Below are 144,179 nucleotides of genomic sequence, written 5' to 3' on the forward strand. Positions count from 1 at the left end.
TTTAAAATATTTTTCCCCTCCAGGTCATATACTACAAAGACATGCTGCTCTCCAACCCTACCGTGGATTTTTTTTACTGTAAAATAAACTTGGATTTGTGTCTGACAACCAATCTGGGAAGTTAAAGTCCATATACACACAAGAGAGGACTGTATGCTGCTTCATCAATATGCCATGCAACAGCAATGAAAAACAGTGCTATGGGATGAATAAGTGATTCAGTCCACCTTTGATTTTCCTCTTTTAAACATCAAAGAAAGTTCTACCTGTGTGGCAGATTCTTGTTCAGTGGGGAGTAGATGGTGTTATTTCATTTTATACTCAGGTTATCAGACAGATACAGACTACATTTTAATTAATATATATTTTATATTATAAAAGGAGCTGTATACTGTCTAGGAAAATTCAGTTTCTAAAAAACAAGAGTTACAGAACATTTCTACTTTATGAAGCAACTTTTCAATAATTCAGTAGTTTGGTTCCACATCCCTCGGGTTTCAGCAAAAACTGTGCTAGACAATATAAGTTTACCATTTGGAAATAAAGATGGTATTATTTAAAAAAAAAGATATTTTTGTTTAAACTATGGGCACTGATGGTTCAGTTTTTCAGTCCTGATTTTTCCTTCCTGCGTTCTTGTTAGTGGTAGACACAGGAGAAATAAACTGACTCAGTAGCCATGTCAGTGGCTGCATATTTTCCTTTTTTGTTGCTTTTCCCTTTCTGTTCCCTTAGAAATACTTTTCTTGACTCAGCTCTTCATTTGTTGACTGTCTTGTCTCCAACAAGTTCCTCCTCTTGTAAGTACAGCACCCTGTCCTTCTTCTGTCCCTTGTTCTCTGACTCTGAAGAAGTCCAAGAGATGAAGAGTCTCCGTCTGCATGAGGAGAGGATCTCCTTTCTGCTGCCAGCATAACCTTGTGGTAGGGGAGTAAAAACTCTTGAGCATTTGACTAAAGCTTCTTTCAACACAGCATTGAAAACTTTTTCTTTAATGCTTTAAACCTAATAATAGGTTCAAATAGAAATAATTTCTATGCATCGAGGCCAGTACAAACCTGATGAAATCCAACTAAAGTAAAGAATATCTGATTCAGTCATATTGAACCTGCTTATTAGGTAGTCAGGATGCATTGCAAAGTGTTCACTCAGCAAGAAGCATTTTCTTTCTGTAGATTTTCTAATGGAAAGTGCTCTTACATCTTTATCAACAAACCTCTCTGCATATACTAGAACAGCTCTTGGAGTGGACACACTTATTCTGGAATGAGTTACTTTTTTTATTTATTCCAGCAGATTTTTAATTTTTTTTCCAGAATACAAGGATTAACATAAACAGCAATATCTTCCAAAATTCATGCCTACTGTAAGACTGGTATTCTAAATGGAGAAGTACTAAATGTCTTTCTTCATACAGTTATTTTGTAATACTTCAAGGAGACAGTTGATGTACTACAAAGGAAAACCTTGACTACCTATGATCATGTGGTGCCTTTTGCAGGAACAGATCCACTAGCCCCAGTATCATGGCCACACGATTTGCATAATAACTTTCTGCCTATCCCCTTTCATATTTCCATTACAACTGTATAAGAGAGAATCTTAGTATTTTTCTCTGCTGTTAAACAGCTGCTGCATTTCAGTGTTGGTGAAACAATTCTACATATTATTTTCCTCTTTTTTAGTGAAAGTGCTTTGGGATTTCTCTAGCTGAAAGATGGCACAGAAATGCAAATTATTCTTAGCTGTGTAACTCAGAATTACCTTTGCATTTTGTTCTTGATCTGTACCTCTGTAGAAAGCAATCCTGAAATTAGTGACATTAGGTGTGCTCATATAACTGATATGCTTTTGGGGAAAATGAACAGATTGGACTGCCAACTGCTATATGAATATTGTAATCCAAGGAATGTTTGTGCTGAAAAGTATCCCCTTTAATGAATTTTTGACAAAACAATTTAATATAATTTATCGGTCAGAAAACAAAGGCTGGTAAATGTATGTCATACCTTCTCAAGTTTCTTTTTCCCCAAAATTAACAGAGACATTTGTGTTCACATCAATACTTGCTCTTTGAATCCTTTTATATAAGTTTCCTTTAGTAATGACTGTAATAAAATATAACGCAGCAGAGGCTTGTAAAATATAAGCCTGCTTAAGTTACTCAGTAAAGATAACATTTCTTCAAAACTGCAGGAAATCTAGCTGCATGCAAATTAAATTTAGATCTCTCCTTTGCAGATAGTTAAAGTCTGGCAGGCCAAGAAAAATCCATAAATATGATTGCAGTGACAGAAAGTAAAATAAGAAAGAGGTCTCTGATGTCCAGGCAGCATGTGTGCACCCAGCGCGGGAGAAGTCTCTTTGCAGGATGGTCAGTGGTTTGCTCCCCATCCCCATTAGGTGGCCGACTCCACTACAAAGCTTTCCAAAAGCAAACTGACAAGATTTGAACAAAAACAGAACTCTGAATGAGAGGGCAAGAAAAAAGCGCTTATCACATTTTTATTGAGTTATTTAGCCATGACCAGCAATAGTGTCTACACCGGTTACAGATCTTCCATCTTGCTGCTACTACACAAATGTCAGCAACGATTTTGATAAATACTCTCCCATTTACATCCCGCTTAGCACTATGGCAAAATCATTGGTGAGGCTGGTTACTTGCAGGGATTGCTACCACAACTGCAGTATGGGTTAGTACAAATGGTTCACCCGAGTCAGCACCTTTCCTCTTGTAGGACTCCCAGGGGAGACTGGAGTAGTCCACGGGAGGTAGATGTTGCAGTGGAGGGCTATTTTGACAAAGATTGAAAAGCAATGCTCGTAACTACAGCACAGGTGAGGGCTGAATGTAATTTTGGGACTGTACAAATGTAGGAGTAGTTATATTCACATAGTCCTAAAATTACATTCGGCCATTCGAAGGCAACCGCGACGCTGGCATGGCCCCCGGTGAAAATGAGTTTGACACCCCTGCTCTAAGGCTTGCCCATCTCAAGAGAGTATGTAGATGGGTGGAATGTAAAAGTACAAGCCCAAATGTAAATACTAGGTTAAATACCTCTCATCTTGCAATTAATGTAATGCAGCATCCTGAGGACCCACAGTTGCTCAAGGATCTTTTTTCAGGGCTAAAGATAGCTCTGCTGGTAACATGAGACAAAATAACAGTGGAATTGTTTTACTCCAAGAGAGGCTGGGTACTAAGGAACCAGCTTTATTTCCTGCCAACACCACCTCCTTCCAGAAGATCCTTTACTGTGAGCCTTGTCTTCTATTGCTTAATATGAGATTTAATGGGACCTCAGACTCTCTATGGCTGTTATCTAAACACGGGACTGCTTCTCTGGTATGGCCACTGGCCTGCGTTATTTGTGTACTGTTCATACAAGTCAAGCAAGCCTAGCTTTACACATTTTAAAGTATTAAACTTCTGTCTTCATGTCAGATGTTGAAAAAGACAAAGGGCTGAAGCCTCACAGCTGAGTAAAGACTATAGCATTGCAAAAGACTTGCTCGGTTTTCTGCCAGGCCAGTCCTGAGTAATGCCAGACCTCCTTTACACTCCACTCTCCTTTGCACCAGAACTGCTGTAGCTTCCTCAAGAGACAACGGTATTTGTGCCGAATTTCCAGCCCTTAAGATCATTTGTGCTGCTTATGGCACACAAGCGAGCTTCATGGGACTGTGATACCTTTACAGTGTTCAAAGGAGTAAAAGAAGCCCAAGGTATGCTGCACCACTCAGGATCTGAAAGAAATTTCCAATTCTGCTTCCAGTGCAAAAGAAAAAAATCTGTTAACAACAACAACAAAAAAGTCTACTCTGGATTGTGAACATAGCAGGCAAAGATTAGCACCTTTTCATCCTGTTTCTGTAAGCTCTTTTATGCTGCTATACAGCGCAGAAGGGCTGTGGATGCAACTGTGCCAAAGATCATGCAGTTTAGTGACAGTCTTGGCTGATGAGATACTTCAGACCTGATCCAGTGCCCTGAAGAAACACAGAAAAGGATGCAGAAGCAGCAGGCAGTTACCTAATACTATCAAGTCTCAATAAAAAATGACAAGGTGAGACATTTTGGCAGGCTTTCAGAATACCTAATAGGACAATGCCTGTGTAAACTGGCCTGGAAGCAAGGTTAAGGGAAATAAATCCACAACAGAAGAAAATTTCAGAAACAGCAAATTATTTCAGTTCAAAGCCCCTTAGATTACATCTGACCATCGAGTGACAGAATTAGTCCCACTGATTGTTTCCACGAGACATGATTCACATCAAGTATTTTATACATAGCAATTCAGCACAAGTGCTCCCACCCGAGCCAGAATACATAAATATTTAACTTACTGGCTGAGTGACTGCCAATTACGTGGTGTGACAATTTGTACCTATGGATTTGCTATGACACTTAAATAAACCCATACTCAGCCTCGCTTATGGCTGCAGAAACGAAAGGAAGCAAAACCCCTGGAAGCTCTGGAGGGTCTGATTTTTCCACAGGGCCACGTTCTCATATCTGTTTCCTTAAACCACCAGCCCACAGTGATCTCAAAGGCAAATGCGGGAGCACTTTCACCCACCGGGCAGCCGTGTTTGCGCACGGCGGGGGAACCGGAGAGGTGCGCCCCCCCTCCTCTCTTCGGGACCCGCCGCTTCGGGCTTCCCCAGCACATGCGGGACGTGTCGTGCTGGCTGCGCCCGGGCTCGTTAGTTCGCCGTCCACCCCGTGTCGCTTCTTAGCTGGCTGTTAACTTTCCGCAGCCCTTCTCCGGCCCGTCCCAAGGGCCGCATGCGGCAGACAGGGGGCAAACGTGAGGCAGCGGAGCCAGAGCAGCGAGCTCGGTGTAAAGGACGTGCCGCTCCCGGCGCCCGTGCGTGCGCGGCCGGGCGGCGGGTCCCGACGGGCCGCATTCCGGAGCAGAGGGGGCGCCCTGAAGCCGCAGGGCAGGCGGCAGGCCCGGCGGGGGGAGGCCCCGCAGCTCCGCAGGTGAGACCGGGAGCGCCCCCTCCCCGCCGCCCCTGTCGCATCCCGGGGGCGGTGGCGAGGGGCAGCCACCGCGCAGACGCCGCCCCACCGGCCGGAGCGATCGTCCCACCTGCCGCGGAGCCTGGGCAGTTGCAGGAGGAGCGGCGCGGCGCGGCTCGGCGCTTCCCCGCACCGCGCTGCTGCGCTGCGGCCGGCGGCGATCCGAGCTGAGGCGGAGCCGGCGGGCCGAGGGCGAGCCCTCCGGCCCCGCCACCCCCGCGGCCACCACCACAGGTGGCTGCCCGTGGCCCGCCTCAGCAGCTCCCCCTGGCCGCCGCTCGGCTTCACCCGCCTCAGCGCGGCAGGAGGGGCCGTGCCGGCGGCGGGCGGCGCTGCAGAGGGCGGAGCGGGTGGCAGGGGCGGGCCGGCCGGCGCCCGGCGCGGGCTGGCTCCCGGCGGGCGGCGCTGCTGCGTTGCTCTGGGAGGCGCCGCGGGGCCGGGCGCGGAGCTGCGGGTTCGGGGGTGTGAGCGGCCGGGCAGGGCGCCCCCAGGATGCTGCGGTTCCTGCGCAGGACCTTTGGCCGGCGGTCGATGCAGCGCTACGGGCGAGGAGCCGGGCGAAGTGGGCTCGGCGGCGAGGGGGACGAGCGGGACGGGGGGCTGCGAGGAGCCGCCGCCGCTGCCGTCGGCTCGGGAGGCTTCCCCTCCTCGCCGCACCCCGGAGGGGTCGTGCACAGCGCCGGAGCCCCCGTCCACATCCCGGCGGCTGGTGGCAGTAAGCCGGTGCTGCAGTGCCGCGTCCTGCTCCTGGACGGGACCGAAGTCAACGTGGAGCTGCCGGTGAGTAACGTGCGCTTGGCTCGCCTGCCTGCGAAACAGCGCTTGCATCTACCTTCTTCCCTCCTCTGCTTCGTCGCCCCCTTCCTGGTGACGGGCACCTGCGTGTCCCGTCCCCCCCACGGCTGCACAACATTCGCTGTTCTCCGAACAAGCCTCGCTAGTTTCTTCCTCCCCTTCCCGGGCGTCCTCGCCGGCGTCCCCGCCTGCATGCACCTGCTGCCAGGTGTGCGGCGTGCCTCCCCGCCATGACCGCCGCTCCGCTCGCCCCCCGCTGCCCGCCCCCTTCCTGCTGCCTGAAACCGTCTGCGTCCCTTTTCCCGGAGCGAACGTGGAGGCGGGCACCTGCTCTCCTCCCCCGCCGCAGCCAAAAAACAGCCCCCTGCAGCGATGCCTTGAGCAGCGCCTTTCCCAGGAGGGGCCGCTCCTGTGGTGTCTGCCTGGCGCTGGGGGGCGATTCCCGCACCCCCACCCGACGGCACCGCCGGCGTTATAAGGGGCGGGGGGGAGACCGGAGCCACTGCAGGGGAACGGTGCCTTTGGCTTCCCTGTCCTCCGGCTTGTAGCTGGCGGGGGCAGCCCGTATCCTCGCAGGCAGTACCTGTAGCGCCAGCGGGGGGAGCGGGGCGAGGCCGCGCAGTGACCGCCGCGGCGGGGGTCTGCGGGGGCGCCGCCGCCTGTTTCTTGTTTTCTAACGCCCCCAGCGCCCCTCTGCCGGCGGCAGGCGAGCGGGGCTGGCGGAAAGGCCGCGGCGGCCTCGCTCGGGCGTGAGACGCGAAGCCGCGCACCGCCGGCGCTGCCCTCCGCCGGGGGTCGCCTGAGGAGCTACCCCCGTCCCGGGCAAGCGGCCGCCCCGTGCCGGGGAAGGACACTCGGGTGCAGGGCGGCGGTGCTGGGTAACCCCCCGGGACACGCCCGCCCGGCCCCCGCGGGTTCGTCCGCCCTCCAGCCGCTCCCCGCGGCTCGTTGGGGACGGTGAGGACCGGGGGCCGTGGCTTGGGCGGCTGCGTGGACGGTGCCGCCGCTGAACTTTTCCCCCACTTGCCGCTGTGCCGGGGGAATGAGGAAGGGACGGTCGCGGCCTGCGGAGCTGCGTGTGTTTACCTGCTTGGGGAAGTGGGGTGGCCTTTGTAGGTGCTTCGGTATCCCCAGAGCCCGTTGTGTGCCTTTTTTCCTCTTTTAAAGGAAGTTGCGTTGTGTATTACTAGCTTAGAGTTTGGGTTTTGCCAGACCTTCTTTCCTACAGCTGCTAAATATCAATACCTGTCCTTTTTGGCTGACCTTTTCCCCTCTCTCTTGAAAATCAAGTTTCCCATGAAATAACTATGGAAATTTATCATATTTGAAAAACATTTAATCATCTCTCCATTTCAACCCAATTAATCATCAGCGATTAAGCTTGGCCTACAAAAGCAGGTGGGGAAACTTGCTAATAATGAGTGTAACAACCTGATAAATTGCTCACTAATCTCCAATAGTGTGAAAGACAGTTTTTTTTTTCACAGTACCTTTTGAATCTTGTTAGGTGGCTTTCATATTAAAAATTATGTGTGTATGTTGGCATCATTTCACTAAAACATGGAATTTGGCAGCCCTATGGTTTCTACTTAAGAGAAACTGAAGAGATCGAGTAAAGACTCATACAAGTGAATATAGAAGTATGTGAATGGAGCCACCTAGAGATACTTGCTGCAGTTATCTGGCCTCCCTTACCTTACAGACTAGATCACACACTTCCAGATATTGGAAATACTGATGTATTTCCTCACATCTCCTTCACAACTTGCTGCAGTCCTTCTAACATCGCGACACAAATCTTTTTTTAAAGAGGACTTGATGAATGTTATCAGCATGCTAAGGATTTACCTATAGAGGTCTATGTAGATAAGCTCAGTAAATATTTTGGTTAAGGTTGTACTCATGCTGGTTTATCGGAGTTCAGCTTTTGTTGGAGAGCCTGTTTAAGATGGTCTGTGTTTTTAAACCATCAGAAACTGAGGTAGTGGCCCTCTTCTTAGTCCTTCAGTATTGAAAGTATATGGAAGTATCTTCTTGGTCCTGTAAAGGAGCTGTGGAGCACTCTTGCTCGAATTTCACCTCTAAATGAAGCCTAGACTGCCAGTGTTTTCAAAGTGTGACCTGCACACGTGGTGGTTGTAGTTCATTTGTCCAAAGACAGGGTAAGAAGTTGGTGTCTTTTTTTCCCTGGAATCCGTAGGCTGGCGGATGACTCTGGAGCACGTAATAGCTGTCAATGTTTTGAGGATTAAAAACTGTTCTGTTGAATTACATATCTGTTCCTCATGCTTTTTCCCTTTCTTTCACAGAAAGTAACGCCCACACTGAGAATTAGCAAAACTGAAAGAGGCGTTGCACCATTTATAGAAGTTGATCGGTAAAGTTTCTCTGGGCTTTGCAGCTCTAGATTTTATGGGATTAGAGTCTGAAACAGAACGTGTTTTAATACTCAGAAGCTGTGGTACATTACTGGTTAAGATGAATGAATTGAGTAACATCTTTTCCACTTAAAAAATAGTGTGTGGTTGTTTCTCTCCATTTCAGCTCAAATGTCATGGAAAAGGAGGGAGTGTGGGCTTCATCACCAGTGAGCAGCTTACCCATGAAGTATGTAGATAATTGCAGAGGACTTCACTGTGACGCTGGTTGTATTCGCAAGCACTTCTTTCAGGAGTTACTGGCATCTGTAATATGTGCTCTTCTTACTACTTGCTAATGTTACACTCCAGTTGTCTTTCCAGTGGAAAAGGGAACTTATTGGTATTAGGACATGATACTCTTGTAACTACAAATTTTTAGGCTGCTAAGACTTCGCTTAAAAATAATTGAAAGTTTTATTAGATATGAAGGACTACAGGATCGACTTATTGTATGAAGTATTGACAGGAAAGACATGACTATGGGAAAACTTTAGCTGTACGTGTAGGAAAAAGTTTCAGGATTTTAGTTGACTTTTTTGTGTGGGTTGTTTTGTTGTTGTTATTGTTTTTTTAATATTCAAGTAAAGCTAAAACCCTGAAAGTTTTGTCCAGATTAAATGTGTTGGGTTCTGCCACAGTGTTTTCTCACATGTAGGGGCTGGTGATGGTGTTGGAAAAATTAATCCTACATCAGTAGGTTGATAACTATCTTTGGGGTTAAGGTTAGCGTTTATGTGACAGTATCCATAGTAGAAACTGTGCATCTGGTAAGCTCTTGTCTGCTCATGATGGTAACAGAAGTAGAGATCTATAGAGTCCTTCCTCAGCTTGTCCTTCTAGGCTGTGCAGCAATATTGTGGGCATAGTCATGTTTTCTCTCTGCATTTCCACACCCACTCTCTCCTGAGGCATTTGCACTTTATTCCTTTTATCGTGCGTCCTCTGCCCTTGGACTGCCCCGCCTGCGCTCCTGCCCTCCCACGATGCTGTGTACGCTTTCACTTAAAGGTGTCCTCTAGCTTTCCTGAACTTGTTTCGTACCCAGCTTTCGCCATACAAATGTCAACATTAAATTATTCTGAGTACTGCAGATACCCCCGGATAATAGTTTCTATACTCAGCGTCTTGCATGAAATTTCAAGGATTGCTTAATGATGCTGGCTTTTCTGTTCACTCTTAAGGGAAGAATCACGTACTTTGAAAGTATTCTTTCTAAATAGAATAATGTACTGCATGGCTTTTTAAACCCAGGAGTTCCTCAGGGCCCTGTATTGAATGTGGGATGCTATTAAGGTTGGAGCTGTTGTATAGGAGTGAGTGGCAGTTGACCAGTTCTGTTGCTGTCGGGTGATTTCCCATGGGAAGGGCAGCACAAATGGTGTCATTACTTCCTCTTGACCTGACACCACATCTGCACATCTGAAATCTAGTTACCAGAATTGATGCAAGGAGAAAAATACTTACATTAGAAATGACCCTTTCCTCCCTCTCACGTAGATATCGGTGTGTTTCTTTTTACCATTGAGAATCTGGTTAGTATCTTTTGTGTTGCATCTTCGCTTCCATTTGAGGCTGTTAGTTAGGTTTTGGAACTCAGCTGTAGGTAGATGGAAGGTCACTTGCTCGCTGCTGTCAAAATAATCTTCCTTCTGTTTCTCCCGAGGACTCATGACTTGAACAAAAAAATGGTTATGGATGATGCTGTGTTCTTACATAAAGAATGTGGGGAAAGAGCATTGACATTTATGCAGCGATGATGATGCCTGCTAGTTAATATGTACATGGAATAGTCTATAGATGGCTCTCGGGTGAGGATTTTGGATGAGCCAAATTTTTGTTGACTTTAAGACATGGTTGCTGGCATTTCTAAAAACTGACTTTCTGATTTTTAATTCACTGCATCTTACAAAAGCTTAAAGGGAGGATATGAAAGATGGCTATTCAGTGGGACTGTCCAGAGTAGCAGGAATTAATATCCTTGTTCTTAATGCCACTGGAAGCAGTAGGAGGAGGATAAATACATGTAGGGTGTTCTTGTGTTTGATCTAATGTAAGTTTACTCAACTATGGAAGTCCTCATCCTGTAAAGCAGATACGGGATACCTTACGTTTTCTGTGATTATGAAGCCACAGCTGTCAATGTGTTGCCTGTCATCAATACTCTTTTCTAAAAATCTCCTTGCTCTCATAAATTTCTGTGTTGCTATGAACATCATTACAAAAATGTGTGCAATGTATTATAAAATATGTGATGTTTAATGATTAATTCAATGAATAAGTCAAATCTGTGATTGTTTTCAGATGGATAGCTTTTGTATTATTTCTTTGCCTTCCTTTAGTGTATCTGTTTATAATTGTTTCTGCTGCTATGGAAACACTTCAGGATAGGGATAGTAAATGCTCTTCAGTACATTTTTCTAATCTCTAGTCTTCTGTGTCATATCCCTTTCTTGTTGGAGTAAGACAAACATAACAAAACTTGCTATCTGGCCTCTATGCTTACATCAAATGTAAATATTAAGTTAACTCTTGAGTAGTCATCTCTATCTTGTGATTACTGGTTAGTGTGTTTGGCTTTCTAAAGTTACATATATCAGGAGAGAAGTACAATTAATTTTTTCTTTGTTTTTCCATCACACATGGAAATGCACAAACGTGTGTTTGTAAACACTTGGATTCAAGCCATCCTCTGGAGTTTCCTAACTGAGGTGTTACCTCCACCCAAATATATATATTTTACATTAGATGTGGGACAGGATTTTTTTGTATTCTTTAAAGCTTTTATCACTTATGAATTTGATAATAGGCCTTCTTTATGAAGAAGTTACCTTTGAACAACATAACATTTTCCAGCAAGTACTCTGAATTTTAAAAGCACATTCGCAGCACTGGAGAGGCCTCTTATGTTCCCGGACTCCTGTGGGTACCAACACCTGTAATCCCCTTCATAAACTGACCAAGCTCCATTTTTAGAAGGGGGTATTTTGCTTCTGCAGCTCTTGTTGAAATGTCTGTTCATTACCTTACAGTTCTGATCAAGTAACTGTAGCTAAAACTCAATATGTGGTCCTCTGGCAGTAGCCTTTAACTATGTTACATATGTACAATATACTTTGATGCATTGCTGTGTATACTGCAGCTGTGTGAAAAGCATCCATAGCGGAATCATATACAGAATCGGGGACATTCACAGCCCCAGAGAAATAGGAATGAGGTGGGGTGTGCACATGTGAGTGCACCTGTGCTTCAGGTTAGGTTCTTGAGAGGGAAGAGGGAATTTTAGACGCTTGACACGCTCAGCAAATGTGCCCAATAAATCTACAGCAGATGAAAGACATTTTAACAGTACATAGTAAAAGAGGGAGACAATGAACAGCATTTTGTTTTGGCATATGTTAGATAAATTCTGCTTGTGAGTTCCATTAGTTATTTATGGAAGCCAGTACCATTTTTCAGTGCAATACAGATAGACAGGATAACAGAATCACTGCTGCAAAGAGCTGACAACCAGTGAGGGGGAGAAAGCCAATGATGAGAGCAGTGTACTGCAAAGACAAAAGTATGAGCACCTGGTACTGATTCTGTGATGGAGAGCTTATGTGTTTGAAGAGATGGGGAGAAGATAAGGTGGTTGTATGCATTCTTTTGGAAGCCGTTTTACAATGGCCTAGAACACAGCTATGCTTAGGAAAGTAACCATGGGAAATGTCAATGTGGCTGGATGGCTGGCTTGTTAGCACAAAAATGTGTTTCAGTAGCAGCTGCTTGCACCAAACTTAACTGCGCAATCATGAACACTAGCAAACCTCTGAAGACCACCATGGATTTGAATGGAGGTGGTAAATAAGAAGGAAGCTTTCAGAACAGTTAGAAAATGTGTTTATTTGTAAGCAGTGTACACCTAATATGTGTGGTGTTGTGAGGGGTGTGTTTGTTTGGTTTTGTTGTTGTTCGTTTGGGGTTGGTTTGTTTGTTGGGGTGTTTGTTTTGTTTTTCCCCAGTGGTTGTGTTTCTAGAGTAGATTGCTGGGTAGCAAACCTGTAGATTCAGGCTCTCTGTAGTGGGCCTGAAGAGGAAAAAGAATGTCCAGGCTTGTAAAAAGTTCTTACAATGGAGGTTTTGTTTGGATTGCAGAAGGTAATGCAGGAAGAAAAAGGCTGAAATGTTGAAGAAACTAGAAATGGTATGGAAAGTATGGCACGTCCTGTCTCTCCAGTTCTTTACAGAAACAGAGAGGGGGCAGAGATCTCTATCTAGTCTTGCTACTCTGTGCATGCTTTCCTTCCTCAGATGCTTCCTTGGGCTTCTGCTTGTAGCCCCTCTGTAAATATCTCTTCCTATAACCATCTCCAAGAGGCTGACTTCATTCTATGTTGCTCCTTCTCCAAGCATAGTTGCATTTCCCTATTCACAGCTTCTGTTTTTAAATTCCCACCCATTCCCCCTCAGCCTTTGCAGTTTCCTCCCTGAGCAATTTTCTGAACTTTTTAGTTTTGTATGTGTGTGTGTGTGTTTGTTTTCTTCCCACTCTGTTTTCCCTATCTGTAAAAGCAGTTTTCTTTGCATCCCAGGAGCAGCCACACAAGCTGTGTAACAGTTCGCCATGGAGAATCTCTTTGATGAGCACTAGGAGTTTCCTTCCTTCTGCTTTGGACCTCAAGCATACTTCTCTGTCCCTTTCCCTCCTACCAGTTTTGATAATTTTTGTGATTCCCTGCAGTTGTCAGAAATTTGAAACGCTCTCTAGTCCTGGTCCTTCCCCAGAAAAATGCATTTTCCCAGCTGTGGCCAGGGGTCTGAACCGCGGAAGGTCTGGGGCTGACTCAGCTGTCCTGATGAGCGAAGCATCTGTGTATGTCAGTGTGCAAATGGTGCAGGTGACCAATTGTCCTGAGCATTCCCAGTTGTAAAGCAGACATTAGGGGAACGTTGGTAGCTATTGGTAAAATAGTTAATCCAAAGGTTAAACTTCCTCACTTTAAAATTGCATGGTTTCATATGAGGCAATAAATAGTGTGGGGAGGAGGTTGAAGGAAGGGAGAACATATACATCACTGAATTTATAGACCCTTTGCAAAGTGAAGTCTTAAGTACAGATAATTTCTTTTACATTTTGCTAGAAGGGTGAAGTCAACAACTGTTAACTGTACATACAGTGTTGCTGGGTCAGTATTTTAAATTACTTGAGAAACACTTTGGTTTGGTTTTTTTTGTACTTGTTTTCCAATGCAGACTATGGTTAATATTCTTTTATTCTTTCCACATTAGAAATCAAGGAGTTGAAGAGTAATGAAGTGTTTAGAGTGACCATCTGCTCTTCATTTGACTTAGTATTTCCGTTTATTTCTGTGCATCAATTTAAATATGTCCTGGACCATTAGCTATATTGTGATGAGATTATTTTGAAATATTTGTTGGAGTTTCAGATTCAGACTCCACCTACAAAGCATGAAAACTATCAAGAGTTAATTCATATTGTCTGTTTATGTTTTTGGTCTGTACAAATTCAGGTTATTTCCCTTCCTTGTTGTTATGGAACCACAGATAGTTTATCCAAACAAAAACCAAATGTTGTTTCTCTTTTTTTTTTTTTTTTTTTTTTTTAGTATACTGACAAACACATTGAATTGAGATGTTACTGTATTTCATATTTTTAATACATGTGGTACAGTTTATATGATAAAATAGAGACTGGAAATCCTAACAAAGTTTAATGTACACGAAGTACAACAAATAACGCTGCACAAATATGTACAGAGCGTACGTCCTTTCTGTTGAAGTACCTGGAATTGTATGAACATACAGTATCAAACACACAATTAGAAAAGCAGTGTTATAACTTTGAGGTTGTGACCTATAATTAAATTACTGTAGACTGCAACATTATTTCAAAGGGCAGCATACTCGAGAATGAATTATTTTGTGGCTGTTTGAAAATAATGCTTTTCACAGTAGCTCTTCGTAGTACTAAGGAATTGATTGTATGTGTTATTTTAATTGGTGTTTTATAAATACATATGAAAAAATAAATGTAAGCTTGAGAGGAATTTTGTAGCTTAGCAGTCTTGCCTGGGAAAACACCTGTTTCTTTTTCTACCTAAGTTGAGACTAAACAAGGAAACCTTTTCCCATTTTTAACTTGGAAGTTTCTTACTGTGTACATTTCACTATGTGACGGTCTTGTGGATTAGGTATTAGACAATATGCAGTTTCAGTTGGCTGTGTTAAGTTTAAACATTTTCCTAGGCTGTGAACAAATTCTCATTTTAATATTGATGGATAAAATAAACATGCTAACTGCATCACATCTTTTTTTTGTTGGTGTTAAGTCCAAAGAAAAGGAATTAATGTCCAAACATTACCTGCTTTAATTGTGCAAGTGAAAGTTTACACATTTTCTGAGAAAAGGAACAGTTCTATTAAATTTTACCTTATTCTCCCTTGTTCCCATCCAGAATTGGTCAAGTCTGTTTTCTGTCATTTAAATAAGTCTCTTTCGTACCTCGTTAGTGAGTCTTGGAGCTGTGATATGGTATGATTTTTAAATTGAGGGCTTAAATTTATGTAAAAAGATCAAACCCAAGAACTTCAGTTTTTATAAGCAGATCCGAAAATGCTAGTACTCTGTACAATCGTTGTGTTGCAACAAAGATGGCTCTTCAGCATAGATGCGGATCCTTAGTCAGTATTGTAGGTTTTGTATTCAGGCTACTTACTGAGTAGAAATTCTTCCTGAATAATGAACTTTCCATGAGTGCTTGGCTTTGAGAGATGATGAATGATGAGTCTGTTGTCTCTTTGAATTAAGCAAATAAGTGAAGAGTGGTGGCGTTCTTCAAAATAGGTCGTATCCCTAGGACAGGCAGCACCCTGGAAGTGTAAAGTCCCCTTGCCCTCTCTGATGTTGTGATCTTTAGATGCTGATTATCTATCCGTGTGAATTCAGAAAGCCTGCTGCAGCTCTGTGGAGGGAAGAGCTGGTTTAATAGAGCAGCAATATAACTTGTTTGTTGTGCAGAAGACTTAATTTTCCTCCCTCGTTCTGCTGTTCCATGTATTGAGCTTGATTCAGTTTTTCTTTTTCTTTCCCTGCTGTTCAGCAATGAAGAGAGGGTGACCGAAGGTTTTCTTATTTGTTCCCAACATCTGCTTTCTCCGTGTTCCCAGCCCTGTTCCGTGACTGCTCCTGAGCCTGTGAGTGTCCCCCATGGAGGCCCCATTGGTAGCTGGAGCTCGGCTCACCTGGCTGCACAGTGTCTCCATGTGTGCCCAGTGCTGCGCCTTGGAGTTCTGCTCTTCCAGTTCGTTAGAAGATGTTAATTTTGATGGGTTTTCTTTTTAAAGGGGGGACCTGCTTACTAAGATAGCAGAGATCACTCACTCATTTTACAGAAGCCGGTGAAGCCATTAAATGTTGACTGTAGCACTTGCCTTTTTCTACTTTAAGCTGATAGTTTAACTCAGGCGTGTCAAACTCATTTTCACCAGGGGCCACATCAGCCTCACAGTTGCCTTCAAAGGGGTGAATGTAATTTTAGGACTGTATAAATGTAACTACTCCTGGCTTAACCTGTCATCTGCCTGTATGTCTGCTCTGCCTCCTTTCACTCCTCTCCTCTCATACAATATTTCACAGTTGGCTTTTCTCTGTTGGGCGAACAGCTGCAAAACTTGTAAAACAGAGAATCAAACTCTTGTTTTCAGGTGTGAAAATGGAGGGAGCCTTTGTGGCATCAAAATATGTGCCACACTTTATTGCAAACAGTAGGCGCTTGGAGGGGAAAATTTGTTTTAGTTGATGGATTTTGGTAGTTCATGAAAAGGTGTTTAATATATTTTAGGAGGTCAATTGCACAACATATATTTTTATAGTATTCTTAAATTTAGAATTGAAAATCAGCTGAGGTTACTCACCACTTTGACTTTTTCCTCTTGAATGCTCTGAGCCATCCCTTCTTTTGTTGGTGTTGCTTACAATTGCTTTTTTCCTGTGTAGCTTGCTAATGCATGACTTGCATTATAAATTTATCCTATAGTAAAACCTTACTGATGCATCATTTCTGGCTTTAAAAATAAAGGTGTTTACAAAGTATGGGGAAAATGAGGAAAGAGTTCGAGCATTTGTCTGTATACTAGCAAAAAATAGACTGAAGCTGGTGACTGTGTTTCTCAGGGGGGAGTAGATTAGAAAAATTGAGCGTTGTGAAACAAAAACAAGTGGGTTTTGCTGTTCCTGAGGCTTGCTGGCAGATATTCTCATTTTCCAGTTTCTGTGCTTGGATTTTGGTGTATTTTCATAGTAAACATCCTGCATATTTTAGTTTATAACTTGGTTATACAGTGTGCTTTTTAAAAAAGTTCAGCTGTTTTGGCAAAGATTTTGCTTTTAGAAATACGGCTATGGCCGGGAAAGGGGACCTTGATTTCTTCCCCCCTCATGTTACGGTATTAGGTACTGATAAAGGTATTAATATTTCTTCTAGAATAATTTCATCTTACTTTGATAGAGAGAAATGTATCATCTAATAGCATTTCCAGCATGATCATAATCTGAAGAAATTGTCAGACAAGGCAAAAATATGTCATCTTTCATAAATAGAAAACATTGCTCATCAAAAATTTGTTGCAGAAAGCAGATTTTTTTCCCCGTTAAAACTTTCAGTTTCTCAGCATTTGTGTGATACCAGGAATTGTCAACTTTCACAGGTGTTTCAGTAAGCTGAGTGCTTGAAGGTTTCTAGTAAGAGAAAATAGTCTGAAGAACCTCTATGACTTGAGAGTGACTTTCAGGAGCTGTTGAAAGTGGCGAGCTGAAGTGTGAGTGCTATCTTGAAGGACAGCCCTCAAAAAGAGCTTTGTTTCTTTCGCTTTCAGGATTTCCAAGGCATCCTACTGTTTACTGAAATAAAAAGTTATTTCTTAATTTAAGGCAGATAGAGCTTTTAAGTAATACCAAAATCTTCAGCAGGGTGTTTGGAAAAGCTGTTTTTTGCAAGCTACGGGGCAAATGAATGGCTAGGTTGCAAGGAAGATAGGGCAATATTTAAGGAGTACAAATTCCTCTTTATTGCATATGCACTAACCTCAATAACAGGATAAGGCTGTCAAGACTAGGGCAGCACTAAATGACTTGCAGGAGCTACCAAATATAGATCCCGTGAAAAATCCCAGGCCTACTAGAGAGAGCAGCTCCCCGAGCAGTGCCGCCTGCTTTCCTGCAGGAGTTTTGGGTCAGACTCTAAGACCCGGTATGGATCTGGGAAGAAAGCTTTTCTCTCACTTTCCTCTTGTGAGTCTTAAAAAACTGCCAACTTTTTGTACCGGTTTGTAGAATGGTGCAATAGTCTGTTTGCATTGCAGAGCTCAGACAGGTGAGATGGAGAATGAAGTTGTTCTTTTGTTTCAGTGGTTTTGTACATACAGTGAAAGCACTCATTGGAAACAAGCAGCCGGTTAGTTGACTGACTCTGGTGCAATGCAAGAGCAGTTTGTGATGCTGAACTAATGCCCCTGAAGGCAAAATATGAATTTAGTGCAGTTCCAGAGGGACAAGATGTGACTGCTTTGTCTGCTTCCAAGACTGTCACCTGCTTTGCTTTGTGTTCTGTGAAATTCCAAACTTGGGTAACCTTTGCCTCTGCACAAATGGTAGTGGAAGCTCCTTGAGACATGAACCAGGGTGGGTGCAGGGCAAATGAGGAGTGTGTGCTCTGGAGAACACTTCTGTTTCTGTCCTATATGTGGACATAAACTGCAGTGCTAATGAGCCTGGAGTGGTTTTATAGCTAAAGGATAAGTTATAAATGCAGAAACGGGCACTATAGTTAGTGCCAGGAGGCAAGCATGCAGCTTTTGTTTCAGAGCTAAATGAATTTATGGTGCTATTCAAAGCAACTTTTGTATCTCAGAAGCCCTTGTGAGACTGACAGTTCCTGGTGGCAATAAGGAATGGAATTGATATTTGAGGTGGCTAGTATTTATGACACACTTTTTCTACTTTTGTGCATGAGTAGGTAGGGAGGGAGACAGTTTTCTTATGGCCTGACTAAATAAATACAAACTTACACATACTAATGGGACTTCTTATTTTTACAACTAATAATTTTTCAAAGGGAATTGTTAGAATGATTTGCAGAAAATCACTAATATTATTATTGTTGCTTGTTTGTATTTTTTTCTTCCTTCCCTATGCCCCTCCTGTCTCTGAAGCCTTGACAGTTTTATTACCACTTCAGTAGAGCTCCTGCATTTGCCAACTAAGAAAGTTTGCTTTGGGTAAGTGGATAGCAGAGGTTCCAGCTGTGTCTGTTCCCATTTGTTCCTCCTTTTAACATATTTTCTTAAGGCTGTTATGATGGTGTTAAATGGAAGTCAACTGACTGCTTTCCCTAGACATCATTTGGACTGTTGCTCTTGAAATGATATTGGAGAGTTAGTCATATGGTTGCCCAGTAAATGAATAAGTTCTGAACTATAGTTTCATTTTAGGTCAGAAAAGGATCATTGTGAACACTTAATCTGTTCTCCTTCCCTGATCAGTCTCTATAACTTCTTCTGAGAATGTGTTTTAAATCTGTCACTTTTCAGTATCAGCTCTCTCATTGGATCTCATTAGTTTGTCTGCCTTTAAGAGTCTTTAATGAGAAGCAGTTACTTATTCAGGTTGTACATGGACTCTTCAGAATAAAAGGTCTTGTATTGTATCTGATATTTTTATAGTCCCTGTTATCCCCAGTCTTGGTACCTGAGCGGGCATGCAATAAAAAGTCCTGGGACTATGGGGAAAAATATTGTCCACATGAAGGTACGTGAAACTCCCATGCAAGCCACTTCTTAGTCTTATCTTTGATTGTCTAAATAGATAAAATGAAAAATTATTTACAGATGCATTTCAGACTCCTAATTATTCTTTGTAGCTCTTTGCTGACTTTTTACATAGTGTGCAGTTATTTGAGCTGGGCACAGCAATGTTGTTAGGATGGTTTGCTGAATGTTACATGAAATTGCGTTATTCCTTACTTAATGTTCCCTTGTTATGCATTGAAGTCTCATGTTTGCTTTCTTGGCTGCAGTTTTATACTGAGAGCTCATGGTCGATTGTTCTTCTGTTGTTACACCAGAGTTCTTAGTGCTGCTGAAATCCAGGGCGCTGTCTTTGACTTAGTGCAAGGATATCAAACTAATTTGCACCGGGGGCCACATCAGCCTGGCGGTTGCCTGCAAAGGGCCAAATGTAGGACTGTATAAATGTAACTACTCCTACATTTATAGAGACCTAAAATTACATTTGGCCCTTTGAAGGCAACCGTCGGGCTTATGTGGCCACCGGTGAAAATGAGTTTGATACCCCTGTCTTAGTGTGAAACTTCTGTTAATTTGTGTGTGTGTGCTACAGCGTGTTGATGCAATTCTTTGTCCCCAAGAGATGGAAATCAGTGTGTACAACCAAGGCCCGTCATCTCCTGCTACCGTGCCAGTTTTGAAGAGTTCAGCAGGAGTGATTTTTATTAGGTCTCTCCCAGGGAATACTGTCTGGTGGTTGACTGTGAGCAAAACACTTCAGGATTGTACTGACAGTGTTGCTGGCTGTCTTCTCTTTTTCCCTTCCTGATTTTTTTATTTTTTTTTTTAAATCTGCCTGTCTTGGGCTACAGACATCTATTCTAGGAATGCTTATGCTTGCTTTTGCTGGACTGTCTCATAGGCTGTGTTTTGAGAGTACAGGTGTTTCATGGTCAATATGAGTTCAAAGAGTTCTTGGCTTCTCCTTCCCATCCCCGTGCTGCAGGCAGATACCTGCCTTTTCAGCTGTTTGTGCTACTGTGTTGAAAACCAGGTCAGGGATCAGATCCAGGGATGTTTCACTCTGTAATATGCTTTTGCAGCATTGAATGTCAGAGATTTGTTAAAGATAAGGCATAAGCAAGAGACCAAACATTAGGGAAAAACCTGACAAGCGCACAGGAAATCTTTAAGGCAGAAGGGCTGTAAAAGCCCCTGTGTTGTTGAGTTGGGCCTTGAGGGTATAAATAATCACTTTAGAAATGGTTTGATTCACATACTTAGTGCTCTCGTAGCTCAGTCATGTGAGTGCTCCTTGTCTGCCCCGCTACAGTCAAACAGATCAGTATAAACAGGACAAGAAATGCTCAGTTGCTGCAGTGGTGTGGTTTAGTGATAGAAGTCATGGCAAGTAACTCAAGCTCGATATGTGAGGGCTCATCCATGTCAAAGAGACATGATACAGAAACATATTCTGAGGTTCCTTATTGCCCCTATCAAATAAGTGTGCAGTTGTATGGAGGAAAATACTTGTTTTATGAGACTTCATTTTCTTGAAACCATCATGAGTTGTACAAATTATGCTGCTATTATTTAATTTATTGCTGACTTGACCCAGCTGTCTCTAATTTTTATTTTTGGAACCTAAACAAAGCTGATACTGAAATTAGAAAGATTCTAGGAATTTTAGAGAAGGTCACCTTCTTCTGTGTTCCACCTGTGGAGTTTGAAATAGAACCAAGGCCAAAAAGATCTTCTGGTGCTCATTCTTTGATGCAGATAATCTTGTAATGCAGTACTTCTACACTCCTTATCACTTTGAGGCTGGCTTCAGGTGAGGTGAAAGATGACTGTGCTGTTGAAGGAAAATGACATTTCATTAAGCAGAACTTGGATTCCTTATCTGTCATTGATCCATAAAATTCAAGTGGTCCCAGTTTAATTGTATATCTTTATTTGTAGATATTCCAGAAATGAGTCTTGCTGCTAGTAAAAGTTCAGTAATTCTCAATTGTCACTAAAATGGAAGGGTAAGAAATTCAAACTGAAGTTTCTAATTCCTCAATTATTTCTAGTTTAGTCTCTCACTTGGAAACTGAAATGTAGATGAGTTTAACTTCATGTTGCATTTTCCAAATTAACCTTACAAAGTTTAACAATTAAATTATCACATTTATGGAAAGAAACTTTGTTTAAGAACATGATCTAAACCAACACTTTTTAAGAAGCAGGTGGGAGATTATTTATGTCTTGAAAGCACAAATGGACAGTTCTGAATCATGCTGAAAAAGTTCCAGTGGAAAATATTCTGTTAGCTCCAAATCCACAAGATACGTTAGAAAGACAGATTTCAACTAGAATGACAACTATTTTAAACATTTGAATAAACATACTTTTTTTAAGGAGGAAACCAAGGAAACAAAGTTTTGCTTCGGGATTTACTTTCTCATGACCAACTAGTTGTGCTGTTCTGATGGCTTGTGAAACAAATCCCATTTTCAAAATGCTTGGGAAAACAGAGTACATGTGCATTTGGGGAGTTGTGCTGCAACTCGAGGGTGAGGGCGATCACCTTGCCTTCCTGGTTTGGGGAGCTGGAGGGTGAATGCGTACTGACTGAGAGCTGAGAGGTGCTGGTTCATGGGTGAAGCTTTCCAATTTTTAACTTGATTATTTTTTTTCTTATTATTTTTTAAGCGTTGGGCATTTGCTGCGCCTCTTGTGATGCTCCCAAAGCATCTTTTGGAGGTGTTTTGCTGTCTAGATAGTAAGGTGACAATGTCTGTAATCCCCTTCTGAACAGAAAGACTTGAGGCTTTGATAAACTTCTGCAGAAAGATTACTGGAGATTGCTCAAGACATTATTGCCTTCAGCTGTCTTGCTATGTGACTAAACTAGCAGAGGAATGTGTGTGTTCCTGTATCTTAGCCTGTCTGTTGAATAACCAGATATGAGTTTAAACTATAAGAGATGGCACTGCAGAGACTGAGGTAAAAGTGTGTGTTCTGTGCTGTGGAGGAGATGGTGATCTCTAGCAGAGTCATGGGAGCACACGCTATACAGAGAGCACTCAGCTCTTCAGCAGCTGCAGGAAAATTGCCAGTTTGGGCCTCCATTTTAACACAGAAGACTCTACTCCTGCAGTGTGCTTCACCAGCAAAGAGTTGCCAAATCCTTTGCTCTTGTGTTCCAGTGAGCTTGCTGGATTAGGTCAGCAGCTCTGTGCCTGTAGCGTGATGGATGCCACAGGAGTCGAGCACTGGTTGTAGTCATCTGAGGAGCTGGGAGCAGCAGTTGCTTGTTCTGTCAGGCTTCTTGGTATGACTCTGGACTGCTCTTTCTGCATCCTCAGGATTCCTCTGTAGGGATTTTTGTCTGGGGAGCCCCTGGAAACTGCCACAGATGTACTTCAGGAGCAAATTTTGAATTTATACTGGACAAAATGGGATCTGAAACACTGCAAGAGAAATGGGGTCTTCATTGGACTGATAAACTACAAAAACATAAGACGTAGTCTGTAGATTCAAAGCCTCCTGACGAGCATGCGATTGAGGAAATTGGTTTAGCTGTAGTGCTTTTTTTTTATCTGGACTTTGTTCTAGAAGCAGAATTTCACCGTACACAAATACTGGAAGTTGACTAAAGCTATTGCAGTGTTACAGTACAAAGTTCCTTTTGCTTTGACATTCTTTATTGTATTGATGTGACTGCCTTGTGATAACCTTGTAGGGTGGAAAAGATGGGTTTTCCTTGTGGAACACCCAGTAAACCTAAATTAAAAACTTAGAGCTTTTTACATGAAGCTGATCATGAAGAATTCGGTCAACAGTAGTGCTGAAGCACAGACAAAGCTGATAACTTACTAAAATATTATTCTGTCTGTATTACAACTAATCTAGATAGGTTCTAGATATTCTAAGTATGTTTTAGTGACTTTTTACACACTTGTAATCACAGGAAACCAAACATTTGTCATGAGCTTTTCAAATTGGTGGATAAAATTTGGTTTTATGTTCTCCCAACCCAAGCACTTTAGGTTCACATAGTGGAGGGGTGGGGGTTGGGGAGGTAATTCCAAATTAATGAAGTTAAGCCCTCTGATTGCTTTGAGATTTTTATTAAACATTTCTGCTGATTTTTGGAGGGGGAGGAAACAAAGTCCTCATCTGAATTTGTATAAGTTTATGACTTGTCTAAACACACAAATTACTAGTTCACTCTGTCAGTGCAAAAGAAATCAAAATAGGCAAAGTCTAAATGCAATGCTTCTATCTTGTGCATTATCTAAATTGCTTTAATGTACTTTATTTACAACTTTACCTGTTTCCAGAAAGTAGGTGTGTGCTTATAAATTGGCAAACTCCTCTCAAATTGGTTTCACTCTAACTGCTGGGTTCAGAGTGTGCAGTTCAGATAAACTAGTAGCATGAGGGCTGTCTGCAATTGTGACAGGGATGACAAATCAGTTCCTTGTGCTATTTGTGTGTTTATAACTTTGTTCATGTATATGTATATAAGCTTGTATGTGGTTTGTTATAACAATGGATTTAAGGTAGAGCTACTATCTGAGTCTTAAATTTGCTATCAGCATGGCACATGTAACCTGAATTCTTAGTGGTTTTCTGTGTAGGTAACAGATTGAACGGAACTTAATATGCTCAAGAGAAGGAATTCAGATCATGTCTTTTCTTAAAGATACCATTTAAATGGAGCTGCTTTTCAGGCTGGCCCAACACTTTTTTTTTAGGTGTGGTGTTTGTTTTGGGGGGGGTTGTTTGTGATTTGTAGTTTGTCGTTGTTTTGTTGGATTTTTTGGGGGGTTTTTGTTTGTGACTATTTATTTATTTCTCATTGATAAGGATGGGGAAGGGCTGTTACCGTTTTTTATTTTTCTTAGTGTAATCTCTAGTTCATTCTTCTTTCCAGTGTTCCGTAGCAGTATTTAAAAGACAAGCAAGTTCAACTCTTTTGATATGTAAATCTCTAAGAATCTGCCAACTGATCGCTGCAGCCTTCTCCAAATTTCATGCTGCTGACACAGGAGACAGCTATTTTACTGTGATAATCCTTTCCCATCAGATTCAGCTGCTTTGGCCAATATATTCATGACTGTGCATTAATGTGACTGGTGCTGTAGCTGGATTTTTGTCTTAAAATGGGTCTAGCAGAGCTAACGTGTCTTCCCCAGTGATTGTCTTTCTCGCACCGGTTCTGTCTGCTTTTTGTTTCATTCTCTGAATTTGAAATACTCTCTGTTCTGGTACGCCAAGCCTGCAGCAGCATTGTTTCCCAGCCTTGTGGACAGAATGTATACTTGCATAAGTACTGTGGTTGTTGATTCAGTCGAACTGTACTTAGTTACCTTTTTCCATCTCCAAAAGCATACTCTTTTCTCTTGGTGCTTTGTGTTGAACTTCATCTTTTGTTACAAATATTTCAAGGCTAAAACTTGAAACTTTTATGATATGAAGTGTGGTTTTGATACGAGGTGACAGTGTGTGGATGCAGTGTTGACTGCATGTTGTCTGAACTTTATCTGGGATCTTGTTTTTGAGGAATCTGTCTCCTTCAGAAACCAAACCTGTGGAGCAAATTTTGTTTCTGTGGAAGGCATACCCTAAGACTGTCATCCATAAAACATCATTTAAGAACAAGGCAGGAGAATGATGCTGCCAACCTGAGACTGGTAATGTAATTTTACACTACACTTTAAGCGAAGTAGGACTGTTGTATTTCTTTTGATTAGATGAGGAGAGATGTTTTAAACTGGCTTCTATGGAGACTTGGCAAATAAAGTATTACCAAAACAATCAAGTTGTGGAGGCATTATGATGCTCTGAAGTTTGGTACCTCGGCATGCAGAGCTTGTTTAACCTGAGGAAAAAGATTTGACAAGCTATTCTGCTTAGGCCTTCTAGTGAACAAGACCTTGTCTTTAGGCTCAGTAAAAAAAAAATAGTCAAAAGGTGGGTTAAACTGGTTTTTATAACCTTAGTGATATTTGGATTTAGTTACATGGAATGTTAAGCATTAACACATGAAAAGATTACTGACAAAATACTGAAATTAGAAACCGAACAGCTTATAGCAATCTATTTGAAGTGCATTTTTCTAAACAAAGATAAACTCTTATATTTTTGTATTAAAGACAGAGATTGCATTAACTCTGCTGGAAGTATGTGTAATTTATCATAATTTGTTTATAATAGTAAGTAAATGTTACAAACTCTGCAACTCATCATAGTCATTCTTCTTTTTAACATGTTGAATTTGCATACTTATGCAGCAGTATTGACAAAAAAATAACTGTCTTCAATTTGCTGCATACTTTTGGAAAAAAAAATCAACCTGAGATTGTCAAGTGTTTGTTTTTCCTTACCCTTAAGAATTTGAAAGGGTTTGCGAACTCACATATAAATCAGTGCAAATGTGAGATGATGTGAGTTGGGCAACGGTTTTTTTTAAAATACATAAGCACTTGGTAAATTTGAATAAAATCTACTGCGTGCCTCAGTGATCTTATGCTTACAAAATCCAGTAACTTGGTGGTTTTATTCTAATAATACTAAAGCAAACCTGTTGTTCTAATAAGACTTCATTATGTATGCTTTGTGACTATCTAATCTCTGTTTTGAGTTACCATGACTCATTTGAGGATGGGCTGTGATGAGAAACGAAACTCAGGACACTTTATTTATTTATTTATTTATTTTACATTCTCTTCCTGAAACCGTTGTACTTCTCACATTAATTTTTAATGACCATTTCCTGACTTTCTATCTTAATTGTATGTTGGTGCTTTCTGTATTTGCTTTGGGCAAAGAAAACTCCAAATACAGCTCTGGGACTTAAAGATCTACAGAGTGATAAAAACTTAATTCTAAATCAGTAGATAAATAAACTGGCACCAGTACTTAGTACAGTGTTGGGAAAACTGTCTTTGACGTAAAAGCAAATCTGAACTTGTGAAGATAAATGACAGGTTTACTTAGAAAAAGACAAAAAAAAATACATTGCCTTTGTTCTTCCAGTGTAGAGGATGTACTTTTTTAGTTTGAGGGGAGAAGTGGAGGAAGAAAGAAAAGATTTGTGGTCAAAGCCAGACTTGCATTCCTGAAAGAAAAAGATTCTTTGATAGGGGAAAACTTGACTGCTGTCATTAGTATAATCATCTCCTATGGTCAAATATTTTCTACTTGCCTTTGTTGCAGAGATTCTGTTATAGACAGCCAGAGGTTGAACTGTCATGTATGCATTTTTCTAGTATTGGATTTTTTTTTTCTTAAAAATTTTATGCTAATTTTTTCTTAAATCAGGGTTGTCATAAGGTTTCTGGAAGCTAATGAGACTACAGCTTCTGCTGTGGAAGGTATGGTGTAAAGGTTGGGAACCTTGTGTTAATTTAAAATGTCACATGAATAGAAGAGCAGTAAAAGTGAGAGGAAGGGCAAAGGCGGTAAGAACGTGACTCTGGTGGCTGCTGCAGCATGTGCTCACCTTCAGTGACTCCAGATCACAAGCTCGCTTTATTGATAGTCATCACCTCAGTGCACTTCTGCCAGTGTCATAGAATGGAGCAGGGCTCCTGCCTCCTAACTGATCACACTGAATGTTACACTGTGCTAGTAACAAATACAGGCAAGGTATGCATCTGTAACATACTCCAACCCTGATTCTCCTTTCTACCCCCTACCTCCTGCGGTAGTTGTGATGCTTAGTAATAATGGTTTTCACAAGCACCTTGTACAATTGAAAGGAGCAAATACCAATTATGATGCTATTTTGTTAGTAAACTGGGATGACTGTGCCATCCTTCTTATGAAATGAAGAATTCTGGTAGCCCAAAATGAGCAAAGAGGAACATATTTAGTAGAGAGCAATATCTGAATAAGTTCATTACTTTAACAAATACAGTTCTCCTAGAATGATTTGGAAGAGGCAGCCTATACAGCAAATACCAATCATTAAATGCTATTATTTATATTGTCCATTTAGCATGAGTGCCAATTTTCAAATAAAGTAAGTTGATGGGAACAGATTCAGGTCAACAGTGTTGGTTTTATTCCAGATGTTTAAGGGATTATGTTCTTTTAGTTCATGTTGTTAGAAGCTTTTTGCCAGGAAAATGCATCAAAGATGAAACAAATCAGCAATATGAACTCTATTCAATAGCTAAAACATCCTTCTTGGCTGCAATATTTATGTATTTAAGTTGAATGCTTGTCTACTTTTCACAGGTCTTCCAAAGTAATCAACATGTATGTATTGTTACATAGTAATTAAAACATCAGCAATTATAAAGTATCTATTAAACCTAAAAATGCCAGGCTTGAGGACGCGATGTGTATGTGTGGTTGCTGGAGCAATTTGCCATTCGAATTGATGATGAAGCCCCTGTTGAATGCAAATTAACTAGGAAAGAACTGATCCAGCTGTATTGTAAGTGAGTCTTAAAATGAGTATAAGGCCAGTGTTCATTTTTACTGAAAACAGAAGATAGCTGCTTGTGATGCTGGAAGGATGTTTACCTGTTGCATTATGATGTTGTTTTCCCAAAGGGTGAGAGGTAAAGAGGTGGGAAGCAAGAGAGGGGGAAGGCACTTAAGGAAAAGCTGTAGTATGTCCCCTTAATTAAGGCATCTAAGCAAGCTGATCTGGTTGCATACTGTTATTCCTGATACTAAATATGAGTGGTCTTAGGGCTGCTATTTAAGCAGGGGCTGGTGGTGAAAGTGTATAATTTCAGTGAATTATAGTATTTTGTGCCTGGGTACTTTTACCTGCAATGGATCCGTTTTTTGATGATGTGGACTTTGGGTATACTGAGATTGCTCTTTTCATCCAGTAGCATCATGTATGTAGCCTATATGGTCTTGCATTCCCCTGCTTGAAACCATATTTCAGGTCCTCTTTCATTCTAGTTCTTGGTCCCAGGGAGCTGCTGGAGTCCACAGGACTACATTTTTTAACTCGGGAAAACAAAACTAATATTTCTGGACAGAACCAGAGTAAGATAAGTATTTCTGAGTTTATTGTGGTGCCAACAAGCTGAGACCTGCATATTCCAGTGCTCCACCCTTGTCAGGAGGCAAGCATGCAGTGCAAACAGTAATATCTCAATAGGCCTTTCACCTGCCCAGAACAAACACAGATCTGGAAAGACTATCTTGGCAGGTGATATGCAGCCAACCATGATGAACTTCTCTTCCATAGTTCAGATTCAGTGTAGATCTCTTTATACAGAAAATATCAATGTTTTGTGCTCTGAAGCAGGTGTCAAGCTTCAAACTGCCTTTGTTTTCTCAGTCTTCTTGATGCCTACTTCTTTTAAAGTATGGTTTGAGGGCTAGGGATTTGAGAAAATGGAGAGTCAGTTCAAGTCTAGCAGTCAACAGCATTTGGATGTCCCTCAGATTCACTAACTTATTTGGAAACCAGTTGGTTAAGAGAGTAGACCAAGACTCGTTCACCATGCAATAGAAAACTTTTGTGAGATTACATAACTGATAAAAGTAGGTGTTTTTACTTGAGCTAATCCCTTACAATGTCACAATTCAAATGTTTCTAGGAGGGATGTTTTATGGTAGCTCCAGTTCCCATGTCTTCAGCAATTTTCAGTTGCTCATTATTGAAGCTTACTCCCTGAAATAAATTCAGTCTGAAGAGCTAAGAAAGCTACTTTCTGCTTTACTTAACTTGGATTAAAGTGCTGCTGTGATCCTTCTACCTCCTCTTCCTCCACTTTCCAGTTGCTTAGCATGTTGGGTTTGTTTCAGTTAAACCAGAATGTTAGTTGCACTCATTTTTCCCCAAGTCACTTCCACACGTGGGAGATCTACATGTCCATTAGTTTTGTTGGCAGGCAAAAGCATCAGCAAATGAGGACTTTGTTCCTGTTTTGTCCAAGGAGACTACTAGCCAACAGAGGTGCTCTTTTCCACTTCAAAAAGGGGCCCTGGCAGCATCTGTATGCATGAAAAAGTGTTTGTGTATTGGATGTCTGCAGGGCTGTTGCTTCATCCTGGATGTTCCTTTCCCCAAAATAACTCAACAGAAGCCAAGTTCTTTTGTTCTTATTTGGGTGGCTAAAGGTAGCTGAGACTCAACCGATTCTTATCTTGCAGACTTTGAAATTTACTATTTGTTGCCACAAGTGGGATGAAAGTAGACAGACAGAGTGTGGGGGAACAGATCTTACACAACCAACCAGTGGTTGTTCAGACCCTGTGTGAGTCTTACTTGGCTTGCATTCCTCCTCTGCCCCTATTTCTTCAGCATGGTTGGTGCTGAGATGAGGCATTAGTGGGACAGCAGAGATGAAGCTACACGCATCTGGGGTGATGGAGAAGTCCCAGAGTCTGTGCTTTGCACAGGTCAGCAGTCTCCATGGACAACACCAGCTGGATACTGCCTGAAAAGTCTGAGATGCCTGGGAGATGTGGAATCTGCAGAGATGTGATTTCTTCATAGAGACACAGGCACTGAAGAAAGGTAATGGTGAAGAGCTTTTTTTCCTGCGTACAACATGGCACCGTATTCTGAGTGAGAGCATAGAGGCTGCTGAGTTGAGCACAGGTTCAGAACAGAGGAATGTTGCTGGGCATTGAAATCAAAATGAGGGTTCGATTCCCTTATCTCCTGCCTGCCTTATGATAAACACAGAAACTGGAGCTAAATTTTGCAATTCTAACCTTTGGTATATGCCTTCTCATGTCATAATGTAATCTATTGTATGATAATTAGCCATCCAGGACATAACAGAAACACATAATGACTTTTATGCTAATTGTGCTCTAGACTTAATTTAATTTCATGGCTAAATGTTTGTATACAGAGAAAAAAAATCGCAGCACTATCCACACAAAATCGATGCATCAGTTGCAGATAGCTTTATAAACTTGTTTGGTCACCACAAATGGCTTTTGGCAAGATATTTTATAATCTGTGCAGGTACCATGCTTGTCTGTGATAATGAGATGAGGTTTCTGAACCTGCACGTGTAGTCACAGGGCAGGTTTTGTTATGCAGGGACGGGAGTTGGACTCAATCTTTGAGAGTCCATTCCAACTCAGGACATTCTGTGATTCTATGTTTCAAGCTAAGGTCCAGATTTCTAGTGGGGATCTACTCTGTTGTGCTCTGACAAATCTCCAGCCGGTTTGCTGTGTATTTGTGCTCTGCTCTACTGTAAAGGAGTTGGTAGTATGAAAACTTCAATCTCTTTTTAATCTCTCACCATATAAATACAATTTTGCTGAAAGCATCCAAAAATGTGTTTATTTTTTTGATCTGTTATGTAATATAGGTGTGTGTGACGTGTCATTTAGTTGCTGTATGAAAAGATGGAAGAATTAACATTTCCTTAGAAATATAATCCGTTTTCTTAGAATGGCTGTTTAAATAAATGAGAGATTGTTTCTTCCCCCCTCCTCCCCTCAAAAAAGGCTGAATTAATGGATGCTTTCATACCAGCCCCTAGGTATTCTGAATCTTAATTTAAACTTGAATGAGGCTGGAATGTTGTTTGTTCTTGTGTGTGTGCAATTTGAAAAGGACATTTACGCTACAGTTCTTACTAATGACACCTGTTTGGATTCCTGATTGTTTGCTTTTGCTGCTCCTAAACAACACACATGACAGGAGGGTGGCCTTTTATTATTATTTTTTTTTTAAATGTAATTTTGAAGAAAATTAATTTGGGTGAATTTCTTGATGTACTTACTCTTAGATGTTTAGGAGTTACACTCTTAGAATAAAGGACCTCTAATCTTGTTCCACATAAATATTTACATGTTGGTTTGATTTTTCTGAATGAAGTAATTTTTTTTCTTGAAAGCTAATAGCATTTTTAAAAATGAAAACAGTTTAATATTTTTTGTAGCTTTTATGAATGAAAATGAATTACTAAGACAATTAGAGCCATAGGAATGACATAGCTAGCACAGATAAATATATTTTTCCTCAAAATAAACTTGAATTGTGTGGAATACTTCTCTGCCAGTAAAGGTGCTAATATCCCAGATAGCAGAGAAGTTAGAAGTTTCAGTAAATTAGAGCATTTTGAGTATGTAGAAACTGGCCTGACTGCTTGTAATAAAGCAGCAGTGTTTCAGGTGAAAGCTGAACCCACATTCCAGGATTATCTGATGTGTATTATCAAGAAAAGTTCCTCATATGTTGGAGGAAATATAAACTCAGTGCTATTAAATAAGCTGGAATAAAGCAGGCTTCTACCAGTCATAGCTTGCTTGTAGCAGAGTGTAATACACAGCAGAAACTAATATAGAAAGAACCATTACAAACCTGAATTTCTCCATCTGAGTTTTGGGTGTTGAAACAGTGGAGTGATAACTGAGGATTTGCTTCTGTGCTTGGGAGCAGACAGATATGCAGTGACCCAGAATAAAGAACACTATTACTAGCAATAATATTGGGAACAAATGCAGCTTTCTATAAACTGTGTTCCCAATGAAATAATTAGGACTTTGCACAGGCTTAATGGAAAGCACTATAGACCTCTGCCTGTGCTCTACATTGTCTACATCTCAAAACTTCACAGACAACTGTTTAACAAATTGGAAAAATAAGGGACTGAAACAATAGCAAAATCTAGGGTTTAAAATCAGACTGCCTGCCAGCGCTGAGTTATAGTTATTTCTATAGGTTGCTCCCTTGATTTTATGTATGTATTTATTTATTTATTTAAATTTGTTCTTCATTTGAAGCCGAAGTATAGTTGAAGTTCATGTGCCTTGGAGGATGGTGGTGCATGCCCAAATTTCACTTCATTTCAGTTGGGCACATGCTCCTTTGGGCTGCCTTGTAAATACCAACCTCAGCATACGTGTGTTTCTTTTTCATCTTGATGGCATTTGTTTTGCTGTATTTGATCTTGGCATGCATATATGTATTAGCTCCCTGGTAAAGATGAGTCACATCTGAGACACTGTACAAGTGCAGTGCTGTTTATCAAGTAGTAATTTCAGACTTCATTTAAATATATTTCAGTTAGCTTGAAGGTGTGTGCATCTTGAAGAACAGGCTTGACAAGATCTTGGAGTGTAAGTTGTAGCAAGGCAAATGTGATCTGTAAGGAGTTATAGCTCTGAAGAGGAGTATTAAGAGTTGTTGAAATGATGTAGAGAACAGAGGAAGGATTTGCTAGAAGATGAAAAATACAGAAGAAAATGGAATAGATAAAGTATAAGACAGCTAGGAAACAGATTGCTCAAGTCAATCCTGAAAAGAATAATATAACTTTTAGAAGGAAAGTTCTGCTATTTACCTTAAAGCTAAGCTACTAAAAAGGATGACAAAGAAAAAAAAATTATGAAATAGAAATTAAAAAGAGGAATAAACAACAAGAAAAAAGTGTTTCAGTCTTATCCTTTTAAAATATGCCTAAGTGCTGTGGGGCATTGTCCATTCTCATGTATGTGTGGGTGAGACTTTGGTGGTTTGAACCCATCTGTGAGGACCATCTTTGCAGTTCGTGACTCCTTACTCTTCCAGTAAAGAAAGGAAAGAGTATGTGTCCCCTCTCTCAAATTCTTCTCACAGCAGTGGTAGGGAGACAGAATGTAGAAACTGTTTAATCTTTTATCTTTGTTAGGAGCCATACACTGGCTTGTCCTTTGGTTATTTGGTAGGAAGTCTTACATTCCTGTTCGTGTCCCTTAGCAAAGGAAGTGCCAGGTCCTGCACATGAGGAGGAACAGCCCCAGGCACGGGTACATGCTGGGGGCTGATGGGCTGGCAAGCAGCTTGACAGAAAATGACCTGGGGGTCCTGGTGGACACCAAGTGGAACATAAGCCAGCAATGTGCCCTTGCTTGCAAAGAAAGCAAATGGCATCCTGGGCTGCATGAGGAGGAGTGTTGCCAGCAGCTGGAGTGAGGGGGATCCTTCCCGTCTTCTCAGCACTGGTAAGGCCGCATCTGGAGTGCTGAAACCAGTTCTGAGCTGGCCAATATGAGAGACATACAGAGTTACTGGAGAGAGTTGAGCGAAGGGTTGCTAAGTTGATTAAGGGACTGGAGCATCTGTCATAGGAAAGGCTGAGAGAACTGGGGGTGTTTTGCCTGGAGAAGGGAAGGCTTGGGGGAGTCCTTGTGTATAAATACTTGAAGAAAACGTGCAAAGAAGATGGAGCCAGGCTCTTTTCAGTGGTGCCCAGTTACAGGACTGGAGGTAGTGGCCATAAACTGAAACACAGGAGGTTCCTTCTGAACATCAAAGAAAGCTTTTTAACTGTAAGGGTGAACAAGCCCTGTAACAGGTTGTTCAGAGACTTCATGGAGTCTCTGTCCTTGCAGTTACTAAAAATCTGTCTGGACACGGCCTTGGACAACCTGCTCTGAGTGGCCCTACTTCAACAGAGGAGTTGGACCAGATGATCTCCAGAAGTCCTTCCCAACCTCAACCATTCTGATTCTGTTCCTGACATGAGCATTTGTTAAAGTAAAGAACAAACTCTGAAGATATCAGGGACTTGAAAGGCATTTTGAACTGCAGAAATGCAAGTTATGGTCTTCATTTACCCATGATACTGGAATGGAATGAAGTCTCTCTGGACTATTTGTCAATCTTGCTCTTGCAAGTCATCAAAGGCAAGAGATCCCACAACATCCTTAGATGTCTTGTTCCTTTGTTTCAGTATTCTGCCAATTAAAACTTTGTTCTAATCCAAATCATCCCAGCTGCAAGTTAAAACTTTCCTGTTAAGTCCAGAACATCGTTGATTGCTGTCCTCTACATAACACACTTCTATGTATTGAAGGAGTATAGGTTTAGATTGTTGTGGCTGGCCTGTGGGTTCTTAGGAGGCAGAATAGCCTTTTGCATTTTTGAGGCAAACATCCAACATATTACTTGTTCCTCATAAGCCATGTTTGTAAAACCATTATCCTTGCAGTTCCCTCAAGTGCTTTCTTGTTACCTGTCAACAGCATGGAGCCCCACACTGAGTGTGGAATTCCAGCTGTAATTTGTTTTTTATCACCAAGGAACTGTAATTGCATTCCAGACCGCAGTGGTTGTCTAGGATAGCACTCCCTCTAGAAATGGGATTTGCTTCTTCGGGCAGCAGTCTAGTATTGGTCATGTTTAGTTCTTAGTCCACTGTGAGCACCCAATTCTCCCCTTCTGTACTGCTTCATTAATTTATCTCCTTCATATAGTATTTTATATTTGGTGGATTGTTTTAATTTATTTTTGTGTGTGTGTAAACCTCTTTTGGTTGATACTTACCCGTGCCACTTTGAATTAATAATGTAATCTTTAAAAAAAATCTTGGTACAGAATTGTTTATTTTGGACATTTTTGCCTAAGTTGTTTGAGCTACAGCCTGCCTTGATGCCGTCTATAAATGTTTAAAAGCATACCCAGTCTGTCATCTGAAACACTAATTAAACTGCTAGAAAGAATCAGATCCAGGAAATAACTTAAAATGTCCTTCTGGTGGTCATTTAGCTGCTGTCTTCCGAGTACAGTTGATCAACCAGATAAGTCCCCACAATGTTGTATTTTAGATGATGTTTCTCTAACTTGTTTATGAGATTATTTAGGGAAAATTTATGTTGGGAACCTACTAAGGTTGGACTATACTTCACCCGTAGCTTTCCTTTCAACCTTTGGGTTAATTGCTTGGTTGGAAAAGAACAGGCTTTAAGATTGAGGTTAACATCCATCTTGATCCTCCCCTCAGTTATATCTTCTGCACTGTGGTCATTTGGACTCTTAAGTGGAAGGCCTGGATCCCTGTGGAAACCTTGGAAGTAATATGTCTTGTGGAAATAGTTGCTTTTGTTTGCAGGTGTGAAGGGAGGGAAGTGACATGTTGCATACTTCTCTGTGAAGAGAAGCTGAAGTACTGAGAATTTGCAGAAATAATCCATTCTAACTATGGAAAGAGGGCAGTCTTGTCCTATTCTGATAAAGGCCACAAGCTGGAGAAAGTAGCACTGAAGAGTTTTGGCTTTTTATTTAAGTAGTAGGATGGAAGAAATTGTGTATTAATAGCCTTCTAGCTTTTAAATGCTGTTGTCTTCATACTATTTGTTATAACATTTCCTAGATAAATCAATTCCACCCTAAGATACATTGAGAATAAATAAATTTTAAAAATATTTGTCTGGGACCTTTATTCTAATGGAACATGGTACATTATTTGTATATCAGAATTTTGGTGGGTGTTTTTTTTTGTTTGGATTTTGTTTGTTTTGTTTTGTTTTTCTATGTTCCTTTTTAATGTGGATTTGCTTGTTAGTAATGAGTCAAATAATGTGGTCCAGTATAGTGGAAGGGCTTACTGAAACTGCCTTCTTGGAGTAGACCATTTAATATTTGAGGGATTTTTCCCTTTCTATTTATCTCACTGAAGTGCCACTGTGTTATTATGAGGATTTATTGGATGTTGCTGTTTTCCACTTCAGTGGTAAGTTTTCTCATAGAAGAACTGATTATGAAAGTAGCTTTCCTCGTCTGGTGTCTTAAGCTGATAAAGCGGGAAAAAAAAAATGACTATTTTTAATAGTAGGAACTTTTAAAGAATGGCAGATGGAAGGCTGGTTGGCATTCACAGTGCAAAGCTTCTTTCTAACTGCTGATTTCGAAGCTGTTCAGGCACCCATGGACTGTTCCCTCTGCTTGACAGTGAGGCTGTGCAGATGCAAGGTCCTGCAGCACTCTGCATCTCTGGAAGAAGCAAGCCAGCAGGCATTTTTTAGGCTCATGTTGGTGAGGTATAATTGCATGTGGATCTCTCCATCTATAATAGAGATGAAAGATTCCCAGCTTGGCCCCTTCTGGACACAATTATAGCGGCAGTAAAGCAGATGCTTCATGTAGTGTTTTCGAATCATCAGATACCTCACCATTTGCTCATCTTTATTTTGAAATTAGTTATTCCAACCTTCTGCAGAAAATGCCGTTTCTTTCCACCAGAAAATGCCATCTACTGCAGAGATCTCTGAGCATACATTAAGCATTGTTCTGTTGACTGCTGGCTAGTGCAGTATTTTTATTAGCCTTTCTACTCTTATCAAAAAAGGATCAGTAATTGAAAAACTGCTCCCTTCTCTGTTGGGGTGGGGCGATGCTGTGGTGTGTTCTCATATGTCTCATGTTGCAACATACTGACTGTTGTTGCTCTACTTTCCAATACAGAAGTGTTTTTAAAATATTGGAAAGAATTTCAAATCCCTCCTTTATCAGTAGATACAGATACTCATTCTGATCTTTTTTGTCACAGAAAACTTTGAACTGTCTTGATGGGGAGAAGTGTTTTCCTTCCCTCTTTGAATTCACATTTGTCTTTGGTGTAATATAAGTTCAGGGGCCATAATGAAATGTCATAAGGTGATACTTTGTAAGCTACTTAATGGTAAGATCCCAAAGTTATGAAACCAATTGGATTTCTTTAGTGAAAGAAAAAATGTGGTATATAAAGGGGTCCAAAACTTCCTTCTTCAGTGGAACTTTAACAGGAAAATGCTTAGTATAACTAGAAAATATTCTTGTTGTTGGAGGCCTTTCTGGATGCTTCCAGTTCAAAGTCATGTGGATTTGAATGATAGTCCAAACTCTTACTGAAACCAGAGTTCAAACAAAAAACTGGTTTAAATTCCATTTTAATTCAGACTGAGGGCTTTGTCCTATCTTGAAAACTTAAAAAGATTGAGATTCTACAACTTCTCTGGGAAGCCTAGTGTGAAGTTTCTTAGTATATCTAGTTGGAATCTTTCTTATTTCAGTTTACATCTTGTTCTCTTACCATGCATCTCAGCAAAGTTTCTGTATTTGCAGTTACTTCTGCTTAGGTGTTGGCAAATTGCTCTTCTGTTTCCCAAATCCTTCTTTTCTCTAGGCTAAAAAAACCCCATTCCTTCAGCCTTTCATCACAGGGAAAGTGCTGCAGCCCCCTCATGATTGGTGGCCCTTCACAGAACCTTCTCTATTTATCAGCATTATTCTTGCACTTGTGCCAAAACCAGATGCTGTCTCCCAGATGTGATCCAACCAGCATCGAGTAAAGAGGGATCATCACAGTATCACAGTATGTTTGGGATTGGAAGGGACCTCAAAAGATCAAAGATCAAATCATGGGTTCCCTCAGTCTACCTGCTGTGCTCCTGTTGATACAGACCAGTGTGCTTGTTGGCCTTCAGCATCACTGGGGTGTGCCTCTGGTTTGTGTTCAGCTTGCTGTCTGATGGGAGCCTCGGGTCCTTTTCAGCAGGGCTGCTCACCAGCATGTACCACCACAGGGAGTTAGCCTGTCCCAGGTGCAGAACTTGGTATTTGTTTATGTTTGAATTTCATGTAGTTCTTACTGGCCTATTCTGTTCCTATAAGGAACTACAGGAGGGAGTCCAGTAGATGGCTACAAAGATGATGAGGGGCCTAGAGCATCTTTCTTATGAAGAGAGACTGAGCGAGCTGGGTCTGTTCACCCTGGAGAAGAGAAGGCCAAGAGATGATCTTATCAATGTTTATAAATATCTCAAAGGTGGGTGTCAAGAGGATGAGATCAGACTCTTTTCAGTGGTGCCCAATGATAGGATGATGGGCAATGAGCAGACTGTAGGGAGTTCCATCTGAATATGAGGAAAAACTTAATTACTTTGAGGGTGCCAGAGCACTGGAACAGGCTGCCCGAAGAGGTGGTAGAGTCTCCTCTGGAGACATTCAAGATCTGCCTGGACACATTCCTATGAGATCTGCTCTGGGTGAACCTGGTTTAGCAGGTGGGTTGGACTAGATGATCTCCAGAGGTCCCTTCCAACCCCAGCCATTCTGTGATTCTGCCAGCCTGTCTAGGTTGCTTTGACTGGCAGCACTGCCCTTGAGTATTCACTCCCTAGTTCAGTGTCTTCCAAGAACTCAATGAGGATGCATTACGACTTGTAACTGGCCTCTAGGTAGAGTATGAACTGATAACTATTGGCTTTTGAGCCTGATCATCCAGCCAGTATTTAATCCATTTGGTAGTTAATCTAGACCCTACTATACCAACTTGGATTCAAGGATGCTGTCAATGACAGCTGCTGAAAGCTGTATAGTCAAGATAAGCAACATTGGCTGCTCTCTTCTCATCCACAGATCTAGTCTTTTTGGCATAGCAGCTAATTAGGTTGATCAAGCATGATTTACCCTTGGTAATCCATGCTAGGGTTTTTCCTCGTCATCTTTGTGTGCCCTATTGTAGTTTCCAAGAGGAAGTGTTTCATATTTTCATTCTGATTGAAGCAAAGCTGACCAACCTGTAGTTCTTCAGATTGTATTTTTACCCTTTTAGAAAAGATGCATGCAGCACTTGCTTTTCCCTAGTCACTGGAATCTTCTCCAGCCTCCACAGCCCTTTCAAAGTGTCTCAACAGCTGTGAATTACTGAGTCAAGCTGAAACATCTATTCAGTGAATGGAAGAGTCAAAAGCTTCTTAATGAAATTACTTGTCCCATACTTGTTTGTAAAACCAACCTATGGTGACTGTTTCCTGCCTTAAAGTACTTGTAGACAGAAAGAAACAGTGGAGAAATTGAAAATGTGTTTTTTTAATTAAAATTACAAAATGAGCACTTTCAGAACACGTCCAGTTGAATATCTGGATATTATAGGTCAATCCTTTTTAAAAGGCACAAGTACTTTCTGCCATTGGTTTCTGTTTGTGTCTTTCTTTTCACATAATTTAATATATTCCCAAAATTGAAGTTTTATCCAGTAGAGTTGCAGGGTTATAACGTTGTGAGGTTGCGTGTATGTGTGGAACAGGGTCATGGATAGGTGTAAGCTCTTTAGGAAGGACTGGAAGGGAAAGAGAGGGAAAGCTGCACTCTTAGTTAGCTCTTTGTCTGCATAGAGCTGTAGTATGAAAGCAGAAACATGCTTGTTGAGTCTGTGAGGCAGAACCAGAGAGGAGGGACCACAAGCAATGTTGTTTGGGAGTTTTCGCAGATTACCTGACAAGGTGGAAGTTGTGGTTAGTGTGTTCTGCAAACAACTAGATGTCTCATACCTGTTGTCCTTCCAGAGGCTTTCAGCCATCCAGACAGCTGCTGGGAGAGCCTCAAAACTTAGGGCAGACAATGCTGTAAGTTCCTAGAAGGTTTAGATGGTGAATTCCTGGCAGCCAGGGCTAATGCTCTGTTTGACCTATTTTACCACAAGGATGGCAGAAACTGGTGGATCTTGAGTTAAGTGATCATGACATGACTGAGTTCAGGATTTGGAGAAGTCTGGGAAGCTTAGCAGTAAAATCAGGTCTGTGGACTCTGGCTTATCTGAGGATTTGCTAAATAGAGTACCTGGGGAGGTAGTCAATAAGGGGCTTAAAAAGAAAATTTAATCTTTTTAAAGAAAATGCATGGACAGCTCAAGAGCAGACCATCTCGTTTTCTAGGAAGATCAAGACTTTGAGCAGAAAGCCCACTTGACTGAGCAAGAGGTTTCTCGATGAACAAATCCACAGAAAAGGAGCATATAAGAAGTGGAAACATGGACCAACAACAGAAGAGGAGTATAAAAGCATTACTCTCAGGTATTTAAAGATGAAAACTCGAAGGCCAAAGCCCAGCCAGGCTTAGAGCTAATGAAGATTAACAAGAAGGGCTTCTACAGGTATGCTAGTAGAAAAAGGAAGTTCAAGGAGAATGCAGATCCACTGATGGGGTGAGGGAGACAACCTAGTGATGGATGGTGTGGGAAAGGTGGGTGTATTCAATGCCTTTCTTGCCTTGGTCTTTTCAGGTGAGAGCCAGTTCTCATACCTTTGTGTGTACTGGTACAGACTGGGAAGAAGATGGGCAGAACACAGTAAGGAGCAACAGGTTAATGACTACTTGAAGCAACTGGATATATTGAGATCCATGGTGCTGGATTAAGTTCACCTGAGGAAACTGAGAGTTTGCAATGTGACTGCAAGGTGAAAAATCATAGAAGGCTGATGCCACACCCATCTGCAAGAAAGTTGGGAAAAACTGAAAATTATAGGCTTGACAGCCTCATTTCAGTTCCTGGAAGGATGGTGGCTTGTCTCCACTTGGGTTCTATTTCCCAATATATGGTCAATAAATTAATACTTAAAGTGCATTTAACAAGAGTATGCTTACCCAATCTCTTTTTCTTCTGTGGCAAAAAGGCTGGCTATATGAATGACAGAAGATTTTACTTCTTGAGTTTACTAAGGCTTTGGACACTGCCTGCAACTACATTCTTATTTAGAAATTGAGTCAAATATGGGCTGGATGAACAGTCTACTTAATGGGTTGAAAGTCTGCTGGATCATTATCAACAGCTTGACATCCAACTGGCAACTGGCTGAGTGCAGTATGCCAAGGGTTGATTCTGGAGTCTGTATTTTTCAATACCTAGAGATTTGGATGATTACAGTATTTGCAAATGACACTAAATTAGTGGGAGTGGCCAGCATGATGTATGGTAAAGCATCAGTCCCAAGAGATCTTGAAAGACTTAAGGACTGGGCCATCACAGATTTCATGAAGTTGAACATAAAGTGGGAAGTTGTGCACCTGAGGCATAACAATACCGTGAATCAGTGCAGCCTCTAGGAACTCATGGTCTGAGTGGCAGCTTTGCTCAAAAGGACTGCGGGTTGTGGTTGAAACTAAGTTGAATATGAACCAGTAGTATGCTGTCATTGTCAATAAATCTGGTACTGTGCTACATTAGGAGTGTGGCCAGCAGATCAAGGGAAATTATTGTTCTTCTGTATTTGGCACTGATGAGCCTCCACCAGAAACACACCTTTTGGGCCCACTAGTTTAAAACAAATGGTAAGAAAGTGCAGATCTTTCAGTGGATGATTACCAGGGTGGTCTCTATGACGTGCAAGGAGAGGCTGAGGGGAGTGGGCTTTGTCTGATGTAGATTAGGCTACGGGGTGATCCAACAGCAGCCTGCAGCTATTTGGAGGGTAGTTACAAAGAGGATGGAGTCAAGCATGGCTTGGTACTGGCAGGTGATGTAACAATACAAATGCCTGTTTTCAGCTTGGGAGGACCACATGGGTTATTGTGAAAAACTTCTCCCTTGGGAAGATAGCATAGCGCTGGAGCAGGTTATTTAGAAGAACTTATTTTGTCTGGATCTGCAAGACAAAGGATATATTGGAGCCTCATGTCCTTTGATAATTTTACGTTATTTTCTTTTATTTTGTTTGAGAGCATGTGTGTATAGTTGTGAAACAACTCTGAATTCAGTGGAGATGCTTTACCATCCTCTAGCAGCGTGCTGTAGAGTTAATTAATGTACTTCCAGTGTGTAGGGAGAGAGACAGAAAAAACCACAGTTGCATCCCTTTGAACAAGAACGCTTTGTTCAGTGTTGGCACCAGCAGTCTTTTGGGCTTTGTCCTCAGGGAGCATGGTAATCTTTCTGGCTTCCAGTTTGCCGTCTGGCTTTTCTTTTTATCAAGGGACTGGAGTCTCAGCAGAGTTCTACTAGGCAGTGCATTTTTTTGTGTGTGGGTAGGTGGGTTTATTTATTTATTGAATTGTTATAATTTTTTTTGTCTTCCTCATGATGATGAGAAATTTCCTCCTAGTAATGGAATTCTAATGGTGTTGTTGGAATACTTAATGTCCTTATAGGTTTTCTTGTGTTGAATCAGACGCTTGACTGAAACGTGGCTGAGAAAGTGGGAACCTACGTGTGCGTGGATATCTTCATATGTGCACCCATTATATACATTTGACTACTTGGGGGAGCTGGGAATTCCTCAGAAGCAGTTTTGTCTTAAGCTCCTTGTATTTCACTAAATCAGTATCTCTTGTCACAAGGGCTGTCTCTGTCAGTGCTAGATGACAATTCAGGTTCATCATAATAGGAAGCAAGAAACTTGAAAGCAGTAGAGAGCTTGTGAATTCATAGAGTATGTTTAGTAATCCCTATCTATGGTTTCAAGAGTTAGTAAAGACTATATGTATTCATACCAGAAGACTGAGTTTATTTTTTAAGGATAAACATTGACTTGCTGCAGCAGCAGCATAGTCCAAATCTTGTGCATAGTATGTTCAATAAGAAATAATTCTGTATTTTTACTAGTATACCACTGATTATTCCCGTATCTTAGTTGCTGCTTAATTATTATCTTTCACAGATAGTATCCCGTATCTCTACACCTGCTACTTTTGTCTGGAACTGATAGCATTTTTATAATGATCTTTAAGTCCAGCTATTCCATAGTAGGCATGTGTTGTGAACCTGAAGCACAAAACCTGAGTTACTTGTAAGTTTGTGTTTGAAAGCCATAGCAGGGTAGTGGGTTGTGTGAGGCCTGTAACTTCCTTTCTCTTTAATTTGAGGCACTGGCACTTCAGAGTTAGTTGCACAGTTTTCTGGAGCTGTTTGCTTGGGCAATCCTTTGAGTATGGGCTGTTGATTCAGGGCCTTCTGCCAACTGGTTGCTCAATTAATTTCCCTCCTATACCTTGATTCTTGTCTTGCAATCTGTTCTCCAGTACAATTATTTACACATGCATGAGTTTTGTTAGTTTTGGAAAATTCTTATCAGTTTTAATAAATTTGTCCATAAATATCTTGTCTGCTTTATTTTTCTAATGCCACCTACTTCTCCTTTCTGAGGCCTCCAGATTTGGCTTTTACATTTGGTTTTGTAATTAAATTTCTTCTTAAGAAGACACTTAAACTTACAATAACCATGTTTAGGCAAAAGTTACATAGAATGTCTCATCTCAAGTCTTACAGCTGTGCAAGGCTTGTAGTATGAGCATCTGGATCATGTTAGTGGTGTTCCACCAGGCACCATTAAGTGATGGTTGTACTGGGCCCTGCAGGATCAGGCAACAAGATAAATTCATGACCTTAAACAGATCTTGTAAAACTTGGTAAAATGTGTGTGCCATCTAATAGAAAAAAAAGGTGTTTGTTGTATTAATATTAGCGGTCCATGTGAGTCCCAGGCTAGTAGAAGATGACCAGCTGGTTTCCTGTCTTTCTCCACATTGTGTCTTCCCCAAGTTGCATTCCTCAATTGTACCTTGTATATGTCAAAACTTACAGCTACTTTTGTGGTTTTTGTCCCCTTCTTCTCTGTTTTACTGCTGTCTCCTCTTGACTCCTAAATGGTTCACATAGTTGCAGCCTTCATTTACTCCAGTTAAAGTCTTTCTCCTTTGCTTCATATCAGAGATTTCTGATTCTTTAGTTTCTGGATCAATACCATATGATCTGTTAGATGTACACGCCTGGTACTGCATGTTTTATTTGCCAGGCAGCTGATGAGCCTCCTATTTTTAACATAGAAAAAAATACTCCTTTTGTATTAATATCATAACACTGCACGAACAAAAGATTATTTGGTTCTACTAGCACCTACATTGTCTGAAAACAACTGAGATAGATTTGATCAGTGTAACAAGATGCTAGAAAAAGAATGTGGGATCGATAGGTGAGCTGCTACACGGTACAAAAAATACAGATGCCACCTACACATGTTGAAAAAAGTGATTTTAGTGCATGATAAACTATGGTATGTCATACCTGTTCCATTACATAGTGTTACATGTGTGCCAGCTTGTTCTGACATGCCAATAAAGCAGTTCTCCTTTCCTTATGAAGCTTTGCAAATAGTGCAGCATACCTGCTGGTATCTTCCCAGGTGAGGAAGATGTTTGCAATTTGTGTAAATTCTTATCTTTAAGTATGATGTAAACATCACTAGTGAAAAACACCACTGAGTAGTCTATATAGTACACACAGTTCTTACTCATCTTGATAAGTTAGATTCAAGACTGTCAGTAGATTATTTTTCTTAGGGATTTCTTTATTTTTGAGCAGTGTATTTGGTATGCCCCTTGAACCCTTTTTAATCTTTGATGAGTCAGTCTCTTTATGCAGTGGAAAATGATATGCATTTAACCTAGTTTTTAGTACTAAGGCTTAATAACATAAGGAACTTAGCCATAGTAGTTCTAGCAGACATGTTCTACTGTGGTAACTTTGCAGACCTCCTATTCTGACATTGTTGCTCAAATTCCTGAGAACTTCCTCTTTCCCAGGTGCAGAAGTTACTCCAGAATAGAATAGAATTGTAGAATAACCTTTCCATGAGGGAAGTGGAATGTCAGTTATCTTATAGAGGGATGCATTCCCAGGCTTCTGTGGCCAGTATCCAAAAGGTAAACAAGCTGTAACTCATTCCTTCATCCGTGTATCCCTTCCAGGGTCTTGAAGACAACTGGCAGCTCTAAGGAAGATAATGTTTTAGGCATTGACTGTGTGTATTAAAACAAATTGGTTAGATGTGCACCTTTCTGAAAATTGTAATTTGATCTTGTGTGTCATGAGAACCAGATGTATTAAACCAATATACTTTAAAAAAAAAAAAAGCTTGCTTTTATAGTTAGACTTCCATTTTTCATGGTCTTGACTAAATAGATGTTTTGGAGAATAACTGAAATGTTTAAGTTAAAGCTTGATGTCTACCATTATCCTTCTACTTCAGCAGGTTCCCACAGCGTGATCCTCACCCTAGTTTATGGTTTATCATGAAAATTCAAAGCAACTAGCAGCTTTAATAGTGATGAAAGCTAGAGGACAACTGGGACATAACAAGAGAAAATGCTTTGTTTCTAAATGCTGCATTGTAAACAAAATGCATTAATTCAGTATGAGTTATACACAAAGTCAGGAAAGGCTTGTTACCAACAAACTGTCAATCTGATGTCTGTTCACTTTCAGGAATCTTAAATTAGGGAGTGGGGGAAAGTGGGAGAGTTTATGACTCACATGGGTTAGGAGGTAATAAGTCTAAACCTACGTTTACATTTAAAGTAATGTAAAGCTTTAAAAATGTTTTTAAAGTGTTAAATATTTGTCATTTGTTAATGTTGTGCTTCCATGATTCACTGGGGAAAATGAATTCACAGGGAATGAGAGAATAACTCAGGCTGGGGAAGGACAATTTCAACTACATGAGACTTTGCAGCCCCTGGATGTTGTGAAAATGGGGCTGGGAAGTGTTGATGTTGCTTGCAGGCATGTGTGTGCTCCTCACTGACTCTCTGTGGCCCATGGAGTCTTGGCACTTCACTTGGTGCGGAATCTCTGAGGAGGAAGGAAAGAGCACTCTCACATTAGAATAACCTGTAATTTTGGTGGATTGATTGTGTCAGTAAATACATGATATTAAAAAAAAAATAAAAAAAAATTGTCTTTTAATTGGAAACCCACAGTTATTGAACAACACAGAAGAGTCATTTCCTCCTCTGAATGTTGGGGGTGGGGGAGGGAGGATGGCAGAGACAAAGAAGCCATCCTGCTTCTCAGAGCGTGAAAGGGTTTTTATCATTCATTGAGGACATGAATTCAGTACTCTGTATTGTGAGAAGAGAGTATTGCCTTTCAGTAATGATGAGTGTGACAGATGTAAGATAACCTTGTCTTGAGCTAGGATGGTAAGTGACTGAGATGACTTCTTCCTCTCCACCCTCACCCGGAACACTGCCTATTTTGAATCTCATACCAAAGGCCTAATAATCTGTACATGATGTAGTAGGTCAAGACTGTGCAGTCTGTAAGGGGGGTTAGGCATCCATATTGGTTTTACATGGCAAGGTTTTGGTAGCAGGGGGGGCTGCAGGGATGGCTTCTGTGAGGAGATGCCAGAAGCTGCCCCCATGTCAGATGGAGCCAGTTCCAGCTAGCTCTAAGACGGACCTGCCACTGGCTAAAGCTGAGCCCATCGGCAATGTTGGTAGCAACTCTGTGATGACATACTTAAGAAAGGGAAAAAAAATTCTGCACAGCAGCTGTGAGAGAGGAGTGAGAAAACTGTGAAAGAAACAGCCCTGCAGGTACCAAGGTCAGTGCAGAAAGAGGGCAGGAGGTGCTTCAGGTGCTGGAACAGAGATTCCCCTGCAGCCTGTGGTGAGGCCAGCTGTCTCTCTGCAGCCCATGGAGGTCCATGGTGGAGCAGAGATCCACCTGCAGCCCATGGGGAACCCCATGCTGGAGCAGGTGGATGCCCAAAGGAGCCTGTGACCTTGTGGGAAGCTCCCACTGGAGCAGGGTCCTGGCAGGACCTGTGGCCCATGGGGGACCCACACTGGAACAGTCTGGTCCTCAAAGACTGTGCAGTATGGAAGGGTCTCACGCAGGCACCATTCCTGAGGAACTACAGACCATGAGAACGACCCACATTGGAGAAGTCCATGAAGGGGACTGTATCCTCTGGGGTGAACTCCAGGCTGGAGCAGGAGAAAAGCATGAGGAGGAAGGAGCAACCAAGACAAAGTGTTAGGGACTGCCCCTGTTCTCCAGTGCCACTTGCTTGGAAAGGACGTAGAAGAGTCAGGAGTGAAATTGAGTCTGGGAAGAAGTGGCAGGGGGACGCACACATGCAGAGGGAGAGGTGTGTTTACTTCTGTTTTTATTTTTCACTATTGGCAATTATTTAAATTAATCTTCCCTCGGTTGAATGTGTTTTGGCCATCACAGTAGTGATCTTCCTGTAATTGCCTTGACCTGATATGGAATAGGATCCAGCCTCATAACACCATTGCAGCCCTTTCCTGATCTCTGGTTTGTCAGCATCCTTGTGTACTGCCTTCACACAAGTGACCTGCACACCCCGACTTGGTGTCTTCCAAAAAATCAGTGAAGATGTGTTTCATCTCTTCCTCCATATGGTATATGAACGTGTAAAACAAGATAGGTTTCGAGATAGATGCCTGAGGAATTCTCTTTACAGGTGGTCTCTAGTTAGTGTACGAACCATTAATCACTACCCTTTGAGCCAAGTGATCCAGTCACACACAGTAATCCACCTATCTAGACTATAATGTTCCAGCTTGGATGAATGGATGTTGTAGGAGACCATGTTGAAAACTCAACAGTCAAGATAACTAACTTTTGCTGATCTTTCATCAAAGATTTGAAAAGAGGGCATAATTTAAGCTTTTCAGTATACATGATTGGTGAGTGATTGAGCATTCAGTTTATCAATCTCTTGATCTGAATTGCTTGTTCCCCCCCAACATATGGTATTTTCTATACAGTGAGATGAAAAACTGAGTTTTTCTTAATCTACAGACTCTCTGGCTGTATCAACAGTCATATGTGCTTTGTTTCATAGCTTGAATAAGTTTCATCACATGCCATGTGTTTTTCCTGAATTGACACAGCTGAACAACTGAGTTGACACTTGTCTTTCCTGCGTCGTTGGTACAGGGTTGTATTTGGTTGCAGTTAAAAGCTCTGTTGGGCTATGTGGGTATGACTTCGAAGTCAGCTGAATCTTGCATGTCATTTAAAAGCCATTAGGCAGCAAAATTGTCACTGTCGTCGGAGTTTGGCTTGTGTTACTTTCCTTCAAGAGAAGAACCAGAGTTTGTTCTTGACTCTGTTGTCCAAGCCTGGAAATGAGAAACGTCGTTTCTGTTAATGATAGAATAGGGAATTAGGGCAGCAAAATCTGATCCTCCAGTGACTTAGTCACTATTCAAATAGTCAGAACACTTTGTATTAATGCTGATGGTTTAGCTTTAATTGAATGCTGATTGAATATTTAGTTGAAGTATTATGAGTTTGTGGGAATTCTCTGCTCCTGTGTTCACTTTCATTGCGAAATAAAATTCTTCTGAGACAAAGAGCCCCTTACTAGTTTTGGGCTTTACAAACAGTTTTTGTTAGTACCTGCGCAGAGGCTGTCTTTGCAGCTGTGAAGAACTGGCGGGGCAGCCTTTGCTGGGGCCACCACAGAGTGATTTCAGTTGTAACAAGTTCATTATCCCTCCAAATAAAACCTATGCTGGGAACTGTCTTCATGTTACAGTGGCTTTTGGATATGGACTTGGCCATGCTAGCAGGGTCTGATATATTAATATTGTCAGGAATTGATGCATTTCTTGCTGTTTGTTTCCTCAGATTTAAAAAGAAAAGAAAAGCCTAAGAGACCATTTTGCCATTTTAAACAGCTAAGATGATTTTGATCTCCTCTGTCTTGAGATCCAGACTCTGAGCAAAAGATTTTTGCAAAAGGTGTCAAGCATAACAAAACTTCTATTGAGCTAAATGTCCAGGTGGAAAGAACCAGCCACAAGGAATGCCTCATTTACTCCTTGCAGTAAACTGGGAGCATCACCAGCTTAAGTGCTACTGAATCTCTGTTAATCACTGTGGCAACAGTGAAGTTTTCCTATTAAGCTCCTATTAAGGCATTGTTAAGACACAGGTAAAATAAGCAAGCTGTAAAGCTGATACTTTTTTTTAATTTACACTATAGTTCTTTGAATTCTGTTTTATTTCCCTTGACATGTAAATGGCCAGAATCTATTTAATGTCATGGAGACAGGCAGGGTAGCCAAACCTCAAAGTGAAAGACAAAACACACATCTTCCTGTAAATTACTAAAAACTATAGGCTGCTGCAGATGGGTTTTCAAATCAAACCATATGCGGGATAGCCTTGCAAAAATTGGTAATCTATCTATGTTCTCTGGGATGTGTGTACATGTAGCATGTACCTTTGATCATGTGTTTTCATTTGTATTTTTGCCTAGAAAATTCTGGAGACAATCTTTCAAAATACATCCAAAGGATGTGCTGGCATATGATATTCCCTCCAAGCAGGCAGCAAAAATTGCAGCTTGCAGGGAAACTGACAGGGGAAAAGTCTGACACTTCTGCAGATTTGTGATTCCTCTTTTCTGTCCATCTTTTTTGAAAATGTCACTTTTCCAGATTCTAATCAATACTGTGCTTTTCTGCATACTAACTATGTGGTCAGAGGTTTTGTTAATAATCACTCTGTTTTTACCTTCTCAGCCTCTTAACTTGATTGGATGACCTGTTGGTTGGCATGAAATGTAAGAAATCAATTTTATCTATACCCTGCTTGCTCTTCTCCTCATGTTGACAGTCAGAACTTCTAATATAAATGTGTTTTTTCTTTAATTAAAAACCAAAACAAAACAGGCACATCATTGCTTGTTCATTCTTCAGAATGGAAATAAACAGAATGTTGGGCTGCCATGCCTATTTCAGTGCTGTAAGGTATCCATTTCTACTTGAGATCCAAATATTTATAACAGAGCAAGATGTTAAATTCTCTAGCATGCTGAGAATGTAACTTGTCTCATAAAATTCCTTTGCAGCAGTGAGGAGATTAGATTGCTGGAGTTCATTTCAATATGAGAAACCTAGGTCTGGCATTAGGTTGTGGGTTTTTTTCATGGAGCAGTAGCATTGTCTGAGCAGTGATTTCTATAAACTTGAACTGTTGTGCATTCTAACTTTTTTTGTTTTTTAATTATACTAGTGAGGTTTTTTTTAATAATAAACACATGCTTGGTTCTATTGCATCTTCTGTCTTCCGAGAAAGAAATGTAATTTGTAGTGATCTTCCTTAATTGCATATACTTGGCTAATTATGTTTGTGTTTAAAAAGAATTATGTCTTCCTGGCTGCCCACTAAGTAAAATATTTTTAGTGGCAAACTTCCCTGGTCTTTCTCTGTTCTTTAAACTGCCGATTATAAACCTACCGTTTAAGAGGTTTTACTGACTTTTCTGAATCTCTGGATTTCTGATTCTCTTCATAGAGAAGCAAATAATTGGAGTTGATTCTTTGGAGAGGCTTGTGAGTTAGTGCATGGAAGAACAAAGAGTGAAGTGTGCTGAAGTCTGTTGGCTGTCTGAATAAATAGGTAACTTCTACAAGTTTGTCTTTGGATTTTAAATCCCTAGAGCTTCTGAGGAAGGACCACCTTAGAGCTTTGTCCTCAAATTCTAAACTGCCTTTGTGGTCACCGCTTCTAAGTTTCACATCTTTGAACTTCGTTTAGTGGCTGTAACTGTGAGGGTGATCAATAATGAATAGATTTATATGGAAGGTTTAGCACTTTATAAGACTTTGTGCCAGATAAGGGAATAGCTAATTGATGCTAACATCAGCATGCATGTGGGATTAATCTTCTGCTGTTAAAACTTCCACAAATAGTATGTATTATTTAAGTAAAATATATGCACAAGGAAACAATCGAATGTGAATTATGTGAATGTAAACAGCATGTGATATTTATGCCGTGAGAGAGGAGGGGGTTTAAGGAACTTCTAATTTTATCTGGACGTAAATGAAAGTAAATTCCCGCAGCACATGTGATGTGATATTTCTAAAGGAATCTGCACCTTTTTGCCTTTACAGGTCCTGTTCTATGCACTAAAAGCAGTGATCTATAAGGCATTGTGCAAGATGCCTGTTTTTAGAGCAACCCTTCCAGGTCTTGCCTCCCAGCCACCACACGGCTTCGCGGCCTCCTCCTCGCTCCATCACCCAGTGCTCCAGAAACAGCTTTTGGCACAACAGGCCCCGTCCCAGGCTGTGCGGTGTGGTCCATAAGTGAATGTTTGTGTGGGGAGGGAGTTTGGAAGTGCTGTTGGTTTAAATCCGTAGTGGTGTTACACTGGTGTAACCTCCCCCTGTGGGCACTTCTTTAGTGGGCGTAGAGCTGTGCAGCTGCACTGGGAAGCCTTTGGGGTTAGAGGTGGAAACAAAACGTGTGACTTGGCTGGTGGGGACAGCAGGGACTGTATAAAGTACTTCTGTGTCATATTGCATGTATGTCTGCCTGGGCATAACTGCTGGTCTTAGATGCATCTATGCCAGACAAACATTGCCAGTAGACCCTTACCAGTAAACTGTTTTAGACAGTCATATGTGTCCTATTATAAACAAGTTAAAAAAATTGGGAAGAGTTGAGTCAGGCACACATACATGCATATTTATATGGAAGGCTTCTGTTTGTATGGAAAATTCTGTTTCTGCAATTGCATCTATTTAAAACCGTTTCTACTCATGGAGCATTGAAATGCAGGCATATGAGAAAGCAAAGATGTCTTTTGAAACTTTGGTACTGCCATTAGCATAAGAAAACAGAGAGTCTTTGCTGAATTCTCCTGGGATTCTCCTCTAGTAGCATTTGCCTCTTTCTTCTTGTTCTTCTTTTAGGTCAGCTTAGCTTATGCCGGTGTTCAGTGTTATTTCTCAAATGCAATTTAAAGTCATAGCCTAGAAACTTCTCTAGCTCTCCAACAAAATGACACCTATATCCCACCCTTATTTGTGCAGGAGGGCAATGGGCAGATCATGCAAGAGAAACTTAATGTTACGTGTTTGATGCTGTTTTCCCTTAGAAGTGGCTGCCACTTCAACACCCACAGCTGAGCTTTATCAGCTTCTACTTCTTCCTGTGGGGATGCAGAACTGTAAATTATATCTCAAGTAGAATCAAATAGTTTAAGAATTCTCAGCATAGGGGTTTTTTTCCTCATCCTAGCACACAGCTGAAGAAACACCAAGTAGCTTGAACCTGAGGTGCATGTAGTATTTCTGGCAGATCAGGAGAGGGAGCTGGCAGTCTAGGGGTGAAAAAGACTGTTCCTTCCATACAAATAATTACTTTTGTTTGTTTGTTTGTTTTGTTTTGTTTTTTAAATTGTGCCTCTGAGTGTAGAAATGTGATGGATGGGGTAACCTGTCTGTATCTGAAATAACAGGAGTTTGGACAAACTTCTAGAACACAAAGTTACAAGTAAGGATTTTTTTAATGAGTTTGTTCTGTGACTGATGGTAGTTTTTATCTGTGGCCTGAGAGTGCCATTTCGAAGTGTTGACAGTGCTTTTCTCTTGGAAGAGGTCTGTGTTGCCAGTAGTTCATGTAGGTGATAGGAACAATAAACAGAAACTCTCACCTTCCTCCGAGTCCGATAAAATAAAAATTTCACTGCTGATATTAATGTTGCCAATAGTAATTGCACTTATAGGACACCCATTGCAGTAGTATCTGCTGGCTTTTCATGTGGCTTTTGGAGAGATTAAAGGCTCTTCAAAGACAAAATGCCCTTCGGATGACCGCTGACTTGATAGAAACGCAAACTGGCCCAGCGCAAGGGTTTCCCCACTGGGGTGGGTTAACCTTGGCCAACAGCCAGGCTCCCACCCAGCCCCTAGCTCAATCTCCTCATTAGCAGGATGGCGGAAGAAAATATGGAAAAAACAGGAACAAGAAAGCTCATGGGTCAAGATAAAGATGGGCTCAAATCCCCTCCTTCACTCCTGACTTGTACCTGCTTCCTTCTCACTGCCGTCAGCAGCCAGTGGGTCCACTGTGGAGATGGCTGGAGCCAGCTGTGTCCAATATGGGGCAGCCCCGATATCTTCCCTGAGAAAACTGAGTGGTGAATTTCTCCCTTCCAGATAACGTAAGTTTTGAGACATGATAGTTTCATGCTCCTTTTTTTCACCACCAAAATGGACTTCTGAGGCTCTAGGTGTGCTACTTGAAATAGTTTTTGAAGGGCTGAACTGTAAAGCTGAGTGAAAAAATGCATATTCAAAAAAAAATCAAAACTGTGTTGACCTAAAGAAAATGGGAAGAGCAACAGTAACTCCAAAGTGTCAGAAAATATTTAACATTCAAATCTGTTTTCTCATGGACCAAAAGACATGCCATATGCAAATAAAAAGCCTCTTTTCATCATCAACTACGATCACTTTAGAATGAACCAGTTCATTGCATGCTGAAGCAACATTGTGGGTCAAGAAACCAGTTTCTGGCATAGCGCTACACGTAGTTTCTTTTGCTTTCTCTGAGAGACTGCAAATAATAAGATGTAGACATTAACACCTTGTGAATACTTTTAACTTTCCATTTAGCTATAGCTTTATTCAGCATGACTGTAGATAAAGGTAGCAGCAAACAATCATTGAAGCTTAAAGAACATTTTAAAAATAAGTACCAAGGCCTCATATTTGTTCTGAAACTGTTTTATTTTCAGGGAATACTCTTTAGTTTAATTGCCTTGATTTTGTCTTGCTTTCATATAAAGTTAGCACTGTACCGATCATTTTACAGAGCTAGTCTACTTGTTGTACTTGCCTACTTGAGGAAGAGGCACAATGTGTTTCAGAGGTGGGGAAGGAAGTGTCAGGAAGCATGGATGCACAAGCTGGCAAAGGAAACTCTGTACTCACCCTTCAAATCTCAGCTGACTTTCTTGAATCTGTTTTATGTTTTAAGTGTTGCTGTATACATGATGTTTTTCCAACAGGTTACTTGGCATGTTTTTGGGCTCTTTAGTGATCGTTCTGTATGTCAGGTACTTCCCTCTCTGCTATATTTTCCAGTATATTTTTATTATGCTGTGCTGTTTGTCCAATCTTTGATTAATCTCAATGAGTTTGTAATTTATGAATAATTTAAATTATTTTCTTCATTCCTATTACAGAGCTTGAAAATAGCATATTATTCTTCCCTACTCTTAATTATTTGTGGTTTGGGTTTCTTGTTGTTGTTTGGATTTTGTTTGTTTGGGGTTTTTGTTTGCTTTGGTTTTGTTTCTTTGGGTTTGCTTTTTGTTGTTGTTGTTGTTCACAAGTGACCTCCTAGCAGGTAGAAAGCTTAGCCTAATACAAGAGACTTGGACAATGTCATGCTAGCATGGTAAAGGTATCATGATGTGACTAGAAGCCCAGTGCTATTTGGGTTTATGTAGCACCTGGTACCTATAAGACATGGTGATCTAGTTATTTGTTCTTGTTCAGGCTTCTCCTCTGTAATAGTTCTATAGACTTTCTACCTTCCATCCTTGCTGTCCTGTGAAAAGGAGCAGAGGTGCTACTTGTTTTTTCACAGTCATTAATCCTTAATTTCATCTACTTTAGCACGGAGCGAACCCTGATTCTTCTTGTCAATAATTGGTGGAGATATGAGAGTTTAAATGCTCTTGAGAAATGCTGCTGTGCAACAATAATGAGGTTTACTATACTCACAGTTTGGGGATTTTTTTTTTCTTAATATCTGTCTGCAAATTCTCATTGGCATCTTAGCTGCAGAAAACCAGCTTACTTGCACTGTTATGTGCCAGTCTATCAGCAGAGAGAATGTACTTAAACAGTAGTGTGCTGTTTCTTTATTTGAAGTTCCCCCATCCCCTCAATGGGATGTGACACGTGAGAGATCTTGTTTCTGTGAGTCCTAGTTTTCTCATAGACTTTGGGAGTAATTTGAAGGCAGTGGCTTCATTTGTTGGTTAGATTTTTATTTTTATTTTTTTTTTACTTTACTCATAAGCTTCTTTTGCTCAGGAAACAGTAATTTTAGTTTGAAGTATTGACAAAAAATGACGGGGAGCAGTGTGTTTTCAAGGTTATAATAAATATGTGCTAGTCTGAGTTTTTTTGCTTTGTTTTTTCTTTTCTGATCTCCTGATGGAGGGCTGGGGTTTTGGTGGTGTGTGTATGCATTTGGCATTTTTTTCCCAGGATGAGGTTAAGGTGGTTTTGACTCTTGTTTTTAGCTAATTTCTCAAGGGGGATAGAATGAATTTTGTTGTCCTTCAGCTAAAAGTTCACATGCAGCATCAGTTGCATTTTCTTCTGGGCACGTTCAGGAATGCTGCTTTTTTCTATGGTCCGTATTACATTTAAACATAATTTGCATGCAGCACCAGGCTCTGAAGCAATGATGCTCTTGCTGCCATGACAGGGTGAGAAGCTTAATGGTTATTTCATCAGTGTCACATTTTCAAGTGAGCCTGGAGCCACAACTGGAAAATGGTTGACTGGTAAGAAAATAACATAACTTCACATAGCTTGAGCAAGTTAGGCAGCCTCATGGAAGTATGATGTGTTAAGAAATAACTTGCTTTCCTTTAGTCTTAACAGTGAATTAATTGTATATTGACAGAAAGCAATATTTGCATAATTACAAGCACAAAAATGCAGCTCTCTACACTGTTCTTAATCTGTTCAGTAGATCCTCTGGGAGGAGGGCGAGATGGGCACCCAGGTCATGGCTGGTTTGCAGAGAGCAGCCTGCCCTGTGCAGAGTGTCATCTCTGGATGATGGCAGCATGGCAACTGGAACTTAAAAAACTGTTGCCATCTTTGACAGTACCACTTGTAGCGGCTGGATAGCACAGTTTTCAGTGCAGCTTTTGGAAGCCCAGCTGTGGCCTCAAATGTATACTTCGCTGAAGCTGTTAGATATCATAGCAATTGTGCTCCGCCATATCATATGCAGCTCTTTTTAGTTAAGAACAAGCTCTGACATGTCTCCAAGAGTCATGATCCAAAGGATGACTTCACTGTAGTCGCACACCCCCAAGTGACCAAGCTTAGAGGGTGCAGAGGTGGTTGTCCAATCCTCTTCCCAAAGGACCTAATGAACAGATTTGTAAAAAAGTAGAAAGAGTTGCATTTTTTTGTATTTAAAATTGTGCAAATATTGCTTTCTTTTGGTACGGAAGAATGTGTTTGAAAAACTGAGGCCTTGACTGTTAAGAAAGCAAGTTAAAGGACAGATGATAATGGGCACCAGGAGTCAAGGCTAATTAGAAGGCAAGATGGCTTTATGCATGTTTTAACCTGTACTATATCTGAAATGCTGGAAAACAGCATTGCCAGTGGCTGCTAAAAGGCAAAGCAAGCTCTCACTACCAAGCAACGTGACCAGCAGATAAATTGTAGATTTGAAAAAGGAGTTATTAATAGTTCCATTTTAAGAGGACCAAGCAGAACATACTGAGCTACTCTGTTCCAGGACCTGCCAAGGAGAGGAAATGCTCATGCCTTTGGAGTAGAGAAATATCTGGCCTGCAGAGCAGAGGATTGATAACTGCAAATGCTCCTTTACTAATTTACTAGAAGCTAAAACCTGGTATCTGTGACCATGAGATCATAGAAGCTCACTCTGCAAAAATATTTGATGTATTGCAGAATACATAATCCTGTACTTTCTTTAGGAAAAAAAAACGCACCTAAATGTGCCTTTTCTGCTCATTTTTCCTACTACTTGCTGTTCAGTTTGGGACACATTACAGTTAATTGGCTTTTACCTTTTTCTTGCAGTAGTTTTTTTTCCTTTTCTTTTGTTATCATTTTGTCAGCTTGCAGGCTATTCCATGTACTCTGGCCTATTTGACAGGCTGTTTTCCCAAGCACAACTTCAGCTGTTTCTGAAATCTGTTAATAGTTTGCGATGCTGTAGTCTGAGCTCTCTACTATGACTCAATGATTTCAGCCACTCCACTTGGATTCACATAATGCACCGTGCTTGGTTGCTACGTGCTGCACTTCAGTTCGGCCAAGTTGTGCACAGAGCTCTCCAGCTTTGCTGTGTGTGCTCGGAGAGTGATCGATGGCATTCTTGCACTGTATCTGCACCGAACTGGGATTTTTCTGGCTTCTGTGTCTGCTTTTGCTGCCCTTTGGCAGAACCTTTCAAACAATCCTGGAAGAGCTAAAATCAACACTGATCAGCCTGTTTGGACAGAGCCAAGTGGCTGATGAATTCGCCCTTCGTGCCCACCAAAAGCATGTTAAACACCTCTCGCTTATGCACATGTCAAGTCTGGAAGAGTTTCTAATTAGAGAAGTTAATCTTTGTTTTGTCAGGTTTTAGCTGACAAGAATTTCCATATATTGCCTGAGACTGGAAGTCTTTGGCAGCTAAAAATTCAGCCTACTTGAAATGTGGGCCATGCAGCTGTCACTGTGGCTCTACAAGGTGGTTTATACCTGTGCCCATTTGAGTTTGTGTAGGAGGACTCATCAATAAGTCCTCATTAAATGTATGAATTTTCTTTAATGCTATGATTCATGGTCCCGAAGAAAATATGATGAGGGGTTATTTGAGAAGTATTGCAAGGAATAGAGGAAGCTGGAATGACATGGGCTGACTGATGTGAGAAGCATCTTATTTTCTCTTTCAGTAGTTGCCCATTATCATGGAGCTTCCAAACCTGCAAGTACAATTCAGTCTTTCTATGTTTCTTCAAGGACAAAGAGACAAAAGAGAACACAAGTGACTGCCTCGTGCTAGTTCAGTTTTACCTTGGGTTGCAGCTGTAGTTTTGTTTGTAAGCTGGACACCTGAAATGCCTCTCCCCCGTTTTTGCGTGGGAGGTTTCATAGTGATCACACAAGTTCTCCTGAGTTTCAAGGAACACTCCAGCAGAAACTGTCAGTGGTTTAATTGTTGAATTTTGTAAAATAATCAAACAAAAACTCCAAAAAACAAAGAAGGTTTTGCAGCTTTCCCTACATCACTGTTCCAAAATATAGTAATTTTCTTAACAACAAAGTAGTAACTGTATGTAACAGTATGTGTATGTTGTTTGTTGCCATATACTCCCTTTTTTGAGACGAAGTTATGCAGGTCTTTTACATCTGACAGTTCTGAACCATCTGTCTAGCAAGATGGGACTGTAAAATATTCCTAGTTTAAGGTTGGTGGTTTTTTTAAATGTATCTTCCAAAAATATGCACAAGTTGAGGGTCTGTAGAGAAAGTGTGATTAGTTAAATTCCAACTTATTTGATATACTTTGATTTTTTTTTTTCTTGTATGAAATCAGTTTCATATTCTTTCTGTGGTACCAGGTTTTGACCGAAGCAGCATTTTTTCTTACCTTCCGTGTTACCGAGAAGGAGGGGGGGAAGAAAAGACCATGTAAATCGGAAGTTTCTCATAATATGAACATTTTTTTTCAATTAGAGACCACTTTTGTGCATGTGGGCATATATATTTCGAGAGGAAAAAAACCTTATATTTTGCCTATACCACCCATTTCATTTGATGCACAAGTACCAATTTAGCAGTCCGCAATCTAACTCCCTAGATTATCAGATGGTGAAGAGGCAGAAGGAAGGAGAGCAGCTTGTCCTTTTCTGTTAGAAGAGGAAAAGGGTTAGTCACCTTTATCCCCCCCTTTAGTGTAACATCTCAAAGAACTTTTTTTTTGTGAGCCATTTGTTGGCTGCAACAGCTTTATAGTCTAAATGGTATGAGTTGCTGGGAAGGCTCACTTAGTGACAAGTTAAATGTTATAATCTCCTGTAAGTTGTGTATGTAATACTGCGTTTTATGGTCTGGCCGTGCAGTGCAGAGCTGTTCTCTGTGTAGCACGCATGTTGAACATTAACTACTATTTGGGTACAGAAGGTGGAGTGTGCTCTGTAGTTGCTATTGGGTGTGTGGCAGTAGAAGATAAACACACTGGGAGTTAATGCCACAGAACAAGCAACCAGGAATAGAGTGATCATAGGGCATCAAATCTGCCTCTTTTCTTCTAGTTTTATGAATTCCTGATGTCTTGCTGTTTCTTTTTTATTGCTTTGGAGTGTTTTCTCCTCCCTCATTTGAGCAGGATCAGTTTAGCTTCTGTTGTGCTTTGGTGTGGCTTCTTTTAAAAAGCACTGAATTTATGCCTATGAGAAAATATGTTCTGGATACTTTTTGGCAAACATTGGTTTATAGCACTTACTGTACAACTAAAGATGATGGTTTCTTAGCAATGTACTGCTTTAAGAAGCTGCTGTATTTTCATCTTCTTTCAATAGCATGCTGAAATTTGATTAAGAAAGTATGTTATTCACCTCTTGCCTTCCCCTCTGCAAAATAATAAAACAGTATCTTATGATGATAATTTCATGCTTAAGTTTTTGTTCAGCTTGTTTTATTGGAGCTCCTCATTCTGTTCTTGAAATTTGATAAGATTCAATTTCTGTGTTTCTGCTGCTTTGTTAGTAAAACAAACAAACAAAACCCTACAAAACACACACCAACAAAACTCAACTTAGAGAAAATTTGCTACCTACACCTAAGCTTGCTCCATCTTCTTGGAGAAGTAGAGATGAAACTCTTCATCTCGTCTCTTGTTGGAGAAGACAGGTTTTAGACATATTGGAATCCTGGACAGGATTTCTGGCTGTTGCAATTGATGCAGCTTTTATGAGGACAGCCAAACTAAAGGAACTGAATGCAATTTAGCTCTTCTTCACCTGAAATAATTATTTTTTGCTACAATTCGGGACGAAGCAGCAATGTTTAAGGTGTTAGAACATTAAAAAATAAAATCCTCAAGGATGGATGAGGGACAGCAGGCACAAAGGTGGTTCCAGATCTGTACTTCCGTGTATAAAATACACTTGTAATTTCAGTCTCTTACTGAGATTTATGATCATCTCGTGTGTAGGCAAGGCATTTTTTTTTTCCTCAAGAAGCTGAAAACTTATTTCCCTAAGTAACACAACAGGGTTTGCATGAAAAATTGGTTTGTTATTCCCTCTTCCTCCTACCCATATGTAACCTCCAAGCTTTGCTGCTTCTAGTGTTTGAAATTGAAGTACTGGGTATCTAAATTCTTGGCTTAATCTCCAAATGGATGCACAGGTCAATGCAGCCTAGCTTTAAGACAAGCTAACTTTTCTACTAGTATCTGTAGCCCATAATTTGGATTAGTTTTGTTTCCATGCCTATGTGTTTCGGATGGCATGCCAAGTAGGAGTTGTATTCCTGGTTTTTTGGCCTTTGTTTGCTTCACCAGTAAAAGGCTGTAAATATGATTGCAGTTAGCAACATTATTGAAAGATTCCTGTCAAATCCCATCCATTTTCCTCGCAGTGCCCTTCATATGTAGCACAGCACTGCATGACTGCAGTTGATCGTTGATAACAGCCCACAGATTTCAGGCAGCGTGTCAAGAGAGCTTTTACTGGAGAATTTGGCTTCCTGGGGTTCAAAAAGTTGGCTCTGTGACTTAGGACACTTAAGGACATAAACCTTTCCTTTCTCTCCTACATTTTGAATTACGGCGAACTTTGGAAGTTTTTCTTTGAGGATGAAGTCTGATGCTGTTGGAATAGCTGCAGGCAGGAAAAACATTTTACTATATCTTTCTTGAAGAAAACAAAAAGAAAAGCCAATACAATTGTTTAGAATAAATAGAATTACTATTTAGAGATTTTTCCCATTTTTCATCTCCTCTCTACCATTTGAACTTAAAAAGAAACTCACCCAAACAAACAAACCCACACCCACCCACAAAAAAAAAAACAACACACTTTCTTTTCTGTTACAGAAAAATGCAAAGGGACAGGAGTTGTTTGACCAAATTGTCTATCATTTGGACCTTGTGGAAACTGATTACTTCGGCCTACAATTCATGGATGCTTCCCAGGTTACAGTAAGTATAACTTGAGTTAGTTTTTATGTTCTACAGTAGTTCATGTTGCATATTATAGATGTATTACTGGTGCAGTTTCATGGAGAGATGTAGGCACCCTGTTTCCCCAAAAATAGGACAGGGTCTCCTACAAATTTTGTCCAAAAGATGCTTCCTTTTTGTATGCCTAGCTGCCTGGACACTATTTAAATTGACTTTTTAATGAACTGTAATTAGGGGTTATTTTTGGAGTAGAGCTTATATTTCGAGCATCCTCAAAAATCCTGAAAAATCATGCTACTGGGGTAGGTCTTATTTTCAGGGAAACAGGGCATTAGGGTTATACTGCTGAAATAATTGATATCATGTTTAGTTCCTGCACATAAAGCCAGGTCCTTTAAATGAGTTGTGTCGTTTTTTATGATGTGCACATGACTTGATCACACATGAGTGAAAAAACAACAGTTGTGGGCAAAGAAAAATGCGCTTTATGTTTAATAAGCTCATGGTATTAAAAATGGGCTAAATCTTTTGCGAGTAGGGGTTTCTTGTAACTCCTATCTTTGCTGTTCCATGAACAGATTGTGTTGCAACAGGAGAGGAGTTTTCATTCTCTATCCAGTGACCCCCACAGTTGAAAAAAACAAACAAACATACCAAAAAAAACAACACAGATGTAGATTTACAGATGCAGGTAGATATATATTTTAGTAACATAGGCTTAAAAGACTGCAACTTTGTGGTTAAAGTGTAAAAGTATATTGCTGTATATTTAATCATTTCCTTGGTTCACCTTGCATGTTGAGGTATCAGTATGGCAGCAGCTTGGGTTGTAGGTAGAGAATGTACAGACTTGGAATACCATTCAAGTGTTTGGTTTTAGATTATCTGGTCAGTTCACGTCATTTCCATAAAGCAACAGAAGTCGTGTATTCTGTGCTATTAATAAAAAAATGGAGAAATGTAGCCATAATATTGACATCTTGTGAAAAGTAGGTTCTCACTGTCATCTCAGGATTCTCAGCTTTATTGTCTAGCAGCATGGGTCAATGTGATTAGGTCAGATCAGTGTTTTATCAGCTGCACTGTGATCTATATTTTACCCATGAATTCAAACAAGCAGGAAGCCTGTCCACATATTGTAATGACTTGATGCTGAGAAAGAGAATATGTGCTTTTGGGAAGGACAAAACTGGTATTATCCATTTAAAGGTTATCCTAGTGTTCCAGTTAATTTAAGAGTATGTGATTATCACTGGAAAATTGTTTGAATGAGGTGTGTTCATAATGGGTTTGGGGGTTTTAGGAAGTTTAGTGTGTGTTCATCATAAAATTTATATTACATAAATCATGTGTCCTTTTATGATGGATCTGGTGATAAGGACACAGCTGATAGAGCAGAGACTGCTCATAGTAGGAAAGAGATTATATTGTCACTGATTGGGAACTTGATAGCTAGGAATACTTACCTAGCAAGGAGGTCTGTAATGTTTTGGAAGAAGGGAAGCAGAGAGTGAAATAGCATTTCCTAGGAAGATGCAGGGCAGAACCGAAGCAGAAGACCTGGCTGAACAAGCAGAGCACACTCATTTTCTTGTGTATTTGCAAAACTATATTTGAGATCCCTGTGGGCCCCTTCCAACTCGGGGCATTCTATGACTGTATAATTGAAGGGCTCTTTTGATTGGTAAGGAAGATGAAGTAGAGACGTGATCCAGGTACATTTTCCATAGATAATAGCTCTGTCCCTGGTGTTGGGGCAAAATGTGCCTACACATGCCCATGTTTTAGCTTTGTTTGTATGCTATTTATTTACTCCGTATTGAGGGGGAAGAGGGGAAGCAAATCATGGCATCTACAGTTAGAAGAGGGATAAGGGCAATGAACAGCTCTGCAGGCCCTAAAAAAGCCAACATTGCTTGCAGCGCTTTGGTAGTAGGGTTATGGTTTCCTGGATTAAGAGGAGTGTTAAGGACAGAGTTCTTCACCCTCCCTGGAGTTCAAGGCTGAAAACTCTCATTTGGATGGGTTTTTGTCTGGCTCAAGCTGGGCCAAGAGTAGAGCTTAGAGAGCTTCAAGGCACCAACTTTTATCTTCCCCAGCACCCTGTGTAAAATGGTTCCATGCTTTAGCAGCTTTCCTTGGTCTGTTTTGAACTTGTGACCCACTAATTTAATTTGCATATCAATTAGTGCATAGCCTACATGTGCTTCTGCTTAGTGCCAGCCCAGCCACACAGTGACAGTTGCAGAGCTGGGAGATTAAAGTTGTGTAAACTCCATGAGGCTCTAAGCCTTTGTCTTTGTTAAGGGCCAAACATCTTTAAGCCACCATTTTAATAAGAGAGCACAGAATAGTCTTTGAATAGTAGAGATTGCTTCTGTGTGCTCCAAGGCCAGCAGCTTTTTGCCAACGAGTCGGGACAGGCAGTGTCGATAGCTGTGACTTAGGAAAGAAAATCATGGTTAGACCTTATCTGCTTTGTAAGGAGGAAAACAAAACAAAACACAAAACCAACAAAACACGCCCCCCCCCCCCCCCCCCCCCCAACACACAAAAAAACGCCTTTGTTTGAACAGCTTATTTTTAATATACTCCCAAAAATAATTTTACAAACAACTTCAATGTTTTGAAAGGCAGGATGTCAGCAGTAAGACAGTAAACATTGTGAAGTCTATTTGGTGAACTCTGCATCAGTTTTTATCTTGTGCTGTTTGAAGATATCAGTGAATAAAAGGATGTAGGCAATTGACTAGTAGTTTATTCAAAAGCAAAGTTTTGGGTACTGATGTACTTTAAGTTATCTGCTCTTAACTCCAGAAGTAGTAATATTTGGGGGAGAGGGGTTGTTAACTATTGTTTTGTTGTAAGTATTGTTAGTGTGTGGAAGAACTTGACCTAGTGGAAAACCTTTATTCATAAGTCAGGTTTAAAAAATGGTACAGATACATTGGCTGCTGATGTTCAGCACCTTGACTGATCACAATTTACAGTTTATAGTGAGGAATAAAACTGCATTTTACTATGGTTGCATTATAGTAGCTTTGGTCCAACTCTTTTTTCTATCAATTTGGTATAAAAACTCCTGAGACTTAGTGCTCTGCAGCTGTCCTAGTGGTGGGTCTTTCATTGTTCTCATCCTTTTAAAAATTTCTACTTTGCTGTATGTTTAATAGTGTGCATAACATAGTAGTACAGTGGGCCATGCATGTAATTTATAAATAAATATGCATATATTGGAAACATGTGCCCAAAAACTTCTTTACTTTATGCTTTATCGAGAAAGGTTGGAGACCACTGCTCTAGGACAGCTCTAGTGAGTCTGAGAACATTCTAAGGCCCTTCAAATATTTCCATTGTTTTTTAATAAAAACTCAGCTCTGCTTTTCTGTTCCTCCTCTTTGTGGAAGGGCAGGAAAAGAGAAAAAGAAGGAGTTAAGGAAGTAAATGAGAATCAAAGAAAGAGTTTCTTCTTCAGCTAATTGTTACAGGACTTCAACAGGGAAGTGGTGCTTGGGCTGCTGGAAAACTGTCACTCTTATGTAGGAGGTCTCTACAATGGTTGAGGAAATATAAACCTTACTGGGTTTTTAATTACCATTACTATGGTGTGTGTGTTCTAGCAAAGCGGGAAGCCTTGAAAGGCTTAGTTGAGTTTGGAAGTATCAATAATGAAATGTTGTGAGACCATACTATCGAAGTTGAGTTGCCATGAGGAAGTATCTTATTGATCTTTGCAGAAACTGGTTGTGCGCAACGTATTCTGTAGTTGGTTTGGGTACTTGACATTTAGTTTAACTTGCAGGTAGCTAATATTTATTCATCTTCTGTCCAGGCTTGTCCTTTCTTTGTCTCTTATTCCAGATCATCATAAGAAAAAGGGCTTCTGTGTTTTACAGCTCCTTTTCAGCTGCAACGTATTGTAGCATTCTCTCAGGATATATTATAGGTCTGTCCATTTCTACAGTTGCATTCTTTCTTCTAGTTGTCTGTCCTGTAGTAGAAAAACATGGATACCTTCCCAGCTGCCCCTGTTTCATGGGAATTCAGAATGGAGGGATTGCCCATGTTGATTGGCTTGGAATTTGCTTCTATTTCTCTCATTATTATGTGTTTGATCGCAAGTATAGAGTAACTGAGTGGGAAGATTTAAGATAAATCTTAAAATTATTTTTTTTTGCTTTTTGCAAATGAGCTGTTATAATCCTTGAAGTGTGAAGTGTGAAACTTTAGTTGGGAATGCATACATCTTATTCAGTGATCCTCTAAGGTGGGGGTGTCAAACTCATTTTCTCTGGGGCCCACACCAGCCTCGTGGTTGCCTTCAAAGGGTCGAGTGTAATTGCACAAGTAGTTACATGTAGGAGTAGTTACATCTATACAGTCCTAAAATTACACTCAGCCCTTCGAAGGTAACTGCGAGGCTTATGTGACCCCCAGTGAAAATGAGTTCAACACCTCTGCTCTAAGTCTTTTAAGTCCTTTATGTCTGATCTCTAATGTCACAAAAACGCCTTGGCTTGAAGAAGGTCAGTATGGAACAGCCTTTCCCAGATGGGTAGATATATTGCACTCTGCAGCCAGTTGAGCCATTTTGAGGGTGTGTGTGTGCACCCAATGTATGTGACACATTAGGAGGCACTGGATTTATGGCATGTGTACAGCAAGATCTTTGTGCAAGGGCAGCCCATGCTCATGGCTACGATGGGGGCCAGAGTTCCCTGGGGCGAAGAGAGTCAGGACTGAACTGCAGCGAGCTGTCGTCCTTGCAAGCTCCCTTTTCATCTGAATTTTTTTAATATTGACCAATTCTTAAATTGAGTTTTGATCCCTTTACTGTGAGAGGTAAGAAGACGGTAGAGGGAGGAGATGGAGAAAGGTGTGTAGAAACTAAAACAGGCTTTTGTGAAAGCAGTGGTCCAAGAATAAAGATAAGAAGGGAATAAAAGGGGCAAGAACTGTGTCGTCCAGACTGGGCTTAACCAGCAGCAGTGGGTCAGGACCAGGATCCAAACACTGAGATCCTCACCTATATGGGAGGTGGTAGCTTTGTGGCCAGGTATTTCAGGGAGGGTCAGTATCATGTGTGCTTCAAGACATAAGTTTTCAACAATGCAGTGTGAGGGTGGGGCGTTAAGCAAGTTAGACTACAAGGAATAATACCAGAATGCCTTTGTTTTATCCACACATCATGAACTAGACTCCTTGATGTTTCCACAGGTATTAGGTCAGGGCCTTGGAGGGACTTAATGCTTCATGACTACTTCTCCTGCATCTGAATTTTCTTTTTAAGGGCTCATTGTTATTCAAATCAAGAGTTTTTTTCAGCTGTTTGCTTTTGATATTACTGCTGTGACTTCTTAAGGCTGTGAGGGATGTGGAAAAATGATCAGCTCAAACCAGTTAATCAGCCTTATAGTGTGATATCTGGGAGTATTTTACTTATATACTGCTTAATACTGTAACAACAAGTGCTCATTAGGCAAAACAAAATAGGGATACGCCTTATTTTTTCAATACACTGAACGTTGGGAGTAAGGGAGCCTGGCAAATATTTTGATTATGCAAAAGGTTTCCTTTTCTGCTTCTGTAGAAACATCCCATTTCCCTAGGAATAAAGTGTACAACTCAGCTGTGACTCTGTTTCCACTCCATGAATCTCTCTCATTCCTCTGGATGGTGACCTCTTTGGGACTGTGGTTGTTGCAGGATGTGTGTTTGTGGATTGTAGCCCAAAGCAACAAATACCAGTTGCAGTTGGTAGGTCCCAAGACCTGTGCTGGCAACAATATCCTGAAGTACTCAGTGCTTCAGTTACTGGTAGTGACAGTGGTATGAACTGGACAAGGGCAATGTGACTGACTCCACAGCGATGTGCAACACCTGATGAATGACTGCTTCCAGCTGTGGCTGTCCAAGGCTATATTGTAATCTCTGAACACTTGGTGAGAGACTCCAAAACACTAAGAATTCCCAGAGTATCTTCCAGTAGTACTTACTGTTTCCAGGGAGGCTGAAGACAGTTTCCCTGGCACAGACTTCAGAAGCAGCTGTACGGGGCAGGTGGCTGTAGTACTGTTTATCAGTTATGCTTCTCCACCTCTCTTTTAAGTGTAGAGAAGTCTCCAGTCTATCCAGGACAGCAGACAGTTTCTACTGTTTTCTTTTGTCTTTGTGCAGGACTGGAACATAAGCTGGAGTTATTTCCTTAGTTTTCTTCCACAGATTTAGTTGGGTTTGTCACCTGTTTGTTACAAATCCTTTCAATTTATTTTCTGAGTGTTTGGACAAAAGTTTCAAAACTAGAGGTAACTTGCTGTCACTGTTTGATTGCAGGGTGACAATAAACCGTGGCAGATGCTTTATTAACTCCATCTCCCCACCAGGCCTTCCCCCCCGTCCCGGCTTCCCACTAAGGAGAGGCGATAGGAGGAAAAAGAGAGACAGACTTGCAAGTAGGAAAAAAGTTAAAAATGTTTTACTGATGCTACTAATAAAATAGGGAAAATAATACAAAATATACAAAATCGATCTTGAATTCCCTAGCAAAGCTCAGCACTGCTCCAGCAACTGCAGAACAGGGACCCAGAAGTCCTGGGTTGGACTCTGCAGCAAACAAGAATGGGATTCAAGGATGCAGGGTGTGTGACTGGGCCTCAGATCACAGGGATGGCAGGCAGAGTCCTCCCCAGATGCTGGCCATAGTTGAAGAGAGAGCGAGACCCTTGTGATCACCCACTTTTATATGGTGTTATGACGTGGATGGAATGGAATACTTAGTTGGTCAGTTTTAGTCACCTGTTCAGTTTGCTCCTCCTTGCTTACGGAACGTGCATCCTTATCAGAGACCTTGCATACCGTTGCTGTGTCTACCAAAACATGTATCCAACTTCAGAAAAGTGCAATTACTAAGAAGGACTTAGCTGAAAGAAAAATTCACCAAAAGAGAAATTGTCTTGTTTTTAACAAAACCAGGACACTTGCTTTTTATTTGATCTGGAGTGGTATCAGCTTTAATTATCTGTATAATAAATATAATGAGAATTATGCTACACAAGAGGAAGGTATTTTTATATAATTTTGTGGGTTACTTTTTTTTTTTTTTTATTGCACCCCCCTCTCTGGAATATGAAGTTTCACTGCCAAGAAGAGAAGTGGAGTGATCTTGTATGTACTATTGTTTTGTATGTTAGTGACTGTCTGCATTCAATTTCAATTATAAGTTCTGCTGCTGTCACCTCAGTTCTGCGAAGCAAAATATTCATTGGGCTGAAGTAGGTTATCACATGTATATGGATTAAGATAATGGTCTTGAAGGATGTCCATGTAGCTCTCCATTATTCATGTATAGTCTAACCGGACTGCAGATAAACCACATCATGTGTCAGGATGATTCTGAGATGGCTCTGTGCAGACTCAGGCTGGGACAGCCAAGACTTTCATGAGTGCCACAGAATATGAGGTTGGAGGTCCCAGATAAGGCTGGTAAGGTCCATGTAGGCCTATTGGTGCCCTCAAGACACTGGAGTTAGCTTTTATGGCTTTGTACTTCCAAGATCTCAATCTAGAACTTGTTTACCACAGCTCCATTTGCCCTTCTGCCACAGGACTGTGTTGCTTGCACTATCCAACTGCTTCTAAGTTGTCGGGGAGAGCTGCCTTTCTTCATGAGGCAGGAAGAGAACGTAACATGAGAACTGGTAGCACACAGAATAATGCTGGTGGAAAGAGACTGCTGGAGGTCAGCTGGTCCAGTGCCTTGTTCAGAGCAGAGGCAGCTTAGAAAACCAGTGTAACTTCACACTTCGGCCAGGTTGCTCCTGACACCTTTGACAGTGCTGACATGGCACTGTACCACTGTGCCTGGGCTCCATTCAACAAGATGCTGCCACCAGTATCCAAGGAGGGTCTAAAACAAGATTAATCCACAGAGCTTGAAACTCTTGTAATTATAAGATCCTGCCAGTATGTTACAAAAACCTGGTCTCATCTGAGCCCAAACACAAACTCCTTACCTCATTAATCCCAACTTGGTCTATTGATGTGAAGGCTGTCTGAGCAGAAGGTGCATTTCTTGTTTTTTGTTTTTTTCAAGTCAAGTAGGTGAGATTGAAGAACAGCATCCTGAAGGATCCCTCTAAAACTTGTCTGTTGAAGGGAGTGCATATATCCAAGCTCCTGCTCAGAGCAGCCCCAGTTGGATCTGGTTTCTCGAGGCTTTGTTCAGTCATGTTTACATACCTTCAAGGATGATGGCTCCACAGTCTCTCTGGGCACCCATGCTTTGTCTGAGCAGCTTTGTGGTGACAATCTTTTCTTTTTGTCTAGTTCAGATTTCTCCTGGGTCTGGTGCCACTTATCCTTCTGCCACAGAGCACCTCTGAAAAGAGTCAGTCTTCATCTTCTCTACAGCCTCCCCACAGGCAGCTGAAGTTACCAGTCAGATCCACCCCTGAGCCTTCTTGACGCAGACCAGAGCCAGCTCCCTCAGCCTGCCCTCATGTGCCCCTCACCAATCCAAAGGTCCTCCGTAGGGCCCACACCACACTCATCAGTGGCTTTTCTGGACTGGGGAGACCAGGAAGGGACACAGCAGTCCAGATGCAGTCACCAAAAGGCCAAATAAGAGAGGAGGGCTTTTTTGTTGGTTTATTGGGATTTTTCATTGCTGTTTGTTGCCCACTCTTGAGAAGGACTCCCAATGAAGCAGCTAGAAGGGCCCTTAAGGATAAAATCCAGCACTTCTTCCTGGCAGAACTGCTTCTCTAAATATATTGTGTTTGCCTGATGAAGTTTTGGTAGCGGGGAGGCTGTAGGGCTTGCTTCTAACAGAAGATGCCAGAAACTGTCCCCATGTTGGACAGAGACAGTTCCAGCCAGCTCCAAGACAAACCCACTGCTGGCTAAAGCTGAGCACATCAGCAATGCTGGTAATGCATCTATGATAACATATTTAAGGAGGGGTAAAAAGTGCTGCACAAGAGCAACTGAAAGGAGTGAGAATATGTGAGAGAAACAAGTCTGCAGACACCAAGGTCAGTGAAGAAGGAGAAGGAGGGGGAGGAGTGCTCCAGGTACTAAAGCCGAAATTCTCCTGAAGCCCATGCAGGAGACCATGGTGACTGGGGTTGTTCCCCTGCAGCCCATGGTGGTCCACAGTGAAGCAGATACCTATATGCAGCTGATGGAGGACCCCACATCAGAGCCAGTGGATGTGCCTAAAGGAGGCTGTGACCCTGTGGGAAGCCCATGCTGGACCAGGTTATCTGGCAGGACCTGTGACCCTGTGGAGAGAGGAGCCCATGCTGGAGCAGGTTATCTGGCAGGAACTGTGACCCCTGTGAGGGTCCCACACTGGAGCAGTCTGTTCCTGAAGGACTGCACCCTACGGAAGGGGACCCACAGTGGAGCAGTTCATGAAGGACTGTTGTCCGTGGTAACAACTCACGTTGGAGTAGATTGTGTAGGACTGTCTTCTGTGGGAGGGACCCCATGCTGGAGCAGGAGAAGAGTGTGAGGAGGAAGGAGAAGCAGAGACAACATGTGATGAACTGGCCACAACCCCCATTCCCTGTCCTCCTGTGGCGCTGGTGAGAGGAGGAGGTAGAGGAGAAGGGAATGAAGTAAAGCCTGAGAAGAAAGGAGGAATGAGGACAGGTGTTGTGTTTTGTTCTTATTTCTCATTATCCTACTTCAATTTGATTGGTGATAAGTTACATTAATTTCCCTGAGTTGAGTCTGGTTTACCTGTGAGAGTGATCTGGCTGTCGTTATCTCAACTCATGAGCCTGTTGCCATATTTACTCCCCCTGTCCAGTTGAGGAGGGTGGCTTTGATGGACACCTGGCAGCCAGCCATGGTCAATCTACCACATCAAAGCAAAAGCTGTCTCTCTTAACTTCTTTGCTTGATCTGTTGCTGTTTGTTGTACACTGCCACGGAGGGTCTGGCTTCATCTTTGTGGTGGTTTAACCCAAGATGGCAACTAAGCACTACACAGCTGCTTATTCACTCCCATTTGGTGGGAGGGGGAGGGAATCAGAAGGGTAAAAGTGAGAAAACTCATAGGGCAAGATAAAAAGAGTTTAATAGGTAAAGCAAAAGCCACACACATGAGCAAAGCAATACAAGGAATTAATTCACCGCTTCCCATGGGCAGGCAGGTGTTCAGCCATCTCCAGGACAGTCAGGCTCCATCACATGTAATGGTTACTTGGGAAGACAAACACCATCAATCCAGACATCCTCCCGCTTCCTCCTTCTTCCCTCAGCTTTATATGCTGAGCATAACATCATATGGTATGGAATATCCCTTTTGTCATTTGGGGTCATCTGTCCTGGCTGTGTATCCTCCCAGCCTCTCATGCACCCCCAGCCTCTAATCACTGGTGGGGTGCTGTGAAGCAGAAAAGGCCTTGACTCTGTGTAAGAGCTGCTCAGCAATAGCTAGTGCATCCCTATATTATCAGCAGTTTTCAGCACGAATCCAAAGCATAGCCGCGTACTAGCTACTATGAAGAAAATTAACTCCATCCCAGCCAAAACCAGCACATTCTCCACCCCTTATTTCATCATGCTCAGGTCCCACACTATCTAATACATCCTCAATAACCACCATTGCTCTTCCTATCCTTTGATATATTACACAGATACCATTGCTCTTTATCTATGGGTCACCTTTGTAAAATGTCCAGAAAATGGCCACTGAGTTAATTTAGTCCATGATTTTGGGCTCTGTGGTCACTCAGGGCAAGAGAGGTGGTGTGTTGCCTGGAGTTGCTGGGCACCAAAGCCAGCTCGAGTTGGGTCACTGCTGCACTTGTACTGCTTCTTGTAAGGCTTGTTCTCCATTGGTTCAGGTGGTTACTGCTATAGTACTTGCTGTAATGTGAAACTCAAATCCCAAGTTACAACAACTCAAAGGTATTTCCATCACAGTCTCCAGTGCTGTTCCCTTTGGACCAGACCACAGGATTTAATATTGCAATGAACTCCTTCCCTTGCCTCTCTCCAACTTGGACTTATCCACAGACTGCAGTCCCTTAGGGGTGTACCTGCTCCAAGTGGAGCTATATCTATGAGCCACAGTGTCTCCAGGGGTATATCTGCTGCAGCAGAGACTTGTTCACAGCCACAGTTGCTTTGAGGCTTGCCTTTTCCATCATGGCCTTCTCCATAAGCCACAATGCCTTCAGAGATATACCTTCTCCAGTATGGCCTTAACCACAGCCACAATCTTTTCAGAAGTAAACCTGGTCTGACATAGTACATACCCTGTTATGGACTTATCCATGGCTGTACACTTTGAGGTACTCCAGCATGAACTTATCCAGAGACATAGGTGCTTTGAAGAGCACCTTCTCCAGAGTGGACTTAGCCTTGGGTCACAATCTCTTCAGAGGTATACCTGCTACTGCATAGATGTAACCACAGCCACAGATACTTGGAGATGTACCTGCTCTGGCGTGGGCTTGTCCATGGCCACAGATGGTTTGGGGTGTACTGCTCCTGCATGGACTCATCCACAGGTCATAGTCCCTTTGAATAGGATTCAAACAGGAGTTCTAGACTTTCCAGTACAGCAGCACAAAAACAGCAGCAATGCCCTGGCCATCTGCCAGCCCAGGTGCATCACCATTGCTGTTATCAAAATATTCCCAGGCACAGCAGAGGAAGATAATAAGCAGTAAAGCAAGCAGTGGAAGCAAAACGCAGTCACTAATGAGCACAGACTCTAATATGCAGTGAGGCAAGCAAGCCCCATGGAAAGTACAGAAGCCTGTGAGTTAATAGCTAAATGGCAGTAACAGCTATAATTCCATCTAACACATTCCAATCAAAACTGTTACTATCTTGAACCCCTTGAGCCCCATGTTTGGTTCCAAAAAGGATTGTTGTGGTTTAGCCCCAGCCAGCAACTAAACCCCACAGAGCTGCTCGCTCTCTCCCCTGCAATGGGATGAGGAGAGAATTGGAAGGGTAAAAGTGAGAAAACTTCTTACAGGTTGAGATAAGAACATTTTAATAGGTAGAGCAAAAGCCATGCACACTATCAAAGGAAAACAAGGAATTCATTCGCCACTTCCCATGGGTGGGTAGATATTCAGCCAGGTTCCATCACGCATAAAAGTTACTTGGGAAGACAAACGCCATCATTCCAAATGGTCCCCCGTTCCTTCTTCTTCCTCCAGCTTTATATGCTGAGCATGATATCATATGGTGTTGAATATCCCTTTGGTCAGCTTGTGTCATCTGTCCTCTCTGTGTCTCCTCCCAGCCTCTTGTGCACCCTCAGCCTCTATTCACCGGTTGGGGGTACTATGAGAAGCAGAAAAGCCCCTGACTCTGTGTAAGCCCTCCTCAGCAATAACTAACACATCCCTGCATTATCAGTTTCCAGCACAAATCCAAAATATATCCACATACTGACTACTATGAAAAAAATTAAGTCTATCCCAGCCAAAACCAGCACAATCTTCAGTCACCCCTTTGGTAGGCTTCTTATCCTCACACTGAAACCACCCACTCTCCAGGCCCCAAGTACCTTGGTAACCCTCTGAGAGTCTCCTTCTGTCACCCCAGCACAGCAGCCCAGTGAAAGGCAGGCACTCTGCTTTCCCTTGGGGATCAGCCTGTGGATTAGGAGTACTGTAATTGTCCATGTTGATCTCACAGAATCATTATTTAAATTATTTATCCAGGCAGTTTGGAAATGTCTTTCTGTGTCCCAGCTCTCTCTCTGCAGTTTGGAGTCATTAGTAACCCTATGGAGGTGCACTGTGTCCCATCTTCCTGCTTCCTATTGAAAGTACTAACCACTGTCACCCCGGTGTTCATTAAATCTTCAATTGTGTCTGAGCAATTTATCTAAAAGCAGTTTTTCTTTATATCTGCATTTTGAAGAGGAACATAACTCTCTAAGATTGATCAAAGAAACTTATATGAGTATAAAAAACCATTTTCTCATTGTTTTAAGCTGTAAACTCTTGGGATCTTATACCATTTCTAAGTATATGCTTGTGCAGTCCCTGAGTTTCTGCATTACCCTAATTCTCATTTGGTTTTCTGTTACTACTGTAATAATATTTAAAAGGTGACCTTCAGAAGGAAAGAGGAAAGGGCTTTTTCTCCTCTGTTACTTTTTAACTTTATATGTGTATAGAAGTCCCCAAATTGTGGTTTGGTGGATAGGGTTTTTATGGACTTGGTTTTGGTGATTCCTTCCTCCCATGTGTTACATATGTTTTTATCTTCTCTGCTTTAGAAGGCCATGTGGCTTACAGCAGACAACCTGATAGGATTCAGATGCCTAAGAAATCAGACAGTGAGAAGGCAGTTGAAGGGATAATTGACTTCTGGTTTTAAAGGTGTCATCTTTTGTTTAGCACACCTTTTCTGAACCTGAGCATTTAGCATGGTTCTCCCTCCTGCACCTCCAGGTAAGGCTTGAGAAAGCACTTAAGCAGTATTTTTCAGAAAGAAAATAAAACTTCCAGTAAGAATGAATTTTCTCATACTGATAGTTAAATATATAAGTAGGCATAAGGGAAAACAGTCTGTTCAAGACATTTTTCATGCATTTTAAACTAGCAAAATAAGCCAACCAAAAACGGTCAAATGCAATTTTTTTCCTTTTCAGGTCACCTTTGAGGGCTGTATAAATCAAGACAAGGATTTTTACTTCTTTTAGGAAGCAAGTGGAGAGGTGGTGGAATTTGCAAAGCTCAGGTGTGTGGTGGGCTTGTGTCAACCTGTGGTACCCCCTCCTTTCAGTCTTCAGTTGGCAGTCACTGTGGTCCTCACACAGACTGCTCCAGTAGCTATAGTTTACCTGCCATATCTTGATGCAAATACATCTTTCCTTTGCTGCATGACTATTTTGAAAAACTATTGGTTGCTACTGCTTACAGAATGTGGAGATATTTATTTTTTCTTCTTCAGTTAGATCAAAAGGGGAGCATGTTGAGATAAATATGTGCTTCCAGTATATTAACAATTTCTTTTAATTGTTAATTTTTTTAATGGTGTTTTTTTTCATATGTGATTGACTGGTGTGCGTTTTCAACGCATGAATCCCAGCCAGTGACTACTGGTTTATGTCAGTTAGGACCACAGAAAACATGGTTCATTTGGCAAAACAAAGAAATTAAACAGGAATAAATTGGAGTTCATCCAGCATTTGAACTTCTGGTTTACCTGACAGAACTAGAGAGACCCCATGGCTCTCTGCAGCTTCCTGAGGAGGGAAAGCAGAGAGGGAGGTGCTGATCTCTACTCGGTGGTGTCCAGTGACAGGACACATGGGAATGGTTCAAAGATGCACCAGGTTTAGACTGGACATGAGGAAGCATTTCTTTACCAAGAGGGTGGTCAAACACTGGAACCGGCTTCCTAGAGAAGTGGTCAATGCCCTAAGTCTGGCAGTGTTTGAGGCCTTTGGAGAATGCCCTTGATAACTTGAAGTGGCCAGGCAGTTGGACTAGATGATAGTTGTATGTGCCTTCCAAATGAACTATTCTATTATTTTCTAAAGTAATCATAGAGTCTTGATTATCTGCAGTTCAACCAGGTTTGGCTTTTTTTTCTTCCCTTACTGTGGGCAAAGTAACTTAGACACTGTCTTCTTATCATAACATAGTCCTAAACCAATTAATCCCTTTCCTCCTTGTTCTGCATTGATACTTTGTAGTCCAGAGTAGATATGGGAAATGCAGCATTGTACAGTTGAAATGACCGTGGTCAGCCTCGATTCTACCCTGTGAGATCCATGGTTAAGTTTCTTTGATGAGTTTGCATCCTGGAATGACATGCAGTTGTTTAACCAGACTGCAAGATAGGCAGAGCTGCAGTCATAGGTGCTGAGAGAGCAAAAGTCCCCTCTGGTTTTATTCAGCTTCATAGTGAGACTTCAGAATTCATTGCTTTTGTTTTAGTGTTCTTGAGTCAGCAAGTAGTATGTAGCAAAGCACAAACCTTTGGCTTTAGTTAGAATGCTATGAAATCTTCAACTCGATTTTTGGAGGCTTTCTTCTGGCTCTCTGACAAGTGTTTTTGATGTCATTTTCTGCACCGTCGAGGTGTTCAACATAACTTCCTACACTTCCAAGGTGTTCAAGGTTCAGAGTTCTCACTTGCAGCCTTCATTGCCCTATGAGACAAGACTAGCTTTTCTTGACATACATATTTTGTACCTGCTTACAACAACTGGCCAGACAATTTAGGTGAATAGGAGGAAGAGGATGGCAGAATTTTTTGAGCTCAAAGGGACATTTGGGAAGCTAGTATGATTTCCAGCGTGAAGAAGCTCTCCCACGTTATCTGAAGTGTTGAAATTCAGCCTGATTTTCATAGAAGTTGCACAAAACACAAAATATCTGACTTTTAAATTTATGTTAGCTCACAAATCTTCATGAAAACTGACAGGCATGGGAACTCCAGGCCAATAACGCTGTCAGTCCATGTCCTAGCCCTGTAGTTATATTTTGTGTGATCTGTGTGGTGGCCACATCACATACAGCCATGATGTGCAATGTGGGATGGAGCTACAATGGCAGCTCATTCTTGCTTATGTAGAGAGGTGAGTTTAATGCTTGCTGTGTTTTATCTCCTGGAGGAGTCTACCTCAGGCTGCTTGGATACCGAGAATGAATGAGTCTCCTGTCTAGGCTATAGTCTTATTTAGTGGTCTCCACAAGTAGTTTCTAGAGTCTCCTTACTTATCCTAAACCTTCTTTGAAGTATTTACACTTCTAAATAATCAGTTTGAAACTTGCTGTTACTCATGTTTTAATACATCTGGAACACCACCTGCCAAGATCCAAACTATCAGCTGTTATTTCATTGGGAATTGCTGTAGTTCAGGTTGTGCAGTACTTATTTCTGAACATGGTATTAACACAAGCTACAGATTAAAAGTTATTGGAGGATTTTTGCCTGTAATATAGATGTTATTCGTGTTCGGTTTTATTTAATATGAAGCTACATTTTTCCTTTAATGGAATCAGTATATTTGTCCTTCTGAGTGGTTTATCTTTAGCCAAAATAAATATTGAGGAGAAAGACATTTTTGTAGCTGGTTATTTGAAGCACAAAAGATTAGTCTGCCCTGGAGGTGTGGAAGTAATAGACTTGTATAATTTCAGTAAAAGAAAAAGCGCAGTTTCAATGTTGATATTTTTTACTTATCAAAAATCTGAAATTTCACAAATCTTCTGTGAACTGCTGTGATTTCTGGTGTATTTTTTCATAAGAAAGCAAAGTAGAAACAGAATAAATTACTTGCAACTGTAAGGAATGTATTTGTATGAGCTGTTATAATGTTTTATTTCTACTTTGGTAGAGATTTCTCAGATTGTAAGGCTGGATTCCTTGGCAGCCTCACCGAGGGGTGTCTAGCAAGTTCATGCAAGTAAAAGGGCCTTCAGGATAACTGTTCCATTTCTCTTTCTTTTTTTTTATCTATACTCTCCTATACCTGTGATAATTTTTTGCCTTGGCTTTGGACATACTTAGTAAATCCATACTAGCATTACTATCCAACAAGTAATTTTTCAGATTTATTTAGCCGTGGTAGCATGGTGTTAGTAAGGAAAGGAATACTCTTTTTCTTCTGTGATTTTGTTCTATAGTACTTAGTTTATTATTTTAAAGTAAATATATACATAAATATAGAAAAACATGTATTTCAAGAATGTCCAAATATTGTTTTATTATCTTGTGCAACAGGAGTATTTACATTGGGTTCCTTCAAATCCGATTGCAGCCTTGTGTAGGATATTGCAGAGAGACAGTCAAAGATTTAAGGTGAATTAATATCATAGAGTGTTTCATGATGCTCCTCTGTAGATGCAACTTGCACTGACAAGAGAATGCATAAACTTTACTAGGAAGTATACTTTTTTGTTATTGTAGTTGAATCAATTCAAGATTTTTTGCCATTAGTTTAAAAAAGGGAGGGGGGGGTGTGCATCAGTGTTCTCCAAATGCTTTTAGTGGAGGTTAAGTCTTCATCCTTATCTTGAAAAAACTTGGCTGTGGAGCAATGGAAGGCGGGACATTGCAGGATCTACACCAGGAGTGTCAAACTCATTTTCACCAGGGGTCACATCAGCCTCACAGTTGCCTTGAAAGGGCTGAATGTAATTTTAGGACTGTATAAATGTAACTACTCCCTGGTGAAAATGAGTTTGACACCCCTGATCTAGAGGGTCTCCATCAAACAGGGGAGATGAAAGGAGACTGAAAGCCAGGGGTTTGGCCTGCTGTCCTCAGGAACACTTGAGCAACAGTTAAACCTGGTGACGAAAGGGTATTTTCCTTACACACCACTGGTTTGTGGCTTTGGAATTCAGATTGCCTCTCTGGAACAGTGAAAGTCCCCTAGCAGTAATGACGCATTTAAAAGTCAAGCTTTCCCCATTGAAAAATGTTAAGTTGGTAAATGGGCAAATAAACACTTTCATGAGTGTGTAGAAGTTTAGCAAATAAATTCCAGTATTACCTTTTAAGAGATTTTTATCTGTTAAACTTTACTGTAATTAGTTTATTGTGTCAACAAAATCTTGAAATGGAACTGCTTTTAAACATGGATTTTCTTTTTTTAGCATTGGCTGGACCATTCAAAATTCATTAAGAAGCAAATAAAAAGTAAGTACCATGTCTCTGCCTGTTTATTTGGTTACTTCCTTAAGAATTTGAATGTGGATTATTTGAATGTGATAGTGAATGTTTAAATATGGCCTTTAATGGAATAAATATTACTTTAAAAATAGCTTTTATCTAATGACTAATTGGCTGACTATATTATGTCTAAATGCAAGAGCACTTACAAGTAATAGATCAGCCTTCAGTAGCCCTCATTAAACATGTGCTGTTTATCTGAGGCAGAGTAGGTTGCCAGGTGATTTCAGTCTGATCTGAGAAATCAGGTTGCCTGGACACAGATTGCAGTTTCTGTCACGTTGTCTTACCCATAACAGATTTTGTGGGTTTGTTCTATTTTTTTTTCCCAAGAATAAATGGACTATATTTCATTCTGTAATGGTTACCCTCTTGGATTTGTGTGTGTATTTTTTTTTTTTTATATATAAATGATAATTAAAACTAGCAGAAATACCTACTGTTTCATCAAAGGGAGTTTTTGGGGGTTAGGTTTTTCATGGAAATTGGCTAAGGTGGGCAAGTTACTCCTGGATCTCTAATAATCTGGTGGCAGGTTTGGTTACAGTACGGCATCAGCACTATGTTTCGTTAATATACTGCTGTTGGTAACAGCCATAGGCCAGCTGATAATTTCACTTCTTTGGGATTAAAATACAGAATTTTGCAAGGAAGTTGTTGACCCTCTTGCAGGACCTCACAGAGATGGATCTTGATTGCTTCAGTTGTGCTTTGCCTTTCTCATAAGTATCGAAATATCTAGAAAATGTTTGTGACTGATGCAGGAGTTGTTCTTCAAAGGCCTTCAGGACAGTTTGCTTTCACCCCTTGGTGTGTGGGTGTCAGTCTGCTAGAATACATGGTAAAGATAGCTGCTATGGGTGAGGTTTTGATGTTGACTTTCTCCCACCTTTTCATCACATTGTAGACTCCTTTACCTCAAGTCACTAAGGGATTTGCAGGTGTACTTTCTGTGATAGCTTTGTCCTTTCCTTGATCTGTCTTAAAATGTGGAAAGCCAGTGATTCTGTAACACCCTCAGCCAGTTTAGTTGCACTGTTTTGTCTGTGTTTAATCTGTCAAGGGCCTGTTTTGAAAAGAATCGTAGAATAGTTTGGATTGGAAGGAACCTTTCTAAGTTATCTAGTCCACCCACCCTGCAGTGAGCAGGGAGAATAAGAAGTTGGCCAAGCCCTGCCCTGAGAAATGCTGAAGAGGGAAGCAGTTTGAGTGTTGTAAAGGTCTGTGTCCCAACAGGATACTTGTCTTTACTTTGCCTTGGGCAGGTGCCTTGAGAAGAGTTCCTCTTCCCTGGTGGATTTTGCTCACTGCTCTTTTTTCCCCAGCAGCGGGCAAGTAAGAGTTGTCATCTCACTGATGCAGACCTTACCTGTGGTGCCAAACTGCTGGCCTCAGGTACCACAGCCTGTCTTCTAGGAGCTCTCCTTGGAGATAGTCACAACTCTGATTATTGGAGTTTTGGCTACACATCATTTAGCAGAATGGATCATTAATGGACATATACTGTGTTGATGAGGTCTTACTGAAGACCTTAGAAAAGTGTGACAAAGTGTCATTTTTTCCAGCACTTTATATATCAGCAGGCTGTTGGTCTGGAAGATGACACTTAGGCAGATAAGGATGCGTTGGTCAGAGTCTCATGGTAGCTGGGTAACATTTTATTATCTGTGTTACATAGAAAGTCAGATCTAGTGTTCACCTTCTGACATTAGAAAACAACAATTCTTGCAACTCCACTTCATGGAATTTGTTAGCTTTCTGTGTTCATGGGTATCTTCCAGAGTCTACTCCAGCACTTTTCACCTTATTTATCTTACCTTTTCTCATTCATGTGTATCAATCGAAAGCTGATCTTTTGGGTGGGTTTTTTCTTTTTTGGAGTTGCCTGGTAACAAGAAGCATCACCCTCTCCCTTCCATCTCCCCCTGGCCCCAGAAACAGGCAGTGAACCTGGGACTTGCTGTCATTCACAGTGTGTGACAGGGCACACCTCTTTGAACAAAAATGTGTTTGCCAAATGGGCTGTTGCTTGGTTAATCTATTTTTTAAAGTATCATAACGGATGGTTATCATCCATGGTTTTTTATTGCATGCCTTTTTTACATTAAAAGACATCAAATATTTGCCACTTTGAAGAATTTGAAAAACATACTTAGTTTTGGGTTTCTTCGCTTGGGGGGTGGTGGGTGTTGTTCTTAGCAGAACCACAACTACTGTAAACTTTTTTTTTCCCCATTTAAAATCTCTGCATATACAGTTGGACCTCCGTACACGTTGCATTTTCGAATTAAGTACTATTCGTCAGAACCGAACAACCTTCATGAGGAGTTTACAAGGTAGGAACCATGCATGGTTAACTGGGTGACTGGCAGAGGGGTGAATGAGACATCTGAGGTACATGGGGTACCATAAACAGGTGATTTGAGCTTTCTTACTAAGAGTGGTCATTTTTTATGACTTCTTAGGTGTTTTTCTGCTGTCAGAGAAACTTCATCTTTTTTATTTGCTGCCAAAAAGCACTCATGGGCCTCTCCAAGTGTTTTAGTCTGTAGGAGATGCTGTGTTCTGGTGCTTTGAAGTCAGCAAAGAAAGGCAGTGCTGGGTAGGGAGAGCTGCAATCAGGAAACAGCTGTTCTTTACACCAGTGACGCCTGCCATACATCTGAGAAGGTTTTCCATTGAGTCCTACTAAAATGCCAGTGCTCTGCTTTGTCTCCTTGCTCTGAGACTTGGGGATAATTTAAAAATGGTACAAAAGCCAGAGAATTGTGGGAATAGACAGCTGGAGTTCTTGGTTAACGGACGGTTGACTGAATCTCTTCTATTTCCCCACGAGTTCTCTGTGGTGCAGAAGGTATAAAGACTGCATTGTATAAAGCCACCTTAGAATACTTGGAGGTCATGTTTTGGTCTGTTGGGGTATTTTCTGGGTTGTGAGCACTCTACCTTGCTGAGTTCTTAGCACCCTGGTCTGATCTAAAGAATATTCTGAAAATTAGGAAAGGAGCAGCTGAAGGAAAAGGGTATACATAAATTTTGTATCTGCCAACTTTGTGTCTTCTTTGTATAGTAATCATCTGTCTTAATGTTATTTTATCTTTTGTTGTTGTTGTTCTGTTTCTCACTGTAGGGCACTTTCTGTGTCTTCTCATTTGCTTGGCAATCAGCCTAAGGTGTTTAAAGATTGTTGGTTGTTGTAGTTCACGTGCATGTGATGTTTACCTCAACCTTATGCCTGCAGGCATATGTTTACTGTCTCCTATCTGCTCTGTTGACCATTTATATTTTTGAACTGCCTGAGATAAGATCAAAGAGCTAATTGTCACCACCATATGAAACTAATGTGGAGGTTTTGATACCAATTTAGTGCAGTCATTGTTAATTCAACAAAAGGGCATATTCCTATACAATGTATAATTAACATTTAACTGCCACTTATGTAATAGAGTATTAGATCTCAGAGAGTCCAAAACGCTGGATGATTTGGGGGTGTTTCTAATGAGAAAATGCAGTTAAATTAGTAAGAATAGTATACATATACATAAAATTGATGTAAGTCTTCTTATATCAGGGTTCATGTCTGACAAGTATTGCATTTCCCCTGTGGTCAAATTATTCCATTACTGTCTACCATAAGATTTCTTGCTTAATCCTCTGAAGCATATGATCCTAGTCTCTGTGAGATGTATGTTTCTGAGCTATGTGATCATTGCTGTGATCAAGTAAGACATATCCTCTGAAAGTGATCTAATTATTGCTGAAAGGTGACATTTCAGAAGGCTATCTTAATTAGAAAAAATACTTTAGTCAGCTAATTTTCATTGTTATGAAGAATTTTTTTAAATTATAAGCTTGACAGAAAACCATTGTGAAACTATGAAAGGAAAAATAAAATCAGCTGGAAATTGATTTTACAGTGAAGACATAGTTGCATTTTTTCTTTTTTTGTTGGAGAAAGAAATTCTGAATATTGCTGGGTTTTTTAAGAACCTTTATGCTGAGCGGATCACATTTTCCATGTAGCATGTTGAGTAAAAAGTGAAGATTAACAGCTATATACTCAGAATTATTCCAAGTGGAAATGGAATGGATGTAAAATGAGGAAGAAAAATTATCATTAACAGTCACCATGTACTGGCCTGTTCCATGGAGGTGTTCAAATTTCCTTCTGGAGACCTGTTTTCTAGTAGACTCCAGTTTTAAGAGAAGCTGTAAACATCACATTCTCATAATTAACACAGTGAAGGGGAAGTGTTGAAACCCTTTACCCACTAGTCTTTTTCCAGTTTATAAATACCATTGAAATCCAGTGCATTTTGGAAGACACATTCTGTCACTTTTGTGAGACCTGATTAGTTAGTTTAGTTAGAAAAACAACAGAGGGATGTGTATGTACCTGTGTGTTGTGGAGAATTTTCTAGGGTATTTTGCTGATTTGAAGTATCAACAGTTGAGCTGTTGATGCTTAGCCTGCATGCAAAAAAGGAGCAAGAGTAAGTCATACCAACCCAAGCAGAGCTGCAGTGCTGCACAGGCCGGCTGGCACTGAGAGAAACACTGCCCAGATTTTTCTTGCAAATTTAGAAGAGTTCATGGGATTGTGAATCATCAGGAGAAAACAATAAGAACAGGAAATATACTTGTCTACCTTAATCTATGCACGCAAATACCCAGGTTTGATTGGCAGGTATTATTAGCCAAGTATGTGAATCAGAGACGTGACACAGAGCTAATGTGGATAAATCTGATTCGGCTTTAGTGTATCATGAGAAGTCTTTTTAATCTTCATTTGTTTTCCTGTCTGATCCCAACTGTTCGTCTTTTACCATGCTCACAGCACGTCCTCTGTGGTGCAAAACACTTTGTCTTTCTAGCATCCATTTTAAAGATAGGAGTAGTTTATGTTTGCGTTTACTGGGCTGACTCTCACTTGTCCCTCGTGCTTTCTTTTCTCATTATTTCAAGTCTCACCCCACAGTGTCCAGAGCAGTGCAGAGCCTGCCTGTGCCATTGGTTCCTGTACCGAGCTCTTGTGTGGCCTGGGGCACTTCTGCATGCCCCAAACCCCAAATCTGAGTGGCTATGAAACATGAAGCATGTCTAAAGCTGGAGATTAGCAAGAGCTTAAAATACTACTGCAGTTTGAAGGCTGTAGATTGCACTTGGCCTCCTACATAAATGTGTGAGCTCTATGGAATTTGGGTTTCTCTTATTCAGAACCTTTCTGCTATTTTAAGTGAAAATTCAGCCTGACCTTTTGCCCAGTTTGGACTTTTTCCATGTTCTGTATTTCTGTTTGAGAAGGCAGCCCTGAAGTCTTCATGCCTTTATCTGTGTTTCGTATTTAGATCCTATAGCTCAGTTCTTGCTTTAATTGGGCAAGACCCAGCTCAAAAGAACTTTGAAGTGTCAGTAACATTTAGGTTGCTGTGGTGTGTGCTCAGAGTAGAGCACATCCCTAAACAGCAAGGCCAGTAGGTGAAAAATACTCTCTTCTTTCGATTTTAGTGAAAGCTTTGGGAACTTCAAAGGTTGCAGGACGAATCTCGGTGATCACAAAGACCCTTTTATTTTTGTTAGAGCAAGTTAATGAAAATGTTGTGAAATGAATTGGAATATTTTTCCAGCCGTTGGGGCTGGATATATGACATTATGTATACTTTTGACTTTCTGAATTTTTATTTGTCAGGTACCTGTTTGTATTACAGCTCCGGCAAGACATTCTTTCAGGGAAGTAAGTACCTCTTTGCTCTTGCAGCTGTAATTTAAAGTATTTAGAATAGTTAATCTCTTAGCGGTTTAAAATTTTACTTTAAGTATGTAATTGTTTTAATTCTTTATGGTATTTGTGCAGATTGCGAACACGGTTTACAGTTCCACATGCATTTTTTTTTCCTTTAGAATAGAGAGATATATGGCTTTGTGTGCATCATGACTGCATTATTCACAAATAGAATGAGTAAAGACCTTTAATGGATTGACCAGGTGATGGAAATGTATAAGGAGAACAAGGACTGTCCTGATTTTTGTGACTTGAAAATGCAACATGGGCTTGCCTGCCATATTTTTCAGTATGGTAGGTAAATTAGAGGAGAAAAAGATGATGAAGTGCAATACTTTCTGTAGAGGTCAACTCTGCAAAAATATCTTGTATGTTCATAGTCTCACCCTGGCCAATAAATTCACACCTGCTCTATTTTTCTTTTAATTACAAAAATCTCAAAAATACATGTTCTAAAATATAGTGTTAGTGCAAAAGTGGCATCTTAGTGGATTTACTGTTGTCCCTATTAGTTCAGGCTTGCTTTATGGTGGAGTGTATCATATGTGTTTAGTGCTAATAAGAATGTACTGAATTAGGAAATAATCATATGCAAGTAAAAAATGTTTTGTATCATTACTAGCTTGTGGAAATTAACTCTTCCATTTCATATATCATAATACTTTTTCACTTTATTGCAAGCAGAACTCACTGAGAAAAAAGATGTGATTTTTATAGCGTGTGTTTTTTTTTTTTTAAGACTGAAATGTCCGTATGAAACTGCTGTTGAACTGGCAGCTCTGTGTCTCCAAGGTATGCAATCTTTTGAAAGTTGTTTGTCGTAATGTATTAAAAAACTTACCAACTAGTTTATTTTCACTCTTTGATACTAATGATTTCTCACTGATCATTTATAAATGGCATTTGTTTACCTGAGAAGAAGAATTATAGGGAGATCACTTTCCCGCCTTCCCTCCATTTAGAACTCCTGAACTACATTAGCCAAGGGGAAGGACCCTCAAAGGCTCAGATGGACAAAGGTTTCAAAGAAACCAGAGGCTGACCAAGAAAGAAAGAGCCCAAACAGTTCCTCGCTGAGGGAGAAGCTGTGGGGTGTGCGCAGTGTTACCTTCTGAGCTTGAAAAGCTGCCCTTCAGCGCAGAGTTTGGGGCAGGCAGGTCCCTGCGGGTGGAGTTTTGAACATGGGCTGATGGGCCCGTGGTCAGGAGGGCAAACCTCTGCTCTGTGTGAGATGGGAGATGCTTACAGGGCGGGAGGGACAGGATGGCAGGTACTGGAGAGAAGAGAATCACATAGAAAGGTAAGAGCTAAGATTACTTCTGGGTCAGAAGCAGGGGTTACAAGATTAAAAAAAATGAAGAAATCCAGGACACTAGGTTTCATTAGTTTGTTGTAGGAAAAAGTTGGGGTTTTTTATTGCTGCAAACACATTAATACAAATATTTTATTCTGTTTTGGGCAATTTGGTTTGCAGATGGGAAGGAAACTTGTGTAATGAATCTCAAATCACGTTAATTCTTTTCTAAAAGAAGGTGCAGTGATCTGGAACATTCTAAGCATATTAGCAGTAAAATGAGTCGAAATGAAAAATAATCTTTCTGTTCTGCTGGTGGTTGGCAGTGGCACATGAAGTGCTTAGGAAGAGTCTCTTGGTACAGGAATGGAGATAACTCAGTGATTCTAGATGGACTTGACAGTCAAAACTGAGATTTCAGTTCCAAACAGCAACAAGTGTAAATCTTAAGGCAGTGAGTTATTTCAGTTTCCATCTGCACCAGTCTAGCACAGCTCAGATTTTTAGGTGTGCAAAGAACTGCTGCAGGCAAACTCCATTTGTCTTTTTGAGATGGAGAAAATCTGGAGCCCCTGTTTGCTTCATTACTTCAATTTTCACAGACAAAAACTGCAGTACCCTGACCTCTGGTCTAAACAAAGAGAACCAAGCAAAGGATAATAGGTTGATGCCTCAACATTTTGGATAGTAATGGGCACCTGTGAATGTAAATGTAACACAATAGCCATCCATCATGTTTATAATGTCTCCAACCAGGTGCCAAAACTAGCACTTCTTGACACTGTCTTTGGAAACCTACTTAGATTGTGGTAGAATTTTTATACTTTTCTCCTGTCTTTTTTTCAGTTTCAGTTTGCCACAATTTTGACATCATCGCAATCATTTTCTCCAAAATTATTGTGTTATTGCAACTAATTTATTTATCTCTGCTGTCATATGCTTCAATATCACATTTAATATAATATTTCTTACATTGACATTGGAAGCTTCTAATTAACCAGAAGAGTTTAAAGAAATGTCAAATTATTATCCCCTCAGTAGGTGTCATGTTGTCTGTGAAATTCAATCTTACTCCTTAGTGTTGGTTTCCTAAGAGTGAGGAATAAGTTATAAAAGGCTATTTAGGAATTGATGCTGTAGCCCTCTGAAAGGCCTTTTCACAGGACAGCTTTAAACTTCATTCATTTTCTTTATCAAGGAAGTTGTTCTGTTACAGTAGCTCTCTCTTTCTTTCAAGCAACAGTTTCCAAGGCTGGCATTTTGTGGGAATCATCTTCCAAACATAAATGGCTGGTTTCTTGCCAGTCCCATGAAGGAGCTTCTGTAGCGAATAACATTGATCTGCAGTGTGGGGTAACTTGTGAAGGAGATACATAATCACGTACTTCACTTAGAGTTTGTCTACAGAAAGACTGTAACTGCTAGAATTGGTTTTTAGCTACTTCATGAGTCTTGCATGGCTTTTCTATTTAACCAGGTATACTTTTGAAACTACTAATTAACCTGAAAGAAAAACTTATTCTCAGATCTCCAGTTTTCAATTCTAACCATAAGATACCTTCATGGGATAGTGCAAACTTCTTTTTTTCCTTCTGTGTAAAAGAATCAACAATATATTTGCAGATAAACATGGTTTTTTGCAGTTTTCAAAAATGTCCAGGAAACCTCCTTTTAAAAATGTCCCCCAGTTTATGCAGTTATTTATTAAACAACACAAATAATGTATATTAATGTGTTCTGTAACACCCACTCACCAAAAAAAAACAAAACCAAACCAAAAGAGACTGGAGGAGGGGCATACCAAAGCATGATACTTTATCATAAAACTGCAGATAAAAAGATGAGTCCACTGCTGTGCCTTTGTGTTGAAAATATTAGTGCTGCTGAGCCATTCAGGGGTAGTAATTCCACCAGAAAGACACTAGTGAGGGGATCCTTGTACAAAGCCCGCGCTTCCCGCCTCTTCCCGCCCCTGTGCAGGGAACCGATGAGGCTCTGACTGGCTCTTACTCTCAAGACCTATTTCTTAGAGATCAAAATGATGACATGGTTCGTTTGCCTCAGAGTGGAAAAATAGAGAGTGCAGCTCTTGAGAAACAATGAGTGGTGTTTTTCTTTTACCTATATTTCTGCCCTAGCTTCTCGGTATATCTTGTGTCCTGCATGCTCGTAAATCTTCTCATCCTTACATGTGCTTTTTACAGCACAGCCTTCATTCCCCATCTTCTCTCTCGGTTAACTAGTAGAGGAATCTCCTGTGTTTTTCCTAGATGGTTGTCAACACATCAGATTTCACTTTCTTAATTTTTTTCCTGAAGTCCTCATTGCTAATGTGTTTGTTGTTACTCCCCCTTATATACTGAAGACTGGACTGCCAGTCATTCTTCACAACATCTGTGTTAAATAGACTTCCAACTTAGATGAAGCAACAGTAGAGCTAAGATATCTCTGTTAAAGAAAAAGACATATAGATAGGAATAATGTAACTCACCATGGAAGATTACTGGTGAAGAGAAAAAATGTCTGAGGCCATAGTTAGAAATGAACATCTGTGAGCTCAATCTGTTTAATAACCTCAGGAATGCTGTATGTCTGAGCAAGCTCAAGTGCTCAAAACCACCTAGTAGGTATATCAGTCAACAGATTACATTTTGAATGTAACTTCCGATTTTTGAAGACTGAGAGTGAATTGAATTTTTCCAACTGTTATGTGCCCTGAAGCAATAAAACTCTTTTCTTCAAGGGATTTAATTTCCATTGGTGTGGTTTTGGTTTTGGGGGTGTGGTTTTTTTGGTTGGTTTTGGTTTTGGGAGGGGTTTTCGGTAGTAGTAGTAATAGTAGTAGTCAAGAAACACCAACTGACCTGTTTTGGAATCGCATCATGTGTTAGGTAATGCGTGGCATTGCTGAACAGTGTATTTGCTACTCAGTTTGTCTCACAGTCCCACAGCAGTGACATTGCAGCCTCTTTGTGTAGTTGAGAGGTTCCAGGAGAAAAGCGTGTTGCAAGCACAAGACAGTTAAGGGTGTAAAGCAATGAGATGCTCAGCACTTGCATCTCCTGTTGAGCTCAGTAGAGTTTGAAAGTGTTCTGCTCCTAGGAAAGAAGATAGCAGGCCCTAAGTAAATAAGTAGAAAATGACACCTCAATTGTGTTAACGCTTCAGCATTTCTTTCCTTAAAACTTACTTAATCTGAATATTACACCAGCACTGTGCTTTAGAAACTAACAAACTTTATCACTGGTTTCTTGAGACTAGGTATTATCTTCATGTTTTGACATGAATAGTATTGTAACAAAGCATGCAATAGAGTGGGAAGTGTTTTGAAATGAAAAGTACGACCTCATTGCAATGGGAGGAAGGTTTGAAGTAACTTCTTCTGAAATGGTAGTGCATTGTTTTGTTTTTTTTTTTTTTTAATTAGAAACTTTATGTCCTTTAAATACTTTAGAATCCAGAGAAGTGGCTTCAGTTAAGCTGGTTTAGTTATAACATTCTTCAGTGTCAGAATTCTGTACCATAATCTCACACTGCTCTTGCAAATGGATTTGTCTGACTTTTGCTGTACCATCTCTTTTGAGTTTGTGGGGCTTTTTTTAACTTACAACATCAGCACAAGTATATTCACCTACAGCATACTTAAAAACTTGTAAACTATCATTGTCATTGTGGAGATTATGGAATTAAATGTTTCTGGTCAACCCATGATCTTCATTATTTTAAGTTTTCCACTGATTGATTGCAGCTGAGCTGGGAGAGTGTGAGCACCCAGAGCACACACCAGAACTCGTGTCTGAATTCAGGTTTGCACCAAACCAGACCGAAGCAATGGAATTTGACATTTTTCAGAAATGGAAAGAGTGCAGGTACGTTACCTGTGTTGGAGTGGTGTTTCTAGCAACAGGAGGTTTTCTTCTCTTCCAAAGTCAGATGTGTCCACAAGAACCCCTTCAGCAAACATAAAATGGCGATTATGTTTTTCAATTGAGAAGAATTCTAGACAGACCTTGAGCTATCTCCCTCCTTAGAAGTGGGAAGTGGTGATTTAGGAAAGATTGTTAGGGTGAGCTTTTTTTGTTTATTTTTCTTTGGGTGATTTCATAACAGTTTAAGCAGTCTGACCTTTTTTCTGCTTGAGTTGGAGACAATTCTTTTTCTCTCTTTCATGCATGCACATGTAAGGTTTTGTGTTTGAGCTAGTAGCAAATAGATTTTTCTGTCGTTTGTTAATGAATATGGTACATTTTGGTGGTGTTGTCTTACCTGAACTTGCAGTCCTCAGTGGTAATTTTAGACCTTTTTTGATTTTTGTTCCTCTGATTTGTTTTCATTTGGAGAGAACAGAGTAAAAGCATAAGCTAAGCTTGAAGTACATTAGTGTCATTAAGACTGAGGGCCCAAAGAAAACGATTAGGGGAACGAATTTTAAAACAAATTTCCTACCATAAAGTATAAATAATGTTTATGTTCTTAGGGGGAAGAGCCCAGCACAGGCCGAATTATGTTACTTGAACAAAGCTAAATGGCTAGAAATGTATGGTGTAGATATGCATGTAGTTAAGGTAAGATCCATGTTAAACTTTATTTTATGAATGTGGGGTCAGAACATTGAATGGAGATGCTGTCTCAGGGCAAACACGACTTAAGGACTTTCCCTTAATTCAATTGACTGCCAGTTATCATTAATTAAACATTTATGTTTCGACTACTGACAAAAAAAAAAGATGACAATAGAAGAAAGACACAAACACCTTTCCTCCCCCTTCCCCACCTCAACTACCGTCCAACACCTCTCCTCCCTTTCTCCTAGTGTCAGCTCCCCCTGTTTTCTCTGTGGGTTACACTCAGTCCCTCCCAAGGCAGCCAACAAGGTTGCGGTCATCTGCACAACAGTTTCCTTGTGCCACATCCAGCTTCTCACTTGTTTTCCTCAGCTGGCCAGTGCTTCTTACTGCTCCTCTGCTGCTGCATGGGTCACCCATGAGTTACTGTCCCCCAGGGCCATCCCTGCCCTGGTACAGGCTGCAGGTGCAGGCTGCAGGTGCAGGCTGCAGTCCCTCAGGGCTGTCCCTACCCTGGTGTGAGGCACCCACAGGCCGTGGCCCCTCAGGGTTGTCCCTGTAATGGTGTGGGTCAGTTCCTCAGAGGTGTCTCTGTAGTGGCATGCATTGCCCCTGGGTCATGGTCCTTCAGAAGAACCTCTTCCTGCAGGGAGAGGCTTCTCCCAAGCATACGTCTCCAGCCACGTCCTCACAGTGTCCCTTTCCACATGCCTTTACCCATGTCCCTCAAATTTCTCCCTCTGCGTCTCCTTCCCCTGGCAGCTTCTGCTTGCTCTGAAACACACGTGAGCCCAAGTGTGGGCTTCCCTGGCTGTGGTGTTGGTGCAGGGCCATTCCTTGGGCATCAGAGCCATCTGGGACAGCACATGGCCTCCTCTCACACAGGGCACACTGCACTCTCCTTTTGCCAAAACCTGCCAGTTTGCACCCAATACAGATGCATATTCTGCTCTGTTATGTTAAAAAAATATGCAAACCTTATTGTTTAGTTTAAAACCCATGGATTTCGATGTACTACTGTACTGTAAGTCTAACGCTCATAATGGCACATTGAGTATCTGATTCTGTGCTTGCTTGCAGGGAAGAGATGGTTGTGAATATGCTCTTGGATTGACGCCAACAGGCATATTGATCTTTGAAGGAGCCAACAAAATAGGCTTATTCTTTTGGTAATATGTTTTTGCATTATATGTCTTTCTGTTAAAATGATGAAATCCTTCTCCTTTACATAATGGGGTCTTAATTACATTTTGTCCTGTAGATTGGATCTACAAGGTTAAATCTGAAGGTAAATTAGCATGGTTAGAAGTACCACTCGAATGTGAAATATTTGTTGGAGAATAGTCACATTTCCAGGAAATCTTACTTTTATTATGATTCCTGAAGTGCTTCAGTGTTGCAGATCACTCATACATTTTGGAGGATTCTCTTAGATTACGAAATATTATTTTTCCCTTAATTTTCTTTTTGCTTCTTGTGTTTAGGCCTAAAATCACAAAAATGGACTTTAAAAAGAGCAAGCTAACACTTGTGGTTGTAGAAGATGATGAACAGGTAACTTTCTTCCCTTACTTGAGCCTGATCCAACAAAGTGTGGTGTGTGCTCAGGCTGGTAAGAACACATAGTAGGCTCAGCACACTGTTGGCCCAGGCTGTATTTCTCCTACCAAGTACAGTAACTAATATCTTGCATGCCAACTTCCAAAGCTTTTGTTTCTGCATTTAGGGCAGAGAGCAAGAGCACACATTTGTTTTCCGGTTAGACAGTGCCAAAACGTGCAAACATTTGTGGAAGTGCGCAGTGGAGCACCATGCTTTCTTCAGATTACGAGCCCCAGCAAATAGTAAATCTAGTAGATCCGACTTCATAAGGCTGGGATCACGCTTCAGATTCAGGTATTTAGCGAAGTAATAGCAATATATTTGTGTTTATGCAAAGGGGCAAGTACAGCATCCAGCAAAAGGTAGTAGTTAACTTTGTTTATTTCTGTATTTTAAGTGGACGGACAGAGTATCAGGCAACACATGGGACAAGGTTACGCAGAACGAGTACATTTGAAAGAAGACCCAGCAAGCGATATCCTTCTCGAAGGCATTCAACTTTTAAGGGTAAGTGTTTGTACACGTGTTTACTGAGCCGGTCATGCAGGTGTCCTGTTACCTCATACAAATGTCTTATTACAACCATAAAATCTGTACCACAGTATAAAAAGAAAAACACGTGAGACCACCTAAAAAGTCAGAATATACGTGAGAATTTTTCTCCAAAGCCAGAGTCTGTTGTTAATTTCTACCGTTTTTAATCTCTGTCTACACTTAATTGTTCCTTCTGCATCTGTGGAAAGGAGGTACCAATGGGTTCTTTTGGTGCTCAGTTGAGGAGGGAAGAAAAGTTGCATCAAACTCACTGAGGAAAAGCATGTAGTATTTTCTTTGAAAAAGTGCATTTTCCATGTAGGTGTGACAGTGTCCAAAAGCCCTGCTGACTTTCTTATCTAGCCAGATAGTTTTAGGGTTATTGAGCAGTCTCATTATACAGTTACCGCTGCTTTGCTCGCTGTAATAGTGTGTTATTCATCTATCCAGACTCTGACCTTAACCAGCTTTCTCTAGGAGTTGAAATGTGCTGAATTTGAATGGAATGACAAGGAATTGATTTCCCTTGTGGTTTTGTCATTTGTCCTTCAAGACTTAAGCTAAGTTTTTTATTCCTTGAAGAAAAACCTAGGAAGTAACACTGCAAGACAACCCCCTCTAAATTCTGTATTACTTGAGGCTGGAGGTGTAGTTGCTGTGTAGAGCAGGGTGACCTGTCATTCCCTTAGGATGTCTTTGCGCCCCTTTGCATTCCTGGAATAAAAACCTCAGTTCCATGAAAACTTCTTGTGGTATTACAGACACACTTTTATTTCTCATGTGCAATGGAGGGAAAACAGTAGCAAGCATTCGTGCTTTCTAGAGGCTGTAACACTCCCCCCACCCCATTCCTTAGTATATGTCAGTTTTTATGGAAATGCAAATTAATTAAATTTGTAAGACACTGTTATGTGATATGAGAGTCAATTATAATATACGGTAAGTGGGGATGATTTTGTGAGTGGAAGAATAGATTATTTTAATTTTATTTTTACAGTAACAGGATCTGTCAGACCTGCAGGTTATACCTTATGTCTCAGCACTTCTGTACTTACGTCTATGAGATGGGGGGAGAAGAGAGTGTGACTTATGCTTGGTTTGATTCTCTGTGCATAGCAGCCAGGCAGAACTGCTGTCATACCCAGATGATCTCCCTTCAGGGAACTCAACAGCATATTTGTTAAGTTAATGCAAAAACTCCCTTTAGATTATTGTCTTTCATGCATCTCTTAGCCATTAAGACCCATGCCTTTTTGCAGCCTACAAGCATTGGATTCTGTCCTAGCTCAGTCTCTTTGAGACTTCTACAGTGTCTCATTAAGCTTGTCATCCACTTTCTGCATTCAGCAGAGACTTGGATTTTCAGCTGTATCACTCAGCGTATTTTTCAGTGCTCTTGAAAAATACGCTGTTTGTCAGGAAAAATAAATTATAGATCCCCCTTATTCAACTGCCTTCTTCACTGTTCTTTCCAGCCTGTCCAAAGCACAAGCCAAGACCTTGTTGCTCAGGGTTGCTCAGAACCTTGCTGTATTCCCAGCTGATAGGATTTTTGGCCACCATCATTCACTGTAATAACATACAGACCATTACCAACTTCAGAAATACTCTGGTTTCTGTGAGATGCAAAATTATTTTGAGAGTTAGCTTCTGATTTCCAAGGTATTGTCATGGTAGCTACAGCAAGGTGAAAAGAGTAGTGCTCTGGTTGTGCAGAGCTCACTCTGCCGAAAGTCCTGATTTTGTGCCATCCAGGAAGAATACTCTTGTCTGCTGTCATCTTTGATGGGCTTTGACTTGCAGAAACAGGGAGTTTCGTGTCTGTCTCATAGTTTATGGACTCACAAAGGAATGCTAGAAAGCACAGGGCTGCTCATGTGATCGTGATGCATTTGGACAAATACACCTGTGTAGGAATTCACTTAAGCTGTAGTGTAACATCCCAATCACAGTAGCTGCAAAATTATGGATATTTCAGATGTCTTAAGGTTTTTTTCACCTATCTTAAAGGGTTTTTTTTGTTTTTTCATTTTTAAGCAAACAATCCTGTGAAAGCAGCACAGTTGTGGTAAGTCACTGCCTAAGTTCTCTCTACCTCTCAATTCCTCTTGTCAGGCAAAAGGGATTCTGAAGATCATTTCTGCATCAGGATTTGTTGACAAAAATTCTCAAGTGTGGGAGAATTGCTTTGGCACCTCTCATTACGCAGTACCAGATTCTTCTTGGGGACTGCATATGACACTTCAAGTGCTTCCATTTTTTTTTCTCTTTTTGTGTTTGAGATCAGACTAAAGTAAAGCATATTTCCTTCTGCTCGTTGCTATTATGCTAACTTGTATTATTTGTTCATGTTTCGTAAATGTAAAATGAAGAAAATAATTCACCACCTCTTTCTTGCACCCTAATTGCTCTGGTGTGTATCTCAAAATATCAATATCCTTAAGAATATGAATTTTACTTCACTATAATACTTCCCTGAAGAGTGGAATGCTAAACTATAGGTAATTGTGACAGATGCATTGGTTCCATAAAAGCTATTTTTTTTTCTCCCTCAGTGCTAAAACTACTCCTGAAGTCCATAACTTCCAGGTAAGATCATAATAGCTGTTGAGGAGAATATTGCCATTTTCTTATTTGTTGGTAAATATTTTTACTCTCTGTAATTAGTACAGCTGTTTTGCTTTTGGTCACCTTTCCTTATTCTGAGGTGAGGTTCTCTGAGGTCTTTCAGAAATAAGCAGCATCACACTAGGAGTTAAGGGGAAAGTGGAGGGACTCCTCTCTTTCTTCCCCTGTGATCTTGGGTGCTCTGCAATCCGAATATGCTCCATTTGCCACCCCTCTGCCCTGGCTTTCCCATCCCAGGTTAAAGCCTTTTGGACTGTGAATATGATGGGCCCCAGGAGACTGCTCTGTGAGCAATGCTTTTTTCTAGAGCAGCATCTCACATTGGATGATCTGTGACAAGAAGTTCAAAGCTACGATTATCTCCCCCATCACAACACTTAAGGAGTTCATTGCTGGTCAAATGTGGAAGGGTTTTGTTTGTTTGTTTTGTTTTTAATAAAAGGAAAAAGCTCCTTTATACACTTGAGGGAAAAGCCTTACCTGGTTTTCATCTGTGATATTAGCAATTAGTGCTACTGAGAAAGCAATCTGTGCTTTCATCCAAACTGCATGCATGCATGAAAACTTAGTCTTAATACTTGTTTTTATTAAAAGTCTCAGTAGTGATTTTGTTTCCATATTTCTTCTCAAGATGACATGGATATGAGAGAGAAATGCTGTCACCAAAGACAGGTGACCTTCTGAAGACTACTATTATAATAGTAACCTTTCTCACTCTACACCTTTGATTAAAGCTGACATTCTTTTGATGTGCTCTCTATGAGAAGCACTAGGTGTGCCAGGTTGTCTCTCAAGCAGAAAAGCAATTTTCTTTGCCTTTTCCCATCAGTGTTTCCTAACAAGCAAGTTCCTCACCAAGAGGTCTCATGTATATGCTAAATGGCATGGGAGAACGTCTGAAACAGTGGGCTTTCTAGGGCTCACAGGGAGCATGTTCCTCGTGGCCCCAGAAAAACAGAAAGTTAATAGGGAATTTTTATATTATTTCATTAACTACCTTCAATGTTTTTACTTGCAGCCACAGTATCATCCTAATATACATCCCGCTCAGCCACACTGGCATCCACATACACCTGTGAACGTAAGGTAAGTGGTCTTCATGAAAAAGATGATTACTTCTTTATCTTAATCTGTTGGCTTGAAGCTTTGGTGGATGTATTGAGCGATGTTCTGCTCATGAAAAGCAAACGTGAGTTAGAAACATGTGATGTAGAGGTAGTATTAAGTAACTTCTACTTGGAATGTCCTGATCTCCTAGGTGAAAATTTTTTTCGGCTGACTTTTAATTCAGAATTTGAAATACAACTTCAGTGTATTATCCATAGGAAGTGTGTTGGATGGGGAAGACACTCAATAGCTTCAATGAAACTAACTGCAATTTGATCAGTATTTAATCTCTTAAGATAAAGAAGAAACTCATTTTAGGGTACAGTTATGAGTTAACAGATTCTTTGCATTGCAGCACTTTTTCATATTTTGTAGAAATGATTATGGAAAAAATAACATGTACACAGAACAGTGTATCAGTTCCTTTACAGGTAATTAGCGTTAGTGAAGTTATAACATTGAGGTTTTGAGAACTGTTCCACAAAAATATACCTGTATGTGCTATTGTGCAGTCTTCTTGTATAGTATTTTTTAACAAGTAATTAGAGAAATTGAGTGAAAAGTAATTTTGGAAGGAGTTCAGTCCAAGTTAGAACTGGCATGATGGAATGCACAGTGGAGGCACACATCTGCTGGTGGATGTGTGTCCATGCATGTCCATGCGATAAAACTCAGCTGCTATTTTATCTTAATAGAAAGTATCCTTTTTTAGGTTACTTATTTTTTTAGACAAATAATTACTGTCTTGTCTGAAACATACCAATACCCTAATCTTCATACCAATTATTCTCACATTTTTATCTCTATGTTCTTAGATCAGAATAGGTAGACTGCATTCTTAGTGTAGGCAGGCTCTGGAGATGAGGCTGAGATTGGTCTGAGTTTGAGCCTGAGAATGCAGGAAAAAGGCAGATATGTTCTAAGAAATATGTACTAGGTAGAGAAGCAGACATACTTACTGTCATCTCAAAATTCCTAGCATGCAGCAGTAAAGCAGATACTAAATTTATTCTAGAAACAGCGACTGTTTAAATAGGGTAATTAACTTTGGCTGTACTTCATGTTCAAGATTCTTCCTCTTTTTAGGGTTTACTAGTCCATTTGTGTGTGTATGTGTGATTTAAAATGTACAATTTCACATTACAAAAAAGTGGTTGCCAAGAGAGGTTAATGATTTTATAAATAATTTGAGGTTTTGCTGAAATTTTTCTAAAGATTTCTTCACTTATTTTAAATAAATAGTCAAATAGTTCACCCTGGAGCAGAGCAATACTGAAATAAGCACGATAATGTATTGTAATGTATGTAGACAACCTCCCCTTTCAGCCTCTCTGCTGCCTGGGCAAACATTAAGGTCAGTGAAATATGAAGAGTGGCTTTTTTTATAGCCAGGCTTGTAAATCTTAAAAACATACTTAAAAGCTCAGTCATGCAAGTTCAGTAGAAAAAGGTGCTCAGAATTTTTTGTCCCAGTCAGGTAGCAGTCACAATGGAAGAGCTGGATGTTTAACATCTTGGATAGGCTGATTTGATAAACCACAGGTGCATGAAATTCTTTCTGCTGGGCGTACAAGTCTGGAATGGGCCAAGGGCTGAAATGAAACTACCTGTGCAATACCTGTTATATATGTGGGCCTTTTTTTAATCTTTTATTAAATAATACGTGGGATTGAGTCTCAGTCTTCTTAGTAAATCATTTCAGTGAAATTATTTGTTTGGTGTTCACTTAATGTTCAGTCATCTGAGAAGATTCATTCCAATTAACAGTTGTCATTCTATAACTTCAGAGTATCTAAAAAAAAAAAAAAGTTCAAGTCTAAACCTGCCTATATTTCTGCTAGCATAAAAAAATTACCAACATAAAAAGTGCAGCTTCAGTTTGGTAATAAGGAATCTTGCGTATTGTGGTTTCCTATATAGTGTTCAGAATTTTTATTTATTTATTCCCCTCCCTGCAGTGGTTCAGGAGATACTGTAGGAGTGGTTGACGTTAGTATCTCCAAGCAGCAAGAAATAATGAACAAATAAGGAAAAAAAAAATTCCTCGTAGTACTTTTGCAAGTTTCACTACATAGTCACCGAGAAATACCTGTACTAGCTATAAGCTCTAGGCATTTGTCTCAACAAAATGTGACTGTAACTTACAGGCTGCTTCAGAGTAATCAGCTGCACCACTGCTGAAGGAACAGCAATACTTACAGAAGAGTAATTTTCATTCTTAATAGGATTGGCTTTCTTAATTTTTCAGGCTTTAGGGATGCATTTTCATGACCTCAACTTTTTGTATGATCCGGTTTATTTTACTTGTTTGTTGTCCATGTTTAGTTTGCCCATGGCCTGCTCCTCCCTCCCCACCATCCCTCTGGGATTCGGGAGCATTGATGCAGGACACTTGTCTGCAACACTTGAAAACAGAGAGGGTTTTTCATGACTGAGCTCTGACTCAAAGGCTTTTGAAATCAGCCAAAAGATTCCCAGCTGCTTCAGTGGCTTCTGCATTAGGTCTGCCACCATTTCCTTCCCTGACTGCTAGCTGTCCTTCACACCATATGCATGCTTAGCACTTGCTGGATGAACTCATGTTACTGTGTAGCTCTCATAAGTTTGCTTCCATCTCTCACTAACCAATAACTGTACAAATGGTACAGGCCACCCTATCATGATGACAGGCCATATTGGAAACCCCCCACAAGTGGAGAGGACAGCAATTTACGCTATATCCAGGAGCAGAACCAGAAGAATTTAGGAGGAGTCCAAAGTATGCTGTACCAAGATAAACTCATGACGACCCTCTGAAAAGCAGTCATCTTCATTTCACCTGCCATCTTAGACGATCATTGCATTCCATGGTCCTTGTCTGTCTGCAGTATGTGTACTGTGCATAAAGTGTGTGTCTTTGTATGTACATCCATCCTTGTTTAGTGTTCGTGGACATTCTTGGGAAAAGTATTTTCCATGTCTTTGTAAAAAATCTTGAAAAACTTCTTGTGAAAGCTGGTAAGAATTTTCAGTGCACCGAGACCAGAAATATTTCTGAGGATTTACATTCTACCATAGTTTCGAACCTGTGACCCTCTGCCTGCTGTTGAAGATCAGCCATTTGTGCCTTAGTTATTTTTACTATCTTGTTTCTTTTGAGTCAAATTGATAGATGAAGATGAACCTTTGTTTTTTAGTTGACATGCAAATAGGAGATGGGAGGGAGGAAAAACCAGAATTCACACTGACAATCAAAGTGGCTTGTGGACCACCAGCAAAGGGAGCCTACTGAATTAGTCATAGGTCGGGTGTCATTTGTTTTTAATTTTTGTGTTCTGCAGCAAAAATAGAGGTGCTTGCATAACTTCAAAAACAAGTATAGGGAAAGAACACTATCGTAAATTTCATGGAGTTTGTGTGTTCCTTTTTTGACTTACTGATTATACGGATAGCATCCCCTGAAACCATACCTGCTGCTATAAAGGCAAGAATGTTAAAAACGAATCCTTGCTAACAGGGTGCTGCTGTCATCTTATTTTTAATGTGATTATGGAAGTGAACTATACAATCGCGTATAACTACCTACTGATAACTTTTCTCTGAGTGGATTCAAAAACAGCTCATGATCGGTATACTACCAGATGAGGACAATCTAGTGAAATAGCTCTATTTTTTTAAGTTAGACATTTGCAAAGTTGAATGTATATTTTACAAACCTAGGTCTTTGAATAGGCTTGGCTGATATTTTGATCACTTGTTCATTTATTTTTTTTAAACTGGAAATCATAGTGCCATCTTCATTCATGCATTTGTTTTAATTAGGACTTAGATCTGTGGTCTCTCCTAAGTTGTTGGAATGAATGAATCTTCATTTGCGATATTTTTAAAATGAAGTCATTTTTAACTTGATTTTGATAAATATACCTTTATAAACAGCTATAACCATGAATTTTTTCAGAGCAAATTTGATAGTGTATAACTTTTTGTGAAATATATTTGTTTACAAATGCTATCTTTTAATATTTGTTTTGATCTTTCCTGTTTGTGCTAAGTAAAAATAAAAATTTTCAATCTTCTTAATTCTGGTTATGATGCATTGTTTATTTTTGAAAGTTTTTGGGGGGAGGGTGTATAGGTATGGTACACCTTGTACCTGTTTTGCCCTGGAATCCCTAATGCTGTGCTGGATCAACATCTTCAGTGTAGTCTGTAGAGGGTGGGGGGAACAATAAAGCAAGTGTGCAATGAGATGTGAAAGTGCCAGAGTAAGCCTAAGGTGGGTAATCGCAGAGGCTGACTTCAGCTTCCCCAGGCTAATCTTCCTCTGTGTCAGCAGCATTTTGTTTGGGAAAGGAAGAAAGAAACTTTGTTGGAGCCGTTGCAACAAGAGCCTAGTTAAAGTGCTACTCTGAATGCCCTCTGGAAGAGGATATTTTTGGATAGTCATGTTGAAGTGGAACATCGTTGCTTCACGATTCACACGCCCACGTTCATAACACAGCATCGTTCTTGTCATGCAACTTCATGGGCTTCTGTGTGGTCCGTTGTCAGTGTTTCTTCTCATCGTATGTCGTCATCTGTGGTTTGGTTTATTGCTGAAGGTGCACTGAACGTGAGGGATCTCCCTGAGCAGTCTCCAGAAAAGACAGCACAAGGGGTAACCAGTTCTTAAATGTTCACATGCCTCATACGGGAGCACAGAGGTGAAGAACAACCTGGGGGATTTGCATGTTCTGCTGTTTGTGTGTGTCACCTGGAGGGAAGCACTTATCATTCTACTTTGTTGGAGAAGCAGCTCATGCATTCTGTGCTCCCCTTCCACTTTTTCACCCCACATCCTCCTTGCTGTCTGCAGAAATCAGCACAGTCACCGAGCGATCAGATAGGTAAGAATAGATCAATTTCGCTGTCCTTTCTTGCTCTAGTCCTAGTTGGCTTCTTGTAGCAAATGGGCTGGAGTGCGGTTGGGAAAAGAGAATGTTTCTACCTCTTTCCTCTGTGCCTCACCTATGCACATTATGTTATCTGAACAAAGATGGATACAGATACCCCTGCACTAGGTAGTATAAATAAGTTACTTGAAATTTAAAAGCAAATTTGGAGTTGAGGGGCATCCTAAAATTAGAACACTTGTTACTTACAAAGTATTGTTTTTAACAAGTGACTAATACGGACCTTGTGATGTCAGGAATACTATTTTGTCTTTGAAGCAACACAAAACACTGCACATGAAAACCAAATTACGTGGGTAGAGGGGAGAGAGGAAAAAGGTAGAAAATTCTTGGTTAATTCAGCTGTTAAATATAGTAGCACCTTTTGTTTAAAAATAAAATATTGGGAAAGCTCTGGCAATATAAATCTATACTACATCTTAGGTTCATGCTGCTACAGGAAGCCCCTGGTAGTTTATAGGAACACAAACTCAATACAGGGACTTCGATAGCCCTGGCATGTTAGTGTTTGTATGTTGTGTTGAATGATTTTAACTAGGAGTTCCTCATGAGGAAATGCCACATGATTTTTACCAGAGGGCATGCTATGCAGTCATTCTAGATACAGAGAAATTAACACATTTTGGATGTGTTCTAACTATACAGGGAAGTTTAAAAAAAAGTCCTTGCAAATTGCCTGAAGGAGATACCACCTTCTGAATCCACATGAAGCACATTCACTGGGATACCTCTTGAATGGTGTGTGAAAAATTTCGTCACCCTCTTCTAAAGTCTGTTCATCGTGCAAGTCTAAAATCTTCTTTTTACAAGTCCAGCATACACTTAGAAACTCTTCTGTAATCTGATTACAGATGACAAACACTATCCTCGCATCATCTTAGGGGAGTGGGGTGGGTGTCTGTGAGTACAGTGCTAGGATCTGAGAAATTACACTGATCTGAAGTCCTGCCTGTAACTGGCTTCATTGTTCCACACACAGGAGAATTGCTTGATACATCTTGGCTGAGGGTATCTTCAGACCTTTTCTGTGCATACCTTCCTGTGGTGTTTAATAAAGCTGGAAACCAGCTCTTCCCCAGCAGAGCTCAGGCATGGCCTTCTATTCTGTGTATTCTGATTTACAGTGGTGTTACTTTTGTTCTGTAATAAGTCTGTAATCCTGTGTCCTCTCCCCCAGGAACTGGTGGGCTAATGGAAAAGCTGACGATACCACATCTGTAACTTGGGCTGAAATATATCACTCTTCAGCCCCAGCTGGGCCCTGGCATGCAAACTAATGACTAATATTGAATACTGAAGCATGATACTGAAATACAATGAAATACAATGCTGAAAGCGTTGGCACTTTCGGTAAATTGTGTTAGTGTGGGCTTTTTCTATAAACTTTCATTTTCAGCTATTTTTCTCTTGCTGATGTGAGTCAGAGGCAAAGTGAACAAAAGAATCAGGGTTTGTAATGCATTTCCAAAGCTGGGAATCAGGGGTTTGCACACTTAAGGAAAAGAACTGACAGACCCTTTTATCAGTGAACCGATATGCAAATTGACCAAAAAGAGGATTGCTTTCTTACATTGTGGATGGGAACAAAGCATATATTATGGCTTTGTGATGCAAAACGTCGTTTTTTTCCTTCCTTCTGGATGAGTGTTGCAGAAGACATCTCTTCAGCCTGCAAGAGAAAAAGTGTTAGATCTTGCAAGTAACTTTGAAAATGGAACTTCAGCTGCTTGCAAGGAATTAGTTGGGGAGCATCTTAAAACAGGGAAAAAAATGAAATGGAGTATATCACTTGCTTCTCAGTCATCAGTGTTGGCTAGATGGAGCCCTCTGAGGGTGAGGAGGAGACAGTAGAGTGCCGCAATCTTCTGTTTCCAGAGATTTTTCACCAGTCATTCCAGTCAGTTTGTGTATCGAGCAGGCAGGCTACTACTACCTAGTTCAAAGAAGAGAAGTTTCAGTGCGTATCCATCTAACCTGATGCACAAGATCTCTGCAAAGACTGTTGATGATGAGTAGTTTTCCTCGTACTTTGCAAAGGAGCACTAAGGAAAGCCAACTTGTAGGGGAACGCTGTCACTACAGCATTGCTAATGGTAGCCAAAGAGACTGGCCAAGCCAGAGCTGCTGCAGACCAGCTGGCACTAACAGACATAAAACAGGAACTGTATTTTTTGCAATTGGTCTCAGACTGTGTGTGTTGTGCTTTGAAAAGGGACAGATCCACCAGGAACCTCACTTGTTTTTTTAAGACACTGCTAGCCAAGAATCTCTTTTGAGAACCAGCTTGAAGATGCACTCTGCTCATCAAGCCTCTGCGCTGTAACCCAACGTATGCAGCAGTGTAAGGATCGAGATTTCATAGCATTTCGGGATAAATACTTTTTCCTGCTTTACTTTCAGACTGGAAATTACTGGAAAACGATAGTGCTGTTAGATGTGCTCCCAAGTTTTAGTGTTGAAGAACCTGCAGGAAAATCGGTCCTCCTTTCTCAGCAGGCAGCAGGCACATAGATGCAAGTTTTGGACAAAAGCAATACTCCTTGAAGTAGATAAGAAAAAGAATGATGTAAAGGGACATGATTTAGTGCTAGACTTAGGTTATGGTTGGATTTTATGATCTTGAGGGTCTCTTCCAACCAAAATCATTCTGTGACTGCATCTTTGTCTCTTGCATTACAAGAATACATTGCAAAGCAGTGTGTGATAATAATTAAGGCCTTGTTCAGCTTCCCTTGTTTTCCATGTACTGTTCTACCTTGAAGTGACTGGCTAGACAGGCTTCCTTTCTGAGTTCCTGTGCCGTTGCTCTTGTTGTCAATGCGTCACAAAAAGAATAAAAACCAAGCAGATAAAAACTTGATTCAGCTGAAGTTCCTCCCTTGCTATGAGTCACCTCCAGTAATAAAGCTTCTGCAGACTAAATGCTGTTCTCAACTACTTACTAATGACTGTTTCCTGACTGTCCTTTAAAGCAAAGCAACTTGTTTTCAAACAGTTGGTTTCACAAACAGTAATCTGAATTTTGCTGAAAAATTCACAAATAAGCTTCTCTTTGCACTGTCCACTGCATGTATTAGTAGGCCACTGCAGAAAATGCAAGCATGTCTGTAAAAACTTGCATATTGCTTTTAATTTCAGCTTGTAATAACCTTCAATTTTGAACTAGAGGGAAACGTCATGTTTAAAAAAACTAGAGAGTCTCCCATCCAACTTTCCTAAAGATGGTGACTTTTTTTTTTTCAGATAGACCCTTGGCAGACTTGGTACAGGGGCAAGATTGGTGAAGTTGAGAGGTTCCACCAGCCTGATATCTTAGACTAAATGTTACTTTTTTGTTTTATATTTCTGGAATAATGGCTTTCTCTTGCCTCTGTGGGACTACTTCTTTTGGTTTGATGGTGTCTTATTTTCCATGATCTGTGGCATGTATATTTTCAGAAGAAATCCAGTTCATTTTCTCTCTGGCAGAAGCAGCATTCGTGATGACATCGCATTTTCTGAGAACTGAGGAAAATTCCAATTTAAAAATAAGATAAATATTGGGATGAGACTATTGGGGAACCAGTAGAAATGCCCCTGGGCTTCCATTTTCAAATTACTACCACCATTACATTTCCACTTTTGATTAGTTTTTGTACTTTCTATCTTCTAAGTTTGTAAAGTGCTTGGTTTTCTTTTCCCTTTCCCTTTTCCTATTCCTTTTTCTTGTAGTAGTATGACCTTTTGCTTCCAACTATGAAAGAGTAAAACCTCCAAGAATAGATGTTTCAAACAGAAAACCTGTAGTTCTAGGCTTAGCAATGTCATATGTTGAAAGATTATAAAAACCAATTTATTTAATTTTTTTTAAATGAGGCAATGAAAAACATCTTTTACTTCCTGCATTCTGAAGATGAAAGAAGTAGCCACACCTAATTAGTAGTAGGAGTTAATGATATAGTACAATTTAAACTCCAGTTTAGAAGCTAATTCCCCCCCTCTCCCCCTGGTCCTTCCTCCACCCCCCCCCCTCAACTAAACCCATAGCAATCTGTGCTGGAATTATAATTGCAACAGTTTACCTGCCATTACAAATCTTTGCAACTTTGAGATCCTTAGAGAAATAGAAATACGAAACATTACTACATCTCCAGTGCCTTCTAAATTATATAATGATGTAGCAATGAACTCACTAGCTAAATAGATGACAAAATAGCTGTATTCCTTTTTTCACCTCCAGGGGCCAAGGAACTGTGAGGCCTTGGTGGTTTCCCTGAGCCAAGTCTTTCTCATCAGTAGGAGCTCAGAAAAGAAAATGGGCCAGGGACACGAAAAGCTCAAGTAGGTGGTTTAGGAGTAACAGAGTTTTACAGTGGAACATGTAATGGGAGGAACTTGAAAAGGACAAGCAGTGAAGTCTACTAGACATTTAAGATCATCAAGTCCAAGCATAACCTAACTCTAGCACTAAACCATGTCCCTGAGAACCTCATCTATACATCTTCTAAACATCTCCAGGGATGGTGACTCCACCATTTCCCTGGGCAGCCTGTTCCAATGCTTCACAATCCTTTCTACGAAGAAATTTTTCCTGATGTCCAATCTGAATCTTCCTTGGCACAACTTGAAGAAAGAGGCAAGGGAACTTTTAGACTTCAGTGTCTGTGTCTTCAGCACCGGGAGCTCACTGATTCGATAAACAAGGCTGATTTGAAGCAAGTCTTCAAGGAACTTGAATGTAAAACTGCTTCTGTATGAAAATTTTGAGCCCAGGAGGACTCTGTCTGTTATCATTGATTTTCAGGTTCTACTGTTGTATTTAATGTGTCTCTCTCATTTGCAATTTCTGACTTTAAAAAGAAGTATGAACATTGTTTCTTGCTATAACTCAGATGAGTTGCCCAAGTGTTGCAGTGAGAACAGAGATAGGACAGGTTGCAAGTTTGTAAATAAGAAAGCCCTTGCTGTGTTAAGTGATTGATTTTGTTGTAGTTCTACCTGCTAATATTGTCCTCTGAGCAACTAAGTGAAAAATTCTATCTTATTACTTGCTGTACACTGTACCTATTCAGTGGCTTTACTGGTAACATGTTAAAAGGGCAAAAATCTATGACCTAAACTGAAGTCATTTTTGTAGCAATGGTGTCAGGTATGTTCATGCTGGACTTTAAAGTTACAGCAAATTACTGAAAATTCAGAAGACCATGTATTTCTTTGTAAGGCATTTGCAGCTTTCAGAATCTGCATACTTTAGAATTATGAAACGTCTACAGTTTGATTAATTTATTGAAAAACTTTTTTTTCAAGGAATTTCAGCTTTTTTTTAGGGACAGAGATGGAAAGGAGAGTTTGTAAGACAGGAGCATGTTGTTAAGGGAAGCCAAATCCAGTGGACTGGCTTTAAGGCAAAAGTGATTTAACCTTCCTAATCTGCTAGAAGTGAGGCTGCTGTAGTTCCTGGTTTTGAGACCAGCCTATAGAGATGCTGAGCGTGTATTTCAGAGATATAAACGCACGTACACACATACAGTCAGCTATGCAGAGCCTTTACCAGCATGCATGGACACAAACAGCAGCAACAAACGTGGGGCAGCACAGAGAGCTCAGAAGATGCCCTCAACTGCAGTGATCAGGGCTTGACCAGCCAAGCATACCTACCAGCAGCTTGCCTACATGTGGCTGGTCCCTTTTCTCCCCCTCCTTTCCATTTTTCCATGCTTGTTCTTCCCTGATGCACACAGATTCTCCTGATCCCTTCCTCGGTCTCCTCTCACCCCTGCTTTTTCCCCACATTGCTCCCCTTTTTGCTAAGTCTGGACTCAAATTTCCCAAGGCTACCTAGGTAGTTTGGACCTTATGTGATATTACTGATATGGTTTCCTGGGAAGTGCTGACTTTGCAAGGTTGTCCTCACCAAAAAGTCCCCAATACTCCCCTTCAGTGCTCTGTGAAGTTGGGCCGTTTCTCACGTAGCTCTCCCATAACTACCTGTGAAATCTGGCAATCCTTTGGGGCACGCTTTGTAAAGTTTGTTAGCCGCTTATGCTTTCCTCTGTTATGTCCAGCAATTTATTCTGTCGCATCCCATGGTTTCTCATGTCCCCCTTTCAGCCTGGAGAAGAGGAGACTAAGAGGAGACCTCATTGCAGTCTATAGATTCCTCACAAGGGGAGAAGGAGGAGGAGGCAGGTGCTGAATTCTCTTTAGTGACCAATGAAAGAACCCAAGGGAATGGCAGGAAGATGTCCCAGGGGAGGTTTAGGTTGGACATTAGCAAAAGGTTCTTCCCCCAGAGGGTGGTGGAGCACTGAAACAGACCCCCAGGGAGGTGTCATGGCCCCAAGCCTGACAGTATTCAAAAAGGGACTGGACAACACCCTCAGAAACACGATGTGAAGTGGGGTTGTCATATACAGGGACAGGAGTTGGACTCAATGATCCTTGTGGGTCCCTTCCAACTCAGGACATTCTATGATTCTCTGTTAGCTAAGCCTGTGCCACCTTCTCTGCCTGCAGGCTTTGTCGGGGTGTAATACTGAGGAAGGGAGAGCAGGACAGGGATGTGCTTAGCATGGAGGACCTGAGTTGTTTAATGAGTTAAGTGGTAGAAATGGCTGTAGCTGGTTAGCAACCGAAGACCAGCTGCAGGCTGTCTTGAAGACCTAAGTTCCTCACTTGTTTTTGCTCCTATTTTAGACCTGAGTTAGCTTGCTTGGATTAGCCACTCAAGTTGTTTTGTTTCCCAAGGACAGGCATACGTTGTCTGCCTGTGACTGAATGGGGAAGGCAGCACTGACTTGGGGGAGGATTTAATCTGTCTTAGAAAACTTTGTGTCTGCTTTTCAGCATTTTTCTCATCTGTAAGGACATCTGGAACAATGAAAAATTTTGACAGGTGATTAAATATCATTAGCTATCATTGTCATTAATTAAAACTATTTGTAAACGAAGAAAAGCAAGTTTAGTTCCCCAGTGGGCATATTCTGCATTACAGTTTTGCAAGGCAGTATTTTTTTAACAATCTTTATGTAGATACGGTGAAATCTGTGAGGACAATGGCTTTGTCAAGTCATGATTTGTTTCTTAGTATTTTATTAAAACATGCTTTGCTACAGGCTTTTTTCTTCTCATGGAGAATTCCAGATTATTCTGCTTCAAAAGTTAGCTCAGCCTCTTGTAATGCAGGAAGCTGCTGCATATACTTTTATCTCCTACAGGAGAAATTTTCCCCGCTCCCATCACAATTTCTGGACCACTTGCCCATCATCATTTGCTCCTTCCTTCCAAGGCTGATTTGTCTATCTGGGAGAAGGCTGCTGGCTGCCTGCTCTGCTTTCAGAGGTGTCCCTAGGAAGGGATGGGCACTGCTGGTCGTCGCTGTCAGTGGGGAGAGAAATCTGCAACACACCTTCCCAGGCCTTCCCTCAAGGAGGCAAATGGACCAGCTGTCTTGTGGTGTCAGGGCAGAGCATGGAAGTGTAACAGTGCTGTCAGCTTTAGTTAGACCTCTCAAAGTTTAGTTAGCCAGTTCTGGCCAGCAGAGAGGTTATGTTTACCTGGTGCTGGAAAAGTAAAAACAGCATAAGCTTGTTTTCAGTCATCCCAATCCTCCTTGCCTTAGGAATACTCATTGCTTCTGTGTGTCTCAGTCCTTGCATGAAAAAATGAAGCTTCTTCCTCTCTCTTTTCTAAGCAGTTCTCCTGCCATGGTCTGTGTTCCCTTCTTGTATAATGCTGAGTTCTCTAAAAGTCTTTTGCTTCAACCCAGCGGTTCTGACCATTAGTTGATACTCACACAGAACACCACCTTCTTGCTACCCCTGTTTCCTCTTCATTCCCCTCCACAGGGAGATTTCCAGAGTATGCAAAATTCCTAGGCTCTCTGTGCGACTTTATGTGCTCTAGCAACATAATGGGTGTGTGAGATTCTAAACATGATTAAAACAAGTTTGGCTAAAAATTCAGTTGGGTTTGTTTGTTGTTCTTTTTAACTACTTTTGAAGCATGAGCAGAGAATAAACTCAAAGTTTGGGGGTTTTTATTGTTTTGGGTTTGGTTTTGTTTGTTTGTTTTTGTGGGGTTTTTGTTTTGTTTTTTTTTTATTGTTTCCAAGGGGAGAGACTAAGCCCAAAACTTGTATGTTTGCCTTAATACAGCTGTTCAGCCTCATCCCCTCAGCTGCCGCACTGAAGCTTCACACACATTGTCTGCTTTCTTAAGATTTCTGAGAGTCCTCCATGCATGCACTTGATTGAATACACATACATGTTAGCATACATTTTAACAGTTCCACTGACTGCCATTTTGGAGCACATCTAAAGCCCATTTCGATGTCGGGGAAGGTATTGTTGGGTGAAATGTCTCTTGTTAGGGAGTGACATGGTTGGGGGAGCCTCCCAACACATTCAGCACAAAGCTTGCAGCACGTGCTGGAGCTGCTGGAGGCCACACAAATAACCATCAGCCTTGGGCTGAGCTGCAGATGGGAGAGGATGGAGAGGAGTTGTGGAGATGTTTGTATAAAGTTTGGGGATTTTTAAATACTAGGAAATGGCAGTGGTTTTGTGCAGAAGCAGTGTTCAAAGCAAAGAATAGAAGCAGGTGTGGTAATCGTTGAAGATTATTTATCACAACCAGATCCAGAAACCTGGGATTCTTTTAAACCACTGTTCAGCTATAGCAGGGAGGGTCTAAGCTCAGTGCAGAGTCATCCAAGAGGCATCACAGTTTGAGCCTGCTTTCTGCTATTGCCCCACCAGCCTCCTCAAGGAAGAGAGAAGAGAGCCCTGCCATTTGCTCTCCAAGCGTAACTTCAGACAGGTGGGAGAGGACTACAAGAAGAGCATGGAAGAAGGGGACAAGGACAGGGTGCAGGACTAAGCCTGCTCTGGGACATGGGTGAAAGATGTTTATGCAGGTCTACATGGTTATGTTCTACAGGAGAATGAGGATGGCACCTGGGAGGATGGCACAGAAAAGTGATTACTTACAAAAAAAATCTCTTGTCACTCACAGGTTATAGCACAACGGGAGGTCCTCTCACACCAGGCCTGTCATGAATGAGAGAAAAGTCCTGAACAATTTATGATCTTAGCACATGAAAAAGTTTAGGATGCAGCTCAGGAGGAATGATAGTATGTCTGTTAGGTAGGGGCAACCTGCTTCACAGCTGAGGTTGTGAGGGGTGGAAACCTGACCGGTTTAGGAAAGGATCTGGTATTCTTCAGGATCAGAAGTTGAACGAGTCAACAACTCCAGGCTATTTAGGAAAAAGCAAATGTCAAGTTAAAGTGTGTTAACAGGAATTGATCCTGTATGACATGGGAAGCAACCCTTCCTCTTTGCAATTCATTTGCAAGGCCTCAACTGGAATGGCATGCCCAGTTCTGAGCGCCACATGTCGGAGGTGGAGCAGGGGACAGCGGGGTGGACAGGAATGGCAAGATGCATCAGATCCATAGGAAACGTGACCTGTGAGGGATAACTGAAGAATTCAGGGTTCTTCAGACACTGAAGGGAAATGTGAAGAGCCATTTTCAAAAATACGTGTTTCTGTAGCAACAAATAACTTGTTGACTGTGTCTGTGATGGATTGGAGAGGAAATACCTGGCTTAAATTGCAGTAAAGTAGACAGGATAAACAAAGAAAGTGTAGGCATGGTGAGAGGCTGAAATCAATTGCACAGGGAGGTCATGGAGTCTCTGCCTGTGAAGATGTTGAAGATTCAGTTCAGCCAATCAGTTGGGGTAACACAGGCCTGTTTAGTTTGGTTTTGAGAGGAGAGGTGGATAATTCAGTCTTTTCAAATACCTTTCTGTTCCTCATTTTTCTGTGATCTCCTAACACTGTTATATGTATGAGTTGTAGGCTAGAGGCATAGTTTGGTAAGGCAGCAAGTGGCTGAAGCACATGAAATGTAAGAATGTAAAGTGAAAATAGCATTTAAAGCAAAGGATAAGGAGTATAAAATTAGGATAGAGGACTAGTAATGTAAATATTTTTTTTTTAATTGTAAAAGTAATCAGGAGATACATTCTACTTGCACTGTTCTTCAATATGCTGCCTTTTTCATTAAAAGAAAGTAATTATGTGAGTTTAAGGCTAAAGGCAATCCTAAGTGTCTTGTGAACTTTGAGTGGCTTTTCTGAAGGTTCAGGCTTCAGTATCTGAAACCTCAGGAGTGCTTTGCCTGAGGGAGGGACACAGAGTGAATAAATGTTTTCTTCCTTTACATAATAGCGTGTAGGGCCCTGTTTCATTTTCCTTGAAGAACAGGAGTTGGTTGTCTAGGTAGCACCTGGAGCTTGTTGAGAAAACTACACAGGTAAATAACAGAGGAAAAAGGAAGCATGCAGGACAGCCAATTGACCGTTAGAAGGTAAAACAAAGGTGTAACATTGGCATACTAGGAGCGGCAAAAGACAAATACAAGAAAAAGGATGAAAACTGATACCTGTCCATGCATGTGCGTGTCTGAGAGCATTACTTGATGTCTGGGGAGCACATATGAAAATGTGGAGGGCTTAGGATATGGTCAGAAATTTGGTTCATTTAAATTAGTGATTTATTTACATCAATGAGTTGGGAAGGATATATGAGCACAATCTATTCAGGTAAGCCAGATAGAAAAAAGTAATAGAAAAAAGAGTTAATGCAGAAAGATGCATTGAGGGGGAAAATCTCAAGTCTCTAGATTTAAGACAGTGGAAGAACAGAAAAATACATGAAAAATAGATGTGACGTCACTGCCAAATAATGATGCCACCTTGTAGAAACCACACTAAGATGTCCAATGTGCCTCTAAATTATACAGTAGGGATTACACAGAATAGGGATTTGGACTACTAATGATATTTTTGTTTGGGTGCTGTCAGCTCTTCTAGCAGATTGGCTCTGGGGCTGCTGCAAGCCCAGTTGTTTATGATTATTCAGTAACTCATCAGTCTAATGGTAAATCTGTACAGAATTCTTAGGAGGGAGGGAGGGATGGTACGGGTACAAAAGTCTTCCTCACCCCAGCCCCATACCCATCAGAAGTGCAAGAGCTGACTGACCACTGAGATGAGTTTGCTTCAATATCTGACCATTGCTATCCTCCTCAGAAGAGTCCAGGTGACCGCGTCCATTTTTCAGATGGGCCAGCCGTTTCAATGTGGATTTCACTTGGAGTACGCTGCGTGGCCATTGACATCCTGACCTTTCAGTGCACATCTGAACATCACCTTTGCTGGGCTACCTCTTTAGTTCTTTAGTCTCCCCACATTTGACATCGTGTTAGCACTCTTGTCTGGACAGTAAAGAGATAAGTCTTGAGACTTTGGTGTATGTTCAACCTCATGCCAGAGGAGCTTTTGCTTATTCAGTTGCTCAGATCATTCTGATTTTAGCATGGAAGCTACCCATAGCAACATAAGTAATCAATGTAAGGATTTGGTGTGATCTCACTCATTTTGAAAAGACCAGTCAAAAATCTGCTAAGCCAGCCTGCCAGCAGGTGAAATGAGTGCAACTCCCAAGCATGTGGGGTTTTGTGTCTTGAAAAAAAAATTATTCGGAGGCTAAAAAAAAAAGGATGTGCTGAGGCTAAAGCAGCAAACTGATCTTATTTCCAATAAGGGTCTTAAACTGTGTGAACAAAATCAGTTGTCCTCTCAGTCAAAAAATGTCACTTCAATGCAAGGAGCTTGGAGGGAGAATGCAGGAGAGCTGTTACAATTAGTATGCAATCTCATTAGCCTCTGCCATTTCCCTCCAGTGGGCACTTTCTTGATATGATTATAACAGTGAAGATATAGTGCAGTTTCAAAAGACAGACCAGTCCTGGATTATCTGAGATCACCAAAGCTGTCCCCTGTGGATCAGACCCCTATTTGTATTGTTTCCTTAAGGCAAATAAGGCATCAGAAGTGCCTTTATTGGCAGTCAGTGCTACGTGCCGGGAACCTGACAAGATTAATACACAGAACGTTCCCCTCCCCACCTCCTGCTTTCAAAAAGTAACCAGCATAAAAGTGTTATTCAATTACTACCCAGTCAGAAACCTCATGTTGTCAGAAGTTGTTACGAAGAAGACAGTGGTTATTAATGATGTGCTGAGTTGTGTGCTTCAGCATATCTTTGGAAATGATACAGATGTGTTTATTTGCAGAAGACTGGTTAATTTTGCTTTGAATGAGTAAGTAATCTGCAGACAACATATGTAGCAAGTAGCTAGGTATAATTTATTCATTGTTCCTTTAATTATTCTGTTTGTCTTTATTCCATATTGTCAATTTTTCAGCTGCTGTTAGTAATAAAAGCAAACTGAAAACCCATGCAGCTGAAGATACAATTTCATTAGCGTTTTTCAAATGGGCAGGGGATTCATCTTTTCTTGGAATGAATTGATTTACTGCATCTACCGTCTAATGCAATATTATGGAATAAGTTAAAACCTCATAAAAATTTTAAGCACTCCTCTGAGAAAAGCACAGTCAAGTCATTTGCAGCATCCATACAGAGTTATTTCAGTCTTTTTCTAGAAATATCATTTCTAGAAATTCATCACTATTTCAGACAATAAACTGAAACAACATCAGTTAAAACTATTGAAGAAAAACAACAGTGTCATTTGACACCTCCAAGTTAGAGATGATGAATTAAAATTTCAATGTGTTTCCATTTCTCCATATATTGTAGACTGACAACAGTTAATTTACCAGTTAATTTACCAGCACAACTATGATTCCTTTCGACAAAGTGCTATTTTGTATGTTGTGACCTGTAAAACTCTTTCTTTCCAATGGGATCTTTATCCATTTTTTCCAAAGTCACGGATTTTTTCCTGCAGCTATTTGCACCATAAATTTGAAGGCCAGAACTTACTCAGGAATGTAAAGCTATTCTGGGACTGTTCCTTGGTCTGCTCTTCCGACAGTTTCACTTTAAAGGAGTTATTGTTTGCTGCCTGACCACTTCCCTATCCCAGGTGAAGTTGCAAATTCCTGCAGGACAAATTTGGATGCTTTTGAGAGTCATATTCCATAAGTCAGTCAGAATTTGACTCAGTGTAAGAGTCTGGCAGAGATTCTGTAGTGTGTAAAATAAAAATTAATTCTGATATTCAAGTAATGCCAAACAAGCAGAAGCATCCTTTTGCCTCACCTTATGAGTCTCCTGTTAACATAAAACTGTAAAGATTTGGGATATACCTCATTAAAAATTCTATTTACAAAGAGCTGTGCATTTTTTTCCTAAGAAATATTGCACTCTGTCTCTCCAAAAGTACAATTTCTCTTACTGTTTACCTCTATAATTTGAACTGAATTTATTTTGTAGCTATCCCTTGAACAACAGTGATCTGCATCAGTTCAACATTGAGGAGAATGGCGGAGCACCATATACCACAAAAATGCCTGCAAGGCACCACCACCACCACCGTCATCACCACCACCACGCGAATTATGGTGCCCTTGCGCCTGACAGCAAAGACATTGTTTCTGGAGTTCCAAACCCAAACAGTAAGTCCACTGCAGTGAATGGCATCTCAGTGACTGTACTGCTTCCAGGTTTGTCTCTGGCAAGCAGGCAACAGAAAGGAAAACAGCACATGGTTCAGTTTTTCTTGAAGAATATGCTTCCTGTTATTATTGTTTAGCTTTGTACCATGTGCAAATGAGACAAGATTTTCAAATTTCTGGCTTTGCTATGGGGTTGCGGGATTTGGTGTTAGATTGGTGTTCCATAGCTGAACAAATACTCAATTAGTTACAGATACTGAGTCTCTGCCACTTGGCAGAGGGTATTTTTTCATTGTTAGAATTTATTTGTATAGTTTCACAAACCTGTCCTCATCCACTGTTGTCTTTTGCTGATCTGCCCAGCTGGCCTTCATCCATCATTGTTTTGATCTGACACTGGCTTTCGTGTCTGGGCACAAACAGCAGAAATTTTGGAGCACTGGACAAATAGCATCTTGCTCTCCATTTGGGTACCGGGAACAATTCCTGCTCAGCTCCAGATATCCCGACTGGAGTATGCTTGCTTGCTCAATGAATAAATTTTTGGCATGTAGAAAGAAAAGATTAGGAAAATCTATCTGTTCCTGGTGCAACTTTAGGGATTTTGTGTGTAAGTCTCTGCTGCTAAATCTGTACAGGGCTTTTTAAAGGTACATAGCTCAGCTAAATGTTGGTAAGTTTACACAGGAACATCCCTGTCATTGAGCAATTCTATTTCTTGCTCTCCAAATTTATAATCTCTGCACTCTGCAGTGTGAGAGATGCTGAAGCTATGTAAGAATTTCAGAAGATGGGCAAAACAAGGTATGATCTACTATTTTCCTTGCCTCAAGGGGACAACAAGTTCTGTGCCCAGTTTTTGCTGTTGTAATTGTAAATCACCCTGAGATAGGCATCCATTATGGAAACTTTCAGCCTGGGCAGTTAATCTGGCAACTTTTAAATTCCTGAAACCAGGATCTTGTAATGGGTGGTGCTAGGTGACCTTGACTGTAGGCTGTTCCACCTCAGCAGTAATGCACAGGCATCTACCTTGTACAGACGCTTTTAAAAAGACTTTGTTTCATAAACCTAGAAAGGCTTTCTTTCATTTCCTTTCCCAAGGAGAGGGAGCTAACAGTTTTTAGGAGGAAAGCTCAAGAAATGAACTGCAAGGTGTTATAGATGTCAAAGGAAGGAGTCTTAAATAGTAATATGAATTGCTTGCTGGGGCTTTCAGTGAAGCTACTCCCTTAGGAAAAACCTCCAGGAGATACGCTGCCTTTCATTGATTGTACGCTCCAGGCTGGCGTACATTTGAGCTGCGAAGTGCATGGGGCTGGCATGGCACACCGCCAGCAGCCACGGAGGCCCAGCTCCTACACCACCAATGGCTTCCTGCACTTTGGTCATGCTCTGTGGTGACCGGTGGTGGCCAGGAGGGTGGCACAGACCACCCTGTTGTGTAGCTGCTGGCTGGCTCGCCCTGGCCATGCATGTGCAGGGCCGTCAGAGAGCTGCCATGAGTGGTCATGGAGCTCTGGCAGCAGAGGGGTGCTGGGGAGGCTGAGCCGGGCAGCCTGGCCTGGGCTGTCAGCCTGGTGCAGCAGGAGGTGGTGACCTTTCTGGGGGGTGTGCCAGCCTGTGTTTTTCTTTCCCAAATTAGAGTTGAAGCATGCCAGGAAATTCAGTCAGAGCCAGCTATGCTGCTGCTGAGTCTCCCAACCCTGAGGCTGCACTGCTTTCCTACTCCTCCTTATTGGTGAAACAACCTTAGAAAATAATGGCAAACATCAGGATTAGTTCTGTTTGTGCCCGGCGAGTTTAAACGTGGGACCCAGGAGGCTGCATCTCCCCAAACATGGGGAGGGCAAGCTCTCTCCCCCAAGCCCCACACTGCTCATGGGGCACAGCCTTCCTGGCCTGCCCGGCATCTGCAATGCTCTGAAGGGGACTTTGGCAGCTGAGACGTGCTCCTGGAGATAGATGTACCTTTCTCTTCACTGTGTCTGCTTATTGGTGGTTCATACTAGCTATTTGGTTAGAGAAAAGGGAATCAGCTCCGATTCCTGACCTAGCCTGATGCCAGACCTGTGCCCACACACCCGGCCAGAGGCACAAAGCAGGTGTCCCTTGAAGGGCCAGTTCCCAGGCAGAACTGGCGTGTTTACGCCATTGGAAATGTGGCAGTATAGATACGGCCACTTCCCTTAAAACAGAGTCAAAGTTATTAATTTGCAGTTGGAGGTGATATGTTTGGGTGCTTTTTCAAGGTTGGTGCTCAGTGGGTATGGTTTGGTTTGTTTTTAATGCTGCTCAGGCTGTTTTAACTGAGAACACTGTCTTGTGGACAGCCTGTGGAAAAGGTTCATAGTTTGTGTGTGTTGAGGGTTTTGATTGTGGGGTGACAATAAAACCATGGCAGATGTATTGTTAACCTCCTCTCTCCCACACCTTCCCCCTCCAGCCTCTCCCTCTCCCCCCTTCCCACTAAGGAGAGGCAATTGGGAGAGAAAGAAGGGCAGAGAGAAGAGAGTTGGGAAAATTAAACATGTTTTACTAATGCTACTAATAAGAATAGAGAAAATAATACAAAATATACAAAACCAATCTTGAAAATCTCGGCAACTGAGGAGCCGGCACCCAAAGTCCTGGATTGGACTCTGCAGCCAACTGGAGCTGGATTTAGTCTGTCACTAGGCCTCAGTTCAGAGGGACAACTAGCAAGGTCCTCTCCCAATGTTGGCCGTAAGGAAAAAGGGACGAGATCCTCGTGATCTCCCACTTATATGAAGTATTCATGTGAATGAGATGTTATACACAGTTGATCAGTTTCTTGGTCACCTATTTCTCGTTGCCCCTCTCGCGAGAGGTGCTTCCTTGCTTATCAATAACTTCATATTCCATTGCAATGCTTACCAAAACATGTATCTTGTTTTCCAGGAAAATGCAGCTAATTTGAAGGCTTTAGCTGACAGGCAAATTCACTAAAAGAGAAACTTGTTTTTAACAAAACCAAGACAGTGTGCCAAAGGGGTTAGGAGCAAGCTGGCTGCCAGTCAGTTATCTAGGACAGCACACGTGGCGGAGTGCGTGGGACAAGAAAACATCAGGCAGAGAGGAGACACTGTCATGAGTCTGTGTCGGGAACCTGGGGACACAGGGGACAAATGTCTGGCTCCAGGCTCTGTGGAAAGACCACGGCTTGGACCATGTTTCTAGGAAGTGCTCCCTAACCCGGGGACACCCTTGGGGAAGAGCATGCTTGTGACCACAATATCTCAAGTGGAAATGCCTGGAAAGTCAAAAGGTCTCATGGGGGGAATACGCTGTCGTAGTGAAAACTCCCCCATGAGACGGACAGAGATAGGGCTGTGCACACCAGCACTTCAGTTTGGCTACCTTTCAGTTTTTGAAGTGACTACAGGCGGTTTGTTACTTATTCCAGTTCCTATGGACTGGACTCATCTCTGAGCTCTGAGTTGGTTTTTAATTCATCTGAAGGGGAACATGGAGTGACCTGCTTTTGTGTACCCTGCATTGGGGGTGAGACAGGGAGAAAGCATCTGCCTTTCCTCCAATTACACCTATTCTGATAAATGCCAAAATTCAAGCACAGTTTGCAGGACATGGGCAGGAGAGAGGGAAACAACAGTATGCCCAGCCAAAGTTCCCTTTAAATACTGGTGCATGTTTCTCAGCAAACACACAGCCTGGGATTTTGTTACAGAAAACAAAACCGGGCCAGACCTGCCTGATTTTTCACATTCCGAGTAATTTGTCTACTTCAATTACTGGAAGAAGTGAAACCTGGCAAAACAAATCTGACGTGTGTGTTTATGAAGGCAGTTCAGCAGAAGATGTTGTTTTCCTGCATTCAGACTGATTATTGTATTTGCGATGCTGCCCTTCACCTCAAAGCTAACGTACACAGGTCGTATCTTTTTATGCAGCAGATCTTCCCCTGGTGTATTCACAGAATCCCAGTCCCAGGGACCACTGCATTCAACAGCAATTAGCCTTACAGTGCCAGCACTGCCTCACAGAGAGAGTGAGCCACTTGCTAAGCCTAATTGGCATGGCAACATCGTACGTGGATTACTAGGTGTGTGTGAGCAGATCCACCGGCAGCAGCTGGGTCTGTCACCAAAAGCAGATGCCAACAAGTATGTGATGGACCTCGCAGAGTGGAACATGATGAATGAGAAGAGGGGGCCCAGCTTGCCTCTCGAACGCTGGGCTGAGTTTGCAGGTTGTCACTTGCAAAAAAGGCATCCTTTAATCCTGAGCTGCTCACTACAAAAGCCCTTGTGCAACCCTGAGCAGGCAGTCGTGTAATACAGACTGAGTTTCAGGCTGAAAACAATGCTTTGAAAAATGATGGTGCTGCTAGATCCTTTCTTGAAATGAAAGCCTGGTTTTGCCAAGAGTTAAGCTGTCTCAGGAAATGTATGCCTTTTGCAGGACTTCAAGTTTTTGCCTTTTTTTTTAATCTGTTTTCGAGGTTGAGTTAAAAGGCTAAACTGGCTACCTTGTTTTCCACAGCTCTCCCTTTAAACAAAAAAAACCAGCTTAAAAGTCAGTTTTAAATGTTAGCAAACTTGTATAATTTAAAGAAGGCACTTTTCCCCCTCTATGTTCTTTCTCAACAGGAAAAGAGAATGACTGTGTTTCTTCAAACCCACCCCATCATCATGTTTTATTTTACGGCTGTGCTAATTTATTCCCAGGTGTCACCGGGCAGTTTTGCAACCTCACATCCGTGGAAGCAGCTGTGATGTGAGAAATGCCGAACTCTGACTGCACTAATTTGTGATGAGAGACCACCAAGAGGAGGTCAATGCTGATATTGTAATCCGTTCTAGGACATTATTACCTCAGGGTCTGATAATGTTTCACCAATGCCAAAACCAGCTCTTTGCTTATATCCCTATAAGCTGGTTTTAGCAGTTTGTCTTTAGTCAGCAAAGCCCTTAATGTATATTTAAATAGCTGTAGAATCAGATCTTGAGTGAGTAATATTTAATATTCTTAGGACAGCTTAAGAATCTGATCCAAACAAAACCACTGTCAGTGCAAAGTTTTTATTGATTTCAGTGGGCTTTGAATCAGACTCCAGAGATTACCGAACTGTTCCCTACTGTTGCTACCTAGAATCCATGGCAAAAAGAAAAACAGAAGGATGCAGGGATTTGTTAAATCATCACATGATGAAGCTCGTTTTTCTCAGAGTACTTGGAAATATACCTATAAATGCCACACAGTCCCCACGATGTTGGCAGAGACCTTTCAGGGTTGTCTCAAAAAATATTTTTCCTTGTCTTTCAGTGTCGGTGGTTTGCTCAAAATCTCTGTTGACAAAGCACAGCAAATTCCTGACAACAGTCTTAAGGAGGCTGGCATATAAATAAAGATATGAGAGAAGCCAAAAGCTATACTCTGATCTCTTTACACATCACATGTTCTGAGAGTGGCACCTTGGCTGCACAAATAATCCCTCTGGTGTCAATTGAGTTTTAGAATATATTGGGGGGGGGAGGGAGGGATAGGGAGGGAAGTATAAGGAAAAAAGCATGTAGCCCAAAGCTGGCAAAAGCCCTGCTGAAATGTAGGGATGGGAGAGAGGGAGGAGGAGGGGGGGAATTGTTTGCTAAATAGAAAAAGGAAAAAATGATTTGACAGGCATAATTATGAAACATTTTGTATGGTCTTACAGGGAAGATGGTTCGCTGACCTCTGTCTCTTCAAATGCAGCTGAGTGTCTTGCTCTGCGGTTCTTCTCTAGCCTCCCCTCAGACTGTGTTTCTTTCTTTCTTTCTTTTGGGCATCTTTTAGAGCTGAGCTCAGGACTTCCCCTTCTTTATGATGAAACTTCTCATCTGAAGAAAATAGAAACGGAGAGTGTGAAGGTAGTTGGACCATGGCCAGCCCTGCATGTCAGCATGAACAAGGTACAGCACATGCATATGTACATTCACATATATATGCTGGAGAGCCCCTTTGTCACTTCATATTCAAAAGCTGCAGCTTTTTCATCTCCAATTCAAATCAACATTCATCTGCAATTGGCTTGCTTTTTAATCACCTCTCACCATCTCCTTGTGGGACTGGGGTTTGATTTTTAGATTTAGCATTTCCTTCAACTTTGCCTTTTAAAATTTCAGAAGCTGCTGCAACAATGTTATGATGTAGTTTTAGTTCAGTTGTGAAGAGTTAGTCATCTAGGCAGCCCAGAGCTGTAAAAAAATAACAACACTTTAAGTCATAAAAAAAAATAGCTTGTTTTGCTACATGCGGAGTCTGTGTTATGCTTTAAACCCTTCCTGGCATCTGATGTTAGTGGGAGTTTTATGAGTGAGTTTTTGCAGGGGTGGCAGAACAACTGTGTCCCACTGTTTCAGCCAGATATCAGAGGCCACCAGGTTGGTAGTTCCTTGTATCCATGTGAGGCAAAATCCACTTTACCTGCACTGTGGAGTGCCTTGACCTGAGTCTGGATAGAGCCACAGAGACCTGGAGCTCTGGTTTGCAACCACATCAGTCCTGAGCTGAAGCCAGTGAAGTCAATGAGGGCATTGCCTCTGGCTTCAAATGAGGTGGGTCTGGGTGCCCAGTGACGATATAGACCTGTTAAAAGATAAATGGTTTTTTTGAGAGTTTTCTGCTAGTTCAAGGGAGAACTCAAATAAATTACTTCACCTTGGTTTACAGCCAGCCTTCTGTTGTTGATATTATTTCCACAAATTTCAAGGAAGTTAAAATCAAAGAGGGGGTGGCAAAGTGTATAAAAATACAGTCAGAAGAGGGCTGTATAATCTTTTTTTCTGGATGAGATAATCTGGGAAATGGAAGTCAAGACTGAAAATCAGTGAGTCAGATGTTTCCAAAAAAAAAGAAATATTGGAATATTTTTTTCAAGATTCTAGTTAATTGAAGCTAATCCATAATACACTGGTTTTCCGTCATGAAGACTTGCTTGAAAAGTCATGTTCAGGGTGTGTCATGGGGTGGTGGTGTAGTTTAGCTGAGGACCGCAGTCCTTATGCTTTATGAGTCCTCATGCTTCATGAGGCAATGACCTATGTCCTGACTTTTGGAGACTTCTGAATTAACATATCAAGGTGGAATATTTTAGACTTTTCCCCAAATCTATTTGGTTGTCAGCTGTGAGAAGCTGTCATTTCATCTGACTTGTTGGTTTGAGTGGGCATAAAAAGTTAAATTGTAAAGTAGACAACCTGCAGTGAAATGGAAAATAAGTCTTTTTTTTTTTCCCCTGACGGACGTTTATCAAGTTCTTCTTCTAAAAATACTCTGGAAATAAGTGCAGTTTTTTAAAGGCAAAGCTAATTAATCATTGTTGTATTTTGCCAAAGGAAAATTCTGCATCTCATGGATTCATCCAGTGAATAGCCAGGTGTTGTGATAGGAGCACTGTAGTTCAGATGTAATTATTATATTAATTTTGCACCAAACTAATACTCTGTCTTAACCTCAGCTGAGAACATTCACTTGGGTGCAATGTCCAAAACATGCTTTAAAGAATGGTTCTACATTGTTGAGGTTTTTGACAGCTCAGTTTGACACATACAACAGGCTAAAGTATTGACCATGGTGCACAAGTAGATAAAGCAGCCTGACCTGTGTTATGCAAAAGATTCAAGCAGATGGTTTCAGTGGTACCCTTGTGATCTCGAAATGAGTAGATTTATGGCTTTTTTTCTTTCTTTAAATGAAAGCTTAAAGTACTTTGGTCCTGTATTCCACCACACTGTGCAGGTACTCCCAATAGAGTCCCTGCGACTTCTGCCTGGCAAAGCCTGACCTCTAATCTTCTCTCTCTTCTTTCTTCTTTGAAAATCCATGGAGGGTCAATTCAGCTCTTCTGTAATTAATGATTTTCTTTGGCTTGTCCTGACAGCCTTAGAATCTTGCCCACAGTCAGATGGATTATTTATTTAAGGACTAATTAACAGAATCCAGTATCACAGCAAGTCATTTCTTCACAATAAATGCAGCTGCACAGTAAATGCAGCCTGTGTCTGCTGTGATGAAACTCCCATCAGTCAAAGTTTACTTGATGGAAAAGTCTTGCAATGAGCACCAGAAGCTGCTAAATGCTTCAGTTTCTGGCAAAAGCTCAGCAGAAGGTAAGGCTAGAGACATGGACTGTCCAATGAAAAACCCTCTCCTGGCAGTCATAGAGGCTTTGGTTTTAAGAGTTGGGCAGCAATCCCATGTAACAGCAGTTACCATGTGAATGCAAACGAGGCCAGTCCCCCAAAATTTATTACAATTGCCACTTTGAGCCATCTGAAAATTGTACGTGCTCTTTAAACATGCCCAGAGTCACCACCAGAAAGCACCTCAACAATCAAGCCCTCACTTTACAGGCTGTGGATTATGACCAACAAATCATTCTGAAGTTCTTTCTCCCTTTGCTTGTGGTTTCTTCTTCAAGCACCATCTTCTGACCTCAAGCCTAGTGAAATGTGTACACAGAGCTTGTAAAGCTAAAATAGACAAATGACAGTTCTTTGAGCTTTGTGCGGAGCCTGGAGTCCCCTCAGCAGATGGCTTCTCCAGTGAAAGAGAGGGACATGCTGTAAATATTGGGCTAACCCTGGGCTGAAATGCTGTGGAGCATTGCCCACCACAAAGGTGGCAGGGCAGGTTAGACAGGATTGAACAGCCCTGAACTGTGACAAGCGCTTTTTGCTATGAGTGTGGCCTTTAAATCTCCTTTGGTTATGGAAACTAGATACTCAGTCCAGCAGCAAACAGGTTTTAATGAGTGGTCAGTGTGTCTATTTTCTGGCAAAAAATGAAATGTTAACAGTTCTCCTGCACCACTCCATTGATTTCTATTCTACTAAGTGCTTTTTATTCCCTAGTTTTGCATCATCTGAAATATTATACTTAAACAAAACCAGTGAAGCAGTTATGAAGCTGCTTCGTTTGTTCTGTTTCTGAAAATAAAGCAATGATTTCCACATCTATTATGGAGTCCTAACTTTCACTCCCCCTCTTCCTGTTGCTAATTATTATTTTTTCAAGCAAAGTGCTTTGGGGCTGGAATTTGTCAGGCTTAATAATCAACCCATAGGAGAATTAACGAGAAATTGGGTAAATTAGATTCAGCAGTTAATTAATTTGATTGTCCGCTACAGCAAACTTCATCTCATGGGAATGATGAATGGATGTGTCCAATCTCTTTTCCAGAGCTATTTGGTACAGTGGACGTGTGTGTCCACTTACTGAATGATAAAAGTCAGTTTCAACATGCACTTCATGCCCTTTGGTGCTACTGGACTTCTAAATCTCCAGGAGAGACAAGCCTAAGCCTTGTAGCTGTGGTTGTATTTCTGATTTTGTTTCTTGTAAACCTTTCCATAGCAAAATATGTTCTCCCATTCTCCCTTGCTCCATGTGTGTATATTTATGTATTTACTATAAAGCAAATAATGTATTGCTAGCATTTCTGAAACCTTGGGAGTCTAGTAATTATTAGTCCAGATGTAATTTTTACACAAAAAGAAAGAATGCTAATGTAGTTAAAATTTTTTCTACCCCTTTTTCTGGTGTTATTCTCACCCTTCTGCTCACCTTTTGGACCTTAAGGTGGGTGATTTATTCTGCTGGTGGGCAGAGGGAGTGTTACAATGGTTATGTTCATGGTTTCCACCCTAGGATCCACTTCGGGTCCTTTTGGGTGTTTACGAACATGCTTTTTACACCTAGCTCTTTCTTCATTGATCTACGTCTTCGTGTTACACCCAAATTTACTATACATGGTGGCTATTACATATATATGCAGGGTACTATGTCTTCGCTCTCTTCACTGCCACTAAAACCAATTTTGTCCAGCTCCAGGTTTGCGTTTCTTTAGCTGACCATTGATGAGTGGTTTATAATGGTGGCATCTCCAGGGCCAGCCCGTGCCCCTGGTGCTGTCACCCCATGCCTTGTGCTCCTCTACACCACCTCCTGTGTCTCCACTTCCCAAGGCCTCTGTTATCATACCAGCCCTGTGTTGCTTATACTACATCATTGTCTTAAGAGTCATAACTTTCTCATTCTACAAAGAATAACTGCTTGTGCTACTGTTTTCTGTATAAAATTATTGCTGTTACAGCTAAACCTAGTCAAACAAAGCTGCAGGCAGATCAGGAAAGATTCAGAGAAAGTGAGCCTCGTGAGCCTCAATGGCCTTGCAAACTCTGTCCAAACCTTCTGGCCATTTGATAGTACGACAATACCATATTGCAGGGCTACCCGGTTACACTGCTGACTGCTTGTAAACAATACTACCTGCAAAAAGGCGGTGGAATTACCTGCCCTGCACACGACTGCAAAGCATAAAGCTACTACAGTTCCAAAAATCATCTGTGGTTTAAAAACCCCACAAAACTCACTCTCTTTGTTGATATATCTGAGACGGTCCTGTGTGATACATTGATCCAAAGGTATATATCCCGGGAAACGTGGCTACTGTGACTCAGGAAGGCTATCATGAAGCTTGGCACTGACAGAGGCAGGATCCAATAATATTGAGCAATAGCATTTTATAAAATAAATTTGATACCAGGAACTAAAGAGGTTTGCTCCAAGGATATAAGTAAAGCAAGATTTATTGGGTGTTAGATCTTTCATCAGACCAACTGATAGTTGACCTGAGGAAAGTCTTGTGTATCTGACAGCTTAATGAGGGGTTTTGTTTGTTTGTTTTTCCAAATATATTTTTTATAATAGAAGATACAGCTTCTGCTTGCAAACTTTGCCTCAAATAAGAAAAACACACAATCATACCAGTCTTATCATTATGGTGTCTGTTCATAACTGGTGTTAGCTACCACATGGAAAAAAATCAATAAATCTCCTGGTGGAAAGGGAGTGAAAGAGTCTGTAGATTTTCGTGGACAATTGAAGATGTAGTTGACACCCAGGGAACAGAAGGGTTTGATCTTACATAGCTAATATGCATGCAGAACCTATATATCTGTGTTGTTTTCATTAAAATTTTGTCTCCCAGTAGTAGTGATGGCTAGCAACAAACAATAAACCTGCTTTCTTAAACAAAATATTAATTCTATTCTTCAGACATCTCCAGTCAAATACATGTTTTAAACATACTGTTTGACTAAGAAGAGGCTATTGATAAATTCACAGAGACAAAAGATCATGAATTTGTTCTTTGTGCAATGTTTGATGTAAAACAGAGCATAAACCTTTTCAAGCAGAGAGAATGGAAATGCGAAGTGCAGGAGTGGTATTGCTGTGTTTCATGCAACTATTTTTATATTCAGTATGTGTACACAGTATTCAGTTAGCTTTGCAAACCAAAGCCAGTCTCATTGTTATCTAACATTCTACAAATCGGCCTTTGGTTCTAGTAGCAGCAAATGTAATTGAATTTAAAGTAAATATTTGGGAGGAGAAAAGCAAACCTAAGACCTCAATTACCAAAAGAAAAAAAAAGGTATGTAGTTTTATATGTGTATATATCTGAGCTTGCTAAGCCCACTTTGAGCAAACCCATTTAAATGCAGTTCTCCAGTGTTCTGTTTCTCTGGAAAAATAAATTTCTGCATCGGTGGTGAAAGTGTGAACACATGGTTATTTTTTAGCACCAGCAGAACTGGAGCTGGAAAATTGGAGTGTTATCAGGTATCTTAATGTGTTTTTTTCCTCATTTCTAAACCTTTTAGGATTAGCTTAGATTGCAATTTTAAGCAAGAAGATTATTTCTTTCAAAAGCAAGTTTAACTCTCAGACATTCTATTGAAAGGGACATCTCAGGTTTTTCAGAATTACATAACAAGAAATTACAAAATTGGAAGTTTCATTAACATTATGCCATCTTTAGTTTCCTGATGACTTCCAGATAGGTTTATAAATGAAAACAAAATTTGAATGACTGGCAACCTGGTACAACATTTGAAAACCCAGCTGCTATCTTTATGCTTTACTCATCAGTGCAAGCAATAAAGATTCTGGAAATGTAAGATTTTTTTATTATACAGCAAAATAAAGTAGATTACAGCTTTCATTCTTGCAGCAATAGTGTATAGAGATTCCTAATGCAGGCAGGTTTTAGAGCTTTGATTTTCTTATAAACCAGTGTAATGAACCATAGAAGGTACTGTATGGGCTTGTATAGTCCTAAAATACTTTTTTTTTCTTTTGCCTTCTTGATGATAATTATACTTTAGGAGTTAAATTAGGGGATGAATGGGGTTTTATGTAAAGATTAGTGGCATTAAAGAACAACAGGAACTTCTACAGATGCCTGGAAGTGTGAATACTCTGTAGTAAGGAGATGGTACTTCGTTTGAGGTCACATTTAGTCTGTATCTTCAGTGCCATTGCACATCTATGTGTAATAGTCTCGACTTATCAACTGTGGGAGAGCAGAATTCAATAGTGTTCCACGATGTGCTGCACTGTGGCAGAGAAGTCCATCACTGCCAAGGCTGGCTGGCAAAGAAGTCTTTGCCTTTCACATGTGTTCAGAAGCTAGAAGAGGTCTGGTTCAGGTGGAGCACTCCCAAGCCCCATGTGGGACCTGTGTGCAGTAGCATTGCCAGTGGGGCAGGTGGTGGCCTTCAGCTGCTGACTCATCATCTGATAAACATAGTTGAAGGTTGAAACCCTCATAGTCTGACCCAAACAAGGGCTAATGCAAATCCGAGTGCCGAGGAATAGTTTCCAAGAAGGCTGCAACCTCCGTCAGAGGCAGCAGCTTTTCCTTTTTAGCCAGGTCAGTGAGCATCAGCATTTGAGCCTCTCAAGTTACGAGAATCTCAATGAGAGACTTGCACACCACACCGCGCACTTGGAAGAGTCTCCATTACGTGATGTCATCTGATCTAATCCTCACTGCAGCAGGAGCTTTTGACCATTTGAGGACAGCCAGCTACAGGAGAGCTCTGAGGGCTTTTCTCTTGCTCTTGGTCAACATGTGCAAAGTGGGAAGGGGAGGAAGAAGAACATAAGGACTGAAGAATATCCATATCCATCTGAACAACAGTTAGATGGGATTTGGGAGTTTTTCAAGTTATGAAACAAGCTTGTGTCCTAAACAAGCATTAGTTGTCTTGATTTAACTAGGAAAATACAGTTGCTTAAACTTATTCAACCGAAATGATATTTAAGAAGCATCCAGTGTTAAAACACAGGTGGGATTTTGCAGGAACTTTAGAAATGCCACTGCTGAATGCATTGTTCTTTCTGCTGTTAGAAATCAATATACTTTAAAAGTTGACAATAATAGCAGCCATTTTGAAGGGTATAATAGTGCACTGTGGATACCAAGACTGTTGGTCAAGGAACAGTTGTGCTGTCTTTACACTCAATTTTGTCCTTTTGATTATCTCTACTTCTCAGCTTTGTGAGTGTGCCAGAAAAGCCACCCTTGGTAAATGTTTGCCGGAACAACCATTATATTCAAGACCGAATAGATGACTACAGTTCCATGAGCTGATCCAGCTAGATGCTACCACTTTTTATTTTATTGTATTTTATTTTATTTTATTTTATTTTATTTTATTTATGTATTTTCTTTTTTTTCTCTTAGGAGAGGAGTAGGGAAAATAAAAAGTTTTAAAATATCTTCCATTAAAAGCAGCAAATGTGGCTAGGCAAATAGACATGTAAGAATAATTAGAAATTTGCCAAACAAAACAATCTCACGATGGGCAATCCTTTAACAGACAGCTGTTCAAAATCATACCTGGCAGCTGTGGCGCTTTGGTTGCAGAAGTCTGCTGGACCAACTTTGCTCACATATGAGAAATATCTTTAGGTCTCAATGGAGTTCTGCAGAGGTCTGGCTTTTTCCTTCCCCAGTGTTTGGAGCACAGTTTCCTCAGGGAACGTAACTGTATTTGTGATTTGCTTAACTTGCAGGAAGTGCACCCCAAATCTTGTTCCCTTTTGTCTGTGATTGCTCACAGACCTGAGAGAAGAGTCAGTAAAACTGTAGCTGCTGTCAGCCAGTGGGATGCCATGGAGGAGGGCAGAAGGAAGGGTAAAGGAGACAGGTTTTGAAGTTAGAGGGCTAATCGTATCGTAATTTCAGTGGCTAAAAAATGACCAGTTTTGTCTTGAAATACTTTGCCAGAGATGAACCTCCGAGATGCCTGATTTACTGATGGCTTGCATCTGTTTTGGCTGAAATGTTAATGACAGCATTACATGTCTGTTCTGTCTGGGTATATACAATGAGAATGGAAAATGAATGCATAATCTAGGCTATTACTAGGTTGTAATTCAGGTGTAATTTCCAGGAAGAACAGAAAAGTTTGCAATGGCTGTTATGCCATTGGACAGTTCTTCTTTAAAAATATATAAGGTATTACAGTTTGATTATTTAAGAGTTTGTGTTTACAATCCTGGTCTCATACATACCCTGTTTATTTATACATTAGTATTATATTGTCCTTTTTTTTTTTTCTCTCTCTCTTTTTTTTTTTTTCTTTTCTGCATGGAAGGTTTTATTCATAGTGACATTTCTACTGGATGTAGGTTGTTCAAGGCTCAAACCTTTAGCTCATATTTGAACAGGTCACTAAATGAGCTGTCCTGAGACTTCAGATTTCTGATCCGGATCACCGTGTAGGTAAAGGGTTGACATCAAGTGGAAACAGCAACAATGTTTAAACTCTCTGGATTTTTCTTTTATTTCTCATGAAGGAGATTTTGCTTGGATTAAAAATACTTAGAGATCCCTTCAAATCCCTCTGGCTGAATTTGCAAAGCCCCTTTATGTTCTTAGGGTGGTGTAAGACCAAGGTTCATTATAGCTGAGCATTGTGAACCTTTCCCTCTTGTGCCTGCTGCGGGATATTTTGAGACAATGTTTTGCTTCCTCAATGTGATCGCAGGCTTGGGCAACTACTCCAGGGCCTGACTGGGATTTTTTCCACCTTTCTTGACTCCACATTGGTTTCTTGCTTCTATTACTCAGGCTTCCCTGAGGCTTTTTTTGTCATGAAAATAGTATCAAGTGGCTAAATATTTTAAAAACTTTTTATTGTAAGATATATCAGAGTCTGAACATGGATATTGGATATCCAGTATTGATGAATCAAGTTATTACAAGTAAAAATTTGACCTTTCACCATTTTGTTAACTCATCTTTCTAACATATGTCACTGTGCCTATCTTTTATCTTAAATCTAGGGTGAAGACAAGAAAGTGTCTGAAAAGACTCTTCATGCCCCCGTGTCACCTTCCTCTGTACCTGACCACATGAAGTGCAACATCCTTAAAGCTCAAGTGGAAGCTGCTTTTAGAGTGGGTGCCCAGGTAATCTGCGTTCAATATTTCACCTTTCTAGTTTTGGCGTTGCTTACACCAGTTTTCCAAAATCATGTTCTTTCCTGAAGAACTACCTTATTTTATCTCAAATATCCACATTGACCTAGCTTTCTCTAACTGTTCTACAGTTTCTTCAGGTAACTCAAAATAATTGATATGATGGAAGTAGGAAATTTGTCCTGACTGACATGATTAATACACCTAAGAGAGGTTGAGAAAATAGGAGAGAAGGCCCTAGGAAATCTGAGTGTTTTGATTTTGTCACTGTAGCTTTTACCTACTTTCTAGCTGAGAAACAATAACCTCTGGAGTTTTCTGAGGCTACCCACCACTCAATACAACTGCAGTTCAGGGTCTTCTAAAGATAATATCTGTGCATCCAGATACAGCCTTTCTTTTAGGAGATTAACTTCTGATTTCTGAATGTGAAATATTAGCTAGTCTATTGTTTTCTTGCTTATCTGTGTGCTTTGAATTAAATTTCAAACTGCTATTTTCACTGCTTGGTCAGTGTTTGCACCAAATAGTTGTAATCTCAAAATGACCACAAGTCTTGTAGTAATGCTGAGCAACTGAAAACTGCTGCTAGATGGCATGACTGTAAAAAAATAATTTCCCAATCATAGGTAAATCTACGTGGAACTTACAATATGTGATTCTTTTTCAAGTGTAATTTGTGTACAAAATATAATGCCATTTGTGCACAAAATATAATGCCATTTGTGCCAAAAATAAAGCCAAATAGAATGCTTTAGGAACAAAAGTAGAAGCAGAAAGATTAGTATGACTCTTATCCCAGGTCCCTATGGTATCCTTGTGCATACTGTTCGCTTTGAATACAAATTATGTTGGTGTTTCCATTGCTTTGTTTCTTTTCACAATAACATCAGGTCAACTTACCCTGCAAAGGATTTTGCTAACAATCATCCTTGTGTGTTTGTTGTTCCCTGGTAGATCTTTCATCTGAGAGCTAGATTACATCTGGTCTGGCTAGACCTAGTGAAGTATCAAAATCTGGTTATTTTGACTGCCCTAGATTTCAGGAACAGAAACCATAAATCTGTCAGCATGTGGGGGAAGGAGGTTGGGATTTTTTCTTTTAGTTTTTGCTTAAAGCAGTTCTCTCACCTCTCTGAATTCTGTGTGGTATCAACTGTGTTTTATGCAGCGTATTTCTTGTTTGATTGCCCTTGGGTTTGCCCTCTTTTTTTTTTTTCCTGTGTGTATTTTCTGCAGGATGTCATAGTATATTTCTCACGTTTGTGTTTTCTCCATAATATGCCTAATGGTCATGTTTGACTGGATAGTTACAGACTGGATGCAGTGTGTGCTGTTGCATTCAGAATACAGCATTACTAAAGCGAGATACAAATATGCTAAACATATGCATCTCTCAATTCACCTGCTCTGCCTTGATTTTTCACCCTGAGGCTTTCCAACAGAGAACATCCTGGGTTGCTTTTTCATGCATGCCGTAACTGTATTTTTTAGCTGCTGCTATGTTGTAAAGAAGTTTCAGAGCAAGCTGAGCATTAATTTTTCCCTTCTCAGCTGTGCTGTTTTGCACAAGACTTCAGCAGTCAGATTGGATTAAGTAGGTGTCTGTAGGTTTGACCCCAATGAGAAAGGTCTTATGATTTCAGGGAGAAGCAAGGGAAGCAAGACTGTTGTAGGAGAGCATGTATTGTGCAAAAATAATGGCATGCAGTTCAGTTTGAAATCCCTGAAGCTTTCAGCGCTAACGATGTATGGCTTAAGATTTATAGCCAGTAAGTTAGGACGTCACCTTAGTAATGGAAATCATATTCAACTCCCTGCTTAGCTACAACATTGCCTTTGCAAGTAGAGGTGAGTTCTTCTGCACTTGAGGCCCCCTTCTGTCAAGTATGAAAGATTACCCTGCCCAGATACATTGCAAAAATAAGCAGGCAGAGACCAGGCAATGATCAGCCATTACAGTAAGAAGCTGTGGCTAGACAAGCACCAGGAAGGGTAGGCAAGAGGTCCAGGGTGAAGGAATGTATACAAACATACCATCTACCACCTAGAAAATGGGAGGGGGGAGGGGCTGCAGGAGGTCCCAGTAAACCACTGTACCTGCAAGCCATAAACCCATGCGGTTATCTTCTCTACTCATCCACACCCAAATGACTAGATGAACACCAGTTGCTAAGCCGTTTCGCAGTGCCAGTTCTGTCATCTTCCAGGAAAAGTGAGCTCAGATGGCATCACACTGCTCATCATTTTGAGGAGCAGATAATAAATGGTTTTCTCACAGCAGACAACCACGGAAATCTATGTATTCCTCCAGGGCTGTGATCCTACCCCTCTTTGGCCTCATCTGACATATCCTGCTGCCCAGTATATCTGGAGGACTAATTCTGCTTTCCCCTGCTCAATTCTATCTTTTGACACCAGTTCCATATTAAATCCCTGAGAAGTCCTGCCTCCTGGCCTTGTTCTTAAAACTCCAATTTCTCATCTCTTGTTTTCTGTGCTGTCATATTCCAATTTACAGGGAGCCATGGCAAGAGGTATATCTAGGTTCCGTAAGGCACAGCCTATATTCCTTGAGTTGTAAAGCAAGACAGGCTGATATTCTTCATGTACAACATCAGTCTTCCTTTATTTCATGATATCACAAAGATGAGGATTTGCTTCTCCCTGCTTTGTAAAAGGAAGGAGAAAGAACCATACTCTGTATTTTGCATGCACTATTTGAAATGAAATATTCTTTAAATGCCTCAAAAATCTATGGTCTAATTCATTCTTTATGAAGCTTCATGGGGCATCTTCATTACACAGTTAGGTGTAAAAGCATGAGAAAAATATCGGTGCGCTGTAGGATCGGATCCAAAATTAACAAACTGTTGCTTGAAATATTTGTAACAGCTCACTCTCTCTAAGCAGTACGAATATTTTCAATACCATATGCTACTAACATCAGGATGTGACAAGTTTACGAAGTCACCTCCTGCATGTAGTAAAAGAAGCTGTTCCTTGTTAATTCTGAGAATGAAGTGGATGTTTACAAGTGGAAAATATAAACTGAGACAGGAAAATTTCTGTAGTTTTCTTTCTTTATAGCAGCTAGACACTAACATAAAAGAGAGCCTTAGAAATGAATTATTCCAATGCATATGATTTCGAAAATAAAAACAGGGAAAATTATGGAATACATTTGAAAATATATTCTGGAAGATGCTCTCTGCATTTCTTCATTTCAGAATTATGCTGAAGAGCTGTTTAATGCATTCATAGGGGGCAATACACCATCTCCCATGGCTATAGTCCTGACTTAAAAACCAAAAATTTGTAAGCTTATGGTGCTGATCACTAAGGCCTGAATGTCGTTTACAGTTACAGAGCAGCAGGAAACTAACACGAGTGAGTTTGTTTATTTGGTGAAGATGGAAATATTTTCGTGCTGTTCTGCTAGCTGGAGAATCCAACTACCATGTGCGTGGGGCTGCTAGAAGCTGAATCCAGGAGCACGCTGCCGCAGACATCACAGGAGAGAAAAGTGAGGAATCCATATACGACTGTGGGAACCTGTGGTTTGCACAGAGCGTGCCATACAGTGTCTGTAGGTCTAGAACAAAGGAGCAGTATTTCACAACACACCTTTCAAACTGTGCCATAGGGATCTGCCACGTTCTAGCTGACAGACTGCATATCACAGTTCCCACATAATTAAGCTCCAGGAGAGCACTAAACACTGTGAAGCAACTGAAGTATATATATATATATATGTGTATATATATATATATATATTTTTTTTTTTTTTTTTCAGTTATTCCAGATTCTTCATTTGAGAGGGAGTGGTATAAAGCAGCAGTGAGGAGCTGCCAGAATACAAAAGACAATCTCTCCCTGGCATTTAAAGCCCTTTTGCAGCTTGCATGAGTCAGTGCTGATATGCTGTGATTGATCAGACGACTTGTTAGTATCACAAAGAGTCCCTTTTGCCAAGCAGTTCATAGCCAAACTGATGGAGGAAAGATAGTAGCAGGTTTCGGATGCTATTTATATCCACGTTGGCTACAGGCAAATCCTAATTATCCTTCGAATTAAGCACAGGCTCCTGAGCAAATGTACAGCTCTCTCAGCAAGGCTGTTTTCTTTTGGCAGGCAGCGTGTGTTGTGTTCTAGTAGTTTGTCTTCTACAAGCGGTGTTTGTATTCTCCACCTGTTAGTCAAGCTTTTCTAAATCCTTGCGTTGATATAAGTCTAGCAGGTTAGGAACTGAGATCTGGTTTCTCATAGATACCTATTGCAGCTGAGTTTTGCATTGCTCACATCTTTCTCTGTCTGCAGCCAAGGGATCACCAAACCCATTTTTAAGGTACATTTTTGCAGTGCAGTTTATGGAAGACAAACAGAGATGACATTACCACTGAGCTGTTCCTCACTGAGCATCATGGGTTGTTTGTTCAAAAAAGGTGGTGGTAGAAGTTATTTACAAAAAGCACACAAAATCCCGTTCGCTTCTGCTTTATCAATCCCAAGGGAAACTCTTGGCTGGGGAGAAGTAACTTCCATCAGACAGGTTTGGGTTCTTGAGCAATTGATTCTTCTGCCTCAATTCTCAGTAAACAATGGGACATTTAGGCTGAACAAAGGGATATTCAGTCCTCTAGCCCCTTTCATACACTAACTTTCTTCACTAGCTTATACACATGTAAATTTTTAGGTCACATTGATAGCCATCTCTCTCTTTTTCCTCTCTGTCCTAGAAACAGGTACGGACTGATGATCATGTCCTTTGAGTATTGCACATTTGTGAGTAAGTGCAGGTTGCCTGTGTTGTCTAGAGTTGCTTGAGGAAAGGACTGGGTTGTGGTACAGAAAATGTCTCAGGACATGCACAGGTAATGGTGTCATTCTGCAGCCTGTGCTCTCTACATAGATGCAAGCCATGTAAAGCAAATGTAAATGAGACTGGGATCTCTGCATTATTTATGGTAGAAAGGGTGCATAAGTGCAGTGACTCACAATGCTAGTCTGTCTTACCTACATTTTCGACAATTCTTTGCCTTTTTAATTGTGTTGTCTCCTTTAAGGATAGATTCAAGTGTAAGGACTTGTTGAAGTTCATGTGCTTTTGCCATGTATTTCTAGAAAAAAATTCACTGTCTGTATGTGAGCTGGATCTTTGGAGATTTATTCACTTAAGGGGATCTGGATTCAAACCCTAATCAGGTCATGAATGAAAATAGAGTAGGTGAGGGGAAGACACTTGAGGATTTATAATCTTATGTGATCTTTCTTATAATAGGACTTAAGCAAATCCTTCTGCATCCCCAGAGGAGTTCTTAGCTTTCACTAAATGTTGACTTAAGAGTACCTTGAAAGGATCAGCTTTTTCAACATTTTAACCTCTTTCCATCATGAATTAGATGCTGTTTTCTTCCCTCTCCACCCATCCCTATTCACAGCGTAGAGCTACTGCACAATTTGACAGTCTTCTCACAGAGATCAGAACTGGAATTTTGTGAGTATAACAGGTCACAGCTGAGGTGTTCAGGCTGTGGGGGCAGCTTGCACAGCTCCTTATGTACACGATGCCTTCTTTGCTAAAGCTGTTGCTGTTAGTCACCCACTTGGATGAGCAATAAACTCACTGGCAAATTTCAGGCTAAGTAAAAAGAAGCAACTGCACTGGGACTCTCGACTGGAACAGCAGCGAGTGCAACATCACGTCAGTTATAATTGCTCATAACAATGGAATTTAAAAATGGCTCAGCTTCAAATCCTCTGTGTTCAGTCGCTATGGGGAACAGGTTTGCTCAACTTTAAAAGCAAGGCTACAGCAAATGAAAGGTGTCAAAGGTATAAAAACACAAGACTTTGAATGTGTGTGGGCCAGGATGATCAATATATGATACATGGCAGCTCATTAGAAGTATGTCAGCAATGATACCTCAAAAGCAGGGAAGGAACGGAGCTAATGATGCAGCAGCCTTGCTGAGGTGCAGAAGAGGAGGGAGGATTTAGATAAACAGAATGTGGGAAAAGGGAAATCTTTAATTTATTCCCTGGGATACTGGAGGCAAATGTGGCAGTGGTGTCACAAGCCCGTGACAACGCATTGTGAATATGTCAGCTGTGTCTCCTAGCTGGCATGTCTGTAAGTTCCAGTACATGACGAGACAAGTACTGTTAATTGCAGTGATGTGTAGGAGCCCTGCCATAGCCCAGGAGACATGTGGTGCCAGGCCCTGTTCACAGGGGAAAAAACAGAGTAGTCTGTTCTCAAGAGACATAACCATGATGCTTTTCTGCCTGAAAGGATGCATTTGACATATTAAATCACCAAGGTAAGTTTGCTTTGGCAGGGCGTTCCTCCTGATGATGTGTTGCTTAGCCTATACTATCTAATGAGATCAGCCAACAATTGACAAAATGACAAAAATGTTGAAGAAATCTGAAAAATCTGCTATGCTTCAGGCCTCCTTAGCATCATTAAAGAGCTAGATAGAGAAGTATTTCCAGGCCACTGCAGAGAGAGCCATTGCTTCCTTGCCTTTGAAGCTCTCCAAACGTGTGAAAGCTCTGTCACTTCCCTTTCTGTAACTGGGAACTTTGTGAAATTGCTAAATAAGAGACATCACATGTTTCATATGAGCCTTCCAGATCCTTATTTTTCTCAGAAGAGAACCTGACACCGTGCCTTGGCTGCAGGGATCAGATTCTTCATATAGTCTTTTCTGCTGATTCAAGATATTGCTGTTGTGGATCAGATGGGATGAGAGCCGCAGTGATGCCCCTAGTGATGGAGCAGAGGTACAGAGGTCACTATGGGATCAAGCTGGAACACAAGAGGTTCCACTTAAATTTGAGAAAAAACTTCTTCTCAGTAAGGGTGCCAGAGCACTGGAACAGGCTGCTCAGGGGGGTTGTGGAGTCTCCTTCACTGGAGACATTCAAAACCCGCCTGGACATGTTCCTGTGCAACCACACCTAGGTGTTTCTGCTCCAACAGGGGGATTGGACTAGATGATCTTTTGAGGTCCCTTCCAATCCCTAACATACTGTGATACTAGCTCCCCAAGGTGCTTGCTTGAGGTTTGACTAACACGGCCTGCCTTGCCCAGTGCCCCGCTGGAGGCTCACCAGTCCACAGTTCCAGCCAGAATTAGTCATCCATACAGAAGCACAGAAGGCTGCAGCCACAGTTGTGTCTTTCCTGTGTTCTCCCACTTGGTACATGCCAGCGCAGCCAGTTCCCATTTTGAGGTCCTGTTTCCTGTCATCCTGGGGCTGATCCTTCAGAAGAAAACAGAAGGAGCTGCTGTTCACTAGGCAAATCAAGCCACTGGGGCTTTTGAATTCTTAAGTGCAGTTGCGCCTACAGGCCAGAAAGTGTTCCCATCCCCGCTGGAAAGCTCAGCAGGGCCTGTCATAGCGTTCCTGGAGCATCCACCCCCTCTCTAAAGCTCCAAAGGACCTGGCTGCCAGGACAGCAGCAGTTATGGGTGCTCAGGAGTCAACTGAAAAGCAGTCTGAAAACCATCACAATCAGCCTGGCAGCCAATAGGCGTGTTGCTTAGGCAGCTGCCATAGGAATATTGCTTAGGCAGCTGTGGGCAAAATTTGATATTACTTAGATGCTTTTCTCCTCTTTTCATCCTTTGGTGAAACTAGTCTTAGCAGTCATCTATGAAGAGAGCCCGTACAATGGCATTTCTGTCCAGGCATGTGTCTTGTCTCTAGTATGATAAAGTAGTTATTTAGCTTTGTTTCTAACACCATCCAGAAAGTTAATGGCATATGAAATTGAAACATTAATAATTTTTCTTTCGCTCTGGGCCCAGTGCAGATAAGAAACGAGAATGGCATAGTATGGATGGATTATATGGATCGACCTTTAATTTTGTTTGTTTTGCAGTCTGGTAGCCAGAAAAGCCAGCTTGTTTCTCTGGGTAATTATTAAATGAATCTGCTTCTTTATAAATGAAGTTTCTGTGTTTGCTTTGCCCTGAAACAGCTCTCTCTCAGAGCAGGAACCTCTGGGTGAGGGGAGAATCTGCCTTAGTTAAGGAGACCTGAGCAGCTCCATGCTGCTGCCTCTGTCCTTACACAGTTCAGTGTTGGGCTTTCTGTGGGTTACAAAGCTTCTGCCCAGCTCCCCATATATGTTCCCCACCACGTACCTCCTGCTAGTCATGGCTGAACTCCCTGGTTCCACTGATGGAGGGGGCACCCTGCAGTGGGAACCCAATCTCGGCCCCAGCACATGCAGTTGTTTCCAAAGGAAGGCAAACTATCTGGGAGTTATATCGTGACAGTTGTGTACAAGTGTAACCTTTGTTTTACATTCACATCTTTTCAGTAAGGCTGAGGAAGTCCTTGTGTGGTTAGTGAGTGTGATTTGCTGAGTTAGGAGGAAAAGTAAAAGAAACGTACTGTCACCTGATGACTTGTTGGCTTCCTTCTGAAAACAAGCAAACCAAAACCCAACAAGTAAAGCAAGGGTGGTACAGTTCCTGATGGCTGAAGCCCTTTGCGGAAATGTTTGCAGGTATAACATTTCCCTGTGTCTGTTCATCCACAGGCATGAAGCAGAGGCATCGGGCAAGGAGAATTAGCCCATCTTTGTTAATATGCACCTGTCAACAAACACCCGTGGCACCCCATGTGCATGCCTGCATTGCCTGAGGTTGTTCAGGTTGTTGTTGTGTTATATGCTCAATCTCTCCCTTCAGTTTGGAGTGGGATTATTTGCTCACTGGTCTGTAGTACTTACTTGTGGGTACAGGAGTCTTTTCTGTTCCATAAAGGATGACTAATAATGGAGAAAATTAATACCAAAAGAAGTTTCTTAGGATGCTGATTGTGCCATTTAGGAATATACCACTTCTTGTGGGGCAGGATTAGCCTTCCAGTGCACAGAAGGCAAAAGAGAGTGATAATGTAGTCACAGAGATGAGAAGAAACCAAGGGTCAGCTATTAGGGACTAATACAGTGAAGCCCTCTCAACTGGCTAATGAGGTTCATGACTTATAGTGTTTAAGTGGATGGAATTTTAATAATTTTGCTCCTGGTCACAGCCACTGAGTTGCATCCTTGATCTCCATATTCTCTTTAATATTGTCGTGTTCAGCTGCATCTTAAAATGCAGCTCAATTAATATGGTGAAAATTGGAATACACTAAAATTTATGGTTTTAAAAAGTAGCCAGTTTGACACATAATAAGCAGCTAGCTTGTCAGGCTTAACAATAAAATGTTGTTAAGACATCAGCATGGAAGAAGAGACTGTGTATTAAGTTGCTGACAGCTGGATTCATGTTTACAGCTTTCAGAAACCCTAGAGCTTTATAAAAAGCATTATAATTTCTGTAGAACAAAGAAATATTACTTCAGTGCTCATCTATGCCAACAAAGAATGATTTTTCAGTGCTTTTTCTCAATTTCTTAAAAAACATTTTCTTTCCTTTCAAGAAAGCAATGGATTTTGAATAAACATTATGCTAGACAAAGCTACGAGAAGACTAGTAAAAAAAAGTTTTCTAAAGATGAGTTAAATTTCTTAAGGTTATGGATTTATTAAAATTTAAAAATTGCACTCCTGGTCCTCAAATTCTTCATGATGTGATACTAATTCACTGAAAACCTTAGTCGCAAAATATTTGGTGGTTGAGTTATAACGGTGGTGATGGTGTTATTATGTTGCACATTTATCTGAGTCTTTAATGTTTAGACCATTTGTCCAGGACTGAGGAAATCTCTGGCTGAGGAAGATAAAACCCAAATACCTAAGAGCACTGTGTTGGGGTGTAGCTTCTCCAGTACCTACTGCTGATCCTGTTCTCCTCTGAGTAAATTAGTTGTAAACTAGCTTGCTCTGTGTAAACTAACCCCCTCACAGAGGGTCAAACCTGCTGATGGGGTTCAGGTTCTTTGCTGCTGGTTTGGTATCAATGTACAAGGTGCCACAACTCTAACAGGAAGGGTTATGGAGAGACTTGTCTCAAAACGCTCCCTAACCCATCATCTCTGCTACTCACCTGGGCTGGATTAGGCCCAGGACAGAGTTCACTTTCTGCCAGGCTCCCAGTGGTTCCAATTTAATTACCCATACAGTTAATTGTGTGTACAAGCTGGAACAGCCTGTTCTCACACAAGAGGGAAATGAACCTGAAACTATCACAACTTGGGCCATTTCCCCAAGCAGTAAGCATCCCTACTGATATTTTGCAGTTCATTGCTAAGGTATAGAAGAAACTTGGCTTTCATTTTGTTTCTTTTTCTTAAGAGCACCCTGAAATGGAATGTATCATTTTGTGTTGAATGAATGGTTTCATGTCAAATTTACAATATTTTTACATGCCTGTAAAATCCTTTCATCTGGATTTGATGGATTTGAAGGAACCTGTCTCTTCCTTTTTGAAGAGGATGAGAGTGACATATTTAATTCCATTTGATCTGGACCATGGGCTTCAAATTATTATGGTTCAGATATTGAGGACTGAAAAATCACTCTGTCATAGGCCAAATCAGTTCCCTTCTATCCATTTAGAGAGAGAAATGTCAGAGCCTGTCAAGTCCATTACTGATTTGGAGATACTCTTGTGTCTTCAGCCGGTATTTTCTGTAGAGGGTGCAGTGTTGCACTGACACTGGCATTTACACATGAATTGTGGAACCCTGCATCTCAGTTGAAGAATGTAATCTACCAGCACCTACCCGAATTGGGCGTTTCCTCAGTAATCAAGCAATTTTCGTGTAAGTAATTTTGCAATACTGGTATTTTCAACTCTATAGACAAATGTTATGTGAGAGGAAAGATTCTGTAATTTAGCAGAGAGTCATAGGGGTTGAGATTTTCTGTGAATTGCATGTACAGTGTGATTATATGCAGGGGATCTCATTTTTCCAATTATTTTTTCAAAGACTGAATGAAAAGTTGGCATCATTATTTTGATTAGGCTACATAAATATTTATTATACTCCAATTAAAAGAACAACTCAACAACAGCGTGTTTTCCTGTGTTGATTTTTATAATTTCTTCCAAAATGCTTTTGGGAAGAACTGTGAATATCAGTGTTCCTTTCTTTCTCCTCCTTTATCCCTGCCCAATCTCTTTCTAACACTGTTGCTCTGCACATTGTACATTGTAGCTCATCACAGTGACTCTCACCTGTAGGAGACGTAAAAAAAATTACTGTGCCTTTTAAACTGTGGTGCTTATAGGATTTTTTTTAATAAACAGATGTATTATCATAAGTGTATGGATGTTGTACTAAACTTTGGCTCCTTCTTTTAACAGGCTGTGAAAGAAGAGACCTCTTTTGTAAACACCAGTAAGACCTCCAGCCTGCAGGATCCTAATGTAAGGTCTGTTGCTTCTTGTCTGTAGGGAAAACATCAAATAAATGCATGATATAGTGAGGTATTTTCCAAACATTATCTCAAACAGGTATCACAAGTCAATTTGCTAATCCTCAAGTTCACCAAGCAATGATATGAGGTGTCTGTCAGAAGGGTGCTGATTTTATACACATGTATCAGATATAGCTGAAAAACTAATAAAAGCTCAACTTTAAAAATCAGACCAAGTGTATATATTTGAACAATTAACAAAAGCTGAAGGTAAAAATCAGGTCTAGTGACAGACTTAGAAAAGCTCATATGAAAATTAATCACTTTTCATAACTTTTTAATCAGAAATGTGCAAGGTTTCCAAACTGGAATATCTTTGTCTTTATGTTTTTCTGATTTGTAAAAGTTGTTGGTTTGTTGGTTGGTTTGGGTGGTTTTTTTGGTTGTTTTTGTTTGTTTGTGTGTTTGTGGTTTTGAGTGTTTTTTAATTTTTGTTTGTTTGTGGAGTTTTTTGTTTGGTTTGTTGTTTAGTGGTTGGGTTTTATTTGCCTGTTTGTTTGTTTGTTTCCAGAAGAAAAGACATTTGGTATACAGCCTTCAGAAAAAATCGCTCAATTGCAGGCAGTAGTGACTGATTAGGATCGTACTTTTATTCTTTTGATCTTTAGTGTTCATTCTAAGAGGAGAGTTTGGTGAAAAGAAAATTATAGATTTGAAGCATGGCAATCACACTGGCTGTTATCAACTAATTAAGCTAGTGTATATGCTTTATGTATTTATGTATATGTAATAGATATATGTACCAGGAGCAGTAGTCATCTCATGATTTTATTTTATAACTTTCTGGTGGTGACTCTTGTGACTGAAAGTGAACATTTAAGCATCTTATAGGAAGGGCTGGATGAGGGAGTTAATGAATTATGCTTGACTTCTGTTCTGAACTCAAAAAGAAACAGTTATATTTGTAAAAATATGTCAATCTTTCCTTCAGATGTGTACCTTTTATATGAGGTGACAAATCAGCCGTAGTCTTCAAAACACATTTTGTTCAAAAAGTCCTTCCTGATCAGATTGGACTAGCAGAGCCACTATGTTTGCTTAGTAAAACAGCTACCTAGAGAAGAATGGTGAGGATGGTTGATGGTGCTGGGGCAGGAGGAGACATGAGAGACGATGCTGTTGCTTTCTGTGGCAGTCCCTGGCTTGCCTGCAGCACAGCTGCGATTCCCAATTCCCCACACATCTCTCAATCTGTGACACCCTCCAGGGCTGTAACTTCTGGCCCTGGCAGGCTGTGATTTTCCTATTTGTGTGTCCAAGGGGCTGCAAAGTCTACTTGATATTTAGAATCACCCACTTTTCTCCTGTGCCATTGCCCTTTTTGGACGTTCACAAAACTTTCTTAGGACCACTGAGAAAATTCCTCATGTATGTTACACAGTGACCTCTTTCTTTGCTTAATAGAAATAGGTTTCATGCATTGTCTTTGCCACAACACTTTGTCTTGGGTTGCTGTCACTTCCAGAAGCAGTTCAGGAGGACCTGGTTTGTAAAGTCCTATGTGATTTGGATTGCTTTCCTTACTCATCTTTGCTGAACTTCTGCATAACACCTGTAGAAAAACCTCTTTATTTCATGTTTTATAATAGATTCTTTCCTTCTTCATCATGCTGAGCTGTAAATGAGTTATACTACTCAGCATGAGTAAGGATGGCAACCTGGATGCAAAACTAATTTTACTGTTTTCTTTTTCACACGTACAAGCTTATAAACTCATAAAAGCCACTTTGGAGTTCTCAGTATGCATCAGTCTGGTATATATTTGTCTAATATTTATTTTTATCTGGTTTATGTCAAGCATTGTTTCCTCTACAGTCGGTTGTGCCAAATGAAATGTTATTGTTTTATTGCTTTGTGTCTGTGTCCTGGAGGTGCAAATATACAAGTAATCAATGCTCAGGGATAGACCAATTTTAACAGCCTGCATTCAAAACTCAGAGAATAATGCTAAATAAAATCAGTGTCTAACCAATTCTCTTTCTCCTTCAAGTGGCTTCCCTTTCTCAAGGAACATACGTACCCTTGCAGACAGCCAGCATGTGACATATTTGCCAATAACATCCTCTGTAATCTCTATTTTGTGGACTTGAATGGACATAAATGAGCCTTTGCTCTGCTATGAATTGCATCTGAGTATAGTCAAGGGTTAGTTCATACTGGTGAGACAAGTCACTTGGGAGTTTTGCTTTTCTTTAGTTGAGAAACACACAAGTATCCTTTGTGAAAAAGCCATCCCTACAGAATATAATTGCAAGTAACCATGCAGACATTCCTATAGACAACACCTGTGTGAACGTTTGAGGAATGTTTGTTTGCTAAAGTATCTTGGAAACTGAAACCAGTATCTTTCTCAGCTATTAAACAATAGTCCACTCTTTTCATACAAGAGATTTATAGCAGGGACAGTGACTACATGTATTTGATTACTGATGACCACACAATGTACTAGCAAAAATGCTCTATTTTTTCCAAGCCCAAGACACTGGGAAATTTGCTCAGACTGGCTAGTAAGCAAACAGATGCAGGTTTGATCATTAACTGAAGCATGAATTGTTCATACAAATAGGGAAATAGAAGACGGTGAAGGAGGACAATAGTGCTTGTTTGATTAAAGAACTGTACTCTCTTTGCTACCATTTTGTCTGCTCATCCATTGCCACTCCAAAGATTACATTTCTAATGAATTAACTGCTTGGTTATGGCCTGTTATCCCCCTGAGCAATTATTTTAGCATCTGCCACAGCAGACTCAATTTGGCTAACAATTACTATAGCTCTTTGTAGAATTAGTTCTGGTTCAACTAGTAATTACTCATATGTATGTGTGGTATAGGCACTTTTACTACAAGCAGGTCTCCAGTCATTTTGTTGGGCATGGCCTGAGAATGGTGTGTAATGTTGTGCTTATGCAAAGTCATCATGTACTAGTCAATTTATTCACCTGTGTTCTGTGCCTGTTAGCAAACTGTGGATCCTTCTATATCTAAGTCATTTTAAATTTGGGGAAAAACCCTCAGCTGAAGCTGAAATTGCACTATTTTGTCAGCTTTCAGGAGGGGAAAGCTTGTGAAATTTGTTCTGTCATTTGGTGCACAGGCTGGAAGTGCAAGGTTTGTCTCCTGATCCTCCTTGTTAATAACTAACCTGTACACAACCAACTGAGCTGCAGGAGGATGCAGGACCACAGAAGAGTAGGATCTTCTCTCTGCTTTTGGGGAGAAGATTGTGTTGTGTGTCTCTATAGCTTTCCCTCCTCTGGACAGGATTTTTTTTTCCTCGCAGACTGTTTCAAGTGCTGGTTCCCACATTCCATGAGGAAAAAGCTGTTGACTCAGCACCCCAATACGTGCTGCAGTGTCCTAGCTTACACTCTCCTTATTCCGCACTTAAGACTGATATGGTGCACTATGAATTGGGACATAGTCGTACATTCCCCTTGCTGACCCTGCAGCTCTGCTGATAACCCCTGGTAGAGCAGCAGATCTGGACTGGGGCAGCCGGGGAGGTTGTACAGGCTGCACATGACAGAGCTCTCAGCTGAACAAAGTCAAATGAGGGCAGCTAACAGGATGGGAATTTCAAAAGCAGGTTAAATAGGAGAGCCATGACTTATCTTGATAAGACACAGGGGTCCTACCAAGAAGAGTTTGATGTGTCTTTGTTACAGCTCTGTTGTAACAGTCTTGAAAACACACACATTTTCGTCAGCACCCGAGTAATACATACAGAGAAGTACAGCCAAGCTATATAGTTGAGGCATAAGCATTTTGGACAAGGCAGAACATAGTGTTGATTTACAGAAGAAATACTTGGAAATTTGTGTTATTTATGTATTTGCATTATTATGCCTTTTATTCTACCTGTATTGAATGAAGA

The 144,179-nt window shown here is 40.8% G+C and overlaps 1 protein-coding gene across 1 annotated transcript; it reads left to right on the forward strand.

Moving 5' to 3' along the window:
- Positions 1-5,524: 5,524 nt before the first annotated feature.
- EPB41L4B (erythrocyte membrane protein band 4.1 like 4B) lies at positions 5,525-98,001 on the forward strand (the record flags this gene model as incomplete). Its single annotated transcript, XM_080340654.1, has 16 exons — positions 5,525-5,812; positions 59,931-60,035; positions 77,618-77,660; positions 79,951-80,029; positions 83,383-83,427; positions 84,215-84,267; positions 88,518-88,638; positions 89,247-89,334; positions 90,415-90,503; positions 90,819-90,888; positions 91,061-91,230; positions 91,334-91,443; positions 93,508-93,538; positions 94,026-94,059; positions 95,117-95,184; positions 97,854-98,001. The coding sequence occupies 16 exons, from the start codon at positions 5,525-5,527 to the stop codon at positions 97,999-98,001; spliced, it is 1,542 nt and encodes a 513-aa protein (XP_080196780.1).
- Between the last annotated feature and the right edge of the window lie 46,178 nt (positions 98,002-144,179).

The sequence above is a fragment of the Nesoenas mayeri genome (genome assembly GCF_963082525.1).
Source record: "Nesoenas mayeri genome assembly, chromosome: 2".
NCBI classification, from domain to species: Eukaryota; Metazoa; Chordata; class Aves; order Columbiformes; family Columbidae; genus Nesoenas; species Nesoenas mayeri.